Source organism: Lepidothrix coronata, unplaced genomic scaffold (assembly GCF_001604755.1).
Source record: "Lepidothrix coronata isolate B3197 unplaced genomic scaffold, Lepidothrix_coronata-1.0 Scaffold10, whole genome shotgun sequence".
Taxonomy (NCBI): Eukaryota; Metazoa; Chordata; class Aves; order Passeriformes; family Pipridae; genus Lepidothrix; species Lepidothrix coronata.
The window spans coordinates 3,411,510-3,544,451 of NW_016690190.1; the positions used below are offsets into that span (position 1 = coordinate 3,411,510).

A 132,942-nucleotide genomic window follows, 5' to 3' on the forward strand; every position below is an offset into this window, starting at 1 on the left:
GAGCCTGGCATTCAGTCATATGGTCATCTTCACTAAAACCTGGGTTGAAACCACCACCAAATGCCATGCATATCCTCATGTTTTCAGCCTTTGCTTTCATTTCCAGAAGCTGAGAAAGCTGCTTAGATGTGAAAACCAGAAAAAAAAAACCCATAAGCAAGAAAAACGTGCTACTGTCCTTTCCACTGTACTTCAGAGCTACAATGAAGAAAACATTGTGGGTTAAATGCTGTTTACAGATAGTACTCCTCAGATGTGATGTTCTTTGAGCTGTATACAGTCAAAACTGTGCTTGCTCATTTCTCATCAGGACTTGAATGCAACAAGAAATTTCTTTCCAGCTACATCCCACTCCCTTCTTCCCTGTGGAGAGTCTCCTCGATCCTTAAGGAACTGCTATGCAAGTGCATTAAAAGTCCTATTTCAGCATTTCCTTTATAGTAGAGGCCTCTTCCAGCCAGCTCTTGGGATCCTGCCAAGAGACATATCAGCCACTAGTACTTAAATCCTTCCGCTAAAAAATGCTTCCCTAAAGAGCTTATACCCCAGTTCTGGATGCCTAAGAGCGCTGATCATCACAATTAACCAGCCTCAACAAGAGCTTAAGAGAGGTCCTTCTCCACTCTCATGTACTTAATGGTGCACTACAGAGACTTTTCTCCCCTTGGTCTGGCCTCCACTTAGTGGGGAGCAGCTTCAGCACAGTTCCAGTCAGGAAATAAATGTCAGGTGCTACAAAAGGAAGGGAGAACCAGCTGCTTTGAATGATGCATTTGGGGGATCCAAAAGAGCATGACACTTATTGGGCACTTCTGAAACACACAGCGCCTCTCCATGTAGGGCTCTGTTGCATGAAAATTTCATTGCCAAATTTCTTAAACTCCAGGCAAGGACTGCACTTGCCTCTCTGCCCCCAGAGCACCCAGCAAAACACAGATTTTAATGCCTGTCCATAGGAATTAGTTATTATGGCTGATATTACGAATAATTCAGTGGAAAAGCTCCTCCTGAACTAAGATCACATCTGAAAAATACAGCTTATACGGCCTTTATTTATTGTCTCCTGGTCAAAATTAACATTTTTAACATGCAAATACACCAGGCATGGGAGAAAGACAAGCCTATTTTAAGTGCTTGACAAAGTTCTAAATGCCCTTCTTGTTTTGGAGAACAGAAAGCAGACAGAGGTTGTCTCAGCAGACAAAATGTCCTAAAAGATGTTCAAAGGCAGTGAGCTGGGGACACTACTAAAAGCAGCACTTTGGAACACTCCACACACACTTGTGGTCTACAAGGAACACTGTACTTTGGGTCTGAGTTGCTGAACAGGGAGTAACTTCTTGCATGGACTGTCAGGACATGGACATACCAAAGGCCAACCCAGGCTTCAGTACAGATCACCCACAGGCAGAGAGTGGTCCCAGCAGAGCCATAAATCTTTAGCCTGCTTTTTACATCTCTGGTCACGCCAGTGCCCTTTGTTTTCAGTGCTTTCTCTTCCGTTTCTCAAACAGGCGCCGTATTACCCTGGGAAATCCCATGGCTTTCCTCTCTTTTCCATACTTAGCATGAACTTAATGGTGAACATGAACACACTTAGTGTTTTCAGTTGTTTACAAATCTGACCCAATATGGTAGCTATGGATTTTCACATGCTGAAATACCATCTGGATTATTTAAAAAAACTCCAAACAACAACCAAACAACCCCCTGCCTCCCAACCCCAACAACCACCAAACCCCACAAACACTACCCCAGTGACAACATTTCAGAACACAACACAAGGGGCTTCCCTCTGGCAGGATGCAATAACTCCCTTTTTGGTGGTTCAGAAAACGGAGCCAGTATTTTATTGGACTTCACTACCACACACCAAGAATGAGTGGTCAGTAAGGTGGCAGCCAACATACAAACATACAAAGCTTTTTAATCCACCACCAAAACCAGCAGCTCCCTTCCTGGTAGCAAATGAAAGCCCCATGAAAATCCCTTTGGCCACTTCTTTATCCTTTCAGCTGAGCTCCAAGCTGGAGATGTTCCTTTCCAAAAGCAACAACTCTTTAAATGGCAAGAGCAAAGGTGGCTGGGAACACCTTAGGGTCAGGAACAACTCCCATACAATTTGCTGACCTGTTTAGGAAACAAACTATGCTCCTGCAAAGAGCTAAGTGCCCATGCTTAGCACTTACTACCTCTCGCAAGGCTCCAAGCAGTCAGAAAGCCACAATCCCTCCATGACCATCCCTTGTCCAGCACCAAGCATCAAGAGCCTTGATGCTTCTCGGACACTTGTAAAGTCAAAACCTCTGAAAGCATCCCAAATACACCTGGCATGGTTTACCTTCCAGTGTGCATTTTACACCCTGGGACCACAGCAGCAGCCAGCTGTAGCTTCTTCTCTGTTCTCTTCCCAAACACCATTCCCCCTCCACCAACTCCATGCCTAACCCATTAGCACCCATCATCCCTGGGTACCACAGCGGGAAAGCAAACTGGAATTTTTCTCCCCAGGACAGGTGAATATTCTCACGGGTCCCCAGAAACGTCACCCTGATAAGCTACAAACTGCACTCAAGGGCAGATGTTTCCTCCAGCCGAAGGTAAAGTAAGAGAAAAGCAAGCTATCCAGTGCAAAGAGAGAGAAATGGAGGGCTACCATCAGGGAGGGATTCAGGGGTTTGCCAAAACCGAAGAGAACTCTGGCTGTTTCCTCCGGTAGGGCCCGGGCTTCCCCCAAAGAATGTGCTTTGCGTTTCCTCGTCTGTTCTGTGCCGGAGACCGAGACAGGGCTGAGTTCGCTTAGGGGCCCTGTGCTGCGGGGCTGCCCCTGCTCCTCCGCCCCACCGCCCCCGACCCGCCCAAGGCCACTTTCCAGCAGCTCCTCACGTCCTCTCGGCCCTTTTCCCACCGGCCGAGACCCGCTCCCGCAGCCAGCCCGGCACTCCCGCACCCGCACTCTCGGAGAGAGCGGCAGCCTCCCCGTCCCGGCGGGAACGCGGCTGTGCCGGGAGCGCGGGGGCGTTCGGGCTCACGGACCCCGCTTTCCCTCTCTGCCGTCGAACGCGGTACGGGGGGGAACAAAAGCCAATCGAGGGGCGGGAGGGAAGACAGAATTAAGAGGCTTTTCTGGAGCCGCACCGACCCCCGCCGCCCCGGCATCTCTGCTCTCCCCCCGTCCCGCCCGCCGGTTCCTCCGCGCCCCCCTTACCTTCCTCGGCGGAGCGGGGGGGCCGTGCCCCGGCATGACGGCGGCGGTCCCGGCGCCGGGCTGGCGGCGTGCGGACCCGCGGCTGGGGGCTGCCCGCCCGCCCCCCGCCGCCACCGGCCCCGGCCACGGCCCCGGCCCTGGCCGCCCTCCGGCGGGAGCACCGCCCCATCCCACCCCGTCCCGCCCCGCACCGCCGCCAGGGCAACCGCGCCCGCCCCCCGCCCCGGGCAGGGGCGCGTCCCGTGCTGCTCACTCGGGAAGGGGGATGCCCGGGGGTAACGGGGAGCGCCCAGGGGCAAGAGGGGATGCCCGAGGGTGAAGGGGGGATGCCCGGGGGTGAAGGGGGCTGCTCGGAGGGAGGTGAGGGGGCTGCCGGTGTCGAGGCCAGAAATGAAATCCCGAGAGGAGGCGCCCCAGCCGCCTTTCTGGTTGCAAACAGAAGTACCCGAGGGAACGCAGAAAGTCCTTACTCGCTACCAACTCAGCACCTGTCACTGCCACGGCTTCTCGCGGCTGATCGGGTCACAGACTCATCGCGGGAGAGCGACTGACCAGGGATGCCCCGAGCCTGCAACACTATCAGCTGATCTGAGGTTGGATATTAGGGAAAGGTTCTTCACCCAGAGAGTGGTCGGGAACTGGAACAGGCTCCCCAACGAAGTGGTCACAGCACCGAGCCTGACAGAGCTCAAGAAGCGTTTGGACACACGGTGTGACTCTTGGGGCTGTCCTGTGCAGGGGGGCCAGGGCTTGAACTTGCTGATCCCTGTGTGCCCTTTCCAGCTCAGGATATTCTATGGCTCTACGATTCAAAAGGGATGGATCTGTGAAGGCCCCCAGCCCAAGCGCGGCCCCTTTCCCTCCTGTCCCGCTCCGGTATATGCTGATCCCGAGGGGACGCTCCCGCCGCGGAGGCGACAGCCCAGGCACGCGCCTCAGTCACCGCGCGCGAGCCCCCGCCGGGCCCTCGCTCCTGTCCCTTTAAGGGGCGGGGCGCGGCCGCGCTGCCGCGCGCTGATTGGTCGCCTGCGCGCCCCCCCCGCCCCCGGCAGCCGGTGCGGGCCGCGGGAGCGCGCGCTGTAGTGGCGGGAACGCGCGCGGTGGTGGCGGCTGAGCGCGCGATGGTGGCGGGCGGCGCCGCGCGGCTGCTTTCGCTCCCGATCCCGCTCCCGCTCCCGCTCCCGCTCCTCCCGCGCGCTGCCAGGGCCAGGATCAGGGCGGCGCTGCCCGGCCGGGCGGCCGCGGGGCGCCCCGGGCTGCGCGCTGGGCGCTGGGGCGCCGTGGCCTTGGCCGTGCCCGTGGCCGTGCCCGCCGTGCCCGCCTGGAAGGAGAGGCCGGGGCAGCGGGCGCCGGCGTGGGCGGGGGAGCGCGGCGCGGAGCGGCCGCCCCGGGGGCTGCTGCGTCGCTTGGGGCTGGTGTTGCGGCTCGGGGTGCGCGCCTGCGGGCTGGTGCTGCGCTTCGGGCCCCTGCTGCTGCTGTACCCGCTGAGCCGGCTGTGGCCCGGCATGGGCGCTCGGTGGCTGCGGCTGCTGCGCAGGGCGGCCGAGGCCGCCGGCCCCACCTGTATCAAGCTGGGCCAGTGGGCCAGCACTCGCAGGGACCTCTTCTCGGAGGCCTTCTGCGATGAGTTTTCCAAGCTGCACGTCGAGGTGAGCCCGCACCCCTGGGGCCACACCGATATGCTTCTAAGGAAGGCCTTCGGTGAGGACTGGACGGGCATCCTCAAGTTCCCAAGCCGGGAGCCGGTCGGCTCGGGCTGCGTCGCCCAGGTCTATAAAGCCTATGCTGACCTCGCTGCTGTTGCCGGCTCCCGGGCCCAGGAGCTGCAGCAACACTCGGAGTTCAGGTCCGCTTTTGAAGCGTGGGAAGTGTCAGGCTTTAGAGGTCTCTTCAAGTGGCTGAGAAGGAGGAAGAGCAAGGAGACACGGGATGAGAGGAGCAGGGAGGAACAGAGCCTAGCAGACTGCTCCCAGGGAAGTGCCATGAGTAGGATGTCCCTTATGGAGCAGATGGCCAAACCACTCCTGAATGCAAATCCTTCATCAGCCAGACATCTCACGCCTGTAGCCATTAAAGTAAGTTGTACACCTGAACAGTAGATGTATGAAAACAGACTGTGCTGGATGGGGTCAATCAGATTTTAATTCCCATGGGGATGAGTGGCTGGCTAGGGCCAGGCAGAGTGAGAGAAGGGATGCTGTCTTCCTTGGTGTCCTTTCTCAGTGCTTTTGTTCCAGCCCAGCGCAGTCCACAGTTGTGGTGGCCCCAGCTCTTCCCAGCTGGAGAGCCCAAATACCCATACTGCCTATGGTACTGTTTGACATGGCACATGGGTATTGGGAATGCCTAAAAGGGCCCAGTTTACATTAAAAAAAATTAATATTCAGTACACCTTCCAGACAGTGAAACCCCTTCTCTGCTCACATGAAGAAATCTGGAACAGACAAGTTCTTTCCAGCAAAGTTTTTTTTAAAGAAACCTTATATTTGAGCAGCTTCTGATACTAGTCAGGGACAGGGCTGGAGCCTGAAAGTGGTGGAAAATATCTTTGGGTGAGACTGTAGTCTCCAGCACAGATATATTCCATTTGACAATTATGTTTTGTTACAACTTAATCCATGTCAAAATGTGAATTCTTCTGGGGACTAGCTGAAGAAGCTGGTTGGCTTCCAGTCTAATAGGCTGGGTTCTGTCTATTTGGGATCTATCACTTGAGCTGATTGCAATGGAGTATTTGGAGAGTTGATCTTGCCACTGCTCATTCTTGTGCAGGTCCTGCACCCTGGGCTGGTCCACCAAGTCCAGATGGATCTGTTTCTCATGAAGATGGGCAGCCGCCTCATTGGACTTATTCCTGGATTCAAGTGGCTCAGTTTGACAGAGATCGTGGAGGAGTTCGAGAAGCTTATGATGCAGCAGGTACATGCCATGCCATGGTCCCCACTTACTGAAACAAAACTGCCCTTTGTCTTGCTACTGGCTGGCTTTAACTGTTCACACTGCTGCATTTTAAAGGGTTAGATGAAGGCTGGCTTGTTCTTTACTTATGTTCTTTATTCTAATCAATCACATAATGTTATTGTAGGAAAGGTTATATGCTCACAAAGCAAAAAAGCAAAGCAACGACAAAATTTAACAATCTTTGAGTTAAAAATACTTTTTAGACTTTGAAAATCATTCTGAAAACATTCTCATTCTTCCTTGTTTTCTAAAGACACAGTCCTGAAATGTTGCTAGTATCACACTTAAAAAGATTTCGCCATGGGCTTGATTGGGCTTATGTTGCTATTAAAATGAACCATTATCTGCTAATTTCATTTCTGTGTCTAGATTGCAGAGTCTGAAGTCTGTAACAAGCTTTTGAAAGCCTTAATTATTTTCTACTATTGCAAAAACTCTACACAGTAAATCCACGTTGTAAACTGTTGACTGTAGTCAAATGTGACTCGAGGTCATTTAGTTCCAGTTTAGTCTGGCAGAGCTTTTGGTGGATGTGCTGAAGACTGAGGGTTAAGAGAACATCTGATAGGCTCACTGTAGTTTTAATTATCTTTGAAAAAACAAGAACTATTCCTGGGATATTTCCCATTGTCAGATGAGGGAGGTGAAGGAAGGTTATCCTGTCTCCTTGAGCAGTAGCAGACAGAAAGAGGCCCTTGTGTCAAGACACTGCATCACTGAAGAGCCAGGGCCTGGACTTTGCATAGTGGATTATTTTGTATGTTTTACATTAAATTTCTTCCTGCTATGGCTGCCTCTCTGTTAAGTGAGGCTGGGGCTGCAGTTCATCTACCCTGTCTACTTGCCTTGCAATTTGGACAGTAAGCTTTGGTTCAGGATCTTGTCGTGTCCTCAAACATAACGCAGTCGTGGTCTATTTTGAGACACCGTGCCTATGGTAAGGCACCCAGATTTCAAAGGTGCTGGATTGTGGACCATCCATTACCCAGTCTGTTACTCCACTCTTCCATCAGGGAAGCTATAAGCATGCAAAAAGTACCTCTGATTTTGTTTTCATTCTGGCTTTCTGACTAGTTTTGTTGGTATTGAGTCCTTTACAGTCCTTTCCTCATACAGGATCCTGAAGATCTAACTCTAGTTGAATCTATTTTCCCACCTGCTCTTTCTGTTTCTCCCTTGAGATTGACTTACGCTACGAAGCCAGAAATCTGGAGCGCTTCCGACAAAATTTCCTAGATGTCGATTTTGTGAAGTTTCCAACTCCCCTTTGGCCTTTGGTAACAGCAGATGTTCTAGTGGAAACGTTTGAGGTAAGAATTTCAGGCTCTCGGAGTGGTGGTAGCAGTGAGATGGCCCTGGAGAGAACATGCCAAGGAAGTTTTTTTTTTGAGAAGGGATCAGAGGCAGAAGGATGCTTTTCTCTTATTTGCTTAAGGAGAACTGGTGTCCTTCCTTGGTGTCTCTTCCAGTATTTTTGTTGGTAAGCAATGCATCCCAGAAGACAGGTGGCAGACAACTCCATCTAGAAGTAGACACTTGGCCCGAAACCAAGCAGACCAACAGTGTCTCCAGCCACCACCATGTGCTTGCCTGTACTTGGCAAACCAAACCACACTCCAAGTCTCTTCTGTGGTGGGTCAAAGCAAGGAGCTCAGCAATCTGACAACTTCCTGATGCTTGCCTTAGTTCCCTTGTGGATGTAAGGCTACTCCCAGCCTTAGTTTTCCTACATTTGATCCTGGCAAGAGTATTTCTGTCCCAGAAATACTATCCCTCTTTGCAAAGAACAAACCCTTGCTTCTCTCATGTTCTCTATCACACTAGATACAGCCTCTATCTGACAGGTCCTTTCTAGGGCATTGTTGCCACCTCCCCTGAACTCTTGGCACCCAGATAAAGGTGTGGTTGAAGATGGGACACAGGGTGTGTTTGACTCCAGCCCTGTCTTTATTTCAGGAGAGTGAGCCTATTTCACAGTACCTGCACGCGGAGATCGCTACAGAGCTGAGGCAGAGACTTGCAAAGATGGGCATGGACATGCTGCTAAAGATGGTAGGCACTTGGCTAAAGCTGGAAGTGAAGGTTGTTTTCCTGCAGAAGCTATTCAGTTGGGATAATAACACAATATGGCTAAAGAGAGAACCCATTTGCTTCCCCCTTCTCCTACCTGCACCCATGTCCGTAGGGACATGGACTCAGACACTGTTGTGCCTTTGGAGGCAGCCCCTGGATGCCAGGTATCTTGTGGTAACCCAGGACTTGGGGCACTGTGGCACAGCACAGCTCCTGAAGTGGCAGGAGCTGAGGGAGGGTCTGTACTTAGAGTACAACGTCACACAAGGCCTGAGTAAAGCCTGGCCTAGATAGACCACTGCTGTAGAGTCCGACACGGAGCTTCCTCCACTGCAGACGGGCCATCTGCTCGCACGCAGCAGGACTGGCCTGTGCACCTCGGTCAGTGCACTGCTTAGGAAACACACTAATCCATTTAATCAATATTCACATATTGCCCAACTACTGTGTAGCGCAACATAATTAGCAAATACCATGTGCTCTGCACAGACTCTGGATGCAACTCAGGGAAAACAGCAATATCTGATTTCTTTATCGGCTCCTTCTCTAAAACTGCCTTTCTGTAAGGAAGAATTAAATACACAGTAAAGAAAACAAACCTGGCCAGATGCAGCTTCTGGCTGTCTAGTTCTTCTGTGGCTGAAATAATCACAGATGATCTGGAAAGGAGTGTTGAGAGGGTGATACAACTGTCTTGTGAGGAACCATGAGAACTAGCAGGGAAGAGTTGCAAAAGATCCTGACAGTACTGAGTGAGTGAGTGGGCTCTATGTGTCAGATGAAATGCAGCTGATAACTGCAGCATTGTGCTAGGGTGATGGCAAGCCTCCAGTTCTGACTCCATGGAGTATGACAGGCTCTGAAATAGCTTTTACTACTCAGAAAAGCAATGGTGGAACTAGAATAGTTTTATGCTAACGTTGGTTTCAAATTTTAGGAGTAGAAAAGAATTAAAGAGCAAAGAAACAACATTATGTCTTTAAGTAAAACAAATACCTGTTTCTTGAGTACTCTGTGCAGTTCTAGTCCCTTGCTGTCCAAGACCCTCCAGTTCAAGGGCTGTAATAGAACTAGAAGAGGTGCAGAGGAAGGCAGACAGGATGATTACTGGTGTGGAGTGGCTTCAACACTGTAATGTTCAAATAATTTCTCTGGAAAGCAGAGAAATTAGTAGCTTATGACAGAGATAAATGCAGTCATGAGTGCACAAGAGTGAATATTAGCAGAGGTATTTTTTTCAGGCAACACCTAAAAAAAATATGTTTTCACACAATTCTAATTATTTATATGGTAGTTGGACAAATTCATAGGAGAAATCCAAGAAATACAAAGATGACCTTGGGGCAGGAAGTCCTGCAGTCCCAAGTGGCCAGGAGATTTAGTGGGGAAGTGCTGTTTTTTACTTGCCCTCTTGCCAGTCCTTTCTGGTGCTAACTGCTAGCAGAGTCAGAGAAGGGCTACATAGATTTGTTTCCTCTTAACTTGTTTTCTTTACTTTCCAATACAGTTGTAAGGTGGATTGATGTCCTGGACTAGACAAACTTAACCATTTACTATAATTCTTGGCACTGAATGGCAACTGGCCTATTCTTACTGCATTTCTCTTTGCTAAGGCCCACTGGCGTGCTCTCAGTTTAGAGTTAATTACCAAAGAGCACCTCCATTCCCAGCTGGGACTTCTGGCTGTCCTACCTGACCTCTAGCAAACACACTGGATTGCTCCACACAGCTCTGCTGACTCCCTGCCATGTCAGCACAGCTGGTCTCCAGCAGAAGCCATGTGCTGTGGTGCTGCCAAGGGTAACGCACCGTCATTAGGGATGACGGCAAACACACCAGGAACAGCCCTCTGCTGTTTGCCTGGGAGTTTTGGTGAGGGCAGGTTGGGTTGGAATGAGCTTCTCTAAGACTCACCTGTCCGCTAGATCTTTGTTGACAACTTTGTCCATGCTGACCTGCACCCCGGGAACATCCTGGTTCAAGGCACGGCCCGTGTGAGCACCAGCTGCAAGGAGCAGACGGCCCTGGTGGACCTGTGTGACACGCTCGTGGTGGAAGTGCAGCCGCCGCTCCGGCAGCTCTGCCTGGTGCTGCTGGATGCAGGGATCGTGGCGGAGCTGCAGAGCGCTGACATGCAGAACTTCCGGGCGGTTTTCACCGCTGTGGTCCAAGGACAGGTGAGGTCTCTGTCGTGGGGCGGGGAAAGGCTGGAGAGTCCGACAACCCAAGTGAGGGTTTTCTCTCTATTTTCCCTTAAAATACTCCCTAAGAGGGGCAAGGAGACTTGCTAGCACGGAAGCTATGCCAAACTGTAGGGGGCTAAGACCCCTACAGCTAAGTAGGGGCTAAGTAGGGGCTGTAGCGGCGACGTTCCGCTACAGCAAGGACGCTGCCAGAGTGGAACAATTTCAGTGGCCCAGGAAACAGAAGGTGCTAAGTGGGAAGTATGGCTGCCACTCCCTGGTTAGGAGTGCTTCTGCTGCAAGTTAGGACTGCCTGGGAGCCACTTGCATTGGAGACTGTTGCAGAATCTTGTCAGCTTTTGCTAGAGAAGAGGAGGGAATGGATTAATGCCTTGATCTTCCACATGTTCCCTTCTGCAGCCTTGCTGCTGGAAAGCCCACGTGCCTTCTTCCATTTTGCTGTAGTGTGTCAGCATCTGTAGTGAAGAGCATGTAAAACAGGTAGAGGGTCTGACACAGAGGGCAGGCTCCTGTGTATAAGGAGAACTACTTTATCCTCCTTCTCACTTGAAATACATTTTCAGATGTGCTAGAGAATCTAGTGCTAATGTCTCCTATTCATTCTGAGAACAAGCATCTGTGCTCATACTTGCCTGTTGCTGTTTCACAGCTGCAGGTTGAACGGCTCACCAGCATCTCTCAAGAGGGACACATTTTGTCTTGGTCTGTTTAATCTGCCGAAGCAAGCCAAGGAATCCATGCTAAACCATGTGTTCAGGCTCATCCTGTGCTGCCAGATGTAGTTCTCAGCTACTAAGCAAGAACTGCAAACAGTTAGTTGCAAGTCACCAGCGATCAAGTCCTGATTCTCCTCTCCAACTTGTTCCTCAGGGGGAGAGAGTGGCAGAGCTGATCCTCCACCACGCCCGCGCCAACCAGTGCCAGGACATCGAGCGGTTCAAGGCTGAGATGGCAGAACTAGTGACCAAAGTCCGGGGGAACACCATTGCCCTGGGGAAGGCAAGTGCACCATGTCTCATTCTCGCTTACCTGCAATTCAGTGCAGCTTGGCACTGAAAACTGAAACAAAAGGGCTTTTTTGATCAGTTGTTTGCTTCTTTTTGTATTCCAGCTGCAGGTGGGAAATCTCCTCTCAAATGTCTTCAAACTATTGATGACCCATAAGGTGAGGTCCTGTCACTGTCTGCCTTCAGTAACTGGAAGTTTATTTGGGGAGGGAGAACTACCAGGAACATGAAGGGCTAACAAGGAGGGGGACTGACTTCCAAAATGAACTGCTAGGAGAGGAACTGCAGGAATGTAACCAAGTGTTGCAGGCTTGCTGTTTCTCAGCATGTTTCCAGGTATGTCTTTTTTGTTGGGTTTTCTTGGTCTAAATACTGCATTTAATGGCTGATGTTCTCTACTAAGAGGAATACTTTTGTAACACATAGTTTTTCCTATCTCTTTTTGTAGTCTCTTAGAAGCAGAAAATGAAATCTCATACATATTCCACTTCTATAGCATTGCATGCTTTCTTCTCTGGACCTCTTTCTTGATATGGGGTTATATAACAGCACCAAGCCATTTTACTGGTTTGTTAGAGGGCTCAAAAGTGAGAAGTTTCTCACAGGACAGAGATAACAGATAACTACTTGTAACTGATTATTTGGGGAATGAGTTTCTGCAGCTGCAAACAACTTTGGAAATCAACAGAGCTGTAGTGGCCTGAACTAGAGGAGACGAAAAGGTTGTCAGCCACTTTGCTCACTGTGCAAAGGGTCCCTCTAAACATTCCTTTCTTAGAGTTTTTTGTCATTAAGCCTCGTTAAGTAGGTTTCTAGTGAAATGAAATGTAATTTAGGCCCTTACAAAGCAAGTCTTCCCAGCTTCATCAATTCTTAGTGCCCTGGTATGCCTTGAAACAATTCTGGTACCTGGCTGGGAAATGGGGAGTATTTTCTTCACATACAATCATTTCCTCTGACCTGTGGGGTCTTTTATGGCCATTCAGATGAGCTGCCTCTTACACAAGTGCATATGTTCAAGTATGTTGGATACTACTGCAGCCATGGTGAGCACTTCTAAGATCCTGCTGTTCTTGTATAGAAGAAAAAAAAAATCCATTCCCCTTTTTGTACGAAAAACAAACTCTTGGATTGCCTTAGTGCACTCACCCTAAAACTGTCCCCTTATGTTTGGGCCTGCTGCTGGATTTCAGTGAATTCTGAAACTCCAGCTGGTGGAGTTGCATTAGTTTCAGGTGTGCATGTGCTCTCAGCAGCCTCTTCCCTTCCCTCTCAGCTTAGCCAGAGCTGGGACCTTGGTTGAATGGGTACAGAAGAAAATAAGGTCCACTGAGCCCATTTAGTCTCTTGTGGTTCTAGGTGAAGCTCGAGAGCAATTTTGCTTCCATCATCTTTGCCATCATGGTTCTGGAGGGACTAGGTCGTTCACTGGACCCTGAACTGGACATCCTAGAGGCAGCTAAACCACTGCTCATCAAAACTGCTGCTTCTGTCCTCAAATAGACTCCTGTGGCTGCTGCCCTCTCCCTGTGTGGGGTTACCTGTGCTGTCTGTGAGCCAACAGGAGGGAAGCTGAAGGTGAAGTCACGTGTGCCCTGGGGACATGCCGTGCAATGGTTACTCTCCATTAACGTTGCCTTCAGTCGTTTCAGCCGAGCACCAGGCGTGGGATGATCAGAAGGTCTATTCCAGAAACCAGAAGACTTTGCACAATTGGACATTTCTGACTCATTGCACAATTTTAAGAGCTAATGTGCTCTGGTAGTTTTAAAACTGACATATGTAGCTTAGGTGCACAAGATGACTGCAGCCTGATGAGAAAAGCAGTCTTTCTTGTCTAAAAGTCTTCAAAGAGATGTTCATTGATCAAGTCTGTTTTGAAATCTATCAGGTTTAATATTTAATTTACTGACTTACCTGTCACTGTGGTATAAGAAATGATGTTCTAACATCACCTAAGCAACACAGGCTGAAAAAGCCAATAAACCTCTTTGTCTTTTGTACTTTTAACTTCTGCTTTTATTGTAGAAGTGTCCCAAGATCCTGCATGTAGCGGTCTGTTCTTAGTCATTTTGGATGATAAAAACAGACCAGTCAGTTTGATTTTTTTTTTGTTTTCAAACTTCTGTACTCCAGCACATTATTATGGGAGTTTGATTATAAACAGCATAATAAAATATTTGCCTAGGCAGAAAAACCTAATTCCATAATAAAAAACAACTTCTGGGAATATTTGTGCTGCTCTTAATTTTTCTGGTTTTGAGGCTTAAAAGTCTTTTTTTTCCCTCTGTGTGCTTCCTTCTAGTACCCTCCCCCATGCTAGTGTCACCCTATTTAACTCAAAGACTTAACTGATATGCAGATTCTTGGGGTTTGCTTCCAGTAGCTGCAAAACAAAAAGTCCAAGAATTTTCCTAATGAATCAAAAACATGTTGTGAATGTTTAAAATTAAATAAAGCCAGCAAAAGAGCTAGATTATATGTGGCATTTACAGTCAGTTATTTTAATAGTAGTATTAAAATTATTTTATGGCTGCATTTTAATAGTGAGAAATACAGTCTATGAATGATTGGAAATACTGTGATATTAAATATATTCCCAGATATACCATATGTGAAATAGCAGTAGTGCAGGCTCTCTGCAGTGGTCTGTTCTCAGATAGTTAAGCAATGAAGAGAAAGTACATAAGCAGACAATCTGCTGTTTTATGGTGATTATAAAGTAAAGGTTAATGGCACATAAATGAAGTCTGAAAAATAAGTTTAGGTTCAGCTCAATATATTTCACGTACTTTCCTTTAATCACTGCATATTCTATTTCCAAGTGCTTAAGGATAGAAACAGCAGTAGAGTTTAGTATCTTTTAAGCTTTAGACTTGTTTCTCTAAGTCTAGTTAGACCTAAAGTCATAAGTAGGCACACCATTGTCCTGACTAGCACATGATTTTATGTAGAAGAGAACTCAAACAAGAAGAAAAGCAAGCAACGCCAAAGCAATACACTAAAGAAAATCTCCATGCACTGCCAGCACCCACTTTCCATCAGTGGGGCATGTGCCCTCTTCCCTTTCCACTTGGCTCGGGATAGAGGTGCCAGGCACAGCCTGGGCCTCGTCCATAAGTTATGCAGGTCTTGGGCACAACCACCCCTGTTCCTGCTGAGCAACTTCCAGCCAACTTTTCCAGAGCCTAAACAGAGTGTAAACCAAATGACGGAATTCCATGTCTGAAATGCAAAACTGTGCATCACATGCAGTTTCCATAACATGCAGTTATATTTTTTCCAGACCTTAAGTTAAACAAACAAAATGTCAAAGCCCTCACCTGGTATTTAGGATCATTCTTCCTTTCCCCTTTTTTTAAAAAATACCCAAAAATCTGAGGATGGCATATTATGGATCCTAAAGTTTAAAAATACCCCTTTCAGCTATTAAGGCTTCCGAATAGTTTGTAAACATCTGGATGAGAGACTTAACTTTGTCTTTTTAAGGGAAAGCTGAAGGCATAGCCTCTCCATTATCCATAGAGGAATGCAGTCTGAGACTTACTTCTAAGAAACTGCTGGCAGGATTTCAAAGGAGCTCCCTTTTACAAGTTTTCTTAATTTTACTTTTTTTTTTTTTTCTTAAGGAACTGCAATTATCACTTGTGCTGTATTCTTGCAAAAGACATACATTTTTATAGTCACACTTTTTGTTGAGCAGCGTGCCACAAAACGTGCAACATGTTTCTAAGTGTACACAGAATGTCAGGCAACAACATTTAAATTTTGTATCTAGTTTGGTTCCAGGCATTACTCGAAACAAGGTATCACATATATTGTATTTATTTTAGCATAATTCTGTGTAAGATAAGAACATACTTCCACATAGCCCTGAGTGTTCCAGCAAATAAACTGTGCCACGTCCATTCTCCTTCCCTAAATACCCATCTGAAAAGAACAGGTACATTTCTGGTTACCCAGAGCTGATAATAGCATTCCCTGTGACACAGCCACTGTATTTTGTTAACCATCAATTTACCAGTTCATTTGTCTTTGTAACATTCTCTTCATTTATTCACAAAGAGCAAAAGGTGTGGTTGTCATAAGCAAGGGCCCTACCTGAAAAGGTATCCGAGCATCTTTCTGACCCGCTTTGGAGACTGCCAGCCTGCCAGTGAGACTGTAGGCCAAACAGAAACCCAAGCCCACCGTTGGGTTTGGTGACTCTCCAAAGACAGTTATTTCACAGATCAGACCTTTTTGTCATCACAGTGCCTAGAAAGGGGAGCTTGTCATTAAAAAAACCAAACAAAAACCAACCAAACAAAACCCCCCACACCACTTTCTATTTTGGGCTTCTAAAAGTCATTCCTCCTCTAAAGGAGTGGCCAACACATCTCAAGCAGTACCTACACCCTGACAGTAGAAGATCTGTACTTACCTGAGGCCCAGGCTGGTGAACCAGAATAGTAACTCCAGAAAGAAAGGCATGTAAAGCACAGAGCAGTGGACATGCACTCTGGCTGCAATGAAAGAGAGATTAAAGACCTCTCCGGGAATTGTAATTCCACTTGTCACAACTGTAGCACACTGAGTCACACCTACAAGACAAAGACCAGGTGTGTGAACTGCTCGAGGGCCTCTCCCCTACTCGGCAGCTTCCTTACACTAGCAGGGATGCCCGAAGCAGCAAAAGGGACTGTTCTCCGAGGTACTGCTGGAGGTCACGGGTTTTTTGGTCTTCTTTTTCCATCTTCCGATCTTCGGTCTCTGCTCTGGAACACTCTCACTTTGGCAGCCTGGTGCTGTTTTTGTTGCTTGTCCTGCTCCCGTGGTTCTTGTTCCAACATTTCCTGCTGTGACTGCAGAAACTCCTCAGAAACTCCTACATAAAGATATTTACAATTGTACAGTCAGCTTTCACGCCAAATTTCATCCTCAGTTTTCATCTGTGTCCAGCTCTGAGCCCCCCAACATAAGAAGGACAGGGACCTCCTGGAGCAAAATCCAGAGGAGGGTGACAAAGATGCCCAGAGAGCAGGAGCACCTCTGCTATGGAGACAGGCTGAGAGAATTGGGGTTTTTCAGCCTGGAGAAGAGAAGGCCCTGGGGAGATCTTAGAGCACCTTCCAGTGCTTGAAGGGACTACAAGAGAGCTGGAGAGGGACTTTTTACAAGGGCTTGTAGTAATAGGACAAGGGGGAGTGGCTTTAAACTGAGAGTAAGTTTAGATTAGATATGAGGAAGAAATTCTTTACTGTGAGGGTGGTGAGGCACTGGAACAGGTTGCCCAGAAAAGTTGTGGATGCCCCATCCCTGAAAGTGTTCAAGGCCAGGTTGGAGAGGGTTCTGAGCAGCCTGGTCTAGTGGAAGATGTCCCTGCCCATGGTAAGGGGGTTGGACCTAGATGACTTTTAAGGTCCCTAATCATACTATGGCTCTGTGATTCTATGGTAGAAGTCAGAAATGGGTATAATATATAGATATTCATTCCTTGCATGCAGAAAGACTCCTTTTATGGCAGAGATGGAGAATGTTACTTCCCATCTTTCATCTTTATACACATGTCAAAAAAATGTTACCCTTTTTTAAATCCCTAAATATAGTTTTATTGGATATAAAACAGGAGAAAGACAAATACTCCAGATAGTGCCGCTGCTGGAAACACAGCAAAAGGAAAAATAATTCCTGGAATTGCCCTTACCAGCTTTTCTTTCAAAGCTCCTTTCATTGCATTCTGCCTGCAACTCCTCTCTCTGTGAACGCTGTGTCTTTAAGAACTGAAGCCTCTGACTTGCCTTCCTCTTCCCCTCCTCTTGAAAGGAGGATTCCTTCCTGCTCCTCTCAGCCCCAGCAGCCTGGAGCAGTGCCATGTGCTGCAAAGCTCTCTCTTTGTGCTCCAGCTGTTTCTCCAGCCCTTGCAATGTTCTCTGACGCAACTGTTGCCTGTTTCCAAAACAAAATTTCTCGAATTTCTCATAAAGAAAGAGCAATAAAAAAGACAGTACATGAGACATAAAGCAGATATTCTGGCAATGTGTGCTTAGTTAATATTCCAGGACCCTTTGTTAGGTTATGAGGGTTAAACCTGTGTCCAAAACAGAGATAGCAAAACTCCCAAATGGGCTGGTACCTGATGTCAGCTAACTGCAGTCATCTGTCCATCTGACTACATAAACCTGGTGTGGCCAAATGTTGTTGGCCCTGAAGACCAGGAATCAAGGAAACAACTGTGCAGACAGGGCTGTAGGACTGATCCAGACAACCGGGTGGCTGTGTGCTGCTGGTGGAGCCACTGAGGCAACAGAGGAGAAGGCAAGAAGTGGGGCATGGGGGTAATGCAAGGTCCTGCTCAGCTTAAGTGGACTGTGGGCCAGAGAGCAAGGATTTGAGAGGCCAAAGGATCTTTTGTCTGAGAACAAGATCAAAGGGAATTTGCCCTTGGAGGTAACGCTAAAGGCTACGGGGTCCACGTGTACCCGCTCCACAAACCTCAAGAGTCAACTTTTATTCCCACTAGGGAACCACTGTGACCCCTCTGCAGAGTCTGTCATAAAGCACAGTGTGTGATGTTCAGAAACTGAAGGAGAGCACCAAGGAGCAGATGTTACCAACCTTCCAGCATCTACCACAAAAAGCAGTAAGTTCCCAGGCATCACCTCTGGTTGTCCTTGTGCAGCTGGTGCTGGATGCCATCTGCCTCATGCTGCTGCTCCCTTTTCAGCTGCCTCTGTTCCTCTTTCCTCCTTTTGTGCTCAGTCTTGGCTCTGTCGAAGCCCATCTCTTTCCATCTCTCCTGAGATGCACCATTAAGGATTGATTTCTAAGAGGAAAAAAGCCAAACCAAACCCTTAATCCCATCAGTGTATTTTTCTAATGCAAACTGTAAACACACAAAACCAGAACAGCTTAGTTCTTATGTCACTCGAGGTCTGGAAGCTACACTGGCCCATGAATACTGAAGTTGCTCCCCACCCATGAACACACTGAGGATGATGCTAAAACCTATAGAAAACATTAGGCTTAACCAACCAAGGGGCGCCTGAAAATCCAATGTTCTGGATGTTCTGGCGTTGAGCCAATGCTTAAAACTGCCCAGTCTTTGTGTCAGTTTTGTGTTTGGATGGAAAACCCAGGTTCTGACCACAAATCATATTACATATTCCTCATTAGATTTTATCAGAAAGAGAAATACCTGCCCCCCTCTGGCCAAACACAAAATATTCCCGGAGTTCTCTGCGGGTGTAGCAACTCTTCACCTGTTGTCTGAGATTTCTACTTATGCTCAAGCAGTCTTGATGTGTTCTTCACTAGTGGCTGCATTACAATGCTGGGCAATGCTGCTAATTTGTGTTTTTAAATGCACCGTGCTGTGCAAGGATATGAAGGAGCACCTACAAGGCTCCTTTTCATAGCCAGAGTGAACTGTTTCTTTCTTTTGTACTCCCTACAGTGCCCTGTATGAGGGAAGGAGCAAGGAAACACCACCAAAACTTCAGACATGCATTCAAGTTTACATTCCTAGAGCTGTTTAGGGCTGGAACAGAATTTCCACAGAATATTTTCCTCTCCTTCCTCCTATTCCCAGCTGCAGTTAGCATGTTCCTGCTGTTAGCTGCTCCTCTGCAAACACAATGCCACCTCTCCAGTTATTTCCTGTGGACAACTCTAATATCACAAGCTACAAAACACTACAGGACCTTCAAATAAGGTCCTGCCAGTCTCACGTAGCATTTTGATGGGTTTCTCTTAACACATTGATCTGTATGGCTTCCCAGGGGCTGTAAACAGCTTTGTTCTCCAGTGTATTGCTATTCCTTGCAAAAAAATGTACCTTGTGGGTGTTTGTGTTTAATGACATACAGAGGGAGAGATCAAAGAGAGAATCAAAGGTGTTTTATAGGTGGGAGGTGAAAAAATGGTGTTTTCCAACAGGTACAGTACTGGCCTAAGGTTTAGGAGACAAAGTTGCACCTCAGCCCTGACATGCACTCTCTGCTGTGGGATTCAGCTGACTATCCAGACTTTCTCTTTTTTGGTTTCAGTATGTGTAAAAGAGGAATAAGATTTTTGCTGTCTAGTAGAGCTGGCAGAGAGTTTTATTTAGAAAAGATTAGATCTAAAATAAAAAAAAACTCTATCAAAAGTGCTGAGTAAAAATACCAGAAGTGCCCTGCCCTGTACAACATGGATTCCCAAGTGGAATCCTTAAGATTCTATTTATGCATAACCATTATTCTACATAGGCATAATTTTTGTTGCAGCAAAAACCTCTGCAGGAGATCAAAGGAAAGAACATTCTCACACGACATAAACAAATCTCCTGATTCTGGGAGAGCTAAATCTGGCTTGGACCAAATACTTACTGTAATGCTTTTGTGTTTTAGAAGGTTTAGAAGTTTTGTGGATCTCCTAGCCAGCACATTGGTGGTACTGTGTGGTCTCTGTACACGCAGAGCTGATCCGATGGTCAGGCTGTCTTTCTCTAGCGATTGATTCACTTGGTCAAAGAAGCTTTGGCGCCTGAAAGGAACCAAAGCACTGGTTCCCAGGGAAGGGCTCCTTGGGGAATGCTGGACTGGAGCTTCTGCCACTCTGGACTCAAAAAGACCTTGCAAATAAATTAGGGCAAGGACATATGAGAATATAGGAAGCTTATAAAAAGAAAGCAAGTTGAAAGAACAAAAGGTCTTCTCGTATAAAATATATTCAAGTAAGAAAGACTTTTATAACATTTTCCTCTGAGGGAAAATTTCTAGACTTCACAAAACAGGTCCCAGCTTCTTTCCAGAAACAAGCTTGCTATTGCAGTCAGGGAAGAGTTTTGCCTGGTAACACAGGACTTTTGACTGCACTTACAGCTACTCAAGCTAAGAGATTGTTTATGTGGTATTTCACAGACATGGGCTGCTCTGCTCTGAGTGAAAATGATAAATCTCTTGATGGGGCAAAGCCTGAGCTGTACATCCTGCTGAGAGACAGGAGACATTAGCTTGGGCACAATGCTGTGCTAACACAGCTTTTGGGTAGCTGAGAACATGAGCAGAGTTTGCTCACACCCTTCTGCTAAAGACAGTACGGACCTGAGTGGCAGCTGCTGCATGGAACGATGCTGGAACACCAGCTGGGAGGAAACGTGCACCCCTGTGTGACTGTTCATTCTCCCTCTACCAGCAGTGTCACAAAGCAACAACAGAGAAAGCTTTAGGCTTTCAGAATCCTCACTTAAATGCCTGCCATTGTCACAAAACTAAAAATGAGAACAGCAACACTTGGATTAAAATTGTGATCCAGCCCCTTTTGGATGTTAAGGGAACAAAAGGTTACTCAATGACAAGCAACAGTTTTCAGTACAGATAAGAGAAGTGTTCTGCAGAACAGTCCTGGTGAAATTTTTTTGCTATAGACAGTAATAGTTAATGCTACAGATTAATTTGTAAAGTAAAGACATTTTATAATAAATAGTATTTATACTGGGTGTTATGATAAAGTTTAAGAAAACCCAAAAGCTGCTAGTGCAGTAGCTGTAAAAGCCAAAAAAACCTGATTTCCATCTGAAAATTCTTTCACCTTGAGACGATGAACAACTTCTCAAGCTAAAGCACTATTAATACCTACATATAAATATACTACATAATGATGGCCATAGTCACAGCATGGTATTATGGCATTTCCTTTTGAAGCATCAAGATTTATGGCAACAGATCTTAGACACCATGACCTGCTGCAGTGATATTGTGTGGCAAGTGTTACATTTGGGTAAAAGAGCTACAGTTCCACTACCATGCTCGTGTTTAAAATGAGCTTCAGTTTCAGCATCCTGCTGCCTGCTCTCTGGTTCCTCCTTGTGATCTGTCTCCATTAACCAGCTGTCTGTGTTAACGGCGGTATCAACCATAGCACGAGCCATCTCCCTCTGAGCACCCTAGAAATAACAAGAAATGCATTCATAATCCAGACCTGATAAGGAAAAGAATAGATTAGTTTCATGAACTTGCAGCAGAAGATTCTAAGTTGTAACTGAAGTTTAAGAAAATCAAAAAAGACAAACCCCGGGGGAGTTCTTTACTAAAGAAACAACTCTTAGGTAGAGTAATTTCCGATCACTTTGTGGGTTTGTCTACACCTCCAAATGACCTAAAACTGGCAGTACTTCTGCTTGGAAGGGTCTAAACTGGTAAAAAAAGAGATCAGGCCAGAGGACCTCTGGTTGAAAGACAGTCCTGTTTCTGGCACCTGCCAGAAATCAGGATTCTAACCCTTGCAGAGATAAGCTCGGCAATAGCTGGTGCACATGAACCTCCTCCTTACTGATCCTCGCCCTGTTCACAAGCACCAAGTCAACTGCTGAGGATAACTTAAGCCTCTTATGGTCTTTGATTGAGAGAGGGGACACATCTAACAGGGTGGAGAAGTACCTTAATAGAATTATGTAAGAGACTGTCTTGGTGTGGAGCAACCCTCACTTTAATCCTTATCCAGTGCCAAGTCTTCTGTCTGACACTTTTTTCTGCCTTTACCTCCTTCATACAGAAGCAGGATGTAGAGAAACTGGGCTATGCAACACTTATATTCTGCATCCATGGAAGAGATTCTAGAAGCCTGCTCCAGCCAGGGACAATGACAGCTTATAACTCTTTCCCTGGTCAAAGGATCAGGAAGACAGTGCAAAGTCTCTCCATTCTTTAGCAGGCATATATAGGGGCCAGGCCTAAAACCTCTAGTAAGTTTTTGGTACCAAGGGCAGTAAACTTCAGGTAACAAAGCAAATTTATAAAAATAGCAGACCACATAGTGACAGAAAAGCCAGAGTGAAACATTTTTTACCTTCTTAGGTTCTATAAACTCATTGTCCTCTTCCAAACAAGACCAAACGTCTTTTGGAACATTTTCTGTCTCTAATCTCGTCTCTTCCTTTTTCTCTTCCTCTCTGGAAACACTTTCTGAAGATGTAATTCTCAGTTCAGACAGTTCCTCTTCTATTTTCTTGCTGAGTACTTCTTCAGCCAAGCCTGTTCCTGGGATGAAGGCATTTTCCTGCTGCACTTTGCACCCTACAGGCCGCGTGGGTTCCCAGGCTGCCAGGCAGCACCGGGGGAGCGAGGTACACTCCCAGCTGCACTTAGCACATAGATGAGCTGAGTACAGACCCCCTGGCCAGCAGTCCAGGTCTGAGTGACCCAGTCTGTAGTGGCCTGAGGCTCTATAACCCGGTGTCACAATGTATGGGTAGTGTAAGCTTGAATCTACCACCATCTGCCTGGCTGCTAAAGGCATCTGCAGTTCTAGGATGATCCGTTCGCTTAAGGGCAGAGGAATCTGCAGAGCTTGGTCAGAAGACACCTCCTTGGTCTGCCCATTCCAGAAATTCACAAGCACTCCACTTCTGTTGTGTGCTGTGCTTATCAAAAACAAAAACAAAAAGGCAAATAATGTATTAGCAGCAGAAAGCTGCAGTTAAAAGTAACGACTCATGTTTCAGATAATTTTGTAACAACTTCTATGATCTTTTTTCTTTATAGGTTTAAAATCTGACCTTCTTTTGAACTTCCTATGAGGAGACAGGAGACAACAAAATTCTCACTTGTCACAGTGAGGCAGGGTTTTACCCTAAAATAGCAGGAAACTAGGCTAACAGATAATCAGGTGAATACTCATGAGGGCCAGGAACATTTTTTGCTTTGTGTTGCCCAACCCCCAATATTTTAAGAAGTTTTCAGTTACAGAACAAAGCAAACACACATTCTAGGAGCTGCATTAATTCGGACACTGAAAAAGAACAGGCTGCTTAGTGTCAACAACACGAATACAGCGAAGAGAACCCAAGCAGCAGGTGGGGAACTCTCCGGGATGGAGACTGTTCCCTTCCCCGTACAGTGACCAGCCCCCGTGGTGAGTCCAGCGCTACGAAGAAAACCAAAACACCCCGCACCTAAATGTGCCTCCTTGCTCTCCACAACCTTCAGCACAGTGCCGGGGCCAAAACGTTCAGCTCTAGCCTCCCACGGTGCCAAGACCCTGTCTCCCGGAGCCAGACGCCGTCTCCTGGCATCCTCGTAGTGGAGAATGTCGTAGAGAGGCGTTTCCTGCAGGCGGAGCTGTACCTTGCCTTTCCGAGCACGACTTTTGTCAAACTCAATTACAAAGCGTTCCCTGGAGCCCTACAAGAGTAAAACATGCGGTTTGCAAGGCAGACATCTGGGTCCAATTAACGGCCAAACATTAAGTGCTAAGAGGGAAGTGGCAGTAATCCCGGGAAGCAGGACGTGATCTGGAAATGCAGCTTTCCTCTTCTACCAGATTTTTCACTGCACTGCGTCCATATTGGATTTAAAAGTAAATAAAACGCTGGGGTTTAAGGGGCTGACAGCCTTTCTCTTCCTTTGGATTTAGATTTTAGTAAGAACACAATTAGCGTGCTAAGGCAGAACTTTACCAGGAAAACCTCCCATAAGAAAATGAGTAGCCAAAAGAAATTGCTGTGCATGATGCAGTTGTCTACATAGCAATCAGAAGGGTAACAAACCAGTAAAATATCACAACTGTCAAAAATTGAAATGTTTTAATTTAAGCCTTCAGCAGTGGGTGTGGGGAAGATCTACTACTGAAATCTCAGCCTTGTTTGCAGATCTGTGAGTGCACTTACACAAATAATACTTTCAGCTCCTACTCCAGTCATGCCACTCGTGCCTGTAACTGTCCCCATCTGTTCCACCCCACGCTGGAGCTTACAGACATCCTCACCTGCACTAGCATCAAAGTTCAGTTAAATAACCTGCAAACAGCAAAATGAACTGGGTTTTAAAAGAAAGCCTGCAGGGCAATTTTCTGTCTGGCATCCAAAATCACCCCGCAATTTCCAAAAGATAGATGGGAGAGAATGAGGAAAGCTCTCAGTTTGGTAAAGAGGAATTGAAACCTGGAGACAGACATTTTGGATTACTAGTTGCTATTTAGCTAACTGACTTTACTGCTAGACTGGGCAAAAGTAGACAATAGGGATAAGGGACCTGTTCTGTTTGTTTCTGAATAAAACCTTATTATAACTACAAAAATGGATTGATCTCCAGGCTCCTTTTTCTTGCAGGGTTCCTCACAGTAAACAGCCAGTCAGCATCAGGTGATCAGGTAACAGATTAAAATAGGATGTGGGGAGACAACAGTGGTTGTGAAGTGCACTGTATCACAGGAGAGCCACCCCACAACAAGGGCACGTGACTGGTGAGGAATGAGGACAATAGGGAAAAAACCCACAGATGTCCTTGCAGCACAGTTCCCAATAAATAGTTACCTTCACCTCTTGGGCAATGTGGCCCAGGTAGTAATAGCCATCAGTTTCTCTCCTTGCCAACACACGGGCCCCCCTCACTAAACTGGACACCTCTGGGGATGAACCAATGAAATTACTCTTTGCTGAGGATATCAAGGGTGCACAAAGAGGACCTGGGTTCCATGCGCAAACAGGAAGGCTGTGGAAAACAAAAATACAAGAAGTAATAAAGACCTTGGCAACAGAACTTCTGTAACTTACTGCAATAAAAACAAACTAAATCAATATGGAGCACACCCCTCACCCTGCAATAACTGTCTTTGATTCCCAGCTTTTCTCTTCTCTGCTTTTCCAGTAGCTCATCTACAGATTTTGAACTTACTATGTCATTGGACATCTTGGCAGCAGAGAGCCATGGGAATCTTTATTAGTGTGACAACACTGGACATGTGAGATGGACCTGGAGCTTACCTGGAAGGGGGAAGGATGAGATGGAAGCAGAAAATGAGCATGATTTTTGAACACTTACATCCTTAAACTGGAATATTGTTCATAAAGTTTACTTTCAGTACATTACTTCTCTCTATAATTCTTCCACCATATCTTGTAGTACTATGCTGCTTATCTGTAAGTTCACCACAAACGGTTTTGATTTTGAGAAATCAATTTTGGAAAGAAGAAATATTAAAAAATAAAACATAAGAATTATATGATAAACACCCCCCCCCCTTGTGTTGCACCTGGTTTCTAATCATCTGCTAGGTATGTAGCAGGGGTATCACTGTTTCTTCAGTCAGTATGAGATATGCTGTTCAAAGGACAACGTGTCATTTCAAGGACACTATTGTCGGTGTCCATTTTGGCCCATTTCAGATCCTATAACAGTTTTATTCTACTGTGAAGGAGGCACTAGGTATGCAATTCTTGAATCAGAATAGTTTTACTTTCTTACAATTCTTAAATTGGAATAGTTTTACTTTCTTACTAATCCTTACACCTTTTAGTTAACTGATTTTAGTAAAGAGCTTTGAACCTGGAAAAGACACCCATTTCTCAGGACAAGGCACAGCTCGGAGACAGGCAGCAGAAGAGAGGGAGGGTGGGGGTCCTGGAGCTGCCTCTCCCATCCCCAGGAGCAGGTACTCCTCAGCAATGCAGGCACATCAATCTTGCTGGCTCCCTCCCAGGCCCTCTGCCCCTGGCTCTCCAACAGCAGCGTGAGCAGCAGTGGCCACGTGTGCATTGCAGCTGTCCAAGCTCCCCAAGCCAGCAAGAGCTGAAAGGTCAGTGAAAGGACCTGAAGTCAAAGAAGAATGAAGGAGGTGGGGGTTGAGTCTAGGGAGACAAAGATGCCTCTGTAAGTCAAAGGCAGCAGTGGAGACATCTGGCCCGAGCAAGATGAAAAACACGAAATGTTTGAGAATGGTGACACAGGGAACAACATGCCAGGGACAATGAGAAGGCAGAAAGACAAAATACGAGGCAGTTGGAAGGTAGAGTTGACAATAAAACTGTGAACCTTATATCAAAGCGTTCAGCTTTTATGGAAAAACATAAACTTGGTATGGAGCATGTTGCAGAATGTTTTTGCATTGATCACATGTTAAGTAAAAACAAAGATTGAAGAGTTTGCTCTGTTAACTGTTGCTGAAAACGCATTAGGGCTGTTCTGAGGCTCAGATGAGCAAGGAAATTAAAATCGCTTAACTACAAAGATGTCCACTGCTCTTTCAGCTGAGGATGTCAGCTGTTTGGGATGTTAACAAAACGAGATTATGTTACTTATTTAAAATACAGTGTTTAATATCCTTCACTCAAGGTGAAGGATAAAACAACACCAAAATCTGTGAATCGGGGTCCACTGGCTGTAGGCAAGGCTGTACAGTCACGAGCAAGGAAAATGGAAAACCTGAGTGAGGCGTTTGTTCTCTCCTTGGGACCTTCACCCCGCACCTGTCAGAAACACATCCTTTCAAGTGCTGGTCTGTAAAGTTCAATGAAATCACTTCACAGGCAAATCTTTCCCTGTAAAAGTAAATGGAGCCAGAGCAAGGTATACCCAAATTTGACTCCAAGTGTTGGCGACGATGCCTTTTGCTCAGGGGCTACACAAAGCACTGTCTTTCCTCCCAAGCAGTGATTCAAGGTACAGGTAATATACAACTGGAAGGCTAGATATGCCAACTTGGGATGTCAGGTGCAGCCTGGCACAGAGATGCCAAACCTATTTAAAATCTTTATCCACAGACTCCTCTGTTCACAAGCTGCTAGGTAAAACAAAGTTACTCTTTCAGAGGGTCACAGAAACTCTTCCCCGGTTCACCTTTGTTAAACGTCATCCAATAAAGATTCAGAAGGAACTAACAAGTATGGACCAATCTTACATTAGCAGCATACCTTGTCAGGAGGAGTAGGGGGGAGTCTGATTCCTTGAAAGGACCCCTCTGATAGTCTGGCTACTTTCTCCATTATTTTTTGCTTCTTTTGGGATCACCTGGATGTCCCAGGAGGCATACCACACGTACTACTGAATGAAACTGGTTCTCCACAAGAAGTTGGCAGAATTCCTCCAACCAGATACACCCAACGGACCTCCAATAGATACACCCACTGGCAGACTGGTTCTTCCAATGCCACGTTCCCAAGGCACAGGGATCGAACCCAGGCTGCAGCTCCAGGGACGCTGCCGAGTGAGCACTGACCACTGCAACACCTATGGGAAGGGGAAAAAGGAAACAACAAAAGCCCCTCACACGGGCGGACTTTCGCTGAGGCGGGACAGGTGGGAATTCTTTATTAGGTGTATCTGTGCTGAGGAGCCCCGGAAATCGCCTCTGCGCTCCCACTGCCGGGCCACGGGGCGGGAAGAGGCTCTGCACCTGGTGCTCCTTCAGGGCTACCGCCCCTTCAGGAACGCTTAAGGCTACATCCCGACACCGAGAGTGAATCCCCGCATCCCGGCCCCGCCAGGGCGGGAGACACCGCGCGCGTGCCCCGTTGCTACGCAACCGCACTCCGCGGGCTGGACCACCCCGGGCGCCCAGGGATGGACACACGGCCGCCTGACTCCTTTTAGCCCCTTCCTTAGAGACCAGCAGCCGGCGCCGCCTTCTCCCCAAGCCCCAAAAGCGGCGATTTGGCCGGGGAAGTTTCCCCGCTCTTCGACCTCCGTGGGCGACGGCAACTTCTGGGACTCACTGGCAGCCCCCGGTTCGTGCCGCCGCGCCGCTCCCGAGTGCTGGGCAGTGCTGGGCAGTGCTGGGCAGTGCTGGGCAGGGCTGGGCAGGGCAGGTGTGCGGGGACAGCGGCGCTATATCCCTGTGCGCCTCGGAGCCTCCGAGCCCCGGGATGTCCCCGCCCCGCGGTGTCCCCGCCCCGGAAGGCGGCGGCGGCTCCAATGGGTGCGGCTGTTGCTGGGCCGTGCGGGTGACATTGGGCACGGACATGGTGGTGGCGGCGCTGGGCCGGGCGGCGGCGGCGCGGCTGCTGCGGGCCGGGGTGGCCGCGCCGGGGCGGCGGCGGTGAGCGGGGCGGGTTTGGGGGGGTGCCGGGGGAGCGGGGCGGGCTCGGGGGGTTGCCGGCGGGGCCCGTACTGAGGCGGGGCCCTGCGTGTGCTGCAGCGCGGGCGGCGGCGGGGTGCACATCGCGCCGCGGTACCGGCAGGTCCCGGAGCTGACGCGGGCGCAGGTGATCCGGAGCGAGTTCCTCAGCGGCCTCATGTGGTTCTGGATCCTCTGGCACTTCTGGCACAGCTCGGACATGGTGCTGGTGAGTCCGGCGTGGCGGCGGCGGGGGGGCGAGAGCCGGGGTCGGGCCCCGGCCGCGCTCTGACCGCGCCTCTCTCCCAGGGACACTTCCCGTATCCCGACGCTTCGGCCTGGACGGACGAGGAGCTCGGGATTCCTCCGGACGACGAGGAATAGGCGCGTCCAGCCGCGGGGGCCGGCAGCACACGGGTACGGCTCCCGCCGCCCCCCAGCACGGCCCCGGGCTGGGCTTTGCCTTCGGAGCTGCGGTGCAGCCCCGGGGCACCGTGCCCGGCTCTGCCTCCTGCTGGCACCGCCAGAGGTGCCCCGCTCTCAGCGAGTATTCGAGCATTGGTGTAGGAATACTGCTGGAAGCGTTTGCCCGAGGTGTAAACGTGCCCAGTTTCTGTGGTACAGGGCACAGGTGTTTGCACTGTTCATCGCTGCCTTGTCTCAGGTGCCCGAGTGCTCGAGACCTGCAAACAACTTGGTTTTTTACGAGTTGTACCTTAGCTGGTACCAGTTCAAAATTATTTTCTTTAAGCTGTTCTGTAGACCCAGCATTTCCTAACCTTGAGGGCATGCTCTCTGTGTTTATAGAGAGATCTGTCCAGATGTCCCCTTAAAGATTTGAGGCTTTTGCTTGTTTCCAGTTCTTTAATTACCCTGTCTTTTAAGCTGTTGCGTCACGTATTACAGCTCTAAAACCAACAGCTTCAACTACTGCCAAAGGCAGCATGGGCACTGTTGAGGGGGTCCTTCTACTCTTTGTGGTGGGAAAAGGATGGGTGAAAAGGTTCTCAGGATTCTCTTCTGTTACTTTCAGGTCCCTGGAACTAATGAGGCTCTTGGAACCAAAGTTTTGGCTCCTGGGTCCTTATTTCAATAAAACTGTAAACAAAGTCTCAGCTAAATTGTATTTTTTTTTTAGTAGAATTTCTGGAGAATGACCACTGCGGCTTCAGAGGTGGGGTACTTGAGTCCATGTGAGCTTCTGTAATGTCTGCTTGATAGAGAATGTGTTGACCCCAAGAAATAAGGGCTGTGAGTGCATAGTAGGTAACAGTCTTATCATTAAAGCTCTGTCAAATAACCAATAACAGAGTGAAGGGAAGTTGCCACAGAAGCAGGGGAATTTACCCAGAAGAGAACCCAGACCAGCTGGTGCCAGGCTTTCCCCAGGGTGATGGGGAATCACCATGGAGTACATAAAAGTCCAGAATAATCCTTGTGAAGCAAAACCCTTTGCAAAGGTAAAAATGCCTTAGGGCTCAGCACAGCAGTCAAGGAGGCAGTGGTCCACCTTAAGGAAGCTGAAGGGAGGTGGCATCCCTTGATTTTATTTTTTTCCTTCTCTTTCCCTTCCAGAGTTACATCCTAGAGTAACTTTTTCACTCCCCTTAACTACCTTAGTTGCCCCTCTCCAACTTCATGGAGAGGAGGAGTTGAACATGACACAATAAACAATCTACTTCAGACTTTTCCATGCAGTCAATCTTTATTATAGCAGTATTCTCATATTCACATCAAGTACATAGAACTTTTTGCCTTTCATATAATACAGAGTTCTTTAAATAACTTTACACAGAAATAGTTTTCTTCAATCTGAATTCAGCTATCAAATTTTAATATGTTTTAAGTCTCCATGCTCTCTAACCAAACTGGACAATATTTCCCATTGTACAAATTTACATGAGAAAAACTCCAAAGTACAAATGGAGGGACAACAAAAGTAAAGGGGGAAGGAACAAACAAGAAAAATAAGTTGTATTGGCAATTACAGGGGAAACTTGAGAAGGAACAAAAGGGAGTTGTCATGACCTACGTAACAGGAAACCGAAAATAAACGTTTTGTTACGAATTAAAAAATAAATACAAGTTTCAAAACAATTACTCCATTGTAGATTTTAAAAAGCAGCTATGGAAATCTACTAACACAATTGTTTTTTTTTTTTTTAAGTAACCAGACTGGACCTTCTACTTTGCAGTCATAAGCCCCTTGCAAACCTCTGGTGGTCAAAAAAAAATACAGCTGAAAGGAATGTGTTAGCACAGAGTTTAAAGTGGTGGGTCAAACATTTCATTGCACTAAGGAACAAACAAACAGAAGAAATTAAATCTGTATATAAATTTCCCTTTCCTCTCCTTACTACATACTTTGCCTCTCATAAACAAGCCTCTGTATTATGAGGTAATGCCATTGTCTTGACTATATATAAAAATAATAAAGTTTAAAGGATATAGATCTGGATATCTATAAACTTTAAACAAGCCAGTCCTCCCTTACTCCCCCAGAGGGTCCAACTACTGAGTGCTACACCTTCTGTCATTGCTCAGTGCATCGTGCCTCTCCTGGGAACCCCCAAGAGACCCGTGCCCCTTTCCTAATCTAGGAAAAGCAGCCTGTGCTCAAGTGAGACAGAGAGACAGTGCAAGTAATGCACCACAGATCACACACACCCACACCTGCTCCTGCAGAACAAGGCAGAGTCACAGAAGGCAACAGTGGCCAGCCTGCATGTGTGTTTGGACAGGGGAAGAGGGATCCAATTAGGCATGATAGCTGATTATTTCTGCAATTGTTCAAGAATAATGTCACCTGCCCAGCCCTGGGAGATGGTCACAACTCCCCTCCCACCTCATTCTGGGTGTAACAACTGGAGGACAAAGGGCCAGGAAGAACATTGCACTTGGAGTCAGGATGACCACGGCGCAGGTGGGCTGGCTCTGGCATCCCGGATTGTTGCAGACCTTGCTCCAGAGGCACAGGTCAGCACTGGATCCCAAAGGGATTTCAAGGGTGGCAAGATGTATGAGGCAGGACTTTCCCCAGTCCCAACAAATGAGATCAGAAGAACAGCAACATTAATTTGGGTTGCCAACACATGCAAGTTGGCCACTGTCAGGTTTCTGTCAATTGAGAAGTGTGGAGAAGGGGGGAGGAAGGGGAGGCAGATAGGACACAAGGCTCATGAAGGAATGATGTGCTTTTTTTTTGGTTGAGTTTTTTTTGTTTCTTTTTTTTTTTTTCCCCTAAAGGTTCACAGCTTTGAATAAAAAAGCACATTTATTGCACTTACACATTTTAGACAGAGTTAATTTAAATTATGCCCTCGGAACCCCCCACCATCCCAAAATAACCCAACACCCAAGTTTGGTCCATTTTCCCCCCCCAGACCCAACATCCATGCCCAGATGATGGGCTTCATTTCTTCTCCTAATTTTCCACTGAACTCCCACACACTCAGATAGATTTTCTTTTCAACTAGGGTGAATACACAAATGCAACACAGAATGACATTTAGCAAAACAAAACCTGACCACTTCCCAAACCCAAACAAAAAGAAAAAAAAAAGAAAACAAAAAAAGAAAACATAGTTACTTTTGTGGTTTACTTGCTCAAAAGTAAATGTCACACAAGGCTTATTCTAAAGTACAGCTGCTGCAAACATGACAAACTAGACAAAATGATGGACAGGCCACTGTTGGCTCTTAAGGAGACTGGATGAACAGAACACACTGCTGCTGGATACTATGAAGCAAATACCTAGGTAGTTTAGAAGTTTCTAAACCCTCCCATCAGCTCCCTTCTCTTAGGGAAAGAGTTTCTTTGAGATTTTCTTAAGAAAAAAACAAACAAGAAAATAACTACCTCCTCACATGTACTTTTGGTACAGAATCTGGGGTAGGTAGAAGGATTCCAGATAGTTCCTGGAACATGAGTAAAACATTTTTACACTTTCCTTTCTAAAAGGAACAAACCCAAATTAAAATTGGTCTGATATTTCACATGAACTGTGCATTTGGACATAACTTTATAATTGACAATTATGCCCAAAGTCTTGCCCCAAAGAAAATGAAAAGATCTGAAAAAGCACTAATACCCAAACCATTATTTTGTCCCTCATGGACAAGTAGGTTAAATATGACACTGGTATGTAAGTACTGCCAGAAGTCTATGTAATCAGTTTGAAATTTGAACTAATCAAATTCACACACACTGGCTGTCCCTCAGCTGACACAACACCTACCATCTCCCACAGTTAATGTGCAACAACAGGATGCGATCACTGAAAAGCAACTGCAGGAGGCCCAAGAAGAACTGAGGAAACCTGCTGATATTCCAGAAAACAAAACTTACTGCACTTTCTGGAACAGGGAACTGATTATATGATATATGTGGACTTTCATTACATGAGTAGTAGCCATCAATTTCTCTTCATCTAGCTCTCATTTTTCATCTACCATCTCATTCCAAGATGCTATAACACTGTAACTTTGGGTCTCTTCAGAGCTTTCTATTTCTTTTCTTTGACAAGGTCTCTGTGTCTGTGGAGGGGGAGGAGGGCTTGTTTTTAAATTGAATGAACCTCATTTAACTGTTACAGAGCAGACTTCAAGCAGCAGGTTTACTGTACCTGAATTAGGTATCCTTCAATTCCTACCTTTGAAATGCTAATAGGTATCCTAGGGAATGCTCTGCCCTCCTTGCTCCTTTACAGAAGTTTACCAACTCGAAACTACCTACCTATAGTGATAGCTATATACAAAACTACTGCAGCAGAAGTAAACCAAAGACACTGCTCTAGTTACAAAGCACCTGGTTTACATTCTGTTGTACTTTTTAAGGTTGCAAAGGCACATGATCATTTGGCAAACTACAAAAACTGTTTTGGGGGTCCCTATGTAAACACTTTAACAGATGGTCTTGGTAGCTCTCTTTTCTAAAGGAAAGAGATATGCTAGTTTTCATCTGAAGTCACTCTCGATGTACTCTATATTCTGCAGCTTTTAAAGTTTCCTCCTTCCACAGGTTCATAGTTACTTACTGCTGTCACAGTGCTGACTTAGTAGCTTCTGTATTAGCATCCTTGAAACTTAAATGCAAAGAAAGAATTTTAACAACTTTGCTCTGCTCTGCTGATAGTTTTATTTACTAGGCAAGAATCTCAGAATATGCTGAGTTGGAAGGGACCCATCAGGATCACTGAATCCAACTCCTGGCCCTGTGCAGGACACCCCAAGAGTCACACCATGTGCCTGAGAGCATTGTCCAAATGCTTCATGAACTCTGTCAGGCTCGGTGCTATGACCACTTCCCTGGGAAGCCTGTTCCAGTGCCCAGCCACTTTCTGGGTGAAGAACCTTTTCCTCATATCCAACCTCAATCTCCCCTGACTCAGCTTCATGCTGTTTCCTCGAGTCCTGTCACTGGTCATGAGAGTGAAGAGATCAGTGCCTGCCCCTCCTCTTCCCTTGTGAGGATATTGAAGACTGTACTGAGTCTTCTCCAGGCTGAACAAGCCAAATGACCTCAGCCACTCCTCATATGGCTTCCCCTCAAGGCCCTTCACCATTTTCATGACCCTCCTTTGGATACTGCCTTATAGCCTAATGTCTTTTTTACATTGAGGTGCCCCAAAATGCTCACAGTACTCAAGGTGAGGACGCCCCACTGCAGAGCAGGACAATCCCCTCCCTCATCCAGCTGGTGATGCTTTGCCTGATGCCCCCCAGGACACAGTTGGCCCTCCTGGCTGCCAGGGCACTGCTGACTCATGTTCAACTTGCCATTGACCAGGACCCCCAGGTCCCTTTCTGCAGTGCTGCTCTCCAGCCTCTCCTTCCCTGCTCTGTGTGTACATCCAGGGTTGCCCCATACCAGGTGCAGAATCCGGCACTTGCCTTTGTTAAACTTTACACAGTTGGTATGGAGTAATGAAGCAGTGAAGAAAAGTATTTAAAATGCGCATCAAAACAAATACTAACTACAAACACACAGTAACAAGGCTGCAGCAAACAGAAAGTTTGTTTCATAAACTTCTGTGTAAAATGCGTAACAGAAAAGAATACCCAGCACCTTCAGAGTGATGCCCTAAGAGTCAACTCACACAACTGCTTTTTAACTTGACTGTACCTAGAAAGCTTTTCTGTCACACTGTGCTATCGGTGATAGATTCTTTCAATAGAGAGAAGACACGTTGTATACAGTACTATGAAGGGTTTGTGCTACACATGCTGTACTCATAGTCAAGAAGGGAATGAAATCTAGAGGCTGCAAAAGTGTGAAATGTCTACATGCTTCTTCCCTAAATGTAGCCCCTCCAGCTATCAAAGCTTCAATTTGAACTTGTTTGTGAGATGTCTGGGGATCTGGCTTCCTTAAACATTCTGTAAAATGCCGGATGCATTTACATCACCAGGAAAACACAGAAGAAAACCTATTTATGTGTGATCTTCAGTGATCTCCCCCAATTTGGGCATTTGTGGAACGACATGGTATTTATCAACAGTCAGCATTTTACTCACTTTTATGTCACAAAGGCCAAATTCTCTAATCCAAGTAATGCTGAGAGGCCATGGTAAGATGGCAGTACTTGGCCTCAAACATTCTGCATCATCATCAGCTGCTAGAGCATTCAAGTACAAGGAGAGATAATTTTAGGTAAACATAAAACGCAGAAGTAGATTCATTTAATGACCTGCGTGAGTTTAGCAAAAATGAAATGAATGGGTTAATTTATCTGGGGCCATGTGTGACTTAATTCATGCAGAAATTACTCTGAAAGTCCTCCAATCTCTGTACTCCTACCATCAGGTTTTAAGCTCCACTACACTGTTCCAGTTCCAGCAAATACGACACAGGAAACAATCACGTACTGACAGGGAAGATGTAACAGATAACAGGCCTCATCTAACTGTACGAAAAAGGAAAGGCAGAGGGGAAGGTCTATGTGTGGTTGATAAAGACATGAATAGCTGGGACTGGATACTGGTACTTTTGCAAATAATTGTTAAATACTGGATACTGTAGAGCCTAAAGAAGCTGTGTGACCGACGTTTGCCCCAACATGTGCACACAAAATATGTACTAACATTTCCATACTATGGAATGTGCTTGTTGCTGGGACACCACGAAGAAGCTTAAGGAATTTGGGGTAACGGGCATGAATGTATTGATCATTTCAGTTTACTTCCTTCATCCCACTGCTACACAGGGCACTCATTTCTCGTCTACTCGTTTCCCCATTCACTAAACATCTACAGGGCACCTTTAAGACTGGTTATGATGGCATGCAAGACATCCAGAAAAACTCCCGAAGGAAAAGATAAAACCAAAAATAATCCCAATTATTTACAAACCACATTTCTTCCAACATTTTGCATGAACATTATGTGGGACCTCTTACAGACAAACACATATTACTACACTTATCTGGAGGGAAACAAACAAACATGAAAACCAGTAGAAATGCATCCTGAAAGGACTTACCTAAACAGCAGCCAAACAACTTGCACATTCCTCAGGGAACAAAAAATCAAACCAAAACCAGAAACAAAAAAGAAAAACAAAACTACAAAAAAAAACCACTTAAAAAAGAAAAAAACAAAACAAAACAACCCAGAGATCATGTGTTACTTATAAAGTGCTTTGCATGGACAAGGATAGCAATTTTCCTTGTGCTTTTCCTATGGGCTCAAGAAGCATATTGTAGACTAATGGGTAATGAATCTCCACCAAAGTAAGTTCATTTTAAGCAAAGACAGAACAAAGTTCCTAACAGACAATCTTCTGCCAGCATGACTTTGTGGAAGGAAACTAGGGCTTTTAACAAGCTCTGTGAAACAAATGACTGTTGAACCACCTGTCCATAATTGCTCCATTAACAGCTTCTTCCAAGAGAACAATAATTTCCAGTATGACTGACATGTACAAATGAGGCCAGAGCCCACAGAAGGGCTGGAGCCAAGCACGGGGTGAAAGGAGAAGCAGTGACTACTTCACCCTCTGGGAGCCTGTATCTGGTGAATGCTCTCACCTGCCTGCTGACACCAGTGGCCCCAGGCTCCCTCCACCTCTTATGTACTGGCCTCAGATGATCACCAGGGAGAACTCTGACTTCACCAGTCTTCACCACCACTTGCACATTGGCTTCTCCACACTAGAAAGTGGCTATTGCTACTTTTTAAATTGCTGCCAATCTCAATAAGGAAAAAACCTTACAGCATCTGAAGATCCACGGCAGACAAGAAAAAATTTGTGCTTTTTTTCTGTTTGTTTTTAAAATGCGTCCTGTACACAAAATCATTTCTATTCATGTACCAACATGAATCACTTCATTCTTGTAGTGACTATTAAGTCATTCACTATTGCTGTCTTGCTAATGTTTGTGGAATTAATATGAATACACAGTATTTCAGTTATAATTCCCACTTCAGATTAGTCCGGTCCCTATAACCCCAGTAAATATTTACTGACAAACATAACAGACTACCAGCAACACCGCAGAATTCCAGGGTATTAAAAGCGCCTTCCACTACCGATGTGCATTTCCCCCTTCACCTGGGAGCAACCTTCTGCAAACAGAAACAGTCCAACTCTCCCCAGGGAGGGAAGGACAGTGTCCTCACCCAGTACATCCATCTTTAGCATGGACACCACATTCACACACATTTAACTCCTTCATTTATTTGTCACGATTTTGTTTAACATCCCCCACCACGTCTAAGCAGGAACGTCCCTGCCAGAGGGGGGGTCAGTTCTCCTGCCTCACCTGCAGTGGTACAGGGCCAAAACAAATCAAATTCTGAAAACTTCTGTTTGAGCTTGAGTTTCTTTCCAACATGGTCTGCCTTGCCTCTGTACAAATAATTTACAGGTAATACCACATACCAGAGAACTCTGCAAACAGCTCACATCACAAGATATTCTACTAGAGGTAAACGATGTGCAGAACTTTATGAGTTGTTTTTTCCCTGACTGGGTAACTTGTCAAAAAGCTACCAACCATTTGAAAACCAGGATTGGAGGACAGGAAAACAAAGCAGTCTAGTGGAGATACCGCCACCTTCATCCTAGTTTGCAAAGTGTACAAAAGGGAAAGACAAACGGAAGGGAAAAGACGACAGGGAGGAAAGCAATGAGAGGAGAAGTAGTCAGCGTGGATCCAGCAAGTACCGTTTTGTTTTGATCTAACAACTTGCCATTAGGACAAGATGCTCCACATTTACACACACACTTATCGGAGGACGTTTAGTTAACAGGATAAAAATCCTCTAAAAAAAGCTCTTGAAAGTACCAAAACATAATTTTTGGAATGTCTAATTCTAGGGGGTTTTGTATTTGTATTCAATTCAACCTGAGAACTTTTTTCCCCGTTTACGAAAACATTACATATTGGTAAGGTACCTGGCATTAACCTGCACCCTCATTTAAAATAAAACTTTTAAAGTAGGTACATACACCATTCACAGTCTGTATCGGGAACTCTACAGACTTCAGATGCTGCAGTAGCATCTTTGATAAATACATTGTATCATATGATACAAAGAAAAAATAAAAGAGAGGACAATATCGCTACATTTTTTTTTTAAAACTTCAGTTTGTTGCTGGACCAACAAAAGAAGGATCTACTTAATCCTTCTAAAAGATGTTGTATATGCACACACCAAGAAAATACGGGAAAAGGAAAAAGGTCGTTGTTTGTTCTTTTTAAGAAGTGGTAAAGTAAATCTGAAAAAAGGTGCAGCAGCATCCCCTTTTCCTTCAGCTGAACCTCTTCGCCTTCAGAATAACATCTTCTCCAGTTCCCAATGCCCCACACTTTTAATTTTAAAAGAATAAAACCCAATAATATAGACAGATTGAGGTGTTTGACACTGCAATACAGAGAAAAGGGGATACTGCATTGTCCATAAATCAGTAAGTACACCAGGAAAAAAAAAGGATCAGAATGGAGAACGGTTCTTTTAAATTAGCACTCATCAGATTTTCAGCCTCTGATGGTTACACTGTTAGAGGGAGAAAGCCGACCGGCAGACCATCCAAAGCAAGTCTCCTAAGTTGCAGCAGCAGTTCCATCCCCTCATGCCCGAGCACCACAGTCAAACCACGAGCGCCCTCTCCTCTCTCCTGGGAATGATGCCAACAGCACAGGCAGCCACTGCGGGTCTCCGAATGCACGTGGTGGTTTGTGTTGAAGGAGAAACACTGGCAGCAGAGGACTCTGGTTCCCAAAAAGGTACTTTTTCCCATTGTGTTGGACTGGCAGTTCCATTCTGCTCCACTTTTAAGCTTATGGATATCTTTTCTAAATTATTTTAGGTTTTGCGGAGCAGAATGGAGTTTTGATGTTAAGAAACTGTAGGAACACAAGACTTAAATAACAGAGTGGGTGCTGCCATGGTGCTGTGGCTACTTGAACGCTGCAAATTCTCCTGTAGAGGGAGGACAAGAGCTTGGTTTAAAAAGGTGATTTCAGTTACTAGGCAGTCAGAGATTTTCTCTAGACTAGCTGAACATCAGGTTGAATACAAAAGATGTTAAAAAATGCAGACTGTTAAAATTAAAGCACAAGAGAATACATAGTGAGAGAACATTGAATACAGACCCAGCATATTTAACCAACATAGAATTTCTTGAAAGCAAGCTGTACCCATTCTTCCCAAGAACTGTGAGAGTTCAAGCAAAGTCTAAATCATCATGCATTTGAAAAAAAAAATGTGTCAGCTTGATTTTACTTTAAACTCCTTATTGCACATATATCCTCCTGAGAAGCAACAATTTCCATAAATGCGTCTGACTGCAAACTAGTTTCTGTTCTGGTGTAAAATTGGTTTAATAACAAAGAACTGTTTGACACACCCATTAACCTTCAAAGACTATATACAGTAAAGTGCCTGAATATAAAACCAGTATTAAAGAATGCTACAATCTGCTTTAGAGACCAACATAGCAACCTACTGAGAGAAAAACAAGAATGGGGAGACTATCTGCTCAATCCCAGACCAGAAATTAGGCCTCACTAACAGAGAGCACAACAAATAAAGCAACCACATGCTTCCTTCAGAATTACTGAATAAAAAATAATTAAATGCAGTGCTTTCACATGTGATGACCTCCTGAAATTCTACATAATTTATTCAGTGTCACCATACCGTGAGATAGACTGGTAGTCCCATTTCTGAAAGGAACTACGGCACAGAGTAAAATCGCTGCCCAAAGTCTTTAAGGAGTTTCCCAGAAGATTGAATAGAAGCTGTATCTAACATACTAACCCTCTCAATCCTATGATTTAGCAAAAAGAACTTCCTGCCACCCACAAAGAAATTGTATTCTATAGGATTTTTAGTGAGGGGTGTCCAACTACGCATAATCAAAAGGACTCAGGAGGAAGAGAAAAAGGAGCAGACCTGTAATTTTCCTGTGTTGGGTTTTATATGAATTTTGGGTTAGTTTATGTCACTTTCTTGACAGCACTTCTCAGAGCTTTTCTAATAAGGAAGGAGTGATAAGTAGGCATAAGAGACCCTTTGTTCTGTTCAACAGAAGAGTGCTGAATGCCACTACATCCAAACAACTGCTCCCTATCTTGGTGTTCTTCTATCTTTTCAAGAGCAACCGTGTTGTTGGCTTTGTTTTGTCTTAAGATTCTTATTCTGAATATTGGAAACGAAACAGAAACATCCCTGTAAACAAAATTTTAGGCTTATCATGGAATGTCTTGTTCTATAAAGAAGAGAACCAAAAGAGTCATCAGCAGTCTGCATGAGGAGGGGGAAGAAAAGACATCTAAAAGGCCTGGGAGGAGCAGCTGATCCAGTTCTAAGGAACTTGAAGAAAGCAGGAAGAGCGCTCTGTGTGTCCCAAGAAATGAGAATGGAGTACACCCAAGGTCTAAAGTAAAGGGGCTGGCACAGGAGGCAGTGACAGACCTGAAGCTCTATGTGTCTTTATAGACTGTGGTGGCAGGTTTAAGTTACAACAACAAAGGAATAAAAGCTTCACGATGGACCTAATTTCCTATTTTACAAGTTCCACCAACAGATAAAACTCTTGCTCTAAAATACTCTAAGTATTTGATCCTTTTTTCTTGCTGCTTTCTGCTACATTTCACTGATCTCTCGACTCTCTTCACAGTATCTTCTAGAAACATCTCAAGTTTTGTATATTTTTTCTTTTTAGAGAAGGACAAAAAAGTCATCAAGTATTGCCTGTGAGGCCAATTTTTAAGAATGACATTCATGCCTAGCTACACCTTCAAAACATGCTCTACTTAATTTATTTTTCATTCTGCCTTTCTAAATTGCTGATTAAAGATCAATTTATAAACAAGAGATGGCTCCCTCATTACTCATCTTGTCCTTCTGCCCATTTCCAGTAATAATTCAGATTTTAATAGTCATATAGGGATTTCAGAAGATAAAAGATGAACCTTCAATTGGAAAAGAGCAATGGAAAAACAGGATCAGAAGACAAGAAGTATTTCAGACAGTATGGTAGCTTCAAAAAGGTAGTTTTCAGACTTTGCTGCCATTTAAATAAAACCTTAGCAAACACATTTTCTTTGACAAGCTAAAGCTAAATCTTGCCTTTCAAAATTCTGGTGTTAATCTGATCTCAAATCAATAGCAGACCAAAAAAAGGTAACATGTTCATCTAATAACAGGATTACGTTGATTGAACATGTATAAAATGCGGATGCCAGCAGCAGCTTTCCCTAGATGAGGAATGTAGATGGCTATACCTATCCACATACGGGAATCCTTCATCTAGGTGTCAATAGGACCTTTTGAGGAGTAGCTGAAGTACTCTATGTCACCCTTTCTATTCTGAAGATGTAAAATATCTGTAGCTGGTTCTTTTAGCTTCCAGAAGAAACCCCACCTGAAAAAAGGGGGAGAGAACCCAGGTGAACTCTTCCTGAGGCTAAGATGCATACAGATAAATGAAGTAACATGAAATGTGAATTCATCATTTTCTAGCAGGCCAGGAAGGTCTTGCCTGAGAGCAATGAAGACAGCTTTAGGAACACAACCCAGTGTGCCCTGTCCTGATTCTGCCCTGCTAAGTCTTTGGACACAGTCCTGCAATGGGCAATGCTAATCCAAACTGGGATTATTGAGGTCCCAGTCTATCTCTTGACCTGGGCTGTAGAGCAGTGACCTGCCCATTGTGCCACAGCAGCACTGTGTGTCCTTAAAGCAAGATGGTTCAAGGAGCTGATGTAGGAAATGCTACCTCAGGCTGGTGGGCAAGGAGAGTTTTCTAACCAGTTTTTGGAGAGCTGCTTTGTTCATGGTGGGGAAAACCCCCACAAATGCACGGAACAGACTCATGGAATTGGAGAGCATCTGCCAGTGCAAGGGTAAGGAGGTAGGCCATGCCTGATCCAAATGAGATCAGTTTACCATGGAGCTATGAAACCACATACTTAGCCATTTGTTATGTGAAAAAACCTCCAGACATTTATATTCACTGTGAGCCAGACACGTGAGGTGCTTCTGAGCAAGCAGAACTTCAGATACTTGCTTTGACTGGTAACAAAGAAATTCCTTTCCAAAGGATGGATAGCATCTGAAAACACACACTTCTTACAAAGCCCTTTCAAGTTAGCTGCTACAGTCCTTTCACGCTTGTATTATGCAGAGCGAGCACAAACTATTTTAAATGCACACTTTCAAAAACTCTGTACTAAAAAGATGATCAAGATCTTTCATGTTGCCTCCAAACAATGTAATACAAGGGCATGTTTTGAGTGAACCTGCTGCCCCTGATTCCTGGAGGGATTCAAGATGCAGCTACCATTCTCTACTCTCACAAATTTCTAAGTTACCTGGATTCACGAGGTTACTCAGGTATATACACAACACTGTAACTGTCCTCCTTATGCTGGGGTAGATGCCATGTTTCCCTGAAGAATCATAAGGAGAATAATGGTTCCCTTTCAGGCCTGTGCCAGCCTTATCTACTGAAGTAGAGAGTAACTGACTTATCAAAGAGAAACACCAGATTCCAGCACCTTGCCTGGATTACATTCACAGACACAGGAAAACTATGACAAAGAGGTAATTTTCTGTTGGATTTTGTGCTGATCTTTTGTATGGATACCATCCATGGGGTTAAATAAAAATCTGGAACATCTTCTAGAAGGTAACAAGACAGATTTTGTTTCTATACCGAGATGTAGGAAAGTAAATTAAAAAAGAAGCTCACCTGCTATAAACTACTCCTCCAGAAAAACCTGAGATCCTACGACCTGTTTTCTGGACCAATAGGTATCTGTTTCTGAACAACATAGCTGAGTTGCACCTTTGAGAACTCTGACCCAAATCCACAGATGTAGTTATCATCTTCATCCTACAGATGTTCCCAAATCTCACTGAAGCAGCAATTACAAATTACAGAATGCTCTAAATGCCTTTATGTCAGATAAAGTTAATGATCCACAAAACCCAGCCTCCTTTTAGGCTTCATAAAATGTTTAGTGAGAAGCTAAGATCACGTTATGGCCATGGACCTCAAACGGTGCTCGACGTGTAGGAACAGGTGAGACTGGAAGAATGCACTGACCATGCAGAGGAAATGGGGCCAAGTGTGTCTAAGGATGGCAGCATTTTCCTCCCATAAGCAGCATTTTCTGTAGTTCCTAGAGCACAGACGAACAATCTTAACAACACGGAGGATAACACTACTCCAAGGAGTAACTTGTTTGAACTGATATGGCAGATCTGAAAAAGAGTAAGCCTGGGCAGGGCAGTGATGATGGTTCTGCACTCTCTGCAACTCCCCATGTAGTCAAGACTTTTCTGTGTGGAATGCCACATTTCTAGATTCTGCAGGAGACCCAGTAGCATCCTCTTGCTCTGAGATGGAAATTGTAGCCTGTACTGAATACCCCAAAGCTTAGGAAGCATTCCTCCTCATTGTCTAGAATAAATATATAAAATAAAGAATGAGAGAGGAAAACACTTAAGTCCTGTTTTCATTTTAAGATAAGCCTGCCAAAATGAGGTAAAGCTACCAGAGAGATGGGAAACAGATTTTCTAAAACAGTAACAACTTTCATCCTATATAACTATTTCCATAGAGGGAGATTTCAACAGTTAAATTTTCTTGACTAAGAAAATGAGAACAGCAGAAGCCAAAAAGCCTATTAGAATCCAGCCACGAAATGTAGAAACTGCCTATATCTCTTCCAGTTCTCTACATCTGCTTCCCATTTTAAAAGGCTCAGTTGTCAGACATCAGAAAGCCAAGCTTTTTGGAATTCCTGATCTATTTCAAAAACTTAATGGTAGCAACTTCTCCATGTGTATGTAAATCAGAAGCCACTAGGAACACTCTTGGCCCCTGAAGTCCTAACAAGAGCAGCAATAGCTTATTCTGATGCAAGAATCTGTGAAAATTAACAGCTTAGCTGTTTAAACCAAGTAAAACCATGTAACTCACCTCAAAATACGCAAGAACACTGTCAGTACATCTTGTTTTCATATCTGACATCAAAGACTGATACAACCTGAACCACTCCTCTGATTTACCTACTCCAGAGGAATGCTCCAGAGAAAAACACAAAGTGAGCTGGCAGGATTTTGGTAAGGTGTCTAGCTTTCTCAGTCAGATATCTAGTCTAGCTGACTCCCTCCTAGTCAATCTAGCAGCTTCTATATGGAAGTGAAAAAATCAATTGGTCATGTTCAGTGGTATTCTTAACAATATTAAAATAATTAAAACCTTTCATCTTAACAGAATTCATGGTATGACACCGATTTCCATGAAAACAACTGCTTTTTCAAATCTTCTTTTCCTATTATGGGTGTTAAGCAGCATTTTTTTAAAAGTATTTGGTCATGCTTGAGGTTTAAAATGTTTTTCTAAATTTTGAAATCCATGCTAATCGAAGGATACAGGCACCATTACCAGTAATAGTCTTGCAGTTTGGCAAAAGCAGATTCAGAATTTCTTCTGTGTTGCATTGTAATAGAACATTTTGATATGGTCTAAACTATAGCAGGTCAGAGTATTTAGGGAGGAAAAAAAAATTAAAAAATAACAACCCACGTCACCACTCTTCTGCAGGAAGAGATGTTCTCTAAACAGGACTATTTTAAATTTCGACTTTCAAAATAAGAGCCACACGTAATTCAGGGCTTTCTCTGGATTCTGTGTTGTATCTGCTCACTTCTGCTGACCACAAGAAGTTTTGACCGTGTTCAGCCTTGAAGCTCGGTTTATTTTTCCAGTTGTTTCCCACATATGAACAGCATTACTAAATGAAGAATCTAAAGCTTATTGCTCAAATATAATGACCTCAACTGAAGTAAAAAAAATAAAACCAAAACAACACACCACCATAGCTTGTGTAATTAAAATCAAATACACTCCTGAGTAACTAATTCCAATCAATAAACTAGGCAAAACTGACACCCCATGACCTCAAGAAGACCTTGCTTGTTTTGAAGTGACTTTTCCCATGTCTCTTACGGGACGTTCCAATTCCTCTCGTGCCAGCTGTTCCCAGGGCACTCGTTACCAACACAGACTTTGTGCTCGGGACATTCAATGCCCAGTGTTGGGAAGTGAATCTTCGTTCCCTCAGTAAACCCTAAAAACACAGCTGGTACACGAGCTGCACTCACAGGAACACCCCAGCACACAGACACACAGGCACATGCTTTCACATTTCTTTTCAGTGCACTGGAAACCCACCGTATCCCCCTGCTTGGATGGGCGTTTTTGGAGAAGCACAAGCATATAGACTAAAATCCTCTGTCTGGAAGCCAGCCCGGTTTAATGAGGGCTCAGATGCACTGCGGTGAATTTTTGGCAATGACCGGGCCAGAAGCTCAATGGAGGCAAGAATCTAAAACAGGTAGAAAATAAACGATCAAACCTGTTGTTCCAAAGCTGAAACTCTTTCTTAAAACCAAAGGCACAACATTAATTAACTACAGAAAAATGTTTAAATTAAAACAGAATTTTTAAAATATTGATTACTGCATTGCATGCTTGATGTTTGTATCCTGCAAAAGCTGGAAAGGACAGTTTGGGAATTTCCCCCTTTATAAAGGCATACTAATTTCCCTCTGTAAGCACAGTGTATACAGTTGCTTTTTATTTGGCTCCTTGTCCAAGCACTAGTACCTGTAGCTGCCATAGCTGCAAACAAACCCAGCTTTGGCAGCAGTTTGCTCAATACCATTTACCAAAAAGTCAGCAGGGGGAGCTCCTTATTTTTTGAAAATTATTTGGTTACATTCAAAGCAGAAAAAAAATCAGATTCCCTCTCCCCTCCTCCAAGCTTTTAGAACCCAAACCTTCCTCAGCAGGCATGATAAAAATCAAGTTTTGTGGCAGTTTCCCTCCATAAAGCTTGGAGGAGAGCAAGAAGGGGGGCTATAAAGATTTCTGAGCACATATATGAAGTTCTAATTTGTGTCTAACTATAATTATCAATTTCACTGTCTCCCAGTTGAAACTTTCTCCAACGTATAAATGCTTTTCCAAATACACAGGTCATTTTACTACCTGTGTTTTGAAATTAAAATAAGCATTTCTAATTAAACAGCTCTAACCAGGTACTGAGCCAATGCTCTTATGAAGTCATGCTGTAACACTAATAAAAAAAATTTGGAACCGGCCAGTGAGTTCGCAACTTTGAATTCTAAAGTCTATTGAGAGTTAAAGAGGGGCATCTCTCACCTGTGGAAAAAGGGGTCTCTCATCTCTCTTCTTTTTTAAGCATTCTGCCATTAGTCTCTTCATAGCTTTTGGACAGTTGCTCCGTACTTTGCTGAGGTCTGGAGATAGATATCCTCGTCCCACCATAAAAATTATCTTTATTAAAAGGGAAAAAAAGATGAAAGAGGAAGATGATGAGTCCATAAAACAAACAGTAAAAAAAGGTGAACATTTTGCAAGAACATTTTAGTTCCAGCAGAAAGTTTTCTGCTCCCAGGAAACATTATCTGGTATTGAAATTGCCAGATTTCTTAGAGCAATGCTTGCTAACCTATTCAGTACAGAGAAAAAAATTAGATCTTTCCTCCTCCTCCTCCTTGGAGAGATTTCTGTGAAACTTGAACACTAGTAAATGGTTACCATTTATAGCAATAACCATCTAAGGAACGGTTCTTCAGTGTCAAAAACCGTGACAAAAACAAGAATAAGCAACTTTGGCAGGAACAGAATGTCTAAAAATAAATATTCTGTAAAAGGAAATATTCTGTTTTATAAATCAACAGCAAGTTCACGCGGAAAGGTATTTTAAGAAATACATGGACTTTGGATATTAAAACCCTTCAGCTTTTAAGAATAAATTCTGCCATATACTTTTCCAACACAAAAGCTCATTCTTGACATCTGATCACACTCCCCATCCCCAAGAAAACCATAAAAGAAAAAGAGGTACTGTCTCTCCTCTGTAGAAGAGGAGACAGACAGGTTTTGTATTTTTACAGTAATTCTTTGTACATGGAAGGCTTATATTTCGCCTAAGGATAAAACTTAAGCATAAACCAAAGTAAACTGATAGGAAGCAGGAAAACAAAACATAAATATGGTTAATGGTCTCTTGTATACATAAAAAAACCACATCAAACATCATCATGTCAAGCCAAAGTCAAATGCAGTGTGGTTTGAGTACTGCAGTTGCACTGACACTAAAAAGCCCTTCCAAACTAGTTAATCAAAGATCCATTCATGCTGCAGCAGGTAATCACTGCCTTTTCTGAACACTCAGGCAGACCCAGCAGGTGTGTCATACCTTCTATCTAATGAAGTGTAACTATTTCATATCTTGACACTGGGGAAAGAAAACCATCAGAAACCCCTCACATCTCAAGCATGTCATTCGTGTTATTTATACTAACACAGTCCTGGTCCTTTTTCAGCTTTCTGCTTCAGTCACATCTGTGTTGGCATCAAGGAGGAATATAAAACTCCCATATGGTTTCTTTAGAAATCCCCATGTGCCAGAGCAGCATTTCATAGTAGACTTATGTACCCTGCCCCTTACCTCTGCTGCAATGAGACTTACCATGATCTGTGTTAATATTTTCTAAATAATTGCACAAGCTGAAATTATTCAAAATTCATTATTTATGTTTCAAATACTCTCTTTACAAATAACATAGGGATTAAACTTTTACTTCGAACTAGAGAAAAGAGATTATCACTACAAGAACAGTCTAGAAAAATCTATTATGGTGAGAGGAACACTGAGGTGTAACAAGAATGATGCTTTGCTCACTAAGAATCTTAGTTGTGTCATAGTAGCTGAATATTTACAACTTTGGAGATAACAGACAAGGAGTGGCAAAACTCAAGACATTAGATCACATTGTATATGGTGGCTTCACTTGCATTTTAAAATTTGTTTCAGCACTTAATTGTAAGCACCTACATCACTGGGTTCATCTTTCAAATCTCAAAAGGTAAAGACAAGACAATGTTAAATACAGTTTTTAGAAGGCTGGATCCATCTGGCCAGGAATCCAGACATCTCCCTTCTTTCAAAAGGCAAAAACAAAATTATAAAAAAAAAAAAAAATTAAAAAGAAGGAGTCACTCCAAATTTGATGAATTGGGATGATATGTTCTGGCAGATATGGAAGCAGCCTTATAAAATGGCATTCACAGATGAACGTTGCTATGGTTGCAGTTCTCAAGTACTGACAGTGAAAAAACAAGAGATGAGGACACAGAAGCAACATAAATACATCACTGCTTAGACACAGAATAGTTCACACCAAAGATCTTGATGCACAGATACTATTTTCAGATTAGACAGAAATAATGAATCAGGTATGCCTTCCCAAAGCACCTAACCCATGGAGATATATTACAGGCATGTGGTATCATTAAGACTTAAAGAATATTTGTTCACAATTAAGTAATCTTCTTAGAGGATTCACACACTCTGGAAAGTCATATACTCCATCAAGCAGGGTTTGAGAAACGCTGATTTCCTGAAATTCAGTTAGACGGTGCTTGCATTTCTCAAGATCGAAATGAATACAAAACATTCAGTGAGATGACTGTTCTGTTTTGTCCTGTAGCTGCACTATTATTCCATGCAAGTGGAGGGGTGGGGAGGGGAGGAAATAAAGAGGAATAACGGAACACATATATAGAGGATCATTTCGCCTTTGCAGAACTACTCTAGATTACTATTAAGTAACCTGCTCTCTCCCTAATAAGTATCCTGGCAACCAGTTCAGAAGCTGAGAATCTATACTTAAAGTAAAAAAGAACACAAAAAATACCTCAAGAGAAGTAAGTAAATTGGTGCTATGTGGCTGAGGCAGATCTAGAAAACGCAGAAATGTCATCTCACAACATCAGAATTGGAAATATCAATCACACAACACACCAGAAAGTGCACTACCCAAGGTTGAATTGATCTCTGTTTCAGGCCACAGCTGACTGAAGTCAATCCCTTCCCTTACCTGGTCCCTGTTGTTGATGTTTGAGTATGGTAACTGTCCAGTCATCAATTCATAAAGAACAATCCCAAATGCATACACATCCGACTGAAAGCTATATGGGTTTTTATCTTGCATCCTAATAACTTCCGGTGCCTGTATCATAAAAGGGAAGAATTAGTTTTCATTTCTCTACATCACACTGCACCTCACATACCAAGAACAAAACATGGACTTTTCCAGAGTACAAGTGCAAGGTCCACTCTTCACAGGTTACTGGGTGCTAATACAGAGTGGGTGCTGACATGAATCTCATAACCCATTGCTTCATTTTAGTTTGGTGATCTCTTTATTCCTCTATGACAGAACAAAATTACCTTGGCCAGGCTGAGAAGACATTTGGAAACTAGGATTATAACAACACTGAGAATAATGCCAACTAACAGAGCTTTAGGTTTTTCCAGGGAGAAAAGGAGAAACTGGAGTTGTACAGGAGTTGTACTGTGGAATAACCATGTTTGAATTCTTAAAACTTAAGAGCATCTTACTTTCAGCTGAGCTAGTTCCTCTACTCCTTTGCAGGATGTTTTGCATGGCTTTTCTCACCTTCTCCTCAACACTGGATTAATTATACCCTTTTTCCTTAGCCACCATTTTCTTTTCAGTTTAAACCTCAGAGTAAAGGATTAAGACACTAGAGTTTTTTTGCTGACTACTGGAAAACATATGCTTAAAGTACAGTTGAAAAGTATTCATTTAGTACTTCATACTACTGCTTGTCTTTTCCAGCTTAAGACAGCTTGTGTATATCAGTGTGCTGGAGGAGTAGTGTAGAAATTTTGGCCAAAGGCAAATAAATTTGTTGAAACAAACTCACCACTTCCCCTTTACATACCATCCATAGAATAGATCCAGACAACTGTTCAAACTGTTGGGACCCGCTCCATCGTGATTTCACTGTAGCTAGACCAAAATCACCTATTTTTACTGTGAGGTCTTCATGAAGAAATATATCTAAGGGGGAAATGTTAAGGGAAAACAGACAAGCAATGCTGGTCCTGTCCTACAAGAACAAAAAACAGCTACAAATTTGCAACATACACATGACAGTTTTTACCACTGACCATCACTGAAGAAGGTTTTTGTGAAACACAGATTCTAAGCAGCCAGCATAAGGAATTATGCTACTTAAGGGTTACATAAGTAATGGCTGGGCCAGTGCTGAACAGACCACGGCCAGGTGGCTTTCTTGAAGTGCCAAGTACTTTCTTGAAATGCCAAGTATGAGGAAAGCTGCAAATATTTCGTGAGTGAACTGGCACAATCTTTCATTACATGTAGAAACCAAAGGATGCAAAAAAACCCCCAAAACCTCCTATGTTATTGCAATGAAATCAACAGACACCATAGGCATCCCTTATTTTGCTGTTACTGCTATTACCCCTTTTATTATTGATAATACCCCTATTACTCAGTGAAATTTCTACTTGGCAAATATTTATACCTGAACAGCTTTTCATACCATTAAGTTAATCTCTGGCAGAAAAAAAAAAAAGAACCAGGAATGCTGTCACATTCCAGAATTACATCTCTGGGAAAGGATACTATTACTCTTGAGGTCTCTGTGGATGATTGACTTGGCATGCAAATAACTGAAAAGGAATATCATAGATTAGGTGGGTTAAATAATATTTCACTAATCAGCAACTCAAAATTCACTGTATTACTGAAACACAAATTCTGTAGATATTCAAACTGCAAGGTAGTAAAACTTCAGTTACCAATGACAGTTTCTGCAACATTCACAGGAAAAACAAGCCAAAAGCATAATAAAGCTTAGATTTCCAGCTAAAATCTGATGGTGCTGAGGAATGAAATAACAATTATGCTCCAACTTCTGCTTTTCAACTCTAACTCAATATTCACAATAGAAACAACTTCAGTAGTTTTTTTCACATTCAGTGCTGAAAGTTCTGCCTCCCAGCCTTAATGGTGACCGTCAAGACCCTTTGCAGGCTAGTCACAGCTTTAGGTAAGGTGTTTCTAAATGTGCTTCCCAGTGTCAGTGTGCACTCAGGTATGCCGACTGCTTTTAAGCACAAGAGTGGAAAAAAGATCCCTTGCAGACTGGATAAATAGATGGCAGGGAACACAGAGGAGAGTACTTGCCCCACAGCACAGATACAGCCTAAATTAGGCAACCAGTCTCCCATGGCTCTTTGTTTAGTCAATGAGGCTGGCACGAAACTCCTGGAAAAGCCCCAATTTATGTCTCTGCTTTGAATCATGCTCATAAAACAGTTTCTGCATCTCCACTACCTACAGATGGGGCCTGGGGAGATGAGCAGGCTAACAGAAGGCTAAGGCTGGTTGCTGCAAACACCTCCCCACCTCTTGACTGAAAATGTAATAGAATACTTAGTAGAAAAATGGCACAATGAACTGCAATCATCATAGTGGTTTTTCAACTGGAGGGTGATTTCTCTGATCTTACAGCAGTGCTCTGATTTTGACACAAAACACTGGGCTAGTTTTGTAAATTCTAACTCAACAGTCCTCTATGGGAGTAAAGATTATTTACAATCCTTAGAACCAAATAGGTATGTTTTCTCCAAATACTGAAATCTGTTATTTAAAGAGCTATGATACTTAAAAAAAAAAGAAAAAAAAAAACCTGATTCTTTTTGCTACCAGGGCTGGGTTGTCTGTCTTGTGCATATCTTATGGAATTCTGTCCTTTCATTCACAGGTTGTTTCTTTTTAAACTATGCTCTACCTCCTACCATATGATTATCTGCATTATAAAGTTTGTAAAGACTCTTCTATTTAAGACTGTATTTTCCTATGTTCCGAAAAAAGCACACGAAGTCTATTTTACTCATCAGAATAATAAACACTTCACCAAATGCTTTGATGATTGAGACAGGACCCTGGGCTCGGCAAAGTGAGCAGATAACCAGCCTTATTTGCCAATGTCAGCCACAGTGGAAAGGGGATAAGAAAACTTTGCCCCAGAGCTCGTTTTCAGACAAGTAATACGATACTTACTCCATGCCTTGTGCAGTCTGTCGTGCAATATCAATTAGCTTGATCATTTCAAATTTGGTCTCAATGATGTGTAGATGGTGATACAAGCTGGACCCTTCACACCATTGTGTAACAATAGCCAACTGGGGTTTTGTTGAATAGCCCATGAAAAGCAGGATATTCACATGTCGTGTTTTCCTGTTTAAAAACAAACAAAAATGAATAGGAAATCAGGCAAACCCCAGGCAGGTCTGTCACAGTTGACATATATATTTCCAAACAGAAGTTGAGTCAATCTCAAGTTTTACTAAAGTAACACGGTAATCTCTTGCTAAATTCAGTTTCATGAATTATTCCAGACATTAGCCTTTCTGATCATAATAACATGGAATAACTACTCTGAGGTAAGCACGGCTTCCCCCAGGCAAGTACCTTAGCACAGGACTGCTCAGAAGATACTGTTTCCACTAGGTCCCCATGGACAGAAATGGTTTGCAGGCAGGTCTGCTTTTTTGTGATCTTAGTCCAGCTACGATATGTTGCTGCCCATAAGGAAGACATCCAAAATGAAGTTCCAGTCTCAGAGGCTTCCAGAAAGGACAACTTTTTTGTTTGTATACCATCAACAGTTTTACTTAGGGCTTTTTTTGACAAGAATTTGTATTCTCTATGAAGCCAGCATAAAAGAAAGGATGGAAACAGGTATGAAAACTGTTCCTCAGCAAGGTTATGATATGAATTTGTTTCCAAACAGCACTTTGGAGAAACTAGAGTTCACCACAGAGATTTGACCAGATTAAATCAAACCTATTCCAAAGATGGAGCAACTCCATACAGAAAAATTTCCTCATGAACAACGCAAAAAGAATTATCTCAGTAGATATCCTAGTAGATTCAAGGTCTGAAAGAATCCACTGTGAAATCTGAAATGTTCTCCTCACCCTCCAGGACAAGTCAATCATGTTCTTACTGCCATCAAATAGACAGGAAGAACTACATACCTCCAAACATACCAACGAGATTTTACAAAGATGAGGCCCTAAGAATTATGGAGTATTTCCTAGCTTTCCCAGGGGCTGAGGAAAAATAAAGGCAATCTTCTTCCAACACAGGTTGGTATACTGGAAGGCAGTCAGCTCTCTGCTGGTGAAACCTGACAGATCAAGTTTAAAACCTGTGGTAGCTTGTTAAGTCTTTGCTGTGGTGGAAGATGGCAGACTCTTATTATGTTTTCTTATGTTAAAACACTAACATGGGAGCCCAGAGTGTGAACCTTTGTCCTCGCAGAACAGCAGACCAGGACAGTTCTACGCTGTGTGACTGTGCCTTTTTCAGGTTCATGGATTTGTTGAGTGCTGCTGAGAGTAACTGCTGAGGGAACAAAAAATATGCAGTTTCTTGCAAATCTGGCAAAAAAATCCTTGCAAAAAATGATGAAGCATAATGGAAAAGGCACAACAACGGGTAAATCTGCCTTGTCTGGGTCAAAGGATAGAACAACTGACTACAGAAATGCTGAAACCATCAACAACCAAAAAGGCTGGACTCCAGCTATGGGACTGCTGGCACAAATCTGGACTAGCTATGAAATATAAGATTTTTCATTTCATGAAGTTCTGTCAAAATTATGTAAAAATAAAAGAGATATCCAAAGCAAAAATCTGGACTAGCTATGAAAAACAAGATTTTTGATTTCACGAAGTTCTGTCAAAATTATGTCAAAAAAATGAAGAGATATCCAAAGTACCATAGCACAGAAATGCCTCTACTTCCACAGCTAAGAGCTTAGAGTTTTTGGAACTAACATTTTCCTTGGGAAAAAGGTTGACCATCATGTAACTTACTGGGGATGTTTCTGTAGCACAGGCACCCAGCTCAACACATCAGGTTTCCAGAGGCAAAAACCTTCATGCTATTTTGGTTTTAAAACAAATTAGGCTCGACAATGCTCAAGATTGTACTTGGATGCAATGTTCTTTCCCAATAAATATTCTATCATACTATGTTGATGGATCCTCTTTTAAGAGCAAAACCCAAAACAAATACCTCCTCTGAGAAACCACAAGCAGTAGACACGAGAAAAGGAAATCAAGAAGTGATTTTATGAGAAATACAATTAAAAAAAACCTCAAAGAGAAATTAATGCTACTGAACAGAAACTATTAAACAACAGATAACGTGGGCAGTGCTGCAGCTGAAAACCAACAATTGGTGTGCTCTCCTTCAATCTCAAAATGTGAATGTGTGGAAAGAAAGGCCTACAGCTCACACTTAGGCTTCACTGTGTCCTGGGGGCAGTATCATAGCAAAAACCAGTCCTGTCTTGAGTGTTTTGACATACACATATTGACAACACAGGTGTGCAGACAAACACATACAGGGGAGGGAAGAACTAGCAGTGGATACAAAGAAATAGTTATTTTTTCTGCCTGAGGTATCATCACGGAGGAGTAAGACCAACGTGTTCTAATGGAAATCTAAAATTCAGTGTTTAATGAGGCACAAATTTACACATGTTATTTTATGCCATTAAAAATAATCTTACCTGAGCACTCCTACTTCATTTTTGAAAGCCTGTAACTGCTGAGGTGTGGGTGCCGTAACATTCAACATCTTCACTGCCACATCACCTTTAAAACAGCAATTTTTAGTATAAGTGCCACTGATACATATTCCTCTACTGAGAAAATGCTATATAGAGCATGAAAAATACTGAGGTACCCTGTTTTCTAGCTTTCATGAAATAAATCACTACAATATTAAAATAAATAAATACTCAGTGAAATGTAAAACCACTGTTCTTACTTCACTCTGAGGAATCCTACCCAAGCCAAAGCTATTAAAATACACATTTGAAATCCTCATTCGTCAAGATGGATACTTTGACCTAATAACTGTGTTTCATCTTTACTCTTATAATGCCTTAATTCAGAATAACATGCAAGAGTTGAGTCTCTAAACAATATGAAGTCCTTACACTACTTACTAATTTCCAAATCATATTTACTGCCCTTCAGTGGACTCTCCCTATCACGTTCCAGCTGGGTGACCCCTGGCAGGCAGCATGACTTGTTGAAGGATAACTGTTTGCCATGATGGCCACATACCATGCCACTTTCCTTTGTAGACTGTTCCAAATGATCCAGATCCTATTCTTTGTCCAACTGTGATCTGTCCATCTGGTATCTCCCAATCGTCACTTGAATCCCGTCGACCAAGAGTTTTCTTTATATATATGTGCAAAAACAATAAAGAGTAAAACAAACAAACAAACAAACAAACAAACAAAAAAGGGCATTAATGTCTGTAAAAGCAGCTCCTTTGTTAAAGATTTGGTATCAGCATTTCATATCATTAAAGTCCTAAAAAACCTTTTCTTTTCAGGTATTGTTTTTGACTTTTCAAATCAGCCATAAACAAAACCTCAGGACACAGCTATACCAAATTATTTCCTGGCATGAAATATTTGCCACAGCTTTCTGGCAGCGTTAAAACCAGAAAATATTAAGAAACTCTTACCAAAAAGAAAGTCATATTTATTTTTCAATTCTTATTCAATCACAATGTCAAATGGTGAATTTAAAAAATGCAGATAGTTTTATGCATTGTTACATAAAAATTTGTTACATAAATTTGTTACTTTCAAAGTTTATGAATCATGGTCAGAAAAGTTAAGCCATTATGTGAAGGGAAACTGGCATTACAATATGAAGCACACCAAACATTTGGGTGCAAGGGAGTAAAAGTGAATCTAGTCAATTATTTAAGTGATTTATATCTCAGTCTCACAACTACTTAATGGTTCAAAGTGGTTTAAAAGTGGTTCTCTCACTCCATTATTTACTGGTTTAAAGTCCTTGACCATTGCCATAGTCATCTTCAAAATAATTCAGATGGCTTGGATGAAAGAAAAGTGAGAGGAACACGATTGCGTAGTATTTCTATACTACGAATATCCCACACTACAAATAAAAATAGCTGATCTTTTCCTTACCATTCTATTTCTGTCTTCTGAGGATGAGGAGGATTTCCTTTCCCGCTGGGGTCCTGGTGATTTCTGTAACGCTTTCACATTGGTTAGTGACCCAGGCAAAGAGGCGGGAGGTGTTGCAGACAAACCTGTGGTTGAGCCTAAATTTCAGAAACAGGATAATTTTATCTATAAGAATCCAGCTTACAAGAATGCACTGATATTAGCTGCAAGAACTGTGTTTAAGATGCAGTATCTCCAAACATCAATGCAAATGTTAAGAGGGAACAAACATATCCTAGGAATATTGTCCTAACACTAGATTAGCACTCGAGTCTCAGATCTCAGGAAGAGACAAGTCTATAGCAAACATCCCTGTATAGATAGTCCCCAGTCTCTTGTTCATGAATTATCAGAAGGACAGTGTCTTTTTAAGTAAGAAAAAAATATTTTAAAATGTATTTTTTTAATTCCATCGGTTCCTTTGAGTAGAAAAGTAGTAGCATTTTAGTTAGCAGCATCTACCTCAGAGATTTCTTGTACCTAAGCTTTTAGAAACCCAACAAATAGCTGAAATACTGTACTTTGGAATCAAGACAGATTAAATGCAAATAATTGAAATGTTTTCTAGTTGAGTCTCCAAGTGCCACCTGAAAACCATTTGGCTGTTTTAAAGCTATCTGTTAGCAGAGAACTCTTATTTAAAAATAAATATTAGAGTGTAGAAAGAATTAAAAAAGAACAAGTACTTTAGTTAGCTATTTGAAGCATATTCTATGAAACACAAAAAGAACAGTATGTCTGTAGCCTGTATGTTATCTAAACAAATCTGTGCAGGAAAATGTCACTAAGAGAGCTGTTTCAGAGCCCCAATGGCCCTTTACAAATAGAGCACTTCAGTTAGACACTGCTTTTTAAAATACACCACAATTATTCGTAACAAGGTTATGCTGACCCTTCCAATGCAAAGGACATGAAATAGGGTCAACTGTTAATTAAATTCATGCTGCTCTGCTAAACAATGTATGTCATTGTACAAGACCTCTAACATTACAATGCTTTCTCTCACATTAGTGCTCTGGAAAGCGGTGGAAGACAATACTCCTCTTCATATTCTTTCAGCAACCCCCTTCTTAACCAAGGAGTGCCTCCTAATACCAACTTGAGTTCAAAAACTGACTTTGTGGCTTTTAAAACTGTTGCTCAAATTCAGTCATTCAGTGCATGGTAAATTATCAGACTAAACACCACTGTCCTCACTGAGCTAAAATCTATAAATTTAGAAGTGGAAGTACAAAATAATGACATACAAACACATCCAAAATGGGACACAGCATCTGTAAACTCTGTCCCACATGCTAAAGTAACAATAACGATGCATATTGGGCATCCTAACTACAATTATAATCAGCTGGAAGTCCATCCTAACAAGACCTGAAGGAAGGACTTATGTTTATGTTACAGCCACTATACTGTCATAAATTTATTATATAATTCATCATACATACATGGAATTAAATGTATGATGTTTCCAGAACATAAGCAATTTTCAAAAAGTTTACTGGGTTACAGAGTTTCTCTGCAACAGCAAAGCTCTACCAGAATGAGTTTTCTTTTGAGGTAACTAAAGTCTCCTACTTGATTTTAATACCACAGTATAGAAACACTAGCACAATATTCACCCTTCACCAAAAATGCTTACAGCACATGGCAGAACATTGTAGTTAATCTGTTCATAATAATACCAGATGGCCTGTTTTCCAAGTTATTAGAGTAGAATACTTCAGATAATGTTGGACTTAAGTCAATAGCTTGGACTCTGAAGCTGTACGTAACGTATTCCATTCTGTAGCCAGTTTGCTGGTTGGGAACACCTGTCTTCTTACAAAGACTCCTGGAAGAACTTTACAAGTTCATAAGGTGAACTGCTCTTGAGATATTCTGAAACAAAAGTCTTTGAAACAGCCAAGATGGTAGCATTTGAAACCCACACTACATGCACTGAACTGACCATTTCTACACGTATACGTATAGACACAAGAATTTACATTTCATGCTGTTACTCAGTAGTTGGTTTCTCCAGCATATAAAATCCCACAGAGTTTTTTTGGGATTTTGTGCAATACAACAGATCCATTGACAGCTTAAGGCCTGAATAACCCCCAGGGTCAATGATATGAAAATCTGTGTTTTTTACATAGTACAGGACACAAATACTGTTTCAGTGGAAATCTGCTAACTAAATAAAAACTACATGGTCTAAACCATCTAGGACCCCAATGTGATGTCAACAGCACACTCTCAAAATGAAGTATTTGTCAAAAGTTGACATAACACGTTTCTTGAAAACCTTGTGACCTAACAAGATATCAATGGAAATGTTTGTAATTCACATTTAATTTCCTAGATTACTTCTCAAAACAAAGAATACCAAATATAGAAAACTGTTATAGCACTGAACTGACTTAAACTGAACAGTCAAGGAAATTCTAAGTTAAGGACATAATTTTATCTTTAAAATCACTGCAGTGCAATCCAAGGACCTTTGGTTAGAAAAATTATGCCAAGGTCCACAGAAAAACCTCAACTATGAAATTCCTTGCTTTTGAAGATTTAAGTCAGATTTTATTTATAGTCATTTTCAAGCGTGTAAAGGTGAAAGTGAGTATGTGTGAAAAGCACATTCAAAGCATTCCAGCCAGGCCAAGCAAAAAACAGAGGTGTTTTGATAAACTCACACACTTACATACACACGGTGTGAGGGTGAGGCACAAACAGCATCTGTGGTTTTACTTATTTTGTTTGGGTGAAAACAAGAAAGAAGAGCCCAACTACCTCTGAACACTGGGCCAGGCTCAAAATCAAACACTATTTCACTGGGGACAGAATGAAGGAGGGGACTGGGAGTCCGGGATTGGTATTTCCGAAGACAGCGCATCAGCTGGTTCAAAGGGGCTGTTAGAGAGAAAGAGACGGGCAGGCAGAGACAGAAAGACAGACACACAGAAGAAATGAAAGAAGTCATGGGAAATAACTAGGATGCTTTGACTCCTATTCATAGATTGCTTCTGAACTTTGAAGGAAAAAAAAAAAAGTCAATTACTAATAACACTGTTTCAGGACCGGGAATAGCCAATTGTTTTCAGATGCCAAACAGACAGTTTATGATCAAAAGTTAAAACCAACATGATTGCACAACATTTAAATGCTGGACAAAATGGGCAAAACTGTGGAGAGCCACACCTATCAACACATACAAAAATACCTAAAACTGGTAACTTTCAATTAGTAAGCTTGCAGGTTTAAAGGAAATTTCTTTTTCAAAAGTGTTCTATTGCTGGCATAATTAAAGACAGCTCCATCAAACACAATGCAGTAGGCAGGTAGCATTCTACCAAATACCAGATTTGCATGGGACAAAGAAAGTCAGTGACAGCCCACAGAACAAAATCTTAGAGATCAGGAAAGAGTGCACTAAGGTAATTCAGACCTAACTTATGGCTGAAGCAAGTTCTAATTAGTAGGAGACAACTGTGTTACTGATTTAGAGTTGGAAAAACTGTCATATGCCTGCCCTACTTACTACTTCTTTATTTCCAATAGTTCTATTTTATTATTATATTCATAGGAATATAATACAGGACATAAGAAGCCCTACCTGGACTTCAGAAGCCAGTGGGAGAAGTGACTTAACAGGCCTGTGCTCAACATGTGAAGAAAAATAAACTTTCTGGTACTAGTTCTGACTTAACTGTGAATTAGGGCTGTGCATTACTGAAGGAAACACAAAAAACCCTGGCTTTAGTGAAAGGTCCTAACAACCTGCTTCCAAGAGTAGCACAGGCATGCAGTACAGCAAAGCAGCAACTTCAGCAGGGCAGAGGGGGAGAAGAACTGGAGTATTTCACACTGCTTTAGGATGCAGCAGTTCACATGGATGGCCCGTCTACCATGTCGATGGTTTTCAATAATAAAAACCCCCACTGTTTCCATGGGTGAAAATGTAACAACAGGTGTAAAAATCTCTGAGAGACACTTGGGAAGTTATAGTGTATCTGTGTGCAGCCATGTGAGTGAATGTGTGTGTGTGTGTGTGTGTGTGTGTGAGAGAGAGAGAAAGAGAGAGAGAACAAAGAAGTGAGAGTGCAAATTAATTTTAAAACTAAAAAACTAGGTACTACTTCAAAACTTTTTCTCCTTCCATCTCCCCCGCTCCCAGAATGACCAGCAAATGACTCCAATCTTTGTGAGACAAATACTAAGTTCATGGACAAGCAAATGTAAATTCACTTTTTGTTCTAGTCATATTTTCCTTTGTGCCTGTGTTTTGTAGAAGGAAGTAGGGTAAGGGGAAGGGACAGAGTGGTTGTGTAATTAAGTGTAACACAGTAGTTAGTTTAAATGCTACTTACCTCCCTCTCCTCGTAAACCCTGGTCTCTAATCAATTCCTATAAAAAAATAAAAAAAATCTGTATTTAATTTAGGTATTAACATTTAGATTCTGGAATCAATTGATATTGATCAATTTGAGAATCCATAATGTCATGTGCTGTCCATGAAATAAAAGTGGTTTCCTATTCTGATTTAATAATAGCAGCGACTCCAAAGAACTACTTATAACAACTACTAAACTTCTCAAAATCAGTTGCTCTAAAACAGCATCTCTCAGTAGTAAAGTGAAATGTACACTACCCAAAATAGATGTCGACATGAAAATATTGGTTTAAAAATAGAGGTGGCCAAAATGTGTGAAGAAATATTGAACTAAATGTTCTAGTTACACTGTTTGTGGCACAAATGATTTGAAGTGCCACATTAGAAGCTGGGACATCAATTTCCTGTACTGAGGTACATCAGTCAGATGAGTCCTGCTTCACTTTTTCTTAAAACAACACACCTGATTTGCATAGCCAGGCGCACTCTGTTCTTCTCAGAAATGACTAACTGCAAAAGGTTTCCTTTGCTTGCAATACACTGTGAACTGAGAGTATCTTTTGCAACTAAAAGCAAACTATGCTAAGGATTTTCTAAACAGAAGAAAAGCAGAAAATTCTAACAGTTTCCATCTGCATTCCAACAGTTTTCATCACGGAGCTTTTTTTTTTTTTTTTGTTACACAATTATCTTTGTTCCCTTTTTTGTTACACAATTATATTTGTTCCCTCATACACCTACGCTGCTGCTGAAGGCACTGGCTATGCCTCAGCTGCACCAGTGCCATATATCACATGTAAATGTCTACACAGCCACACTCTTAAAACTAACACTTCACCTTTCCATCAGCTCACATGCAAAACAGATTTTGTGCCTCAGTGTCCAGGCAGACTTCAAGACTATCCATCTGACAAATAAATAATTTCTAGAGAGCAGACTTAAGGGTAAAATACAAGCTGTGTATTTTAGCAAAATTAGAAAGTGGTTGTCGTGATCAACATTTTGAAAGGTTTTAACTGTCCTTACACTAATATCAACCACTATTATTAGTTACATTTCACCATTCAGAAATTTCAAAACCGTGGAAAACGAGTTAAGTGTAGCTGTTTCTGAACACTCTAAAAGAATGCTCAGAACATATACTGGGTTCTTGAAATCCTAAGGTACTATTGGTATATCTGAACTCAGCTTAACTTAATAATTCAATTTTCTTCAATGCCAAAAATGTTACTTGGAATACAAATACTAAAAACCTCTATCTTGCATAAAAATGGTTTGCAAGAGTGGTTACTGGCTACAGCTAGCAGCAAGAACCTTGAGACTAATAACACAAAAAAAAAGCAGTGGTTTGGGGCAAAATGTTTATTCGAAAATGAAAAGGACAGGACTGTCAAGAGGCAGTTCTCCTTTTGGAGAATGGGTTATTTGTGTTCTTACAGCTCTCAACAGCAAAAATGAATCTATGAAAAAATGAAAAATGAATGGTCCTTGAAGACTCTGATAGACCACTGAGGATTAGCTTAGAAACACAGCACTTGTGTGCACATGATAAACCTAATGCACTGATATTCAAAATGAACACATCGAATCTACTATTCTTGATCTAATTGTTATTAATACTTACATCAATATTGACTGGCTCAATTGTATTGATGTGGACATTGGGAGCTGAAGAGGATCGGTCGCGTTGCCCAAACTGATTCCGATGGTCTTCATCTGCTGGTCGGAGGGGCTGTGGGATTGGAATGGATTTTGAAGGAGAAGGACTAGGGAGAATTGGTGGTCTGAGAAACAAAGTCAAGGAAAAAGAGGATTTAGGTCTACAAATGGCTTCAAACACTGCATAGTGGGTGTGGTAAGTCCTTTTCAACTATAATAATACATACATAAAACTGATCTAAAGGCCTGAATAAAAACAATTCATAATGAACAATCTCTACTCTCCTATGATCAATTGCAACAACTCTCTGCTGCATAAACTACCTAATTACATGGCTGTGAAGAGTTCTGAGTTAAAACAAAACAAAAAACTCTACCATGCCATACCAAACTAGTTACAATAAATCCTGATCTGAAAAATTCATGTAGCCCAACATGCACTGCAGATAGAAAGATACTCTGCAGTTTCCTCTGAGTCAATGCAATACACTCTTTAAAATGGTAACCCATCAAGAACCAAAAATGCTTAACATCTCACATCAATTTTACAGTCAGAAAATGTCACAAAACAAATTGTATGGATAGGATAATTGATCAGCAAATATAGAGTGAAAATTACATATGGTCATTGAACCTAAAGGATTAATAATATGGCCAATTATTATTGATACTAAAAATAACATGGCCAATGTTGATGAAATAAAAATCAACATATCACCTTTTAATCTCAATCTGTAAGTAATAACTTTGAATAGGCAACATTTCAAATGTTATTTACAGTGCTACAGTTAGGCAATGCAATAGGTTTGACTTGAATGATAAGCATTCAGATTACACAGACAAGATTCTTGAAGAAATTTAAACACTGGCAGTCATAAATGTAGATTAAGTCTTCAATTTATTGTATAATGAAGTGAATATCTAAAAGACAAAGCATCTCTTGGTTTTTTGTTTGTAAAAAGGCAGAAAGTCACTTCTTCGGTTATCCGTTAATTTTGTTGAAGTACAATAAATTGGCAATTATCTCTTACTCTAGTCAAGGTCAGTCCCTGTTAAGTCTAATGATTCAATCTAATGGATGTAAGGCAAAAGGTCAATGAAAACATTTGCCAGCTTTGTCAAAGAAAATTTTATGTTAAAGTATATATGGTATCTGACAACAAGGGTTTTAGGAGCGAGGGTTTTTCTTGCCAAGTTCTAAGAGAGGAGTGGAGTCCTCCACCCATTCAGTGACTCATGGATTAATTACTATGCCCACAAAGGCAATGCCCACAGGGAGAAGCTTCAGAAATAAAACATAGAGCACATATAGCAGCAATAGGTCCTGGAGCCACCTCCTATAAGTAAACACTCCTTGGTCTCTCCAAAGGTATTTAGAGGCAACTAACATTTTCACCAGGATCTCTTGGCATTTTTTAAGAATCAGGTCTGCTTTAAACACTACTATCCTACCTTTCACTGAAGAGTTTATGTAGTTTGGCATTGGTCCCAGAACTCAGTGCTATCTGTATCCTAAGGACTTGTCATCTTTTCCTTCCTGGCCGACAATCTCACAAAATTGAGATTGGCAAAACAAAGCTCTTGTGAATTAATGCAAGCAACAGTCTAGTAAGTCTTGTAGTAAAATACATATGTTTGGGAAGTGTGGCAGGGAAGAAGAGGTAGGGGGTTTAGCCACGCTAATTTTTAAAAAATCAGTTACTTATTGTCGCATGACAGAATATAAATACTGGGAATGCACTTGGTTGACATTTTAAGGTACTCTATTTTCATGTTAAGGCAAATGTGTCAGATGTTGCACAAAAAAATACAAGAAGTGTAAAAAGTGTGTCAGCCAGGTCAGTACTGGCATTGTTTGGATAGCTAATTCCTGCTAAACTTCCTGAAAGTTCTCTGGTAATAAGGAAATTAAGGGAGATGTGTAAGAACATCCCTCAGATCACTGCAGTAGGAGTGAGCGTGAGACACTGTCTGAGCTCTGCCACATGACGAGGACAGAAGCAACCAGATTTTCTGTGATCATCAGTAAGATAACAGAGAGGAAAACAGATTGAAAAAGTATTGTTTCAATTACATCCTCCTTTGAGTCATAAATGGTCATCTGCTGCTTCTGTATTTCTGGGCACAGGTCACCACGTCCATCGTGTTGCTAGCACAGATAGCGGGCTATGTCACAGATATTTGAAAACAATTTTAATAGCTTTTTCCACTCATTAAATTCTAACTGAGGGAAGTCCAGATCTTTAGTAAATAATTACAGGCTGATAAAGAATTCCCCTTTTTTTTTTCTTTGAGTCTCTGAACTATTATTGTGAGGGTCTCTGGGCTTCCGACACCAAGAATCCAGAGATGGGAACCTCATAAGCACTTAGCCATGTGCTCCATCAGAATTTTATTATTGGGTGTCCTTGGGACACTTATAAAAAGGTAGGTTATTTTTTGCTAAATGGGAATTTTGCTTGAAAAAGGGAACTAATGAAGAGAAAGACACAAGTGGTTTGCTGGCCAAGATGGCCTACTGAGATCACAGGCTCAGAGGATATTACCACCAGCTTCTGCCTCTGTGTGGCAAAAGCTATATCTTGATCTGCATTGAGATCTTGATCTATCAAAGCACATCACCCCAAAGAATGCGGCAATCCTCTGAGCTACCAAAAGCCTGTTTGTACAGTATTCCCACATTTTAATTGCTCTAGAAGAGCAGAAGGGACACTGGAGCTACAAGGACAAGACATCATCGTTTGGGAAAGGGTGACATTGTCTATTCCAGGCCAGTCCCAAAACTTGTTCTGTAGGCTACGAAACCACATTGGTAAAAAAAAAATAAAATAAAAAAAAATCAAGAGGACCAGAACAACTCCTACAAAGAACTGTTTACTGTGACATACATGTACAGCAGGCTGAGGCTTAAAGGAGCCTCAATCGGAATACCAGGATCTGAGTTTCTGTTGCTCCTGTGGACTCTGTGAGCTGTTTACAGCCACCCTGCTAAAGGAGACCTTCTACAAATAAGATCAATATTGGAGTGGTTATACTACCTCATCTTGACCACTTTCTCCCAGACTCAGACATGGGCATTCCTTCAGCAATGATTCTCAGCTTCTGAGACAACAGGGTGATAATTGCCAAATCTCAATTTAATGTTATAACCTTTCCTGACAATATGACCAAACTTCTACCTTGGACCATGTATCTGGGGTAAGTACATTGTTCCCTCCCTTTTTATCAAGACAGAGCAGAAAGAGGTTTTGTCAGGAGACAAGAATAACTGAATATAAGATGTAAAATTTTTATACCCTTTAGCAAGCACAGCAAACGCCAATGTGTCCACAGATTTACTATTCCACAAAACTGGATCCCCAGGAAAGAGTAAGGTAACTCAGAGAAGTGTCCACGCGTGGTACGTTAGACATGAACAAGCAATTTTATAAAATCATATACAGTACCTCCACCAGATTTAGAAATTGTAATGATATGTTAGTTCACTTTACAAATACAAAAGAAGATTTTTATACAGATTTTCTGCAATCTCCTTTAACTCATCCATGTGATGTTTCATAAATGTTTAAGAGCTGGTCTACTCAGGAAAGATTTTTCTTAAAATATGTTTGTTTGGGCTTCAAATTTTTTTCCCCGTACTTTTATTTTGCTGCAGTTGGGCAAAGGCTTAAACTGAAAATTCAGTCACCTAGCTCCAATTATGAGGTGTGTGCCAGTTCCTTTTTGAATGGACTGAGATTTTCCCTGTTCCCCTTCTAGCCTGAACAAGTACATCTCAGTTTAGCCACAGGGCTCAGTGCTGTATGCACTGTTCACCTGTAGGTTGCACAGTCATACCTAGGCCAAATCTAAAATGTGTTTTAAGGCACTTTTTTTGATTAATTTTGCTTACACCAGAGTATGACTGGATTTTTGTTACTGCTGTTTATGAAGAACACAGTGCACTTCCATTTTCAGGAAGGTTCTAAGGACTGCTAAGGATCCGTGATACAATGATATTTCAGCTAGTGATTCAATTATCATAGTACTCCACAGATATTGCCAGAAAACATATTTTTTTTCCCAACTCTGCAGCCTGGAAATATTCAATAACCTCAAATGAAATGGTGATTTGGAGAAAAGGACAGCAGTATCCATTTGTAACTACAAGGTGAAGATCACTCTTGCAGCATCCTTTGAAGTCAGTCTAGAAGTAACATGAGAGAGTTCTGTAACAAGTCATTACCTCATAAAAATCAGTGCAGTTTTCTATACCATGGTAACTTGTTTTCATCCGTGTTGGCTTGCAGGTGAAAAAGAACTGCCAGAATTATCACAACGGTGTGCATTTATTTATACTGGCCCTCGGGCCCAGATCAGAGCTGACAAGCCTAACATTTCCCAAAGCTTCATACACCAGGGGCTATCAAGAGAATCACACTGCTGCCATTAGTCCTCCAAACCAGGTTTCAGCTCACTAGCGTGTTTTTCTAATAAAGTTTTGGAGAGTAAGAGGTTTTCCTCTCCTGTTGTACAGGCTAGAAGCAATTTTTCTAAAGATTCTGGTACCAGACCTTTTCTGCTCAGCAAGAATGCGTATCAAGTTGTATTTTGTAGGAATTTTGGGAACATTTACATGGAAAGGCCTGGAAAAGATTCTGCCAGCATTTTTAGGGGAAAATTTGTTTTATGAAATAATACACAAAGCTTTTGCTCACTTAAGCACCATGGGATCTAAATGCCATTGTAGTACTAAATACAATATTTTAAGACTGTGTCTTTGCTTCCTTGGCTTTTCAGAAGCTTTTCTAGACATTTAAATATCTTTGGCTGAGGCAGAATGATCAGTGAACATTTGGAAGACAGAAAGGAAAGCAGGGGTGTTTAATCACAGGCTGGAGCCTGCTCAAAGGCAGGGACTGGAAAGCTTCCAAGAACGGTGCATCAGACATTCCCTCTTTCTTCCTCCAACTTAGAAGATGAAGCATATTGGGAAATGTTGTTTTTCAAAGAGCCAAGATGTTGCCAACTGGCCTACCAGCCGTGTTCTGCCTGGAGCAATGCAGACATTTTTGGCTTTTACCAAATGCAACCTGCCCCTGTGCTATTCCAAGTCTGACCACATGCCCTCTTACACCCACTCCACAGGTTACTTACCCTGCCATAACACCTGCCTCATGTGTGTGCTGAGTTTTGTCCAACATCACAACATCTAAGAGAACAGATCAGAGTTGAAAAAGACAAGTTTGGAATATTCTGAATGGCTAATCTCTCCCTTATGCAGGTATTTGAGATGGAGGGAACTGGGTTCAAAGAAATTCTGTGCTTGTATTTTACGAGCAAAGATACAGAAGAAACTTTATGACAGTGCAATGAACAAAACAAATACAATGTATCATATACAGTTTGCTTACTTCAATTTTATTACAAATGGCTCTTATTAGGGAGACCTACACTTCTTGTATTTCTTTCCAGTTAAGTGCAGATTATAACTGAAATGGCTGCTTTAGCACAAGAGGAGAGTGCAAACGGAAAGAACTAAAATGGGACACAAGACCTAATGCGGAGGCTGGATACACAATGTTCAGAGATGTGCAAGTGGGACCACATGTGCTCCCTCATCTTTGGGTGGAACACCTGGAGGGACTGCCTAACGCTTTCAGTCGGAAGAATGAAAGGCTACAGGACTGGATTGCTTTAGGATGTTACACATGACCAAAGTGAAACAGTTCTCCCGCATGTTTAGCAGCTTTTGCATCATGTCCAATGGTCTTTTCCTTTATGTCCCTTTCTCTTTCAAACTTTTCCATTTGATCCCTTGACAATGTCTCAGCATGTCACACACGCCTTTGCTCTCGAGTTTGTCTTGCAACACAAACTTCCTTTCTTTGGGCACTCTGCCTGCCGCTGGAATCCCTTCACAAGGCTAGAGATGAAGAAGGATGTTTGCCTTCTCTTTCCTCAGGTTTACCAAACGATTAGTAACATCCCTTCCTCTGTGGGCTGAGCCATGCAAGATGCTAGGAGAACAGAGAAATCAAAGGAACAATTATTAATCTAGTAAGTGTTATTAAAGCGCTAGTTCCTCATATTTTACATCCCATTGCCCAACTCTCAAATTTCAATCCCTTATTCTCCTCCCAGACAAGATAATCTCAAATGGCAGCCCTTTTTTTTGTTCCACTTGAGCTGTTGTCCCATATTGCAGCAATACCCTTTAACAAAACCACAGGTAAGCATATGTTTTTATGGAAAAGGCCAGCTTTTTAAATTCAGACAAATTAATCTTTCCACAATTATGTTCTTAAAAAGCAGAGAAGTATTACTAAAGAAAGGCAAAAAGATACCTGGAAAAAGGTATGGACACTGCCATATGCTCATATAATAACATCTGAGCTAGTTCTGGAAAGGAAATACTGCACACACAGATGCTTGGAGAAAATCTCCTGACTAACATGCATATTACTTACAAACACCAGCTGATAATAATAAACCATTTTCAAAATGAACATAATTTTGCAGACATGATGTATGCTTTTTTTTTCTTGTTTAACAACGAAGTGTATGGCAAAGCAAGAAAGCAAAAAGGAGGAAGCCAGACACCTTTTACAGCTTCTGCAATTACAAACATTTACAGATGCAACATTTGGGAAAAGCGCCTTAAAACCAATTGGCAAGTATATTTAAAAGTTAACATTTTTATAGATGTCAGGTTAAAAACCTAAGGCATTAACCAGCTTTGGTCTCAGTTTTTCCTTTCCATTTTCACTTCACAAAACTGAGACTGATCCAAGTCTTATCAATTAAGATAATCCATACTGTTGTATCTTCATAAACTGGTAAGAATAGACTAATGTGAGGCAAAGACAATTAAAAAGCAGAAAAATTTAGAGTATTAGGATTAGGGCTATATGGTGCCTTTGGCATCTGCTGCTGTTTAAAACAGTTGGTATGAACAAGTTTCTTCATGGATTAATAGTTCTAGCCTGGTTATAATTTCGGCTGTACCATGAGAAAGGCAGAGCCTGCTGCACTTAAGAAAACCATAACAGCCTTGTCCACAATCTGCTGTACTAACATCCACAGGATATAAAGGCAACATCTACTACCTGGAAGAAGCACTTTTGAATTTACTTGAATCTACACATACAGTATAGTACAAATAAGAAGATAATTTCTGTACTTACCAAATGAGGTTCCCTCTGCAGGACTATCAATCTATTTTCCTGGGAGGCACCATATTTGATCTTCCATAAAATAGTCTTGGCTGTCCAGAGAATTTATCTTCTAGTTAAGAGTCCGTAAGCGCCCGCGTAGCTTCCAGTTTGTTTCTGCTTTAGTCTGGGCACAAATGGTCACTAATCCAGAGGAGCCTCTCTGCCAATGTCAGCCCAATTCCACGCAGCACACATGTCCTGGGGATAGTTTTCTGAAGGCTTTTGTATTTGGTGTTCTTAATATCTCTGCATCAGTTTTCTTGACTGTGATACACATCCCTGAGTTACTCTTCCCTGGAGATTTGTTCAACTACCTAGTGCTGGCTGGTGTCATTGATCTCCTCACTACTGGGAACATCATCTAAATATGGTCACTTATCTCTTCAAGGAAAAAGGGTCCAGAATCTTTGTTGGAAATACAGGGGGGATGGTCAGTTTTAGAGGTCTAATTCTGCAAAACCTGGAGCTGCAGCAAACAGATGCTATTGGTATATCCCAACATGAACAGGAGGAAGACAGCTGGTCTGGAGGATACTAAAGCAATGTGTATGTGGAAAAGCTACTAAAGCAGTATTATGGACCTGGACTTGGCCCCTGTTCACACCAACTTTACAGTGGTGTGGTTTACTCTGAAACTGAGGTATGTCACTTCAAGGCAAATAAACTGTAGTTTGATAACCAATTAATTAATTAATCTTAAGTATAAAATCTTTCCAGTTTAGACCAGGTCTAAGCCATCATGTAGAAGAAATCAGTTTAACAGGGAAGGTCTCAATTCTACAAACAGTTACATACATATTTAACTTTGGTTCATTACTAATTTATATAATTCCTGTGAATGAAAACATTCACTTCTTTTAAGGTAAGCATAGGTGGATATATTTGTATGACAAGCCAGATTACAAAAATATAAGAGTTGCAAAGCAGTATTTTGAGTGTTTCTAAGCATAGTACTGAAATGTTATGTTATTAAACAGCAGGAATAAGGTCATACCCAACAGAATCTGAGGGGGGCACTGAGGGGTACGATCCAGATGCTGGGGTGCTCTCTCCTAAGGAGGCCTCCTCCGGTGGTATGGGGTGATGTTCAAAGAACTTGGAGACAAACAGCAAACTGTGAGGCAAGAACAAAACAAAAACAACCTAACTTGTGCAAAACCCAGAAGCTTCACAATATAACACTCAAAGACTACAAGACACCCCCAAAAGCTCACTGATCAGAGTCTAAATTTTAAAATAAAGATTACATTTACACACTAAATCTGCAAGATTTGTTAAAAATATTATTTACTTTAGAGAGGATCAGAAGATCACGCCTTAAACATAACCTTTGTGGAAAGTAACTTTTTAATCTTTTAGTTGGATTGCAAACATCTGGTTCCTCAAGAATGCACAACCTATACCTATATTGAGTACATAAACTTATTTTAACATTTGCACTGATGTAATGCCAAAACCCAAACGTCAAATGGATACAACTACGTAATCCGTAAACCCTGAGCACAAACTCTAGAGATGTCTATGTAAACAGTTACAAACATAAAATGAAACTAAATTAATTCTTGGGGGAAAAAACAGCATTTTAAATTGTTCATTATATGAAAATTTATTTAGAAGACTTAATAGCCTCTTCTAAAACTGATGAAATAGAACACAGAGCCATTTTACAGCAGATCCTTAACCTATATCAAAGACTTACACAAATAGATCAGTAACTTGATTCAAGAACACGACTGTTTAGGACATTTTGTTTTATGTTTCTTACCTAGGCATTTATCTTGCTAACAGATTAGTTTTCAATCTCTGTAAAACCAACTGCAATTTCACTATATTCAACTGGTTGAAGAGAATAAACACAGAGCTGAAAATTTAAACAGAGGCCCTAGCCATCACATAATAAAGAACCAGTTTTGATTAATAACAACAACTGTGAACAATGAGAAGTCTGTCTGATATAGTCAAGTGCTCAGCAACCCTACTCATGCTTCAAAGAAAGCATTTCATAGTCCAGCAAAGAAATATGAACTGGTTGTCTGAGCTAGCACAGAAAGAATATGAATTAAGCAATTTCACAAGAACAGTGGAACCCCTATATTTTTTTTTTTCAGGCACTTTCTCTGACTTCCTCAATTCCAGATTTAATGTAAGAAACCACTGACAGCCGTACACTTATTAGAAGGCTCAACTTGAAAACCAATTGTGATTACTTACTCAAGTTGGTCATAATTAACACACATCAGTGGCACTTCTGTACTACAGCGCTGGTGAAATTTGTAGCCACACGTCTGGCACCGGAACCCCTGGAAAAGCAGCTTTCGACAGAAGTCGCAGAACGCTAACGTGAAGAATGTTTTTCGTACCTACGTTGTAAGACACAGTCACAATTACACAGAGTCCTTCTGTAAACCTGAGACAGGCTATCTGCTTTTGTCTCCCCCCTACAGTTTTATGTATCAGACAGATTTGCATAAAAGATTGTCTCTTTTTTGAAACAGTATTCATGCATTAAAGTTTTCTTTCGAGTGTTTATTAGAATTAATGCTTCACTTCATTAGCGATAAGAAAGATAGCAGCAAATCTGAAGCAAAACGTCACTATTATCGTGCTAGGGACAAACATTCAGAATTTAACTGGATACAACCTATAAAACCAAAAGCTGCTGAAGTATTATCTTCTAATTTTTCCAGGGGCCAAATAACATTTCTATCCAACACTCACAGGACTGGAAATACACATATGGTTTATATATAAGGCTTCAATGTATGGTTACACATATAGTTGTAATTTTGATTACTGAAACTCAAACATTTAGAATCACAAAAGGGTGATCATGTATGATCCCCAAATTACAGGGAGGAGAAATGATTTAGTTAATTTTCTATTTTAGCAATACTTGGCATAAAAACACATTCTAGTTCTATTACTACCTGTAATGATCCAAATTTCAGAAGGATACTAAAAAAATGTTAAGCCTACTACATTTTATCTAACTAGCCATAGCCAAACTAGATTGAGTAAAATATTTTAAGCAGTTTGTAGATAAAATTTTGGTATTTTTTTAATTGAAACAGAAGGTGTTTCTTCCCAATGTGACAAACATTATTTCCAGGATTTTGTATGTAGCTGGTACCATTTAGATGGATTTTGTTTAGCAGCTTCCATTTACTTGGTGCCTTATCAGGTCAAAACATATTTGTGCTCTAGCATCATTGATGATGTCAGCACTGCTCTGGGAATAGTTAGTTCATTAGTTAATTGCTGCTGCAGAGCCAGCAGGGAGGCCCAGAATACATTTTATAGATACAGCAATACTAAAATAGTAGATTGTTATTACAGCTCTGCAATGCAGTGCTGACTTAAACCCCCTACATTTATAGATTTTAGAGGGTGTATTCCATCCAAACCTTAAGAGTTTTAAGGGTGATCAAGTACTCTAACATCACTTACTTCAAATACAATTTTATCTAATTCACTTAAGCTACTGTGATTAAAAACCTTTTTTGCAACTCCCACCACATGCCACAGATAGAAAATATTCCAAGTTGCTGATCTGAATTTGAAAGTACAAAGTTAATGTAACCCTACTCAATGTCTCACAAAACGAACATACGAAATTGTGTGTCGTGAGTGGCACATTCTCCAAGACTTCCACATGCAGCTCCTCTCCCGTGAGCCAGGAAATGTCTGTGTCCCAGCCAATTGGCTTCTTCTCTCTAAAGTGCAAATAAGCCTCTCATTAGCATCGGAGCACAAGCCCTTGCACGTCTCTTGCCGAAGTTGCGAGATCAGCTAAAATGTTGCACTGTGGGGGTTTGCTACTCAGGCTCCAAATGCCGGAAACTTTAAAGGCAAGACATGAAGCTCAGCACACAGCAAATAAAGCACACCCTCTCTGGACAAATTGCATGAAGGAAATGCACTTTTTTCCAGTCAGCTCCAGTAGTAGCCAATTCCTTGGCTCCAAGGTGATGGATGCCTTTCTGATCAAATAAAGTGTTTGTGAAAGCACCTGTTGCTTAAGAGTTCCACAGACATGGCTGGTTGTGTGCAGTAAAATCATCTACAAACCTTTTAGGGCTGAAAACTCTTTTTTTTCCCCCAAGGGAATTCTTGTTTTTAGTTAAGAATGCATCATAACCAAGTGAAATAAAACCAAGAAGTTAACACAACCTATTTAATACTTGCTTGGCTAGCATGAGTTTGATTAATGACTGTTTTGCCAGCAGTCTATAAGCCCATATTTACTCAATATCATGCCTGAGCCTTTTTCTATGAGTTTGCCATTCTTTTCAACATGTCTTTGAAGTACAAATTGTTCTAGTGAAAAGTATCATACAGTTTTCAACTTTGAAAAACAACTTCCACAATGCTGGATAGAACTGACCATACTGGGTAGCTCCAGTAAGATTCTAAGAACAAAAGGCCATCCCATACAAACCATACCCATCTTGTATTCTGTAAACAGCACAGCATTCTGGAATAAGACCTCTCATCATCAGTGCTTTCTTTAGGCTGTCTCGGACCGTCACTCCACATCTTGCTGGAACCTAGAGGTCAAATAGGAAAGAAATGAATTAAAACAATTTCCAATTTATCTCCCTAAACTGATGCAAACATTTTGACCCTCAAGTGCTAAAACCCACTCATGATACGTTACAGAATGGTAGGTCAGAGTTTTTCAAAACCTTTTTTGTAGTGGGGAAAACTTTGGTGAATAGTATACGTGAAACAGAGCTCAGATAGAAGAGAGAACAAGCTCTACACTTCTACTAACATTTGGAATGAAATCTTCATTCAACTCTAGAAGTGACTTTCCAACTTTTCTCAACTGGAAGAAACTGGAGACCCAGCACACGCACAGCTAGTAACTACATACAGCTACAATTTTACAGCCTGGCCTGAACTTCAGTGGGGAAACATGCCAAGTGAAATTAAGTGAAGGAACTAACTTGGACCGCAGTCAAAAAAACATTACTATAAAATGTAAATATTTTATTTTCTATTTCTAAAACAGAAGATAAGCATGCAAACAAGTAAAACAAAACAGTCATCCGAGTCAGGCAGACCATTACCTCTCACTTTAACCTATATTTGCAACTCTACAATACTTCTTATATGAAAAACATATTCCTCTCTTCTGTTTCACTGTTTGAAAAGTTTAGATATCTAACAGGATGGGAAGAACGGAGGAGCACACTAAAAGTAGCCAAACAAAGAACTGCAAACTATGTAAAGTAAAGATATTTTCCTTGCCTCTATTCTAGCTGTAGGCATATCTTATATGAGTTAGTACATCATCCCTAGGTACACCTGTGGTGTAGGCATACAATTGTATACAATCTGGGTATATACCTATACAGTGTCAAGCCATAAAAAAAAACCCAATACATATTCAGTGGTTAAGTGTAGTTAAGGTGTTGAATATTATCTATTTACTATTTCTAGAACTCAACAGTGAAAATATGTAAGACTTCAGGTGCTGTACATACTGGGACATCTCCTATAATCATGAACAGAACTTCAAAAACAGATCAGAAGGAAAACTCACAAACTCAACAAACACAAGAAGCCTATCTGAACATCTGAAACTCAACTCTAGCTTGCTAGTGGCTTAAGTCAGAGCCCTCGGCAGACAAATGCAGTCCTTTAATCAGCTTCAACTGGCTTTGGATCAGAGCCTAGTTTTCGCTCCTTGCACTTAAACTTTCCATGGGTATTTAGGGGCTCTATGTCCTACTTAAGGATGACAGTGGAAAGTACCTTCGTGAACACCACTTGAGGTTATGCTATATATTGCATCTCTAGAACTCAAACATATGCTCTTTCAGAAGAGACAAAATAAAGCAATATTTTGCTTCGCCATCTTCCTCCCATTAACATGAAAGTGCTTCTTACAGGATATTTGTGCATTTCATCTGGTCAACACAAACATTTAAAAAATAGAATTTCTCTTAATTCCTTGAAATAAACATCCTATAGCACACTGCTTTACAAACTTGATACTCAGCCTTAAGTGACTTTGGTTTACACACTGCATTCCTGTTTAATGCATCTTTTTATTAATCTAAAGATTAAGAATCCCACAAGTTAGCATCACGTCTTTCAGTCACTTGTAGGTCATTCCTGCAGCATAAAACGTCCTTAGTCGTTACTAACACCCATCACTGATATTAAAAGGGAGCCTGGGAGCCCCTATTATCATTAATACGGTCAACAACATTCCATTGCAAAACTCAGCCCTCCGTTGCTTAGGTCTCTTCCAAAGTAATTGTTCACACCAAAACCAACTGTTCATAGGGTCGTTCTGTGACTGGTACTCCCTGCTCCCAACCTCTGGAAACATGGTCAGTATAACCAGCACCATTTTATGAGGCAAGCAGCCATTCCCTGTGACTGAGTGAGTCATGTGTTTGCTCTCTTTCCCCTCATTATCAACCCCTGAAGGACCTGTCAACCAAGGAGACAAAATGAAGAGATTTCTTCTTCCCCTCCCTACAGACTTCAAGGTTTCTGGGTGCCAGGCTGGCTGCTCCCTCCCTTGCCAGCCCTCAAGGTGCCAGGCACCCAAGGCCACCAGGTGGTGGCAACGGCCTGGCCACAGAACATGGGAGTCTCAGAGCTCCCAGGACACTGTCTATAAATCGAGCAGCCCCCAGTCCTAAGGGGGGAACTTGGACTGGAGATGCTGCTGGACAGTGAGATCTGGGACCTACCAGTGCCCAGGGATGTCCTCTCCTTCCTCCAAGGATTGAGGGAGTGACTCATACTCTTTTATATGAATGGCGAGTCTAGATTATGATTGTTAGACGGTCTGAAGAGCTAAATGAGGCAGAGGACAGGAAACAAAGATGTGATTAACTACCTTGTAGGAGAGAACTGGTTGCCAACAGTTGGAGAAATATTGGAAGCACATCCTGAACAGGAAGCTTTCATGCTGTGATTAGGAGAAAAGGTGGCTTGTTTTGGATAAGGAGCATCAGAGGGAAGGAAGTGCCTAGAAAAAGCCTTACAACCCAGCACAGATTGGGAAGAGGTTCTAGCTTAGGCAGAAAACTCCAAGGCAGTAAGTATAAAAAGAAACCAGGTTCGTAAAATCTTGACCTAGGTGAGGGAATGGAACAAGACAAGGAGGAAAAGCCAAGCAGAGGGAAGGTGACTAACATTAAACAAGCGATAAGGAGTCTTGGGCTCACTGGAAGACATTTTCTTCCTCCAGCGCTCCATAAATGATGACAACATCCTCCAGTAACTCATGAAGCAAAGATCTGCATCAGGAACCTAAAAGTTCCAATGCTGTTAATGAATCACACTGGTGTAAATAATGCCATTTCAGGTGATTTCTAATTTTTTTTCTTTTTCATTTTGCCAAAAATCAAGATCTATGAAGTTACAGGGTTTCTTTTAAGAGATCAATAAAGTCAGAAATGCAAACCCTCAAAACTTGGGAAGTATCAGAATGAAGGTTGCCTACAGCAATGTAAGTGCAATAGGATTATGAAAAATGTGCATTACACATCTTGCTCACTCATCATTTGCTATTTCTCAGTATTACTTCCCCAAGTCCCCTTCATTAAAATCCAAGCCATATTTCTGCAACTTCCAATTAGAGACATGGGTAGAACATTTGTTCTCTTCGCTGCCATTTGCGACAAGATCCAGCTAAAAACCAGAGAATTGTTTTGATTACTTTCAAAAATCACCACGATCCTGAATCAGCATCACATTTAGAAAATTCTCCTACAGAACTCCTGAGCAGAGAAACATAAGGCTAAATTAAAAGAACTTAGTGCTAGAATAAATCCTTGTGGTATTGATTAATCATTTTTCCAGACTGGTACAGCATGGTCTATCACCATCTGTGCATGTAGCCCTTCAGCCCCCTCCTTCAGTCCCTATCAGCACCTGCTGTAAAGCAGAAATACCACCCTACAAAGCACTCCCTCTGAAACTTCTTCCTGCCCCATCCCCTTTTTACCCCCAAACTATGGCAAAGTTAAAGAAAAACCCCGCTCCAAGAAAGTGATTTGGAGAGCAACTCAGAATTAAGAAAAGAAAAACCAAACAACCCAATTTTTTTCCCAGCTACCAGACTCTGAAGCAGGAATTTCGGAACAGCCTCTTGCTCACCCCCAGCCAGAGGGAGGGTGTGCAGCCCCACAGAGAGCTCAGAGAGCCGGAGCCCTGCAGTGCCCCACCCAGGGAGCCCCGGCTGCCTGCCAGGAGCCGGCACCTCCGGCACGGCAGGCAGGCACCACGGCGGGGTTATCGATGCCATCAAGACTTCTGTCAGGATTCCCACAGAGTTTCCCACAGAGCATTTGAACTGAATCACATCAGCACTTTTTGACAAAATCAGTTCCCCACGAGAATGTTTCTTATCTGCTCCAAAATACGCACTCTTATGACTGCAGTCCAGTAAACTGAACAAAGTTTGCATTTTATTGAAACACAGAGTGCTTAATTTTATTTCAAATCCATTTAGTGTCATCCCTTTTTATCTGTTTTATAACTAAGAGACTCTAAATACATTTCACAACAATTATCACCCAAAAAACTCACGTTACTGAACTAGGGGACGTACTTCCAAATTGTGATCGCTAAGGGCTTTCTTTTTAGGATACTTATACACCTAAGATTTGTAGATCAGAAAAGGTTTATAGCAACTTGAAAGTTGATTCAGAAACTTTCAAAAGTGAAGACTATGAAATACTGTGGGCTATACAATACTAAGGAATAGTAGAGAAGCTGCCAACAGAGACTGTGAGGTGTGTTCAGTGTGTAGCTTAATATACTGGAGAAAGTAATTTACTTGTGCCTCCTGAACTGGGCAAGTAGTGATTCAGGAAGACACCAAAACACATGCTCAACTTTGCAAATGTTAAGTCCAAAGGAAACAAATGAAAATTATTCCAGACTCAAAAAATTCTCAAAGCAGTCTTACTACCTAAACAGATTAAACAGAACTGTAGACCTTAATTTCCTCATTTCTTTTACTCATGTGAACTGTTTCTAAGGACAGTAAGTATTCATAACAACATTGTTGATATATATTTAGTACTGGAGCTACAAAAGCATTTAAGCAATGCATAATAAATCACTTATTTCTGTAAATCAGGTCATTCCTGATTCAGTAAGAAATTCAAGGCTATGTCCCTAAATAACTCTTACATCATTCTTCTAACATCAGAGTAGGAACTGGCATAGTCTCAGTAAGTTAAATATGCTTCCTTACACCAATGCAGTTTCCAATATTTTAGAGCAATAAAGAGACTAAAGAGGCTGAGAAACACTTCAAAAATCAATGTAAAGGTATTCTCTGAAAGTGGAGAGGTTGGTCAGCTGTGAGTATCTAGTACTATACTTCTCAAACCAGTTAGCTGGCTCTGTTTTTCCCCTCAGCCTTGCACTATAGTCCAGCTCACTTTAGCCAAGTGTTGTGTATGTAAGGTATGTGTAACATACCTTAGAGCTTCAGAGTAATTCTAAACAATTAAGCAGACTACTGGGTACAATAGTGGAAATATTCCAAGTAGCATGGATTTGAAATATCATTCAAAAGTATTTATTTGCTTACCACAACATATACATGCTGAAAGATCACACTTTTCCCCCTCTGATATCTATATGACTAAAAATGACAGCTACATGCTCACAGAATTCCATGTGTTGGGAGAAAAACCGGCTAAGCTATCTTTTTGCCAAATAACTAGTTTGGTCTTCCAACATGTCAGGTTTTCTTGTAAAATCCAAACATGAATCCACATTTAATTTCTCATCTTAAATATGAAGGACAAACATTTAAGCAGTCCAGTCAGCCACTTCGTACAGCACTAACATTAGGATAATACTGAACATCACATCCTCTATAAAATAAAGAACATGGCTTTTAGACACAGCTCTTCTGGATTTCAGAGCATGAAGCTCTGTCCAACTGCCAGGAGAAAGCAGCATTTAAGAAAATACTAACACGTTCTATTAAGAATGTCAGACAAATGATGTGCAATTCCATTGCATTAAATCTTGTTTCCAAGGGAAGTGAGTAGAATTCACCCCTTTTATAAAGCGGCTCCCATTCCAACAAATGCATCCCATTTAACTTGCAAAGACACCCATTTGCACCTCCAATGCAATTAACTGTATTCACTTGCAGAACACAATGGGACTAATTTATGTCCGTACAGAAATATTTTTACAAGAATTTACCATCATTAAACCACACCGGATCAAGCTGGTTGTGCCCAGTCAACATTAGACTCCACATTACCATTTTTCACACTTCTGAGGCACAGCTCCCCAACTGTTCAGAAGAACAGTGATCATTTGTAAGGTGACAATAGAGCACAGAATCACTATTTTAAAATTTTAGTTACGGTGAACACCAACGGCAGAAGTTGTGAAGACTGACAGTGACCTACCAATAAAGTTTGGAAGAGATGGCTTTAGACTTCAGCCTTGAGAGAAATGCACATCTACAGAAAAATATCTGTAGCCATTCTATGGGCATCAAACCCCAGAACTCGAAGGTTTCTGTTCAAGTGACAAAAAAGTCAGTTGGCTGCTCTCCAAACCAAAACCCAAACGCATTAGAAATCTAGGATACAAAATAGTTTAAGTAAGTCTTTGTAGTAAGTCAGACCCAGAGTACACTTGCATAGATTCCTGTCTCAGACGATCACACTCCAAATGCTTTAAAGGCAGGGTGGGGACAAGAAACTACTGCAGAAGCGCTAAAATTCACATTCTTCTCTAAACTGATGCAACAGATCCTAAAAACAGAGAGGTACTTTCATGTCCAGGTAATATATACATTCTCTACAAATATTAAAGCCTTGGTTGGCTAGTTTGCTTAAACAACACATGAAGCCATGAATTTAAGTATGACTTACTAGACATGGAATTAAAACATTTATTACAATTATTTTCAGATTCGTGACTTGCATTCCATTTCACTGAGCACCTGCCCAGCACATTATGACGTAAAGGAAGCATGCTCCAAACAATATTTTCTTCTATCACCCATTACTTTCTACAGCCAGACTTTCCATCTCTTAAGGAGTCACTAAGCACTCCTTACTTGAGGAATGCTCTTAAAAAACAGCGATCAATGTTGCACAAGGCATTCCAGATGAAAAGGCATCAATTTTATAATGGCAAGTTTTCAATATTGTTTGACTTTGCAATCTTAGACAGTGTGTCAATAAAACTGAAGTAGATTAAATTATTCTCTTTTAAACACATATGCCTTTGAATTTATCCAATATTGAGTTTAGCCTGGGGTGAGTTATCCCTGGCAGGCAGCTAAGCACCACCCAGCTGCTTGCTCGCTCCCCCCTGCAGTGAGACGAGGGAAGAGAACTGGAAAGACAAAAGTAAAAAAAAAACTCCTGAGCTAAAAGACAATTTAATAAATGAAGGAACAAATTTTTCTAGTGATACAGAAGCAATCAAACACCACTGGCAAACTGGTGCCCAGTCAGTCCCTGAGCAACAGCAACTATAGAAAAACTCCCCTCCATTTTATTGCAGAGGATGAGGTTACCTGGCATGGAACGATCCCTTTGGTCAGTTGGGCTCAGCAGTCCCCACTGTGTCCCCACCTCAGCCTACTGCCTGGGGGGCAGTGGGAAACTGGGAAAGCCTTGACCCTGTGCACACCCTGCTCAGCAACAGCCAAAACACTGCTGTGCTGTCAGGACTGTCTCGGTGCCTGCTCTAAAACACACCACCACAAGAGCTGTGGTGAAGAAAGTTAAGTCCATCCAAGTCAGCCCCCAGCACAGTTTGCTGCAGCACTGCTGCCCACCTTGCTTCCCTAAACACCTCCCAAAGACACACTCTCCAGGCTTCCCTAGACATGAAGGACTTGCTCAGCACAGCTGCAGAGTCCATTTCATTGTACAACTTCTGTGATGCAGTAAGATTTTCTTGCTTATTGACAGGCTAACAGAGGGTCTTCCATTAAGTTAAATTTCTTCACAATGAAAACTGGTAACTAACTAACTCTAATTTGATTTTGCCTGTCAGCAATTCCATAGGTAGGCCAATAGCTCTCCCAGATGATCCAAGTATTTAAAAAAAGTATCAAGTGAAGTTTACTTGAAAGTAAAATTTACTTGAAAGTAAACTACCATTTACTTTATGCTACCAGCACCAAACATGATGCATAAAATTCCAAAGCATTCAGATACATTCAGCAACCACCCATTGGCATAGGCTAAAAATAAACTCAATTTCTGCTGCATGTTTGATATAACACGGGAGGTTTTGTATTTTTTGATTAGAAAAACCAAATCATGTCAAACCACGTTGTAATTAAATGCAAGAAACTAGTTCATTCAGCTGCCTGAACATCCCTTCTCTGAATTTTCCTTATACTTGACAGGTGAAACTGGTAGGACAGCTTGAATGCTGTGCTTACTTGAATCCAGTGCTTACTACTCAGCAAGTCTGAGGCACAAACTCACAGGCATAAACTGCAGAAAGCAAGATGCAAATCTTAAGTCAAAAGAAATGCACTGAGTACCAGATTTAAAAGCAGAACATTTGAAGGATCTCAGTTGTGCGTGCATGATGAATTAATTTATGCTAAGAATTTACATAGGATAAAAATAGCTGATTCTTCCAGTCTTCATGACTGCAGAGAAGATCACATGATTGCTTGCCTAATTAAAAGGTAGATGTAGTAATAAACCAAGGTGTGACAAGAGTGAGACTTGAAATAAGAACTGACCCCATACACAGCATTCACAATCCTGTTTAGTTTCTCTAACTCTTCAGAGTTCAAATTCTCCCTTTAAAAAACCTCAGTCTCATATTTGCACTTTGAGAACTTTCATTAACTTTGCAATACATATGTAACTATGAAACACATGTGAAGCATTCCAACACATAACAAAGTGGAAAAGCTTTACTGGTCCAAATTTATGCAGTTTTTACATGAATCGCCTCTAATTACTCTTAAACTTCAAAAAAAAAGCAAAACAAAGAACAACCAAAACCCACACAATCTTCTATAGTTGAACACAGAAAAAAGGGAAACTTCTTTTTTACCCAAAGTATTACTTTTGGTTTAGAAGCTGCCATAGGAAGTTTTTAGACCTCAAGAATCTGCAGGAAGCTGAAGTATTTGGAAGCCACCAGGCTTTCCCAAAGCATGAACAGCATCTGCTGTTATTTTTTCTTTGTTGTTATTCCCCCTTGATTCACTGTCACTACTCAGACCACTGTGGACAGAAGTAGAATTCAAAATGACAAAATGCATTCCTTGCTCACACTGACAGACAACAGGCAGTGGGGCTGTGAGAGGATCCCTTATAAACTCACCAGGCAGAGCAGTGGAGACTCCTTACCACCCTCACAGCCACTCCACCAGAAGGCACGAAGCAAACATCTCCTCTGGAAGCTGGTAATGTGCAGCAGACACCAACAGACTACACAGAAGTGAAAAGCAAGAACCATCCCCACCTGAGGCCTTTCAACTGCCCATTACTTCTTACACCTAAACATCGTTTTTCTATAACTTCCCACGCTCCAGGACTCATACTATTATTCAGGACTGCTCATTTGCTTTCAGACTGTTTTTTCCCAAAATTTAAGTACTTGGCCAGAAGGGATTTCTTGGCCAACCATTCAGGGCTGCTAATATAAGCAACTTATATGATCTTTTTCACTGAGTACTTGAGTTAGAAGCCCCCCTACCATATTCTCTTCTTTCCTACCAGACCTCACTGTAACATAAGAAATCTGCTAATATTGTTCCTCTGTGCAGTTATGACCAGTTTTAGCTACTTGTTTCTATACCTTATATTAAGTGGCTTTTTTTTAGAAGCTTTTCTTTCCTTCAGTATAAAGTAGCATGTGGCAGATTTAAAGGCCAAACCAGAATATGATTACTCACACCACATACAACCATGCCCATGGAATGCCTTACTACAAGAAACAAATTCCTAGTAGCCATAGCACAAGTTTAATGGAGACTGAACAGAGGCTTTCCATATAGAAAACACTTAAACTCATGAAATTCCTGAGTGACAAAGAGCTCAAATTTGGAAGACAACACAGAGAGACTATCATACATGCCTGCCCTGTTCTTGTGCTCTTTCACTGTGACAAAGAGATACTCCAGATATGTCCACAAAATGTTTATTCCATTCCAGGTTTCAAAACACTTTCCTGCAAGGGACCAGCCAGAACTGATGAGCCACAGGAAAACTGTCTAAAAATTCTTACTAATGCTTTAATGTTTGCAGTGATCAAGCAATCTAACAGGAGAAATCCCTAAATAATACTAACTGTTTTGTCAACTTTCATATAAGAGAGTAAAAATTGAAACCGTTTTTACAATTGGGAGTGGGGATTTTTCCTTATCTCAAACCTATTAGTTTAGAATTGGCAATCCCAAAGACATGCAAAGATACTTTATCCAAGTCCTCAAAAAACACTCCCCTCAAAACTTCAAAGAGAAAAAAAAAAATCATACAACTAGAAGCAATCCCATAAAATGCTTAAATCCCGTCCTAGATGCAAATACCATATTCCTGTAATCTTCATACTCATAGAAAGCTTTTTATGCTCACTGCCTGGAACTCCTTCATTTCATTTTAAAAATTTTTTCACTGCATTCTGTCTCCTACATTCTCCACGCAGTCTCTCAAAAGTCTCATCAGCAAATAATGTAACATGCTTTTATGACACCACACTGTCATCTACTTCCATTCAAGACTACCTCCCTTCCACCAAATCTCAGTATCTAATAACCTCTCAGACTTCCAGCAGCCAGCTGGAGATCAGAGTTCTTACTTTCCTTCCACACCCAAAAGCTCTTTCTCAATTAGCAGATTTGTTACTTTCCACACCACAGCCACTTATATTCCTAGCCCAAAGAAGTTTTGAACTATTATCTCCCTAAATTCTGCCACAATTTGGATAAGCTTCATCAATTTGTTCTGCGAAACAACTTTTCATCTTAGGTAGACTTTTATCATCTTTCATTATTTCAACACCCTTCTCTCTGGTCTAGAACAAAACAGAACAAACCCAGCTGCATCGACTTTTCCTGGTCACATCTGTGTGGAATGCTTCTCCAAAGGACATGTAACTTCTCAGTGGCTTGGGTCAGCTGACAAAGGATGAAGTACACATATACATCTCTCTGCATTATAGGGGGAAAAACCTCCCCCCCCCAGAGAAGAGCAAACAATCTGTTGCTTCTTCTAGGAGGTTGTTCAGAGAAAAACTTCTCTTTATCCCTTTCCAGGCCAGCTACAAGGAAAAAAAAAAAATCTTCTGACACTACTCATGCCTTGAATCCTCCAGCTAACCAGGACAGTTATCTGGTTTTGCTTTCAAAAAAGTTACATTTGAACTCTGCCCTGTAGCCAGCTGAATCAAAATGCTGACTTCAAACTGCTAATTGATCATCATCTGTAGGCTCTAGCACATACTGGCCAGGCTTTCCTACATTAGGAAGAGGTTTGTCCAGTGCTCTGCCTTATGACACACGTGAAGAAACTTCCCATCAGCTACACTGCCTCTTCACCAAAATCACTTACACTGAACAACATGGTCTCATTTCTCTTTACTCCATCAGCTTCCCCAAACTGTGCTTCTAATTGGAGTCAACTCCAACAGATGTATTTGCTTGATCCTACATGCAAACAATACTACTAATAAACAAAACATGTAGACAACTCTCAAGTAACAAGGCAGTTGCTAGTCAAAAATGTAAGATATGTAAGCAACTCCCCCCCATTTCCTGCATTTTTAACAGCCCTAAACAAATAGCAGAAGGCTGTTGTAGTACTTTGGACTGCTTCAGAGTATGATCAAAGATAAATAATGAGGTTGGCTCTCCATTACCAACTCAATTCCAGTGACTTTAAGTCAGTTTAAGAACTGTCATGGCATTTCCAGACAAAAATAAACATAGAGTCCTTAGGATCTGACAACATTTCTCTCCTGCTGAAGCGAAGCTGTGATTGGAAGTAAAAACTGAAAATATTATTGGGATATTAACAAGGTTTTCTTTCAGGAGTGGATATTAATTGAAAGCAGCTGAAGTCGGGGTGGGGAGAAGATTGCTGCAACTCTGCAACTTCAACAGTATCTCCTTTCCTGGGTACAGTTTTGATTGTCAAACCCGTTATCCTTATTTCACAGCCACATGGAATGGGGACTTGGAAAAGATTCTGATGGCAGGTACCATATATTTTCACAAAGAATCTCCTTCCTGCTTCAACCTCTCACAAGCTACTTTGTGTATCTGAACACCCTAAACTACCATCACAGCAAATGGCTCAGTCAATGGGCACAAGTGAGACAAAACAGGTCTGCTTTTGAAGCCAGAGGTTATGAAGGAAGACTAAGACATGTGCAACACTCCTCTATCCATTGAGAGAATGAAGGAAGTCTGCTACAGCACGTAATCTCAGTGTTCACTGAAAAATGCTGGGTGCTTTTTTAGGCTGGTAACCCATCATCTGACTGTTGGCCATTAAAACTGCACTGGAAATCACGGAATCTTATATTGTGCCACCCAAAAATGCACATAGCACTAGAGGTGAGGCTGCACTGAGTAGAGGGGGAGAATCACCTCTCTCGACCAGCTAGCGATGCTGAGCCTGATGCACCCAAGGATACAGTGAGCTGCTGCAATTGCTTCTGAATTGTGTTTGCTTCTGGCATTTCCTTAATTTTCAACAGACTACACATAGGATCAATAAATATTGAAAACAAAGTAGTTACATTAAGAGTCACCTTACAAGAAATTCTTGACTTTCTCAATAACATGAGCGCTGTTTCAAATTTCAGAGAAATGAACTTCAGCTCCAAGGCCAACAACTCCAACACTCAGAGTTCCTATAAGCACCATTTCCCAGCTCTAAAACAGAGATAATTTACTAGTGTATTAAAAAAAAAAAAGTTCAACTTAATAACACAACTAGATCCAAGAAGTATGTAAAACTGAAGTAAAAAGAAGTCAGCTCTCTCCTTGAACCAAAGCCAAACCATTAATTTGCAGTATCTGCTGACCAGACCTCACCTCATGGCAGTCTACACCTTCCTTGTGAGGGGAAGAGGAGGGGCAGGCACTGATCTCTTCTCTGTGGTAACCAGTGACAGGACCTGAGGGAATGGCCTGAAGTTGTATTAGGGGAGGTTTAGGTTGGATATTAGGAAAATGTTCTTTCCCCAAGGGTGGTTGGGCACAGGAACAGGTTCCCCAGGGAAGTGGTCACAACACCAAGCCTGACAGAGTTCAAGAAGTGTTTGGATGATACTCCTGGTACACGGTGTGACTCTTGGGGACGACCCTCTGCAGGGCTAAGGGTTGGACTGGATGATCCTTGTGGGTCCCTCCCAACAGCATATTCTGTGATTCTGTGATATATGTCCAACTGCTTATTTAGAATAACAATTTCAACCAAAACCAAGTCCCAGCAGAACTGGAGTTGACCTGGACCTTGCTATACAGCATATGAAGCTGAATCCTGTCAACTTGAGCTTCCAGCCAGTGATCCCACAAGTAAGATCATACCTCCCCACATCTGCAGGCATCTGTCTGTTCCTTTTTGCACATGTACCTACAGACATATCACATTTGAGATGAAAGGAACCTTGACTACACCAGTAGCCTCTCTCCTCCTTTTCTGTTGGTACCACTTTTTGTTTTTTTTTTTTTTCAAATCACAGCCCAAGCCTGCAGATTTTCCTGAAGCTTTACTCTTATGCTCCACAGTTATCAAGCTGGAAACAAGCTACAGGGCTAGACTTGTAAGGGAAATAGAGTTTAGCCTCCAATACAAAGTTGGGGACAGAAGCAAGAGCCTCTACCTGTTAAATGACATTTGCTTCCCATAACCGGGAAAGAACATCTAGATTCAGTGCAGGAAAAAAAACCAAGATTGAGAAGGAGGTAGAAATGAGGACAGATAAAGTAGAATGAGAATACTGCAGATGGTGGGAAAAGAATATGAGTAGAACTATACTATGTGGCTTAGAGAGGAGGACAAGAAAATACATAGGAGAGAAAGAAAAGGTAATGCACAGAACAATGCAGGATGTGATATATTGTGACCCAATGTAGGAGAGAAGCAAAACCAACTTGTGAGCCCCATGTCAAGGGCTGCAGCTCCAACATCCAGACAGGGTGGGGCATATGAAGAAACCAAAATCCAGTACCTTCTCTTCAGATTTCACTATGTGGGTAGTGCTATGTGCCTAGACTTACTCCAACAGGCAGACAACAAAATCACCTGGCTTAACACTGTACATCTGCCCAGTGGTCACAGTTTACATTAAACTCCCATTCTCCAGGTCCAAAACCAAATAGTACTTTCAATCTTTAGTGATATCTTTAACAATTAAGCAACATTAAAAAAACTCAGGTGAAAACAACGGCCCTCACTGTGAGTCTTTTGCTTAGTGGGGTGATTCTGCACAGACCTCCTCAGCTGCAGGAGACTGGTTCTTGCTCTAAAGCATTCACGGCTTGCAGTAACTTTGACAACACAGAAAACACTTCTCAAGTCTTGGCCTGTTAAACTAATCAATAATTTCGTATAATATAGGAAACAGAGCTTCCTGCCCCTTCCAAACCATCCTAAAATGGTAGATTACTATTTATCCAAGAAAGCTGACTTGAGAAAAATATTTCTGGAGTTATCTTCATTGCTATAAAACTCCTGAAAGTTTTCTGTTCTGCAGTACTGCTATAATGGACTTTTTTATGTTAATCCTGTAGAAAACACTCAACAGATCAAAACAACGGAGCACTGCAGAGCACAGTGATTGTGACACCTCTCTGACCTCCACACAGGTATTTTTTCAGCTCTTAACTTTTGCATACAGAGGGAGAGAGATACAGGAAATACTGAGCTTACAAGTATGTGAATAGAAACTGACTCACCACAGTCCTTTGCTTGTTGGGCAGGAAGACTCTAACAATAGGCTTCTGTGGAGACTTGGGGTTATTCCGTGACATATCAGCAGGGTTTTGATAAACTGAAAGGGACGAAGGTGCTACGGAGAGGCTAGAGGAGGAAGATGATGCAACTGTGTCTGTTGAAGCTGAACTGGAGACAGAGAAATCAGTTCCATTCCCCATGGACTCCAGTAACTGCTGTTCTCTCTGCTGTAGAGCATCAAGCTTGCTGGTGTACTCTTCGTAGGCCTGGGGAGGAAGAGCAGCTGTTTTAACCACGGAGTAGCCTCAGACAAAACCAGAAATCTAAATTCACAACAAACATGAAACAAAACACTTTCTAAACCAGATTTCTCAGGAATATGAACACAATAGTCTGTTTAAATGTTTCAGGAGGACACAATGAAGAAACAGCTCTCGATACATTATTTTAAACCTTATGAACCAACAACTAATGTTTTAATAAATTAAATGGATCAATGGATAAAAGAAATTGTAAGTTACAGCTTCAAAGCACCTGCTCTACAGAGTCTAATTCATAACCACTTTAAAAAAAAAAGACAGAAATCTTTCACAAATGTTGTCAACTGTGTTGCTGAATTACTGTGCTCCAGATAAATTTTTCATTCTGTTGGAATGACAGCTAAATACATCTAATGTAATAATTACGAGAAAGCTCAAATCTGCTTTTTACCATCTACATCCGATAACTCACCCAGCTCACGGTACACCATCCTCCCCCTCTAGCACTGTCCTTTCATACCAAATAGTACAAAAAACTTCAGTTAGAAAACACCACAGTTTGCTCTGTTTAAGTCATTCATAAACACATAAAAGTGATTCTTTGAAAGAACTTTTTTAACACCTGCATAAGATCAATTTGATTTTCCACAATTTTACATAAAACCTGATTACACAGTGACCAAGTTTTTTAAACAAACAAACAAAAAAAATCAGTATTATTAAATTTTCCCATTAAGTCTTAATTATATGTAGTCAAGTCAAACATTATTGCCAAGACCTATAATACAGACACATAACCAGTATATATATTTCTTTAAATTTTGTTTCCCACAACTTCGTAGCATGTAAATTTTGATCTGTATCCAAGTATCAGAACAATTCCTTCAGTACATCATTTAGTACAGAGTACCTTCAAAAACCTGAATCAGTTAAGTAACGTGATTCACACTACAGATACTGGCTATTGGGCAGTTAGCCAAGCACATGTTCAGATCTTTACAGAAAAGAAGAAACAAATATCTTCCAAACCTAACACTTAAGTAACACTTAACACTTAAGGGGAATCTTCTACTTTTCTCTATAGCAAGATCTATACAAAGTTGCATAAATTTTTCAACTATACTTTCAAGTATATTTACATAAAAGAAAGATACCTTTTGGTTCTGTTTTTATTTATTTGCTCTCCTAAAGTTTTCTGTGCATAACATATTGCTAATTAAAGTCACAGGAGAACTGAACTGACCAACAAGTGTCTGCAAGGTCTACATGTGGAGACAAAAAATTCAAATCAAGAGAAAGAATAACCAGCATTCAGTAGTACAGGCACAAGTACTACATTTTACTAGGAATTATTTCTCTGGATTCTATGTGTAGGGTCACCTAAACCAAACTGGTTTTGTTGAGTGAAAGAGCAGCTGGTCCCTTGCTTTTTATGAAAGTTTAGCATCCTCTCAGGATGAACCTCTGCTCAAAATGTATCATCGATCCCACAATGTTAACAAAGCAAATGATAATTTGACAGTGAGGACTAAGAAAGGAAAAGCATTTTAATGAAGGGTGGTGAAGATCAGTTTAAAATTCTAAATTTTATGGGTTCCATCTTTAATAAACGGACATACGTTCAGAAGCTGAAAACTACTTACTATTTCCTTTAAAAACTGAAGATGTTGGGTATTTCACAAATAGACCCCAAACTCTGAGACTAAAAACCAAAACATTTTCACTCTAGCGTCAATTCTACTGTCAAAAGTAAACTGAAAGGTTACCCAACTATAAATAATGGCATTTTTTGGCTGTACAGTAACACAAGTGTGTCTCTTCCACTTCCAGGATCAACTTTTCATGGAAATTCAAGTAAAAGCTCCATGTGTCAAGAATAATTTTCAGTAAACAAAAATTAAGAAACATAAACTGTTACCATTTCACCAATAGTTTTCTAAATACTTACTTCCTTTTCTCATGAGCGTTGCAAAATATTATTTGAACACACGCAACATTACACTGGTTCCGGATACTTGTGGGTTTAGTTCCTTCACAAAATTACACACATCTTTCAAAATACTCAATCCTACAATGTTTACCCTGGCAGCTTGATCTGTCAGTAATGCAAACTCAAAGTCAAATGATTTATCTTAAGAGAATAAACAGTGAGTATGGAAAGCTGGGAGCTGCTGCTGGCTTTGAGTTCTATACCAGTAACTTCTGCAAAAAGCTCTCCACTTCTTATGAGGACAAAAGCTCTCACGTATCATACTGTTATTTGGTGTCATAGCAGAAGATCCCATAGCAAAACATAACAGAACTAGAAATGCATTGGTAGACTCTAAATATATTTTCCTCTTTAAAAAATCCCCACCTCTTTCTATACAGAAGGAGTAACAGTACATGCAGCAGAAACAGAATAGCTCCAATAAAATCTCATTTCACAAAAATTAATTACTTTGGAGAAATATTGGTTTCATCTGGTGGCCCACATCAATAGACCTCACATAGCTAACAGCACCAAGTCAAGACAGAATTATCCCATGGACTTAAATTCAAAGAGTACTACAACAAAGCTGACCTATGGCAAGTATTTCCAGCTAAAAGAAAGATGATGTCGCAGCGTTGGCCTGTGTACAAAAGAGACCTGCAGCAGCACAGACACCTTTGCAGACAGACATCAACACCTACACAAACCTTCAAGTCAGTCAAGGCCTTCTGGGTCAACTATGAGGTTTATTTCTGACAGTGTTTTTCAAAAACAAACTAAAAAAAAATAATTAAAATTAAGTTTGTGCAGCATCTACAGCATGGAAGAGATTAAGATGAACATTCAAAAAGATCACTAAATCAAAGATTTAAAGGCATTTCAGTAGGGTTTATGAAATCTAGACTGCAATCCCATCAGTTTACATATTCCCATTAAGAAGTGAGTAATGTTCTCCATAAAACTTAAAACTTGCTTTCAACTTGATACAGAATCACAGGAGTTAAAAAAAAAAGAAAAAAATGTTAGAAGGTATCCCTGGAAGTCATCTAGTCCAAACACTTGTTTAGCACGGAAATAATTTTTAAGTTTAATCAGGTTGCTCAGGGCCTTGCCAAAGCAAGTTTTGAAAGTCTCAAAGGAGGGAGAGCTCACAGCCTCCGGGCCACCAGTTACAGAGCTCAAAAATCACTCTCATGACGACTTTTCTCTGATGAAATTCACTTGAATGCTGTGACGTTGCCTCTTCCCCTTTTGCTGTGAATGTCTGGAAGGAGGGTGGCCTTCTCTTTAGGTTGAAAGAGCCTGCAGATTCCTCCTGAACCTTCTCTTCTCCATGCTAAACCCCACTCCAGTGCAGCCCCACAAGTATCAAGGAGCTGGGTCCCTCTTCACGCTGGGCCCAGTGTGCAGTTTGCTGCTGGGACCGTGAGGGTGGGTCACTGACAGCTCAGCTGGCTCCCAATTTAGCATGAATTTCAAAGTTAAAGTATTTCATAAAGTTAAGTGAAATACTTGAAAAGCTGAATATTAGATTCAAATTGGCACAACCTGTTGATCTACACATAATTTAATGGCTATCAAAAATGGAACAAAAAGTTAATTTTAATAATATTGCCTATCAGTATATATGCACATCATATAATAGTCTCATACAGGCGAGAATACTCCTGAGACTTCATCTAAATAAAATGCATAAAGGCCTGATAAGCTGCCAAGTCCAACTAAAGCCTTTCAAGATGGCATGTTTATATACAGTATGTATACATGCCAAAATACAACTGCTGTTGTATTCTGCTGTGTATATTCTGCAGTTGTAACTGTTGCATATATTCAGGAGCAGCAGCCTAAAAGCTACTTCCCAAATGTTGCAACGTATTGACAAAATAAAAACTGACCTCAGAAGTCAACAGAATTTGAAAGATGTTATACAGATGTGCCAACAAAGTTCTCTTGATAAGATGAGGACAAGGGATTTTCTCAAAAGTATGTGGGTTTTTTTCTTGCATTTCATTTATATTATATTTGAAATTTGCTTTCTTGGGGCATGAGCAGACTATACACTCTAATAACATCATGTAGGGATATGAAAAGCAATAAGTTAACTTTTTTTCCTTAATTAATCTGGGAGAAACCCAAGTAGCAAAATATGATTTCTCCTTCTCTCTGCTCTCTACCACATCTGGTTAGAAAGCCAGTCTCGACTCAAGCAGACCAATTGGCTTTACCTTCTCTCTCTCTTCCTCAACCAATTTTAGATAATACACACCGCAAGACTCTTACAAGCCTAAACTACAGGTTCCTGGTCTTTGAAACTGAGACTGTGTTTCTATTTAAAAGATGACTGACCTTTTAGGCTGTTGATTAAACGCAAATCCCACTAACTTAGACGGGAGCTGAAGATAGACAGTAACATACGTCACGATTTCTTCATTTAGTAAGACTCCTAAATCTGTACTTAGTCTAACTTTAGACACTCCAGTTTTGGTCTAACATATTTGAACAGCATCTGTTAGGAGCCTGGTAAAAATCAATCTGAATTTCCCCAGAGGGCCACCAGGTTTCCCAGTGCCCGTATGCAGCGTTAGCATTTTCCTGGAATACCACAGTCTGAAAGAACCTGAGATTCATCACTAAGATCTGTTTCAGACTGTATCTGCCTGCTGTTGCAATGAGCATACTTCAGATCAGTGAAGAGGAAATCTTCTTTAATTAACTAATTTGACCTCCTGAGTGGATTCTTCAGATATGCAGGAATAAGGAATTAAATACTCTACTGATATTCAACAGACAAACTCCCAAAAACCGCAACAGCAACAACTCTGAACAAAACATGCCCAGGAAAAGAGAAAGCTAGGAAAAAAACAAAAAGTCACAGTAGTTGGGGCAACCATACCCATGATTCTCATTTTAAATTGCTTCCAAGAGTATGAGTAGGAAAGAGCATGATTCCTTCAAGACAAAGCTGACTGAGCTTATTTTGACACTACTATTATTCCATGGATTTGTATATGGTTTTATTTTGTGTGGAGTCCAAATTAAAAGCAAAACAAAAACACACACACTAAACACGCAAAACAAACAAACAAACAAACAAACAACAAACAACCAAGTGACCTCTCAGCTTACTCTTGGGACCATTACCTGGAGTAACCTACAGGTCCAGGATGCAACCTCACACCACACAAAAAACTATTTGCATGCGAATGGGTCAATACTGTTCAATTAAGTTCTCACAGGTGAGGGTTCGTAGGTAATACTGTACACATGACTGAGGCAAAAAGGGCACACAATGCAATTGGAAATTTTAAATAGGTACAGCCTCCCTGAACAGTCATTAAGAGTCTACAAAGGCTAATAAATCTGATTAAGTCATTTATGCATGATCCCTCCTTCTAAGTTTGAGCTGGCTGCTTTTGGTCAGTCTGGATCTGTACCCATTTCAATCTGCACACAGCATTTGTTGCCAATGCACAAGTCTTTACTCTCCTTTCCCTAACTCAGGTTATCCTTTTCATCAGTATCTTGTTGGTAGAAACAAAAGAAATAGAAATTTTGACCGACACAAAGAACACACAACTGGGTATTTTAATCACTTTTCCTAAGTGAATCCCAGGTTTTCCCAATATCACAATAGCAGCCTTCTTTGCAGTAAAGATTTCCAATATTTACAATGCTTAGACAAACCCTTAAGAAAAGGGTTTTTCCATGGTGAGTCATAAACTGTGTATTTTGAGAAACAGCACTTCAAGGACTGATATAACGCACTAAGAAATTATGTGGGAAGACAAAAATCATTGATGTTTTCAGCTGCTGAGATACAGAGTGCTTCCAAAAGTGTGGTAAAACCTACTCAGAAACTCCTGCAGCCTCTTTTCCAGAAGAAAATAAAAATGCTATTAACGATATTTCTATATCTACCGAGTCAAGAAGTTACTTCCAACATTTGGAGCACCTCTCCTATGAAGACAGGCTGAGAGAGCTGGGGTTCCTCAGTCTGGAAAAGGCTCCAGGAAGACCTTACAGCACCTTCTAGTACCTAAAGGAAGCCTACAGGACAGCTGGAGAGGGAACTTTTTACAAGGGCATGCAGTTAAGAACTAGGATTATCCAAGAAAGAAATTTAGCTACAAGCCATTTTTGGATTTTAATACAGCCTTTGCTTGCTAGATTTATTATTTCTTCCAGACAGGACAAACAGAAAAGTTTTTCTTACAATCGTATTAGAGAACGTAAACAAGATTGCCAAACCTATTAGTAATTATAACAATTAGAAGAAAATTGTGTGGTTAATGACGAATGTTCTGTCTTCTGCTCATTTTGTTTCCTACCCATGTACCTTGCAGACACATTCAGAAGTCTCTCAGCTTTGTTATCTTTCCTCAGTCCCTATTTTCCTGCCCTGGGAGGACCAAGACAAGGGACTCATTGCCCCCCAGCTTCACACTACATTTTCCACCCCTAGGCAGCTGTACACAAAGTCACCTGCCCAGGCTTGCAGGCTCTGCTCTCTCCCCCTGCTCCACAGTCACCTTTTTAAGACCATCACTGAGGAGTGATGGATCAAGGCAGGGAGATAGCCCCGAATCTGAGTACCCCTACTTGCAGGAATAATTAAATATATGTTGAACTCAACATAGCACATGTCAATCACTTTCAATATTTCAATAAAACCATTCCTCTTTTATAGTCAGTTGATGAAACCTGAAATGATGGCTGCAACAACAGCTGTCAGTTTTAAAGTTCTTTTGATGTAAAATGCATTGACACCCTCTCCTGAATTTTAAAAAAAAAAAAGATCTGGGGGAAAAAAGAATTTTGTCTTTTCACTCTAAGATGAGCACAGAAACAAAAGCTTCTATTTCTTGAGCAACTGTAACTAAGGCATAAATTCCTTTTTATTTTTAAATGAGGTGTATGTGTTATATTCCATGCACAAATAATTTTACTATACCCTTTGAATGCTCAATTTTCAGAATTATTTTCTTGTTGAATTCTTCAGCTCTCCCATGAGCTTCTGTTCCCCCGCCCCTTCCTTTCACTTTTAATTGAAAAGCAATTTTGTTGCCAGGTTGAACCACAACTTTACTTGACAGGCCTAGAGAGGCAGCTCCAACACAGGGTCAGGAGCCAGTGTACAGGGTGCTGCAAGTTCTCTGAACATGAGCACTTAGATGTGTAAGAAATGAAGGATGTAAAAGCCAGACAGGAGTACAAAAGAACCAAACAAACCCTCTGGTACTGAAACTCCACGCACTAGAAGATGGATGGATAGCTGTCAAACTTGTCACAAGCACATAAAACCCCATGGTTTTGCAGAAAGCATTACAATAAAACTAGAAGTTTGCAACAGTGAAAGGCAGCATGGATGAAAGCAAAAGTGTTCATCTGCAGGTATATACCTAGCAATTAGCTTTGGCTAATTCCAATTTTTGCCAAAAGAAGAAGACAATATGCTTGCTGATAGCATTCAAGAGATGATCAACTGTCACAATTTACAGAAGTCCTTAAGAGTTGCTCACACGTTATGGGAGATGCAGAGAGATCAGAGCAGCAGAAGGACTTTAAAATCAATATCAATACAGGATGATGGAGGATGAAGAGATTGAGAGCAATCCTGCAGCATAGGTACTGGTGGATGACAAGTTGGACGTGAGCTGGCAAAGTGCACTCATGGCCCAGAAAGCCAACCTGGGCTGCATGAAAAGAAGCAGGTCGAGGGAGGTGATTCTGCCCTTCTACTCTGCTCTTGTGAGATCCCACCTGGAGTGCTGCATCCAGCTCTGGGGGCCCAACACAGGGACACAGCCTGTGGGAGCAGGTCCAGAGGAGGGCCACGAAGATGATCAGAGGGCTGAAGCACCTCTCCTATGAAGAAAGGCTGAGAGAGCTGGAGCTGTTCAGCCTGGAGGAGAAAACCCTCCACCAAGACCTAATTAATAATTAAAGGACCTTTTGATACTTAAAGGGACTCTATACAAAAGAGGGGGACAGACTTTTTAGCAGGGCCTGTTGTGACAGGACAAGAGGTGACGGTTTTAAACTAAAAGAGGGTAGATTCAGACTAGACATAAGGAAGAAAACTCTTACAATGAGGGTGGTAAAACACTGGCACAGGTTGCCCAGAGAGGTGGTGGATGCCCCATCCTCGGAAACATTCAAGGCCAGGATGGATGGGACTGAGCAACCTGATCTAGTTGAAGATGTTCCTGCTCATTGCAGGGGGATTTGAACTGGATGACCTTTAAAGGTCCCTTCCAATCCAAACCATTCTATGAATCTGAGGAAACAAAGGGAAGGGTGATGCAGTTCAAGTTACACACCAGCAAAATTACCCATACGGGTTCTGGGTAAAAGCAGGGCACACATTACAGCCAGAAACAAGTCTGGCAAAGAATAAAAAATACAGAGACCAGATGAGGATGGGCAGAGCATAAGCACCTCCCCTAGTCTTTAAACGTTACCTTCCTGTTTAAGGACTTTGGTGAGAGTACACAGACCACAGCACCAAGACCTAGACACAGACTGGACATAAAAGCTTAAGGGGAAAGAAGCTCCTCCATGGAAGTCACAGGCCTGATATCTCACAGTAGCTCTGTACATGAGAAGTTTGCTATTTCTAACAGATGTGAGATAGACAAGTTATCTACTGAACCACTTAAACTTTGTATGTGTATTCTACACGCTCTCCTGTTCTTTTTCTTCATATTTCCTTAGTTCTGCATTTCCTAGGGGCAAACATAAACATATTCTTTCACACATAATCACACTACAATCAAAGCTTTTTACATATAGCTTTGTCCCTCTATGCTGCAACCAGAGTTTTTCTGACAGGTGAAGGAACACACTAAGTCAAAACATTAGCTGTAGCAATGACAGGTTAGATTCAGATAGAAACTGCTGCAAAGGAAATGCTGATAATAGAAAGCAACCCCTGTCTTGACCAAGGCAAAAGCAGCCAAAAAGGTGGAAAAGGTACAGAAAGGACACATTAGACAACTGTTGCTGGGATGAAACGAAAAGTCAAGGGTATAGAGTAATCTTGCTTCTGACTGTATCTGGCACTCAGTAATCTACTTCTTTTTCTTTTTTTCACACTAGTTCTACCACAGGAAATCTACACACTAAACAAATTACAGGTCTGCAGCATTTAATCCTGTTCACTTTAATAAATCCATCTAAGGATGATCTAATCTATGCTAATGACCATCCAAATAGAAGTTCCTCTCTCACACTTGGCTAAAAGCTGCAAGTTCTTCCCCTTCCCTAACCTCAAGCGCAGCTTTGGTCTTGAGTCCAGCTCACTGGACTTCATCATCATCAAGTTCAATCTACTAACTGGATGGCAAACTAATCCAACAAAACCAGAAAATTTTCCTCTCCTTAGTGATTGGGAGTGGTTTAGTCACTGTCAGTACTGCAGGCACCTGAACAGAGGAAGTGGAGGGGCCTCACACCAAAGAGCTGGTAAGAACAAGGCTTTTCATTTCAACTATGATGGGCTCTTTTCACAGGACTCACTGTCTCATGGGATAACTCAACTGAAAAAGCACAATGTCAGCCACTTTCACCTTCCTCCCCATGGCTCCCTACTCAGTACCAGCACCACTTGTCACAAGACCTGCTCCACGATCCAGCAGAACTCACTGCAGCAGAGGAACATCCTGCTCTGCCTCACAGGGCTTCCCTACCACGCTGATGAGCCAGAGTTGCAGTTTCAGACCAGTGGCACATGGATCCATTGAACTTGCAAATCTACTTTAAGCTTCATGGTTTATGGTCACCAACTATTTCAGACTTACCATACCATTTATGCTGCCGTAATCATCTCCCAGTACATATTTATGACTGCAAATGCTCTCTCCCCTATCAGTGACCTACAACACCATCATAGAGCTTCCAGTGTTGAATCTCAGTTTTAATTTAGACACAAGCAAGTGACAAATGGCTGCAATGAACCGACAATTTCACTACCTGTAGTCCAGACTTACTACAGACTAAAGCTCACTATCACTGCAATTTGATACACGATCTTATGAATCCCACATACATGTGGCAATAATAAATCCAGACATATGGAACGAACCAGTTCATGTGAAAACAGAGGTGTGCTTATCTGTAGCACTGAGTGGTTAAAACAGTGATTAGCAGTGATTCAATACTCCCATTTCACATTAGCAGTAAGTAAAGCAACTGGGGAGGGCCTCACTTGACCTTAACTGTTAAGGACGTAATGTCAACATTTGTACAATCAAGCTAGTGCCCTGCTCTGACATATTAAGATAAAAGCTAGAAGTACCTCAAATAATGAGATCTTTATTTTTAATTACCCAGTACCTTTAGGCAGCAATTACAAAGACTACAAAAGAAATCTGGTTGACCTTCAGTTATTCCAATACTTGAGAGAAGCAAGAAAAGGGCAGGTTTGAAGGAAGTGATGTCCATTCAATTCCTAACAGGTAACTTTTGCATACAGTTCTTTAAGCTCTTAACGGCCCTACATCAACAAAACTTATGCATCTAGAATGATGAAAGAATACAGACATTTAATTTGTAGTTAGCTTACAAATTAAACATGGCTTAAAAATATTACTCCACACACAATTTTACGTATTTAAGAAGTTCCCTTCTAGTAACAGAAATTTTTGGATTATACATGATCATTTTTCAAAGGGAAAAAAGTGAAGTCAACTGCTTTAAAGGCAAAGTTACTCTTATGAAATGTTTTCATGTGTATGTGTAAATATTTGTTTTTAACAGAGCATGACTTTATTATAGACACACAGTCTTCTCCTCCCTGGCCCCTAAAAACGATGCTTTATATTTTAGTTGCACCAATATAATTATTAGACCACACCACTGATCTTTCCCTACTGATGTGTATCAGGAATCCCATACAGTTCCTCTCTATCTCCAAGAAAAGAGTTAAGTTTGTAATACACAAGGAAAATATTCTCTTTTATTACAGGTATTCTCAGTTTTAACATAAGATGCTTCATATAAGATTAAGATAACATACCATTAATTGAGCCACATAAACTTACCTCTAAATATATCGATGGTGGGTTATGCTCTCCTCCAAATTTGTCTAGCAGTGCCTCTATATGTTCTTGAGTCAATTTAATCATCTGTTTGATATTCCACACCTAAAACAGAAAATTAAGTTTTTTAATCATCAAAAGGACCCTGCAGAATCTGTCCTAAAACAAACAACCCCCAAAACATTTTCTTGATATTTAATAAGTCCATAATAAAAATTTTAATTATCAATAAAGGAGTGCAAAAGGCTATCCTGTTCATCCAGTGTCAGTAATAGAGTGCTTCTGAGATAAACAGAGAAAAATCAAATTTGGGTTTAAAACTCAGGACCTCATTGAATAAACAACTTCTAAGAATGGTTTATTTCTCTTGTTTATCAAGATCATAGGATTTTTCCTTTCAAGACTTTGCAATCCAATTTCGACAGTACCACAAAGTTTAGCAAAGGAGTTTTTCTATCAAACCTCAATAATATGTATAAACAACACTCACAAAACCTAGACCTAGTGTTCTATTTACATGGGAATAGGATGTTTTGATCTTAAAGAGTACCTTTTACACCTTGACTTCTCTACTCAGTCTACCCTGCAAGTTACAGACCTTGGACACAATCTGGAAAACACATTTACCTCTAGTGCACAGAGACAACTTAGGGCATTGTACTGTGAAGCAACTTATGTTGCTACTGATTCTGCACAACTTGAAAGAGTTAACTTTAGCACCTGTAGACTACTGTAGGTGAACAGCATTATGAATTCAAATTTATATCTAAAAAAGCAGCAAAGCACAAACCCAAACCTCTAAAGCAATAATGCTACACTGATGTAAGAAGCTACTTGAGTCCAAGCAAATTCAGAAATTTATAGCTGAGCACAAGGGAGGAAGAAAGGAGAATCACTCTTCATCTGTACTGTTTTTAGACTACCTATCAGAAAAATTATTCTATCAGTTTTTAGATCCAGGATGGAAGAAATGAAGGCTATATAAACAGTGCTTCTTCCAAAGGTACTTCAAAGACTCCCATTGCCTTTTTCAGTTTAACTCTTTTCTACTTCCCGGACTAAAACATATACAGCCTCAAGACCAGGTCTGGATGTACAAACTGTGTCAACCTACCTCTTAAAAAAAAAAATAAAAAGCAAATAACTTCATTTTCTAAAGTAGGCACCACCAATAGGATGTAATCCAAGCTGGATCAAAACAAGTTTTATTACTTAAATTTAGAAGTTCATGAATAAATGCCCTCTAAAATACTGAAACTGCATTTTGCACACCACCTTATTTCCTCATCCTAATTCTATATATCAGTTATCTGTAGCAATTTCCTGAAGGAAACTAATGATTGATTCACTTCTAGATCAATTTTTAGAACAGCTACCAGAACAATGATTTCATCAAGAAGCTGCAGTTGAGCAAAAATAGTTTGCTCAGGAACAAGCAAACCAAACCATAAAGAGTGAGGAGTATGGGGGGACTCCAAAGAGTGTGCTACTCAAGTATTCTGTACACAAATTCTCTTGAGGCAACTGTGGAAGTCAACCTGCTTCTCAACTTGCAATCAACTTATCATGTTGAAGCTGAGACTGCCAACCAGCAGCAAAAAGAAGCATTTCTGCGTTTTGCTAGTTTTTCCCAAGATGGCAAGGGCTAGTTGTATGCTTGGTGAAAAGAACAAGCTTGGATCAACACCATTTCAATTAACCTGTTCACTATAAGGGTGTCAATATATTAGGATGTTTACTTCCCATGTAACTGGCAATATGCTGTTAACCTGGGTGTGTACACTGAAAATTCCTGGCAATCTTAGGAATCGTCTCATGATTATCTTCAGAAACAGGTTTATTAGTACTTAGTGAAACTCCTTTTATTTGGTCACTCTGGCAATTTTACCCAGCAAAGGTTTTCCTCAACATCTGCTCTATCACATCAACAACTTACTCCACTTAAACGCCTGGCAATGGGGAGGGTGAGGAGGGAACATTCTTCACTGACAACATAATACAGAATTGCAGAAGGACTGAGGTTGGAAGGGAACTCTGGAGATCATCTGGTCCAAACCCCTTCTCAAACAGGCTGCCCGGGACCATGTCCAGAAGGTTTTTGAATATCTCCAAGGATGGAGGCTCCACAGCCTACATGAGCAACCTGTGCCAGTGTTCAGTCAAGCTCACAATAAAAATGTCTCCTGATGGTCAGAAGGAACCTCCTGTTTCTGTTCGTGTCCACTGCCCCCGGCCCTGTCACTGGGCACTGCTGAAGACAGCCTGGCTCCATTTTCCATTCACCAGCCCTTAATCATCTTCATGGCTCTTCACCGGACTCCCTCTTATGTCTCTCTTGTATTGGGAAGTGTCCCAAACTGGACACAGCACTTGGGGTGAGGCCTCACTAGTGCCACGCAGAATGAGCCCCTGCCAAATGAGTTTCCAAATATTTTTTTTTTTTTTTTTTAAGATTGATAATGAGTAACTTCCTTCCTTGTATGTTATTTTCTATTTTGTGTCCATAACCACAACCTTGCTCCCCTCTTCTCTTACAGTGAAGATACCAAACAACAAATATAACTGAGCAACACCAACATGCACAATGGAAGCAAGTTATTTAGGAGATGCTGGCAAGAGATCAAACAGCGTTTAACAAGGGCAGACATCTTCCTCCTAAGTTCAAGTGCAAACACTGAGTGACTATTTTAGGTCGCCCCATGAGGCTGTGGCTGCCCCATCCCTGACAATGTTCAAGGCTTTGAGCAACCTGGTCTAGTGGAAGGTGTCCCTGCCCATGCCTGGGAGGTTGGAACTAGATAATCTTCAAGGTCCCTTCCAACCCAAACCAATCTGTAATTCTATGATTGAAGAAAAAACCCTTAAGCTTACTGTCAGCTGCCAGGCTACAGTAAAAATATCTTCACCTGAAGAACCTGAAATTGAAGTCTAATGGAAGACAAAACTTCTCAGAGGAACCAAAAACATTTCCCTGAATTACCTACTATACATCTGTGCAGTAAACCAAGAGCCTTTCCACAAGTGAATCTTACAGGCAAACTTTACATTTCTGTAATCTTAGAAAGGCTTCTCACACAGTTAAAAGTACACTGAAGGCAGAAGGAAATTTATCAAAGTCAACCATAGCAACAAATAATTACTTGTTGCACACAGAAATGGAAAAGCTATTTTGTGTCCCATATTCATCAAAAGTCTTCTGACAAGATGAGAAAACTTTCACCAATCTAGTATTGACTAGCATATTCTACTCCTAACCAAGTACGCACAAGAACACACATGCCATGACAAAAGTTCCAAGCTTCACAATTCCCTTTTAAGTGGCAACCCTTACTTAACTTCACTTAAAGAGAACTTACCTTCTGGCTTTCTACATCAGGGAATAAGTCACAGGTTTTTTGTGAACCAGAGCAACCCTTAAGCAGCTAGCTCCTTGAGAATCAACCCGTGTGCAGGTATATTGCATCCTACTATGCAGGATCTACGGCTACTTCAACTCAGTTGAAGGAACTCAAGTCTTTTCCTAACTAGAACTCAGAACAAGTGACCTCACCTGACTCGAAGAAGTCTGTCTCTGCCCACCACAGTACACGCAACTTCTGCTTCACAAAAACTACACCACACCTGTTGCACTGACACAGTCAGCAGAGCCAGCAACTTCAGCCCGTCTTTCCTCCTCGCAGACTTGCTTGTTCAGACAACTCAGCTAAGTTTGCATCATGTGCACAGACCAGCCTTACCAACCTCGAGCCAAGATATATCCCTATCTCTGCTGTGGAAAAACCCCTGAAACACTAGGTTCTTAAGAATGACACCTCTGGAATTCAGCAGCATTCACACACATACAGGTTTCTTCAAACTGTCCAGATAAAAATCTAAATGCACAAAAATTGCCTAGCAAGTGTCTCATTCCCCATAAGCACATACATTCCAGGAAAGCAGCAAAGAACTACCTAACAACAGAGACAGCAAAAAATGACACATGGAATCCTTTTATCAATCGGTTCTGGACCAAAGAGCTTGTTCCTACACAACAGAATAAAACCAAGTTTTTAAAGATTAAAGTAATCCCTTTATCCACTCTTTATTCACACTTTCTTTAGAAGTAAAAGAAAACTGCAGAAGCCTGATGGTTATTAAGAAAGAACAGACCTATTTTTTCTTACTCTTACGGGCGCTCCACTGCATTTATGAAGCTCCACACCTGTAGGAAACCGTAAACCCACGACTGCCAAGTATCTTACAGAAACACAGAAATCGATGCCAGCCTAAGAGACAGTTGCTACAAATCTTAATGCATCCTGAAGGAAATCTGCAGTGCATCTAGTACTGCCCACATGCAAGAACGGTCCCTTTCCATGCGAAACGGCACAGGGACGTGAGACACTTTGTTTCATTGTAGTTCCATGAAAAAGTAATGAATCCTTTACAGCATGGATAACCTTATCATTTTTCCAAAAAAAGCATCAAATAAATGTTTCTGTCCTATCTGGTAGCATTAGGTTAAGGTTATTCTCTATCACAAGAGATTAGATTTGATTCTCCTTTTAGTGCTGCTGACACAAGGAAGCTGACGCAGGCTAACAGACACCGGCAGCCAGACGACTGGAAATATTCCAGATATACTGGAATATATCAACTTGAATCTGCCGATTGCGGATAATTGTGCATTAATTTTGCAAATAAGCACTCCCTTGCAATGCAATAAAGATGATGACCTATTTCAAGCCAGAGGCAAGTCAGATACAGAAGAAGCCTAAATCCATTCTATTCAGGGAAGACTGTGGCTCCACAAAAGCGAGGCTCTAAGCCACAAAGTTATTTTCGCATCCTTTGCCGCTTGTCAAAATGTGCAGTGCCCGAGACAATACAAAGCAAACTTATCTTCCATACTTTTTGCATCTGGCATCAGTACTCAAATCTTACAGCACATCCCAATTCTAAGCTGTATGATTCATATTTGGTAGAAGACACCTGAAAGTTCAAATCTATTCTGTAAAAAAAAAAAAAAGCCATTATTTGTCCAAGCATGGGATGTCCCGAATTTGGATTATCACATTTGGTGATGATAGAGAATACTCTGGTAGAACCAACAATGTAATTAAAAATAAAAAATTAAGCATTTTATTTGGAAACTGTTTTAGAAGGAGGACAAAATCATCAATACCTATCCAATACTATTCTAATCACTCATTTTTAGGCTTCTTTCTTAGAAAATCAATTCAATGGTTTGGTCCACTGAGTCAGGATCCACTTGTCAGAAAATGCTTTAGAGAGCTGTCACGTAAAAGACCATCCTTAGCTGGACTAATGTATTAACTAACTTGAAAGCAAAGTGCTTGGATGCAAGAGAGGCAAGAGGACACAGGAATGGGGTTAATAACCCAGTACCCCATCTCATCATTTGCACGGCAACGTGCAGAAGTTGCACTTTCGAGTTTCTGCGCTGAAAATCACTGTTACCTCTTTCTCACATTTTGGTAACTTTCCTTCAGGTACTTTCCCCCCTTATCCATCCTGAATGGTCCCATTCCTCTTCTGGATTCTTACAAAGCTTGCTTTTCATTTTCTGCAGGCATTTTCTGCTGGAACGTGCCCATACAGTGGGAAGGACAGTCCTTTCCATCTTCTGATACTCCAGACTCTAGCTCTTCTCCATCACTCAGTGGAAGCTTCTCACAACTTGCACATCCCCTGTGTTAATTTTTCCATTTTCCCTACTATCCCCTGGCTCTTCACACTTACCACATTTTCAACAGTGTAAACTTTTTACTGAACAAGTGTAAAAAATACCAACAGCTGAAAAACTTTAATGAATTGAAAACAAGCTTGCAGTGGGTTTCACACGAGAATTTACACAGTGACAAGAACATCAGCATCAAGGCTGCCTTTCCTACTTGATTTGCCAGCTTTTTATTAATCTTGGTGAATTGGTTTTATCATTTTTATTTACAGGTCCTTTACAATGTCTGAGACAGCCAATAATGGAAATACACTATCAAAGTTTGTACCCAGGCTGTTAAAAATGAGCCTGATAAAATTTACAACCACAGATGAGTAGATAGGTTACAGACAACAATATCTACAGAAGTTACTGTAGCCAAGAAAAAAAGGATCCCTTATCTCTTTTTCCACAAAAGTCTATGAATGTATCTTTCCAGACTAACGAAGACTGGCCTTGGTGAAGACACACAAAATTACATTCAGGAAGGAAAACCCTCCAGAAGAGGTACAACATTTTTTGTACCATCCTGTCTGATGACAAAGATCATAACTAGGTCAACTAATACAGTAATGTGATCAGCAAGCACCTGCTGTAAGCACAGCAGTTAATAAAATATTAAAAAGGCTTCAAGATGAAAAGCTATTTTCCATTTAACAGGTAACACTTTTTAGGAAGGAAAGACTAACTTGTAACCAGCAATGCAGGTTTCAACCGCATCTGTTCTGACACTGTGCCTGCTAAACATCATCACCCCACCAAAACCAAACGCCCAACAACTTCCACCCTTCTCCAAAAAACTAGGAAGCATTTTGCTAAGGTAACGCTCAAGTATGAGAGTACCACCTTTGAGGAGTTCACTGCAGAAACTACGGAAAAAAAATCAGTAGCAGACTCATTGTGCGATTCTAAGACAAACATATTCCATAAAAACTTGCTTTCTTTAACTGGGGGCCTCCCACTACACAAAATCTGGGTGTTACTTTACTCTCAGTTGCAACTGATGGTTTGCAAAGAAATGAGAGATACAAGAACATTAAGTAAAAGTTATCTATGTCTTTTCCTTTCATTAATTCTAAACACAAACTGAATTGCTCATCATTCAGCTCTACTCTTAAAGCAGAATCAAGTCTTCCAGTCTGTCCAGTTTGCCCCTTAAGTTGCCTCCTCTTTAACAAAGGAATTAAGGCTTTAAATGTTCATTACATCTTTAAGTGTTTAAAAATATTTCCTCAAATACATTGAAAAACTGTAAAGGATAAAGCTCAGTGAAGTCTATCTTGCAACATAACCAAGCAGTTTTACTGCAAGAACAAAGTCACCAGAAGCTTTAGGCACTGTCCCCTCTGCAGCTCATGCCAGCCTAGATGGTGGGTGCAATTATCACATTGTCCTTGGCTATTTACCCCTGCTCCCTTCCTTACTCTTTCTCCAGAACATAAACCTTTGGATGAACCATTTCAGATGCTAAACAAGCAAAAAATTGTTCTCTTTGTCAAGGTTAGCCTTCTGCCAGCCTACTGTGCTGAAACAGCTTGGCAAAGGACCCAGTGATCACCTGAGCTGGTGAAAAAAGTCACCTTTCCTCTCTATAGCCCACAGTTGGATGGATTCGGGCTACCATGAAGCAGCAGCCTTCCTGTTGAGGTTTCAATTCTCTTTCATTTCCCCACTTTTTCCATCACCTGCCATCTTTGCTGCTTGCTGCTAAGTAGAATTTGCCTCCAAGCGCTATAAAAAGGAAAGTTAACAAATGTTCTCTTACCGCAGCAGAACAGCAGCGTGCGGAAAAATAAGAGCTGTCTGTATCCTTCATTTAAATCGTTAACCACCAGTTGCACAGCGAAATCTTTAATTCCATATTCCTCACGGCTTTTGTGCTGCAGTACTAGTAGTCCCTTTTATTCACTTTGGTATTAATTCAGTAGTCACGAAGATCATGCACAGACTGAGTTCTGGTACAATCCACTGTATTTACATCTATTAATTTAACAACTTCTCCCTAGACAGTCAAAGGTTTTAAAAAAAAAATAAAGAGGGGGGGGGAAAAACTCCCAAAACAACTATCCAGATCTTCTAACCCATTTAAGAATGCAATTTTGCTTTATACAGGTAACTACCACAGAATCTCAATAGTGTTAAACTCATGCAGAGGTGACATTTAAAAAAGATTATCATGAATACACCAAACTACTTCTCTGCACACCTTAAGCTGAACACAAGTCATATTTGTGATGGAAAGCAAGCAACCAGCCAGCTAATTACAATAATTGCCTATAAGAAGCAAATGGTAGTCGAGCAGAGCTCTTACACAGCTTGGGTCACATTAATTAAAATGACAAAACAAATAAACTCAGTCTCAGCTGAACTACAGAACTTAATTCTTCTCTCTCCTTGCCAGAGCACACAATTAATTAGACTATCCAGAAAAGATAATCAGCACCTATTTAAAAGTTCATGTTATCAATCCACAAAATAATTTGTTCTACACTTTGCAATATTCCACCATTAAACTATTACTACACTGTGCATGTGTTTCCTACCAACTGATTAGAAAATGTAAAAGACAGCTGGAATTGTCTGGTCAAGTACAAATATATTCTGCTTGTTTAGAAATATCTGTGATACAATAAAGCAATTAATGTATCCCATTTTATCACAAACAGGTCTCAAAAGCTGAAACAGAGCAAATATACTTGATTTTTTCTTTTTATTTTTAAAACACAGGTTATTTGCTCCCAGTCACAGAAAAGTCAAATAGGAACTGCCACAGAAACCACATTCTCCTAAACAGCATTCTATGTTCTACTCAGCAGACCATCCTGCCTTGGTAACCCTTGTATTAACTTCAAAAATGAAATCATTTAAAAGGCAGAATTAGCTCCTTGCCACCCATCATAGAATGAGAAGTGTTAAAGAAAACCTTTATACTCTCTAACCTAGAATCTGGAAAAAGTTACTTCAATTTTCAACGATGTACATAGGCTTAAAAATGTCACAAGACACAACACAAACTGTATTCTAGCAAAATTATGAGAATGCTTAAAGAAATCCTTTCTGAAAGACACTTTAGATACTAAAGACTCACATTTAAATCTACATTACTTAAAGCAATTAGAGAGAATGTTTGACCTATCAAGTTTAATGAATAAATTTACAAAACCAGATCAAAGACTGAGACACCAATATACAACCATCCAGTTCCAAACACCTAGATACTACCAACTTCTTAGTCATAATGATGTGTTTTACTTCAGGTTGATTTTATAGTGCTTTTCAAACACCACTAGTGAATAACTTGCACTAGAGATATAAAAAAACTAGACATGCTACTCAGACTTCAGAAGTGTCTACCTTCAAAACAAACCCTTTATCTGAGATAAAGGAGGAAAAAAATTAAGTTACCAAGTCTGCACTCCAAGTGTCAGAAAATGTTGACTGAACACTACATAACTGCACGTGAAAAGTATTTACTACTTATCAGGGCATTTAACAACAGCTTTACTAATAATGATACTGTTTAAGTGGCCTCACTATGGAACAGATGAAGATATTAGGGCCAGTATTGCTGTTTTTGTGGTCAAAAAAAATAATTCCTAGCCACTTAGTTATGCAACACATTTTTAAACTAAGTTCATTTTGTTCATTAACAACTTCTTTTCCTTGTCTCCTAGAAGAAAGATTTTAAACAAAGTCGGTACCTTTCACATAGAAACTGAATTGCCCCTTCATGCTGAGCTTTGTGTAGGTACACTGGGAGAACCCACAAAAATATTTCACCTGATCACAACCTTAGAAAAGAAAAAAAAGTTTCCTTCAGTGCTCAAACACACTCCTGCGATCTCCTGAATTTAATACAGATAGTGTGGAAAATTCATTTGATGCTGAGCATTTGTTGAGCACTGCACAACAGCCTGCATTTTTAAGAGAGCACAGGTTCTGTTTGCTGAACTTAAATGCTTGTGCTGGTTGTGGAGTGTTGCAGGATGATAACTGGCAGTGCCCCCTGAAAACTCCTGCCTGAGCTGACAACATCTTCAGTCACTGGGAAGGGTTACAAATTAGACCCTTGCCTGCTTCGCCCCTTTTGTGCTAGGGTACACTTTTGTAACATGTCATCAGAAACAGAATAAATAAAGAAAGGCACTGTTGCTGCTCCTCCAAGACTCACAAATGCTAAAAAGGTGGAGTAACAAGTCAAATACTTGCAGCAAGGGGTTTAAGCGGGGTAAAAAGAAACAGCCTGTAATTCTGCATCAACCAGCCTTCTTTAGCACTGGCCACAGAAGAGAGAATCAGCTGAATGAGTACATATTTCATTGTTTTGGAAAGAAGCTGTGCACAGGAGGGAAGATTCAGATAATTCCATTATATACCCAAAAAGCTCAAGAGCAACTGGAATAAAAACGCTGAAGCAAAGAAACATGTATCTTGCATGCTGACTTCTGTATCCTGCACTAGCTATGAGAAAGTAGCTGTGTTCACACACAGATGTGTGAACAGTTGAAAATTATGAAAACCATCTCACACCTCAAAAAACGAAGTACTGTACCCAGAACTCTCACGTGGTCAAGGCTGTTGGAAACGTACACTTGCTACACAAGAAGCTCGCAGACACCTTCATGTCCCTGGCAAAGCTGTGGCTGCAATCCTATTTCTGTGGAAGGCATGGCTTGCTCAGAAGGGCTCCAGAGACACCGAGTCAGATTGTTACAACCCAGCACGGGAAGCTCAAGACCATCAAATCCAAGGTGTCAAGACCTAAACCTGGCAAGTCCAGTGAAGGAAGTCTCAGCCAAAGATGAAGGTTAGTGCAGTTTCATGGGACAAAGATGATTTATAAAAACAAATCAGAAAAGGGGACACACACACATACACACACCATACTACCACTACTCCCCCCTGACAAGCCCTCAGGGGCCCATGGAGCACTCCTCATGTTGGAGAGATTCCATTAACTAAGTCTGCAGAAAATTAATCCAGCAGAAGTGATGCCAATTTCCTACAGCACTACTGAGTTGAACCAAATTAGGACAGGACCCGCTTGGTACCAAGGTGGCACAGGGGAGCAGACCTGGCTAAGCCGTGTGAGACAGGCCCAGGAAATGGCAAAACCTGCGGCTCTGGGTGTCAGAGCACCGCTTGGTGACCTGGGTCTAACTGCAGGGATCTCTACTGTACCATACATTTCACCACCCTCCACAAGTGAGTGGTTCAAACTGAAAATAAAACTTACACTCGGACAGAGTGCGTCTCAAGAAAAAAATCCACAACCCTGTTACACCTGAAACAGTTTCTACGTAAGGCTGGACTGGAAAACAGTTAAAAATTTTATGATCAACTGAAGCCTTCTTTTGTTTCCCTTATAAGTACAAATAAAATTAGACTTCCTTCTAAGTCAAATTCCCTGCAAAATGTTTCATGCAGTCAAATTTTTCTATAGATGTAACAATTAATTAAACCGAACTATAGATTTGTGACAAATTAATGAAATGGAATATTGCAACCTTAAGGAAACCTATGGGGTTTATCAGTTTGTTTTAAAAATTAGCTGCCATCCAAAGATATCTCCATTTAAAAAAAAAAAAAAAATCAACCAAAACCAAAATCTTATTTGGTCTACAGTATTTTTAACTTCATGCAACAACAGAATTGCCATTCCTGACTACACAAGTGTCAAGAAGGATATTATTAGAACAGCTTTAAAAATACAAGATCTTTGAGTTTAAAACAAAATACACAACAAAATACAAATGGGAATAGCATTAGTGGCTTAAGAAATAACATAAATTAACAAAACAAAAAATCAGTACTAAACATTCTGTGCCCAACCAGTTTGTGGATATCCACAGAGACAAGAAACAAGCCTCCCAAGACATCAAAACTTTTCAGAAGGAGCCACTACTCTATTAAGCTACTTTTGTGTAATCAAACAAGCTACCACAGGACAGAGCTGTTAATCCTATTGCTTTTGGGGAAAAATATCATAAGCAGAAATCTCTTTAATATCCCCAATAAACTCAGATATTTCACGGTTGTGTACTAACGTTCTATCTGCCTTGCCACAAATAAATCATAAAAAGCCCAAGGAAAAAAAGATGAGAGGTTATCAAAGTCACTGTCTTTTCTATACCTGAATCAACTTTCCCCCATCATTCTTGACATATGGTTGCCTGTGGAGGTGATAATCTATTAATGGGCATTTTATGAATAAGTTAAGAAAGTCTATTTAAATGCTTCCCTGTACTTAGCCATAAGGAAAATTATCTCATAGTAACATGAAACCATCTCCTCTGCTACCATTCAAACTCACTACTTCTGGCAGGAACGGCCACAAGCTGGCAAATGAGTTATTTGGATTCTTCTTTGCAACAGATTTAAAAATTTCAATTTCTTTTTTAATCTCAGGTTTTTTTCAGTCTTTCTTCAAAGCTCTGACCTTCTAGACTTCAGATCACTTATTATTCTTCTCTAGACTCTCCTCAGCCAGATCATGCACTTCTTGAGGCTGAGACCCAAACTCAGACATAGTATTCAGCTACAGCCTTTCCTGTTCTATGCAAAACAAAAAAAAAAATTCACTTATCTTTTGAGATATACTACTGCAGAATATTATCTACAAGATGCTTTACATCCAGCTCAATCACTGAACACAAATGCCAGTAAACATAATTGAGATCAAACATAAAGTAGTGAAGTAAAAAACCACTCATGTGGTTTCAACTTTCCAAACAAGTAGCATGTTTAACTGCAAACTCTTTGAGAACTAGAAACTTTAAAGGAAAGTTGTTCTAATACCCAACACAATAGGTTCCCTAAACATTACTGTAACAAAACTAGCCCCAGTTTTATTTGGTGTATCTATATTATTTTATGAGAACCCACAACTTACTTCATACTGTAAGGTTAGAGGTGCCTTTTCATTCTATCTTCATCTTATATATCTTTTCACCCACTCTCCATTTTATTCTTCTTCTTAAATCTGTTTCATAGGATTAAGGTTTCTAAATTTATAAGTAATATTCATGCAGGATAAATTCCAGCATTGCTGCCTAGAAAATGATCGACCATCCAGCAGCTCAGGCCCTCACTTCACAGCCTTCAAAGTAATTCTGGTCTTACAAAGAGCAGTTCAGGGCACAAAGCTCCGAGTACAGAAAATCCCATTTGAATTATTTAATATTGGTGTAAATAATCTCTAGCAACAAGAGCAGAACCTTTCCTCCCAGCTGTCACACACTCCTTACTATATCAACAACCCTGGAATACTCTGAAAACCTTCCATCCAAACAATCCCTTGTCCCAAGAATTCATCCTGGGGAAGAAGCCAACCCATGTGCCTCTGGACGCCAGCTCACATCCAGGCCTCTGAGCACCAGCAACCGAATGGCGGGCGGAAGAGGGAAATTTCTGTCAATCCACTTGCCCCTACCCTTTTCAGATCCTTCTGTCTCCAAGTACTCATTGCCTAGATATCCCATATGAGTGCACAAGCAACTACTCTTGCCAACCTTGAATGGTAATATGGGGAGGGAAAAGCTTTAGCAATTGCTATTCTCTTTATTATAGGAATTATTATATGATTATTAGAAGATTTTTAGTATTGGCACTTAGGGTAGCGAAGCAATTTCTAAAGCCCTAAATTCACGATTTGAGTTGAACAATATGTCTTAAATTTGTTTTTCAAAGCCCCAGAGAATTCATAAGGGACACTGATGTAGCTGTAACCAACACAGAGCACTCGATTACAACCTCAATACAGAGCACCCCCTTTACCAGAGGGCTCCAACTTACAGGTGTAAGACAGCTTCAACATCCGTCAGAAATTCTTGTTGTCTGCCCCCTTTTAAAACTAGAAACTGGGTGTAGAACTGAAGGCTTACCTCCTGGGAATCAGGACTGCATTTCCCTAAAGACTTATAGGAACTGAAAGGTTTCCAGGTATGTCCTCAGAATCATTAAGGTTATGCTCCTTGACAGGTTTCCACAGTAAGGTTACTTTTAAAGCTTAGATTTACCTTGTCTTGAAGGACTGAGACAAAACACCAGAACATGGATTTGCATTAGAGCCACGAGTCAATTAAAAGCACCTCACTATTTTTCTGACTTATGCCACTTTGAATTTGCATTATTCTTTCTGTTGACTTGGTTTAGTATTAAGGATAGTTTCCATTTTAACTGTGTCAGCAATTTTTTGGGCTTGACCTTTACTAAAGGTACAGGTCTAAATGAAGTAATAGCTGTACTTATACAGTAAACAAAACTTAATTACTTACAACTCAAGGAAGAACTAGTTAGCTAAAGAACAAAACCACATCAGAAAATAAAAACTCTAGAACAAGCTCTGCCTTAAGACCTGAGCATTTCAGTATTTCCAATGAATAAGAAGTTGGCTTTTAAATAATACGAGAATATCCCCACACACTTCCTAAATACTTGCACCCATACTGGCAATGTACCAACCTTTCTGGTTGGCAGGTGTTCCAGGTGATTGTCCCTCTCCCTCACATGGGGAAGATATTCAGGATGGGGGCAGAAGCAGCCACACGACGTAATTTACCATTTGGAATCAAATCTAACAACTGACACAGGCTAAAACATTTTTGAAGTTCAAATGACTTACAGCAGTTTCACAAACACCCCCCCTTTGGTATGAAAATTGATTTTTTAAAAAAATCCTGCCTCCTGCCACTGCTTTTCCCTCTCTTCTCTCTTATACTGCAGTTTATCTGACCAGCTCAGCTGTACTGATGTTATTGTTCCGAGGGCCACAATATAAACTAGTTATTGGAGTAACTCCATAGAGATTTGTTTTTTATGGCAGAAAATAATCGAGAAATTAAATTCCGTGCACAGCTGCACCACCACAAACTGGGCAACACAAGCCAACGAGAAGCTTCTTAACCTCACTTTGCTGCTGAAAGTGTGTGTTTGTTAAATCCCACTCTTCAGGTATTTCAGTTTCTCAACCAGCTGAGAGTTTCTCCTTACTCAGGGAAGTTGGGACTGGACTCGCATTACTCAAGGCATTTAATCACCCTGCTGGGTGGGTGTAAAATAGATGGTGCCCTGCTCAGTTTTGCCTGCCTTAAGCAAGTAACTCCTTAAGATGAGGGAATCAATCTCACTTCTTCTGAACATCCATAGGGGTGGAATCCTTCCCCATTTCTCCCTTCTGACCATCTCCCCAGCACGAGCTCTAGTACTTGTCAAACTTCTCAACTCGTTAATTCCACTATAACCCACTATGCTATTAATAAATAAAATGGATTAAAAAAAATTGTCTTTGGTGAGTTGGGAATCAAACTGGACGCCCCTGAGAGCTGCTGATCAAAGCCAGCTCATTTTTGCCTGCTAGAGGCAGAAAGGAGAGGTCACCAGGCAGGCTTGGTCCCTCACAGGACCGCTCACAGGTGAGAGGTCCCGTACGGCTTGCACACACACCAGGGAAAGCTGAGCTGAGATAATCCCCAGCGAGTTCAGAACAAACCGGCAGAGCTCCTGGCGTCTGCATTTCCCTCCGGAGCAGAGCCGGTGCAAGGCATCTGGCAATTTGGTCTGGCTCGGATGCCTACAGTGCCTGGATTTGCAAAACACCTCGCGTTGTTAAGGCGCAGTTTGTTCCTTCCCCCTCCCGAAAAAAACATCTCAGAAGCGTTCGCAACTCACGCTGCAGCCCCGGCAAAACAGGTAGTGCCGCTCGCCCTCCGTGGGATTGGGAAGTTAAGTAATAAGCCCCAAAAACACAGGAAGTATGTAAGAAAGGCACAAACCAGAGGCCTGACATCCTCCGTGCCCCCACAGTGCCCCGTCCGCCAACATTTCCTCAGACCCCTTGTGCAAAGACGGGGCACGTCCACCGAGGGAACCGAACCCAACCTTGGGGGGTTCAAAATGCATTCCCAGTGTTTCCAAACCCACCGCGGGGAACCGATGGCCAAGCCCCCGCACCAAAGCCCCGCCGGCCGCAGCCTCCGCAGGGGGCACCAGGCCGGGGGTCCCCGCGCCCCGCCCGCGCCCCGCGCCCTGTCCACGGCGGCCCCGCTCCTGCCCCCGCCGGCTCGGGCCGCCCCCGGCACGGCACGGCCGGGCCCGGGCCCCACGGGCGGGCGCCGCAGCCGCCGCCGTGCGACGGCCTCACCTCCTCCGGGATGGCCGGGTCCCCGCCGCCGCCCCCCGCGTAGCCGGCGCCGAGCGCGGGCGGCTCGGGCTCCATGTCCCCGTTGAAGAGCGAGGCCCCCTCAGCGCTGCCGCCGCTGCTCAGCGCCGCCATCTTGGGCCGGAGCGCCGGGGCGAGGGCGGGGCCGGGGGCGGCCGCGTCCCCGCCGCCGGGGCGGCCCCAGCCGCGACCCGTAGCGCGAGGGGTGGGCGGCGCGCGCGGCCCCGGCCCGCTCCCAGCGCCGCCGCGTCACGGCCCGGCACCGTGACGTCACACACGGCACCGCCGCGCGCGGGCCCGCCTGACGTCACCGGGAAAGCACCGTGACGTCACGGCGCGGCCGCCCCGCCGCCCTGGGAACTCGGACGTAGGCGCGCGCCCCGCCTCCCGCCGAGGCCCCGCCCCCCCCGCTGACGCCGCAGCGCCCCCTGGCGGCCTCCGCCGGGCCGGTGCCGGGGGCGGGAAGCGGGAGCGGGAAGCGGGAGCGCCGGGGAAGGGTTGGGCATCATGGCAGAGGGGGCTCCGGGTGCTTCCCAGCCGCGGCCTCAGCAGCAGCGGGGAAACCCGAGATAAATGCGGGAGCGCGGTGCCGGCGAGGTTGAAGCGAGGAACGAATGGGATGTCGGGCATCCCTCGGCGAACAGCGGCGCGGCGGCTTTGGGGTGAATCCTGGCAAACAGGAGCCATGCGGCAGCGACAGACGCGCTCCCAAAAATCACACGTTAACCTGCTGGCTGTAACTCTGGTTAGAACTGAAATAATCGATTGCCAGGATCGATAAAACATCCATATTTTTCCCACTGACAGCACTGGGCCGTGGGCTGCCCGAGCTGGCGCTCTCTGTTCACAAAGGGCGCTCCAGGAGAGGGAAGGGTCGAGTCTGGCTCAGCAGGAATCAGGACCCTTTCCGTCCCCTCCTAACAACTCTCTCCCGTTCTCCAACTGGCTTTGTCCAGTCTGGAGGTCTGAGAGCAGATCCCAGTGGCCGAATGTCCATCTCGTCTTCCCTGTGTGTGCATGACAGGACGTGCAGCACTTTCCTCGACAGCCCGGCTTGCCAGGGATAACGCGTGGGCTCACACTGCAGGACCTGCCGTGGCCTTCCGTCCCCTGGTGCGAGTGACAGAGGCACCGAAGCGGTATTTTGGGAAGTGCCGCTCCCTCCTCGAGCTCAGGAGCGAGGAGGAGCTGAACTCGGCTCTTACTGCTGCCCCCAAAGATGCTCCCCACCTTGTCCTCGGTGCTTGTGACCATCTTTCCCCAAAGTGCCAGTGTAAAGTAAAACCTGGAGCCGTGTCGTATCCTTGTGTGCCACACCCACTGAAATGCTGCTTACACACGCACACACAAAGCGTTCGCTAAATCAGGGGGTTTGAGCTGCTGTCTCGCTGAAAAGGTCGTTACTACAGACACCGAAATGGTAGCACTATTCTAATGCATTGCAAAGACAAGCTGCTGTACCAGAAGAGCAGCAGGACTTCAGAGAGCACAAACGCTGTTCTAACACAACCTGATGTATTTTATGGTAGCCAATTAAAATATATTAAGTTGAAATATGCAAGTGCAAACGTCCTTATCTTTGTTTCGCTTCAGCTGTGAACATGAAAACATACAACCTCTTAAATGTAATAATCCTGGTGATAGATTTGAGATTTATATTTCACCTTTCACGCTGGGGCCATCGGCGTGGAAAAGTCAAGTTCAGTATCAGCAGTGCTGCAACTGGTAAATAAACACAACTTCAATTCACTGTGCAGACACAGGAAAAACATGATGGAGTTGGAATTACCAGACCCTGGTGTTATGGGGGAAAGGAACTTTGGGCATGAATTTAGCTGAGGGTCTCTCCTGTAGAGAGCTATGCAGTATTAAACACTTGAACACAGAAATAAGCAAAATAATCCGGTTAATATTAGTTAATATTCCAGTGGATTTTAATTGATTATCTGACAAGCTACACTTTCCTAAGAGAGGAGCCTGGGGTTTCCTATGACTGGTGGCCTGAAGCGCAGTCAACAAAAAGACTGGAGAAGTACATAGACTAAGCAGTTCACCAAGTTCAGAAATTTCTCTCTAATAGCCACAGTAATGAAAAGGATAATTATCAGCAATTCCTGCTATGTGATGGGAATGTGCGATGGTAGTGAAAGATGCACACAGACCCTGGAAAATAACACCCATGCTGAGAACTAAACACTGGGACAAATCTCTCCGATCTCTGAAGGAAAAGGCAACAGAGGTAATAGGAGATGGTTCTCCATGCACACGGTCTGTTGTGGAAAGGCCAGCAGAGTAATATAAATCAACTAACAGAGCAAGTCCATTCATTTCCATGAAATTTATACCAAGGGATAATTTAGTCTCAATGTACAGAAGATAGTCATAGCTCTTGTTTTATTCCTTAAGCAATTTATGTCCAGGGCATAGCCCCAGCAGTGGAATTAGTAGACTAGCAATCTTGTAGCTTGTAATACCTTTCCCAATGCTATTAGTACACTTGAGTGCCTTTCTTCTGAGCTTCTGATTTTTTTCATAATATTTTCATTCACATAAAATACTAGACTTTCTTATTACATTTGATGTACCACCAAAGAGCTGCAATTCTAAACCATAATACTGAGAACTGGAAACACAGCAGAATTACCACCTACAATACAAGAGATAAAAAAGCAACACCTAAAGAACTATTTTAAGGAGGAAGGAGACAGAAAATCTACTATTTATGCTATACTTTCCTTTTGATTGGGGAAATCCACACCTAGTAATAAATGGAATTCCCTACTGCTTCACATAGTGGCCCTGACTAATCCATCATGATGAAAGATAAATCATTAGTAACTGTAACTATTTCTTGGTGATATGAAATCCTATCTACTGATAAGTGATGGCATCAACATCTTTTATAGAGACCAGCTTTCATTACCAAAATCAAACTTACAACCTAGAGGTGAAAGGCAGGTTTCTGCTATCAAATCTGTGGGCTGCTGGCTGCTTGGCTCCTACAATGCAGCACAGCCAGTTTATCTGGTATTGCAGCAGGTAATGCATACTTGTAAATGTAAAACTTGCCACCTCCCATCAAACTCTTGGTTAATGCATTGGGGTTTGACCCTCCTCAGAATTTTTTAATTTTAATTTGGGTCAGAAAACAGGTCCAGCTCTTAAAAGACAAAGACTCTTCAGCTAGACTGCCCACGACCAGAGCATTTGCCTGATCTAATCAACACCTGCACTTTCAGAGAACAATGTTTTAATGAGCCAGTAAAAAAAATTATATGGCTACCTCACCGTGAGCATTTGAACACATCTTTCGTGATCTTTATCTCTTCCTACCCAAAAAAGTGTGAGATACTCCAAAATATGAATGTCCAAAAGACATACTAGATGAAACTTAATATTGGTCTCATTTATTATATTCTTTCAATAGAAGACAATATCTCAAAAAATCCTAGCCTTCCATTTTCTTAATCAAAGACTTACAAAATTTGCATATTGATATGATAATTGGTATGATTTTTTAAAATGGTGTGAAAATTTGATACACATTGAACTCTGGATGTCTGAAGTGCTTTTAAAATTTACCCAAATTTCAAAAAACTGCTTAGCCTTTTCACACACTGAAAAGACAGTGTTTGTCCCATACATGGTAGCATTTGTGCTTGGCCCATGCATGTTTGAAAGTGCTGGGTTAAATTCTCAGTCTTAACTGAGGAAATACAGGTCTGCATGATTTGTGAAAGCACAACTCCTGATGACACCAGTCATGTTCCCTGTTATCTTAGACCGAAAATGTGAAGCAGAACAAATATTAGGCTGTTGTCCAGAGTTCAGTCATTTTCTGATTACTAGTCAGAATAATACACACTTAAGAAAATTACTTTGCTCTCCAGGAAAAGAATGCTGAAGATATTTTTTGAGGAAATAACCCATATGTTTTTTTTCCCTCTCTTTAACACCTATATCTCACTCAGTTTAAGATATACTATACGTATTTTTGTATTTCTAGGAATCGCTGTCTGATTGATGCAATGTGAGGTAATAGAGAAAACAAGGCTGCTCTTTTTTTTTTCCCCTCTTTTCCACCCCCCCTCCTTTAAACTGTTCCTGTACAGATCGTATGTATTGTTTCCTTTGGAACTTCCTGAGAACTAGTTCAGGACATTTACCAATCTGTGACTCTGCTAAACCTGAAAAATTCATAACTACTGTGAGAAATTAGGTAATATTGTCATGATTTGAACTTGCAGCTGAACAGTATCATCTGTATTTTTTTCAGCTGATGGAGACTTCATAGCTCTTTGCCTTTGAGTTAAATACATGAACAGAAGTGATGAGATCGGGTAGAGACTACTAATAGAAAGAAGGTAGGGAAAAAAGAAAATGTGAATCTTCCGTCTTCTTAATTCAATTTTCATTCTACCATTAAAAGCAATGTTGATCTAACAAGATTTCTTTTATATATAAATAATAACCTATTCTAGATTTTCTTGTAATAATATTTGGAATATTTACATAGCTTTCATTTGATTCAAGTGTAATTTATTTTAGAGTCATTATTTATAAAACTGTTGTTGTTCTCTCCCTTAACCACAGCCTTCAGAAAGTATAAACCAAAACATTTTCCTTTGGAGTCAGGGAGCAGGAAAGGTGATGGGACTGCGAGATGGGAGTGATTTTCATATAGTTTGCTCCCATACCATGCACGTTCTTTGGTGTCACAAGAGCACAGTGCTGACCTGTTACCTTCCTACTCCATCTGAGTTTGGGGTCCAGCAGTGCGTGTGCTGTGTCACAGTGCTCCACCCCTCCCTCTGCTCCTTCCCCCCTTTGCTCCCATACTCACGTGGGAAGCTGAGAAAGCAAACGTTTCATGGAACAGCAGTGTAGATACCAACAGATGTAGCATATAAGGGACCATCAAGAGAAAGCATGAGCCCCAAAAACACTATTAAGAGAAGTAGCAGCCAGTGGAACAGGAGGGGCAAAGACAGGGTAAAAGATTAGATGGAGGGAGAATGCAGTAGAAGTAGACACTGGAGAAGAAGATGCAGCTCTCCTAGGAAATGAGAAGCAGATGAAAATAGGGAAACAAAGAATTTACAAACACTGGTTTTCCTGCCTGACGTACTTAACTAAAACCAGGCCCAAATCTCATGTTTGAGAAGATTAGTCAAGACCCTCCTGTTCCTGTAGCATCCCTGGTCATTGCTTTAACACATTCAGCTTGTTCAGATATCTGATTTCTGAGTCCTTTGTGTTGGATAGTGATAAGCTGATCAGCTTTCAGGACTAAATAGTTTTAGATTCCTCGCATTATTATTCCAGCGTGAATAATCACATTTTATAACTCAAAACCATTCCATTCAAGCATAAAAAACCCCCACTAATGTGATTGAGTGTGTTCCAAGAAAGGGCAGGAAAGGATACCACCTCAATTATTTTGCTGTTCAGAAAATGACTGTTCAATTATGTTTCAGTCTTGAGATTTTTCTTCATAATATCCAGAGTAGGTGAGCGTCCCCTGGCCTGAATACCTGCTGTAATTTGATTCTCCAGCACTTTACAGACATGCTGGTGACTATCTACATCTCTGATCTAATAAAAGTGTAGATAGTAACTGCACCTTGCAGTTTCTAGTCTCTTCTCTGAGCAGAAAAAGTCCATTAGGGTTGGTATTGCCCTGGAGTAAGGAAACTTTAAGAGTCCAGAAAAGCTATATCAGTAATAGGAATCAAATACAGAAACTGCAGTGTTGATGTGGAAGAGAGAGAACATGGTGACCTATCATGGTTTTTCAGGGCAATACCCCATGTTGCTGGATTTTTAAGAGTTATTGTTCTTCAATGATAGGTCAAATAGTATGGATAAACTTTTAAAATGAATTATTATATTTTAATATACATAGGCACATCTTATGTATTTAAACATAAGTGCCTTTTAATGACAGAGTCAGTGTCACAGTTCATAACCCATCTTTGTCTTTTAACCCTCATTACCACTGAGACAACACAAGCCTCACAGACATTTAGTCTCTCCCATAAAGACAAGATGCCTGACAAGCAAGTAGGAATTAGGACAGTCTCCCAACTCTGTGCTATACTCTCATCATTCCTGTGAGTATGCACTTGGCCAAAGGCAAAATTTCTGGTGCAGTGGTCAATGGCCTCTCAATGTTTCTGATGCTTTGGATTGTTTGCACTTTGCAGATACGCTGAAGGCCCTTGGACGTGGGTATTCCCTTTTGATATAATGAGACCTCTCTCTCCAGAAGACACATTCATTTTGGTAAATGAACACAATTTCTGTTACCCCCCTCTGGGGGAATTCTACATGACTCCAGCTCAGATCTTCATTTTATCTTACTTTTAAGTGGTTTGCATGCCTAGTCAGTACCCTACTATCTGTCCTCAGAGGGCAATAATGTTTATTAATAAACTTGAAGATGCTATCAAACAACTTGAGTCTGAAAATACAGAGACATATCATACTGTTGGCTGTATTGGTGTCAGGCAACAGAGCAATATTTTGGCAAACATCACAGCATATAAGCAGAATGAATAAGTGCGAAAACAGGAAAATAAAGAGGCTGCAGTGTTACTTTCCAGTTGTCAGTAACAACTCTGATTCTGTAGCCTAATTTTTACTCTCTGGTTTATGCTGTTCATTCAAAAAGCATTTGTGAAGATCAGAGCTTGTGAGCAACTTACCTGCACATCAGTTGCACCAAACAGACCCAGGACAAACAGCCAAACAATACCATGTGCTGCCTCACACGCAGCCTGTGCTCCAATTGCTTCCCATCCACTCAGAGCCAGAAATGTTGTCTGTCTGGGTGGCATCTGCACTGCCTCACTCAGGGGTTTCTCTCTGATATAAATGTGCCACTTTGGACAAGCCAGCTGAGACCAACTGAGGTTGGAGCCTCCACTTAAATGCTCCTATGCCTACAAACTAAACACAATATTAAGTAACGTCAGCTGAAATGTAAGTCATATCTCATTTATTTAAATTAAAAAAAACCAGCATAAATTCTGACATCTTAGAAATAATTAAAAAAAATACAATGAACTTTTCTGCTAACTAGCCAGGTCACTACTGAATGCAATACCCTCACACCTGTCAGATCATCTGTCATTACCTGTTGCTTCTCCAGAAATATTCTAAGCAGAAGCTTGGTGCTGCCTGTAACACACAGGCTCCTTTGCAGGCAAGTACAGAAATTGGAAAAGTCACACCTTGTCCATAGTGGTTGCTGGTTGTAAATAAGGCAGCATCACCCAGGGGCCAGCACAGCCCACCCCAGCTGTATGCTCCACTCTCTCAGAGGATGAGGCACTCCTTAAGCCACCTGAAGCTCTCTGCAGAAACCAATGCACGGTACCCAGACAGCATTACATTATTCTAATCAACACTGAATATCACTAGGGAAGCAGCCATTGTATGCACAGACATGACAGAGTCTCTGGAGAGATGATGTTTCATCAGCCCTGTCCTGAAGAGACCACTGTCAAAGGCTAAAGACTATAGCTCTGTATGCTGGCATAGGATTTAACTACCTGTTATGCAGAGGTAAATCCCATGGATACCTGTTGGAGATATTCAGTATTCACACAGCTTCTAGACCACTCCTGGAGATGTGTGAATATGGAATCACATTTTAGACATCTGCTTTTGAAAGGTGGGAGTCAAGTGATGCCACTCACTTTTATTCAGGTGAGACTGTAGAGGAAACTGAGGAATGTGATGCATTTACAATTACATATTTGCAGGAACACACCACTGTGTGTGGCAGTAGGATGGCTTTTAGACTTTCTGGACCTCAGGTGGTTTCTGCTCCTAATACCATTAAAATATTAATACCACTAATACCATATTTACTGAAGCAGCCCACGAGGCAAACATCAGACCCACAGAAACAACAACTGAAGTGGGAGAGACCCTCTGAACTCTATGAAATATTCACAAACAGCTTTAGGAGCCCTGGGATGAAGTGAAGTACTTTCAAGCATAGACAGAAAACCTAATGGATATAAAAATCCTTTTGTAGCTCTTGGTGAGATTTGTTTTCACAGACCTAGCTATGATATGAGAAAATGTATTAGGTCATTCAGTTTGCCTCCTCTTCCAGGAGAGAAGTGGTCCCAGTGCTACTTTTTATAACATTTGTTCTGCCTAGCTCTGCCTGACTCAGACAACATAAGCCAAACCCACTTCTTGGGAATCTTCTAATTTTTTATAAATATTTGACTTTGTGGAATTTACCCCAGTATTCCACCCAGAACAATTCAACACAATACGTATAAAGACACTGTGATGTCATGATTGTTATCCTGTTGATTTCATAATTATCCCCTTAGGCAACTCTAAATAATTTCTCAGCCAGTGTGGTGGTGCTGTCCCTCTAATATCTGTCTACAGTCATGCTCCTCCCCATTTGAACACATTATAGCTGTGCTCTGCTGTGACTGAGACTTCACAAGCAAATTCTTTCAGATGTTCTTCTGTCTGTTCCTTCCTCTCTGTACTCAAGACATTATTATTATTATTACACTCGAGAAAAAGGACAAGGAAAAGAAAGGAGAAAGAAATAGAATGGAAAGGCAAAAATGCCTTTTTTTTGTGCTTCCCCAGTTGTGCAGGCACAAAAAGATCCATCCTAAATGGATGGCCCACACATAATTTAAGTTTTACCCCTAGGATTTATGATAAAGGTATTATTTTTATTTCTGCTTACTCTTACATGCCTCATAAATCCTTTTTTTCCCAATTATTAGAACATTCGAGTTTCCCATTGTGGTTTGGACAGTTCAGAAAAATGATGCTGCACCTAGAAGAGGTTAAACAGGAAGAGTTTCTGCTCTCACACATCTCAATATCAAGATAATGAACAGAGAACTCCCCCTGAAGGATTTTGTTTCCAGGATCTACTCCCAAGGGATTGTACAAAAAGTGCCACAATCATTTACAGAGGAGAACTGAGTTTAAGAGGATCGTTCTGAGATCCCTGTAACATTTGTTTTCTTTGCATATTATCCTTTCTGCTTCAAAAGAAAGAAAAAAAACCCATATAAAACACAGTCATTCCCTCATCAAAGCTGCCTTTCAGATATGTGAAGCTTTTCCAAAACACAGAGACTTTGTCGATTGCTGGTTTTTAAAATTACCCTAAAATGGACTTCAAAGTGGTAGAGGAACATGTACAGACACTTTAAAATTTAAAAAATATTTACAGTTTAAGAAATATCTGTCACTTTTTTTAATTTTTACAATCTGACCAAATCATAATTTTTTTCAGCATTTGAAGTCTCTAACATGTAAAGCAGAACAGCAAAAACATTAACATACCACAGCTTATTTTATGTATTAAAAATGTCATCAACTGTTGCATACAATCATCTCTCTGAAATGTATGGCCACAGAGCTACAAGTCCTACCACAGCCAGACTAAGCTGCTCTTTACACAAGGTTCTCCTGGGGTAAATTCCCACCCTGGAAGCAGCTTAAATTCATGACGCTATTCACTAAGTGATGATTATTCTAATTTTACTCCAGGGGAAACAAAGGCAAGTAAGACAAAGCATTTGTCTAAAACCATAGAGTAACTCAGGTGCATTTCACTGACCTGTGTAAACTCAGCACGTTGTTTTAATAAGTAGATTAAACTCTTTCCACATTAGGGGAAACTTTTTTCAAGTTATTACTTTTCTGAGCAGAGGACATATATTTCGATACACTGGTACCTTTGACAGAAAGCAAGACTGCAGGTTTTTTACCTTCCAGTATTATGAAGTGTGGCAACATGCAAGTGAACTTCTGCCTGTCTGCAGGACTTCCAATAGGAAGAGGTTCTGGCAATAGCTGCATTCCCTGTAGGATATATACAGCAACTGGGTCAGCCTGTTTACAAAACAGCTTGTGATCATCACGGCAGCGCTCAGCAGCTATGAATATATCATACCAGAGTCTAATTAAAGACAGACACAGTTAAAGCACTGCAAAATAAGGAAGCAGTGGCACTTAATAAAAGTGTTCAGGACTGGGAGGAGGCTGGGGTTTTTACTCTCAGTACTTTGAAGGTCAGCTAACCAGGTTTATTCCGATCGAGAATTAAAACATCCATCTAAACATCTGCTGAAGACAGTCAGCTCATACCCCCGGGAGAAGAGTGAAATCTGTAACAAGATGCAGCAGTTTGAATGGTGAAAAGAATCACTGTAAGGGGAAAGCCAAAAATAAACATTAATTGAACTTGGGTATTTGTGCAGAAAATGGATATGTCACTATACCAATAGCTGTACAAAGTGTAAGTGTTACTATCCTTGCCCTTCAGAACACGGCTGGAACTCTACTTTCTCTCCTAAATATACATACTGTGTTAATACCTGGTTAATCCCTGGTGTGATGTGTCACGACTGACTCCTAATTTGTCTAGACTCTGATTTTGATGCACAAAACGTAGTCTTTGTCAGGCAATGTCTATTCCTAAATGACAGAGCACAGATTAGAAAGGAGGCACGAAAGTGCCTATTTCTATCCCAGCTATGGAGAGGAGAAGGCTGTATTTTCTGGAACAAAATAGTTATGCTAATGCTCCCAGCAAGCAATGGATTATCCCAACACTAGGATATACTCCAATAATGGCTGAGTCATTGTTATTTTATGGTGAAGTCTCAGGCAAGGGAAAACAGCCATTTTTGAGAAGACCAAGTTCTAGCAGATGAGTACTACAGAAAAAAGATATGAAAAATTAGGAGGGGGACCTCTCTTGTACTTATACTACTCTTCCAGAAAGGTTGTGTTTTTCTTTTACTCCATCCACTTTGCTTTTGTAAAACTGCAGAGAAAAGATGAAAATCAATAATCCAGTCCATTTGTTTCACATCTGCTTACTTCACAGGCACTTTCTCTCCCTTTTTGGATATGCTGTGGTAAATAACTTCCCAAAGTATGTTCCCAGAGCAATGCTTTGACTCTAGAGCAGGTTTGCTCTGGCAAGTTGCAGAGAAAGTGGGATCATTATAGCTGAGTACCCAAGCAAGCCATTCACTTTCCTGTTCATGATATCTGTAATAGCTGGGTGGCTTGGAGTAAGCAAGGAAGAACAGATCCACCTCCCAAGCCTAATTATCTAATACTACACTGCTGAGTCCATATCTGTGTCCAGCAAGATGACTGCTCCCAGTAGATGCTCAGTCCTTTAGTAGGCTAAATGTGGATTCCAAAGCACAGCCATGGCCAATCACACTGAGTATTTTATATATTGTTATATGTATACTCAGAACCAGGTCTCCCTCCATACACAAAGCTTAAGACCATGCATACTTTACCAAAGTAGAACCATAATTCCCTTTTTGATGCATGCACCGCTTTTGGTCTCTTGCATGTTTATAGCATGAGAGCTTCAAGTGTTTCACAGGAACAGAAGAGATGCTGTTGATTTTTCATCAGAGTTAAACAGCAGGGAAAACATTTCTATTGATCTGGGAGTTAATTTTAGAGGACATCAAGAGCTGTGCAGAGCTGCTGCAGCAGGTCTGCTGAAGAGGTTCAGAACTGGTCTTTCTCTCCATCAAAACAGGCAAATAAGCAACTTCACCCCTCACAGCTATAGTGAGAAAGAGTGTCAGGCAGCAGCAACCTTTCTACTTGGATAATTCCCTTTCCTACCTAGTAAGTGCCTCCATGCTGCTCTTCTTTCTGAAGGGAAATTCAAGGGAACCAGACAGCTTCCCCTCAGCTGCATGCACATGTCCCATGAACCAAGGACTTCTCAGAGGGCCCAGCACAGGCTCTGGATACTTCACTACCAGACAGGTCACAACCCACAGACAACACATAATACTGAAATGCCACAAGGCCATTAGAGCTGAGCAAAAGTTCCAAGTTACCAAAAGGATTTTAAATTAGAATAAGAGAGAAACTCACCACTACAGTACAGAGCAGATACATATTTTGTATTAACTTCTATAGCATTTTGTTGACTGGTAAGAACTCAGGTGCTTCTTCCACAACACTTCAAATTTCCTAAAATCAGCATGTCTTAGAGCCTGGAAAAGCAGGTAACACTCAGTAAGGATATGGAACAAGAACTACACAGCTGATCAGAAACACCTTTAACAGAATCAGCACTTCCATTAATAACCTTGGTGAAGTCGAGCTGTTGAGCTGTTACAAATTTATATAGATCCACCAATTTCAATGCTCAGATACCTTCAAATACACTTAAATTTGAACAACTAAACAAATTAAACTATTTGGTTTAGAAATGTCAGTAGGTTTAGTACTGAGCCCTACTTCAGAATGCCTCTGTACACAAAACCAAGCAACTGTGCTCCAGCTTTCTGCTTCAGTCGCTCTACATCTTCCATAGCTCTCCTTTACTGCCTCTAGGATGTTCCTCTACACTTATGTCATCTGAAAAATTAAAAGATGCTCTTTCAGGGCACACACAGGCAAGATGCACACATGGCCAGGCAGAGCAGCACAGCTGCATTCTGTACTTTCTATTCCTTGACAGGGGTTGACAGGTAAGAATCGTAGGTGTATACAATCATTAATATTAGCAACACTGAAGAAGCCTAGTGATAAAACCCCATAGTGAATGCTAATGAAAGTGTTCATCATCTTAGGTAGTATTTCATGCATGTCTTCCAGGCAATCAGAGTAAGTTTCCTGTAATAAAATTATTTTGAATTTCATTATTGCATGTAATAATTCCATTATTTATGGATTTAGTTATTTAATTATTACTTAATATTTCAGCCTCTTCTGTTGTAGCAGCATTGTTCAGGAATGAACATTACATTGTTCAGGAAACAATGTAAATGCTGTGGGCAGGCAATGGAGTGGAAAGTATTGCCCAGTGAAAAATGCAGAATAACAAACTCTAACAGCAACTTAAAAAAAAAAAAATAGCTAAAGCTACCTGAAGTGAAACTTATTAAAACAGGCAAGTTTGACAAGGAGCAGTAGAAGCAGGAATACTTATTTTTTTGTGGCCACAGTGTTGATACTAATACAAGAAAGTAAAACAGACAATGAGAAGCAAACAGATTTCCAGATCAAGAAAAACTGAAACAGCTACAGGTGGTGTCAAGAAAAACACTGAGCACTTTTTTTTTATTACTGTTTTTATTACTTGGGTAAGAGAGGGCTCTGACAAAATAATGTGCTACAATATACAGTATATTTAAAGCACAGAAATCCAAACCCAATAAAACTTCAAAGACCCAACTGCATTTCCAGGGTGGAGTCCACTATTTCACAGTGTGTTTCTTGTGCCCCACACGCAGCTCACATGCCAAACCCTCTCCAGTTGTTCTCCAGCATTTCCAGAGTAGATAATGATATTGTTCAAATAGAACTATTTCTTCTTGAGAGCTCTCTTTCCTTCCCCCTTCTTTGGTTTTTCCTTCCCACGGAGCTTTTTCAGTCGCCTCATCTCCTCCTTAAAGTCTTGATGCTCATCCCTAGATCAGGAGGAAAGTAAAAAAGTTTACTCTGTTTCTTGGAATACGGAGATGTGAAAGGTTCTTTGAAGTATGTGATAATGAAAAAAACCCTTTTTTTTAACCATGAAGTCCATACTGAAACTCACTGCAATGTATTCCTTATTACTGCTACAGTATCACTGAAAAATAACAAGAGATTTCCTCTGGTACTTTCAGAACTATCAAGGTTGCCCTTTTCAGCAAAAAATGGTGTGTGCATATTTGTATTATTTCAATTGCATTTATTGATCCACTGTGCTTAAATGAGCAGTAAAATGTAAAAATCAGCAAGAGACAAGAATGAGATTCCCCCCTTCTCATCTAGCCCAGCAGTCTAGCAATAGCACATTGTGTTCCTGTGCTAGATACTAAGTTCAGGTCATTAGCTTCTAAGGAAACAGGGGCATGCTTAGCAGTAATTACAGCCCATGACACTGCTCTCAGGAGACTTCAAGAATGAGTTATGAAGAAAGCATGAGTAGTGGTAGAATCTTAACAGGAGAATAAAATAGGAAGGAGGATGAAGGGGTTGGTAGAGATAATTAATCCTCAATAATGATCTAATAAATTTGATTAATCTCTGTCCCTGTATTTTTCAGTGCAAAGCAATTTTCAAAAGTCATAACTGCATCCTACTTGGCCTAAGATTGCTGTACTGCTATTTTTCTACACAACTTCTCTAAATAGTACCAAAAAGCTTGTGATTTATTATCAGGCCCTGTTAGTCTGTGACTCTTCATTACATATTTCTGAGCTGCAAGCCTGACCCTCCACAAGCTCTCTGTATACAGAGCAACTAGAGAAGGAACTTGAGATTAACAGGGGAAGAGTAAGGAACATGGACACGTCATCGGGGCTTTCTGTGTAAGCAAACATCTACTCTAGAAAATGTTTGCACACCCACCTAAACTAAGAGCATCCTGGACACAATCGTTGATGGCTCCTATTGTGATCCTACCAGTAGAAATTAATCTAGTTTGACCTCATAGGGTTGGCAGCCTCCCTTTTTTAAAGGATTTCTTTAGTGCTACCTGATTGAAGTGAAAGAAATGCATTTGACTCCTGCTGATGTTCTTTAGTAGTGCAAATTTTTTCTGCTAGAGACTGTGGAAATTCACGTGGAAATTAGACAACTGGTTTGGATGAAGCTGGAATTAACAAGGCTATTTAAACGACATTTGAATTTAATTTAACCTCATTTATTTTAAAGGATGAAAAGGCCCTCTGGCCAAACATAGACTTTCCTTCTCTTCTACATTTCACTTATTAGCTGTTGAATGATTGAGAAATATATCATAAGACTGACTCAGGGCAATTTTGGCATTAACATCACCTCTTTGTAGCACATGCATTTGCCATATTCAGAACTACAGCCCCATCTCCTGTCTATGAGAAAGCTCTCTTCCCTTCCCCACAAAGCCAAAGCAGGAACTATTTCTTATGTAACTGCTTGCCCAAAACTATACCTAAAGTCTTTTTCACAAAAGGTTCCAATTATGGCAAAAGTTAGACAGCAGTCACTTATTTTACGCTCCTTGCCCTCAGTGCAACAATCGAGTGTGCATTTCCATATGCACCATATTCAGAACTAAAACTTTTTTCTCTTTCCCTTGAGGAAAAGGACTGTAAGCGGACTCACACCCACCCCTTTCCCATCTCCAGTCCTGCTCCCAACCCTAAACGCCCAGAGAGTACCTGTAGAGACCAAAGTAGCGGAGTTTCTTCATGAGGGCGTAGTAGGTGTTGTGAGGAGGGTACCAGCTGTGCACCTCCTTCCTCTTGGCCAAGGGCTGCTCACTGAACAACTTCACCACCTTCATAGATTTTGAGTCAGTCGGCCTGACAACATCTCCGAATATCTGAGCACTCAGCCGGGCCATTCGGAGGGCGTAACTGGAAACACTGGACATGTCTCAAGGAAGAGTGGGCACACATAGACAGACAGACAGATGGACTTTCCTGCAAAAGGAAACACAAGAGAGCCACAACTCTAAGATGGTTGAGCATCACAGGCTATCCCAGAATTAAGGCAGATGAAACAACGCATCGTACACTGATCACGTTTGAAGTCTCACCTTTCTTGCATGAAATCAGTCTAACCCTTAGTACATAGTTTTGCACACACAGAACATCAACACCAATTCAGGTACAATTACCAGCCTAACTAGGACACTACACTATTGCTGTCTATAGAGAGCAATACTGGCTGTAAAAGTACCTTCACTGAAGCACAATTTACCATGGCTAATTTATTAGCAGATGCCACTCGGCTTGCTCAAGACTACCTTTAAACTCCCGTCACAGGAACAATTACAGTGTGAGCTCTGCCAAAAATAGCACCTGCTGCAATACTGCTGACTTCTACACAAGCACCAGGTAAGACACCATTTGAACATATTGAGGAAGCAATCTGGAAGTTTTGCTCATGAAAATGTCTCACCCAACTTAAAACACTGTTATAATCTGTCTAACAAGAATGGTCAACCAACTGTAAAAATAAATCATGTTTCTCTATATGAATCACACAGATCCTTCCCATCTCAATTCTCTTCCCTTAATCATCTGTGTCACCTTTTTCTTCATTCTCTTTTTAGTCTCCCACAATAGCCATTCTTTTTGAGAGGAAAAAAACTTCCCTGTGCTAGATTCTTTTTTCCAAGAAAATCCATCAGCAGCTTCCCATTCTCTTTTAGCCATCTCCCTCCTAAAGACCTCTGCAACAAAAATGCCTTGAAGACAAAACCATTGTTATCAGGCCACCAGAAACAACACCCATGCTCTTAAAGGAGCATGAAGAAGGGTTTTCTCTCAGCTTTTCTAATCCTCCCCACTTTTCCACTTCTTTACATCTTTACTCTTCCTTTGCAAAATGGGTTGTAATAGACAAGAATGGGAATCCCATAATTCTGTATTTTAAGCTGTATGTGGCCTGTACTGTGCCTTTTTGAATAAGTGATGACATAAGTCTCCAGAGACATAAAGTGAGGTTTAAGTGCACTACACTGAGGTTAAAGTTTAAAATTCTCGTTTTAAGTATTGCACAGCTGATTCCAGATGAGTGTAGAAAATTAAAGAGCATGAATAAGAGTAACCAGAAGGACAGTGCTAAGTCCATTTCAGCATGATTACATGGAGCCTGTTGTTTAATAATGCAAATTAGAAGTATTCATAACCTCACTTACATACATTTGCCCACTGCAGGACCTGATGTACAACTGTCTGCTTTGATTTACTCCTGTGAGTAGAGCTCTATAAAAGGAAGCAGGAAAAAACCGAAGCACGTAATTACAAGTAACATGAGTCTGAGAGAGAAATGGAAAAATTAACAAAAAGGAAGGCTAAGTATCAGAGACCTCAAGCCAAGGCAGCAGGCCTAGTGTGAGAAGGCAGAAGCTCTTCAGTGACTGCAGGGCAGCACTTCAACCTGAGCATCTATTAGGTGGGGCAGTGATCACGAAGTCGTGCTAAGCCATCCACTTCAGAACAGCCAAACCTAATTCCTACATTCAGAGACAAAGCAACAAATTTTCCCCCAAAATCTTCATCACATCACTCTGAAAGTATCAATAGACTCAAGTCAAACAACAAAGCTTGCTTAATCTCTTCTTACTGCAGCTTTAAAATGAAAGCACCTTTAGCTCCTAAACGATGCAAACTTGCGGTCTGATGAATCTGATTTTCACTTTAGAATCGCTAAAGGAATCTAAACAGCCCAAGCCAACGCCAGAGACCTCCACTAATCCTCACCAGGTTAAGAGTGTTTGAGAGAGAAGAAAGGCAAAGACTACAAACTCCCAAGAGCCAGAGCCATCCAAAGCCTGGTTTAGGGCGATCTCTGATTCTGTGAGATGTGACAGAACAGTTTTGTTACTGCCACTCTTCCAGCGAGGACATTTTCAGGATCGCCCACTGGTAATTAACACACCTAAACCAAAACTAAAACCAAAACCAGCCTCCAGCGCCGCCGCTCCACCTCCTCCCCGCTCCTTACTCCCACTCAAAGCAAGCTTTCCCGCCCTAAGGTGTTTGTTTTTATTTCCCAATCCACCAGCTTGTCTCAGCTTCCTTCTCACTCGGAATACAGGAAGAAAACTTTCCGTTTTCAGAGTGACTCCTGATTTTAACCACGAGCACACCGGGAAGAGAAGGCCGCCCCGGGGGCACGGAGGTCACCGGAGGCAGGCGCGGCGCATCTTCCAGCCCGAGCCGGCCCCGCTTCCCTCCGGCAGGGCAGCTCCCGGGGACACAACCCCGCACTACCCGGGGCCCATTTCCCCCTATTCCGGCCCTAGCCCCGCTCACCCGGCAGCGCCCGGGCGGACCCGCGGCCGGCGCGGAGCGATGATGCCGAGGGGGCGGTCGGTGATGCCGAGGGGGCGGTCGGTGATGCCGGAGGGGCGGTCGGTGATGCCGAGGGGGCGGTCGGTGATGCCGGAGGGGCGGTCGGTGATGCCGA

The 132,942-nt window shown here is 41.7% G+C and overlaps 6 protein-coding genes and 1 long non-coding RNA gene across 10 annotated transcripts in view; 3 read left to right on the top strand and 4 right to left on the bottom strand.

The window, feature by feature from the left end:
* The window catches only part of DENND2A (DENN domain containing 2A), a 57,486-nt gene extending 54,230 nt beyond the window's left edge, over window positions 1-3,256 (bottom strand). The window contains exon 1 of the mRNA XM_017804909.1: window positions 3,209-3,256. The gene's annotated coding sequence lies outside the window, so the exon portion shown is untranslated. The remainder of the gene's footprint in view (window positions 1-3,208) is intronic.
* Window positions 3,257-4,329: 1,073 nt separating this feature from the next.
* On the top strand, window positions 4,330-13,683 carry ADCK2 (aarF domain containing kinase 2). Its single transcript, XM_017804923.1, has 8 exons — window positions 4,330-5,283; window positions 5,981-6,127; window positions 7,351-7,479; window positions 8,126-8,221; window positions 10,168-10,419; window positions 11,317-11,445; window positions 11,558-11,611; window positions 12,813-13,683. The coding sequence occupies exons 1-8, from the start codon at window positions 4,330-4,332 to the stop codon at window positions 12,954-12,956; spliced, it is 1,905 nt and encodes a 634-aa protein (XP_017660412.1). The 3' UTR covers window positions 12,957-13,683.
* Window positions 13,684-14,093: 410 nt separating this feature from the next.
* LOC108492413 (trichohyalin-like) lies at window positions 14,094-27,841 on the bottom strand. 2 transcript variants are annotated; one of them, XM_017804722.1, is made up of 11 exons: window positions 27,103-27,841; window positions 25,739-26,002; window positions 25,088-25,176; window positions 24,727-24,904; window positions 23,368-23,596; window positions 22,263-22,831; window positions 21,219-21,360; window positions 19,802-20,046; window positions 18,095-18,258; window positions 17,140-17,381; window positions 14,094-16,320 (listed from the first exon to the last, which is right to left on the bottom strand). In XM_017804722.1, exons 1-11 carry the CDS (start codon window positions 27,172-27,174, stop codon window positions 16,160-16,162), a joined length of 2,355 nt encoding a protein of 784 aa, XP_017660211.1. In that variant the 5' UTR covers window positions 27,175-27,841; the 3' UTR covers window positions 14,094-16,159. The 2 variants fall into 2 exon arrangements, with proteins under 2 accessions (XP_017660211.1, XP_017660212.1); XM_017804723.1 differs by lacking the exon at window positions 25,739-26,002.
* A 188-nt stretch (window positions 27,842-28,029) lies between these two features.
* NDUFB2 (NADH:ubiquinone oxidoreductase subunit B2) lies at window positions 28,030-29,365 on the top strand. The gene is made up of 4 exons (XM_017804726.1): window positions 28,030-28,226; window positions 28,326-28,473; window positions 28,554-28,661; window positions 29,278-29,365. Exons 1-3 carry the CDS (start codon window positions 28,054-28,056, stop codon window positions 28,626-28,628), a joined length of 396 nt encoding a protein of 131 aa, XP_017660215.1. The 5' UTR covers window positions 28,030-28,053; the 3' UTR covers window positions 28,629-28,661; window positions 29,278-29,365.
* Window positions 29,366-38,582: 9,217 nt separating this feature from the next.
* On the bottom strand, window positions 38,583-115,110 carry BRAF (B-Raf proto-oncogene, serine/threonine kinase). 2 transcript variants are annotated; one of them, XM_017804724.1, is made up of 19 exons: window positions 114,979-115,110; window positions 99,122-99,223; window positions 87,851-88,114; window positions 73,387-73,490; window positions 72,554-72,656; window positions 71,155-71,303; window positions 69,938-70,057; window positions 61,713-61,872; window positions 60,066-60,102; window positions 55,678-55,814; window positions 54,791-54,908; window positions 54,229-54,313; window positions 51,705-51,881; window positions 50,262-50,308; window positions 49,552-49,670; window positions 48,681-48,812; window positions 45,934-46,068; window positions 44,941-45,094; window positions 38,583-38,669 (listed from the first exon to the last, which is right to left on the bottom strand). In XM_017804724.1, the coding sequence occupies exons 1-19, from the start codon at window positions 115,108-115,110 to the stop codon at window positions 38,647-38,649; spliced, it is 2,298 nt and encodes a 765-aa protein (XP_017660213.1). In that variant the 3' UTR covers window positions 38,583-38,646. The 2 variants fall into 2 exon arrangements, with proteins under 2 accessions (XP_017660213.1, XP_017660214.1); XM_017804725.1 differs by lacking the exon at window positions 38,583-38,669 and having other exon boundaries at window positions 44,921-45,094.
* A 327-nt stretch (window positions 115,111-115,437) lies between these two features.
* Window positions 115,438-121,380, top strand: LOC108492403. Its single transcript, XR_001873101.1, has 4 exons — window positions 115,438-117,235; window positions 119,273-119,360; window positions 121,000-121,109; window positions 121,203-121,380. It is a non-coding gene; the product is annotated as an uncharacterized LOC108492403 (long non-coding RNA).
* A 6,728-nt stretch (window positions 121,381-128,108) lies between these two features.
* MRPS33 (mitochondrial ribosomal protein S33) lies at window positions 128,109-132,915 on the bottom strand. Of its 2 annotated transcripts, none has more exons than XM_017804691.1 (3): window positions 132,789-132,915; window positions 130,182-130,445; window positions 128,109-128,465 (listed from the first exon to the last, which is right to left on the bottom strand). In XM_017804691.1, the coding sequence occupies exons 2-3, from the start codon at window positions 130,394-130,396 to the stop codon at window positions 128,360-128,362; spliced, it is 321 nt and encodes a 106-aa protein (XP_017660180.1). In that variant the 5' UTR covers window positions 130,397-130,445; window positions 132,789-132,915; the 3' UTR covers window positions 128,109-128,359. The 2 variants fall into 2 exon arrangements, with proteins under 2 accessions (XP_017660180.1, XP_017660181.1); XM_017804692.1 differs by lacking the exon at window positions 132,789-132,915 and adding an exon at window positions 132,584-132,637.
* Window positions 132,916-132,942: the final 27 nt, after the last annotated feature.

Bases quoted from the DNA above. Each gene is read 5' to 3' on its own strand.
- NDUFB2 (XM_017804726.1), top strand. From the start codon at position 28,054: ATGTCCCCGCCCCGCGGTGTCCCCGCCCCGGAAGGCGGCGGCGGCTCC. The intron at 28,227-28,325 runs GTGAGCGGGGCG...CGTGTGCTGCAG, and splicing joins GCCGCGCCGGGGCGGCGGCG to CGCGGGCGGCGGCGGGGTGC. The intron at 28,474-28,553 runs GTGAGTCCGGCG...CCTCTCTCCCAG, and splicing joins ACAGCTCGGACATGGTGCTG to GGACACTTCCCGTATCCCGA.
- ADCK2 (XM_017804923.1), top strand. From the start codon at position 4,330: ATGGTGGCGGGCGGCGCCGCGCGGCTGCTTTCGCTCCCGATCCCGCTC. The intron at 5,284-5,980 runs GTAAGTTGTACA...ATTCTTGTGCAG, and splicing joins TCACGCCTGTAGCCATTAAA to GTCCTGCACCCTGGGCTGGT. The intron at 11,446-11,557 runs GCAAGTGCACCA...TTTGTATTCCAG, and splicing joins ACACCATTGCCCTGGGGAAG to CTGCAGGTGGGAAATCTCCT.
- LOC108492413 (XM_017804722.1), bottom strand. From the start codon at position 27,174: ATGGAGAAAGTAGCCAGACTATCAGAGGGGTCCTTTCAAGGAATCAGA. The intron at 17,382-18,094 runs GTGATGCCTGGG...TTTTGGAAACAG, and splicing joins CTGCACAAGGACAACCAGAG to GCAACAGTTGCGTCAGAGAA. The intron at 16,321-17,139 runs GTAAGGGCAATT...ATCTTTATGTAG, and splicing joins GAGCTTTGAAAGAAAAGCTG to GAGTTTCTGAGGAGTTTCTG.
- BRAF (XM_017804724.1), bottom strand. From the start codon at position 115,110: ATGGCGGCGCTGAGCAGCGGCGGCAGCGCTGAGGGGGCCTCGCTCTTC. The intron at 88,115-99,121 runs GTAAGTTTATGT...CTTCCTCCCCAG, and splicing joins CACCATCGATATATTTAGAG to GCCTACGAAGAGTACACCAG. The intron at 54,314-54,790 runs GTATGTGGCCAT...GCTGTTTTAAAG, and splicing joins CTACAAAGGAAAGTGGCATG to GTGATGTGGCAGTGAAGATG.
- MRPS33 (XM_017804691.1), bottom strand. From the start codon at position 130,396: ATGTCCAGTGTTTCCAGTTACGCCCTCCGAATGGCCCGGCTGAGTGCT. The intron at 128,466-130,181 runs GTACTCTCTGGG...CTCCTGATCTAG, and splicing joins CGCTACTTTGGTCTCTACAG to GGATGAGCATCAAGACTTTA.